The 126,422-nt window shown below is 44.3% G+C and overlaps 7 protein-coding genes, 1 long non-coding RNA gene and 1 other non-coding gene across 9 annotated transcripts; 4 read left to right on the forward strand and 5 right to left on the reverse strand.

Annotated features, from left to right (window-relative positions):
* Positions 1–1,771: 1,771 nt before the first annotated feature.
* Positions 1,772–8,845, forward strand: LOC125407843 (somatotropin). The gene is made up of 5 exons (XM_048445677.2): positions 1,772–1,895; positions 7,482–7,642; positions 7,858–7,974; positions 8,132–8,293; positions 8,523–8,845. Exons 2-5 carry the CDS (start codon positions 7,559–7,561, stop codon positions 8,721–8,723), a joined length of 564 nt encoding a protein of 187 aa, XP_048301634.1. The 5' UTR covers positions 1,772–1,895; positions 7,482–7,558; the 3' UTR covers positions 8,724–8,845.
* Positions 8,846–16,217: 7,372 nt separating this feature from the next.
* On the reverse strand, positions 16,218–26,518 carry LOC125408007 (intercellular adhesion molecule 5-like). Its single transcript, XM_048446002.3, has 8 exons — positions 26,399–26,518; positions 23,041–23,116; positions 21,306–21,572; positions 19,804–20,124; positions 19,333–19,611; positions 18,526–18,795; positions 17,794–18,036; positions 16,218–17,575 (listed from the first exon to the last, which is right to left on the reverse strand). Exons 2-8 carry the CDS (start codon positions 23,093–23,095, stop codon positions 17,394–17,396), a joined length of 1,617 nt encoding a protein of 538 aa, XP_048301959.3. The 5' UTR covers positions 23,096–23,116; positions 26,399–26,518; the 3' UTR covers positions 16,218–17,393.
* A 7,544-nt stretch (positions 26,519–34,062) lies between these two features.
* Positions 34,063–44,156, forward strand: Smarcd2 (SWI/SNF related BAF chromatin remodeling complex subunit D2). The gene is made up of 13 exons (XM_048445999.3): positions 34,063–34,560; positions 39,208–39,392; positions 39,547–39,589; positions 39,729–39,851; positions 40,721–40,876; positions 41,284–41,379; positions 41,497–41,598; positions 41,938–42,099; positions 42,260–42,357; positions 42,486–42,621; positions 42,775–42,897; positions 43,034–43,135; positions 43,219–44,156. Exons 1-13 carry the CDS (start codon positions 34,345–34,347, stop codon positions 43,270–43,272), a joined length of 1,596 nt encoding a protein of 531 aa, XP_048301956.2. The 5' UTR covers positions 34,063–34,344; the 3' UTR covers positions 43,273–44,156.
* Positions 44,157–44,204: 48 nt separating this feature from the next.
* Positions 44,205–50,987, reverse strand: Psmc5 (proteasome 26S subunit, ATPase 5). Its single transcript, XM_048446001.3, has 12 exons — positions 50,850–50,987; positions 50,180–50,251; positions 46,633–46,702; positions 46,210–46,307; positions 46,005–46,061; positions 45,701–45,931; positions 45,303–45,429; positions 45,026–45,216; positions 44,829–44,927; positions 44,638–44,748; positions 44,437–44,523; positions 44,205–44,316 (listed from the first exon to the last, which is right to left on the reverse strand). The coding sequence occupies exons 1-12, from the start codon at positions 50,901–50,903 to the stop codon at positions 44,263–44,265; spliced, it is 1,251 nt and encodes a 416-aa protein (XP_048301958.1). The 5' UTR covers positions 50,904–50,987; the 3' UTR covers positions 44,205–44,262.
* LOC146893324 (uncharacterized) lies at positions 49,020–50,173 on the reverse strand. Its single transcript, XR_015003856.2, has 2 exons — positions 49,857–50,173; positions 49,020–49,132 (listed from the first exon to the last, which is right to left on the reverse strand). It is a non-coding gene; the product is annotated as an uncharacterized LOC146893324 (long non-coding RNA).
* Positions 50,988–51,137: 150 nt separating the features above from the next.
* Positions 51,138–58,312, forward strand: Ftsj3 (FtsJ RNA 2'-O-methyltransferase 3). The gene is made up of 21 exons (XM_048445997.2): positions 51,138–51,310; positions 51,394–51,486; positions 51,655–51,760; positions 52,367–52,413; positions 52,497–52,576; positions 53,114–53,213; positions 53,296–53,490; positions 53,570–53,685; positions 53,787–53,891; positions 53,971–54,071; positions 54,234–54,314; positions 54,407–54,541; positions 54,635–54,770; positions 56,163–56,350; positions 56,492–56,609; positions 56,678–56,919; positions 57,048–57,130; positions 57,209–57,308; positions 57,407–57,590; positions 57,669–57,763; positions 57,849–58,312. Exons 2-21 carry the CDS (start codon positions 51,420–51,422, stop codon positions 58,039–58,041), a joined length of 2,472 nt encoding a protein of 823 aa, XP_048301954.1. The 5' UTR covers positions 51,138–51,310; positions 51,394–51,419; the 3' UTR covers positions 58,042–58,312.
* Positions 58,313–58,365: 53 nt separating this feature from the next.
* Positions 58,366–98,810, reverse strand: Ddx42 (DEAD-box helicase 42). Its single transcript, XM_087909860.1, has 18 exons — positions 98,651–98,810; positions 86,405–86,639; positions 85,809–85,959; positions 80,816–80,877; positions 79,300–79,336; positions 78,405–78,554; positions 76,025–76,129; positions 73,662–73,781; positions 72,477–72,653; positions 71,019–71,147; positions 70,189–70,288; positions 69,618–69,665; positions 68,859–68,956; positions 66,608–66,884; positions 65,281–65,507; positions 62,353–62,463; positions 60,689–60,790; positions 58,366–60,032 (listed from the first exon to the last, which is right to left on the reverse strand). Exons 2-18 carry the CDS (start codon positions 86,623–86,625, stop codon positions 59,361–59,363), a joined length of 2,787 nt encoding a protein of 928 aa, XP_087765986.1. The 5' UTR covers positions 86,626–86,639; positions 98,651–98,810; the 3' UTR covers positions 58,366–59,360.
* Positions 61,572–61,715, reverse strand: LOC148120773 (small nucleolar RNA SNORA48). Its single transcript, XR_015738964.1, has one exon. It is a non-coding gene; the product is annotated as a small nucleolar RNA SNORA48 (small nucleolar RNA).
* Positions 98,811–99,427: 617 nt separating the features above from the next.
* Ccdc47 (coiled-coil domain containing 47) lies at positions 99,428–120,637 on the forward strand. Its single transcript, XM_048446000.3, has 13 exons — positions 99,428–99,672; positions 102,494–102,774; positions 104,310–104,417; positions 105,188–105,362; positions 107,230–107,351; positions 107,568–107,633; positions 111,014–111,115; positions 111,312–111,422; positions 113,096–113,181; positions 114,868–114,926; positions 115,155–115,264; positions 115,466–115,633; positions 119,040–120,637. Exons 2-13 carry the CDS (start codon positions 102,511–102,513, stop codon positions 119,118–119,120), a joined length of 1,452 nt encoding a protein of 483 aa, XP_048301957.1. The 5' UTR covers positions 99,428–99,672; positions 102,494–102,510; the 3' UTR covers positions 119,121–120,637.
* The last annotated feature ends 5,785 nt before the right edge of the window (positions 120,638–126,422 follow it).

Raw genomic sequence — 126,422 nt, forward strand, 5'->3', positions numbered from 1 at the left:
AGTGTCAGGTTCCCTAGAACTGGAGGTACAGACAGTTATGAATCACTATGTGGATGCTGAGAATTGAACCCGAGTCCTCTGGAAGAGCAGTCAGTGCTCTTAACCATTGAGCCATCTCTCAAGCCCTTCTGTGTGTCTGGGGTTGTGGGGAGTGAGCGGGTAGTCTTAATCCCTTTACTCAAAGCCCAGCAAGGTCAGCAAAAGTGGCCAAGACTCACAAGCAGGTCTTGTAATCTAAAAATCAATTCTGCCCACTGCTTTACCGCTGCCTCCTTCATGGAGCTGGGCAGCAATAAAACTGGAGGGAAGGAGAAGGGCACTAGAGGAAGGGACCAGGGGACGGAATCCCAGGACAGGACGCCATTAGCTGTTTTAAAGAGCTGTGCTGTACAGCTTGTCTCTCTTCCTATTTATCACAAGGTCGGAAACACTCCCTTTTAAACGGGGCCTGGGCCAGCTTCCCCACTGCAGAATGCCGCCCAGAGGCCCTTGGTGGGCACATGCCCCATTGCCCACTTGGGGAATCCAGCCAGGTCCCTCGGGGGCCTGGTTTAAACACAGAATGGTTCCTCCTCCGCTCAGCTTGACTTCCGGCCCTCTCAAAGCAGGTGCTGCCTGGGCTGGGGCCATCTGACCCATGGCTTTGGGTGTTTTTCCAGCAGAATCAGACTTGAGAGAAAAACAAGGTGTGAGAAGCCACCTCTCTTTGGGTGGGAACAGCGGGTAGTTCTCACGGCCAGCCACTGTCTAGCAGGCTGTGCCACCTGTGCGAGGACAGGGCCTCAAAAGCCACCTGGGAAAACTGCAAGGAATGCCCAGATTCCACCCACTCTTTTTAGACCACTTCAGAACTGGGGGATTTTTGGATGTTTCCTGAGCCTTGGAGCTGCCCCTCCCCTTCTGTGACATCCCCCCCCCTCCCCAGTACTGCATTATAATGAAAACATTGACTTTCAAGTGGAGGTAGCTTCCCCAGCCCAGAAGTCTTTTCTTGGAAATGCAGCAGACTGCAAAGAACAAAGATTAACAGGCATTACATTCTGAGTTCAGTTAGAAAGTAGTTTGTTTAAAAACATTTTGACTGATCCTAGTACGACTGTTTTTTAAAAACACCATACCCTGGTGTGGTATCTTACTTCTGTAACCCCATTTCCACCCCACCCCCACCCCCCTCACTTGGAGAGCTGAGACAGGAGGACTGAGGTGTGTGCATCTGAAGACAACCTGGGTGGCAGGTGAAACCCTGTCAAACAGACAAAGCAATACAAAAGTAAAAACATCTTTAAAAAAAAAAAACAAGAAAAACATCATCTTTCCTTGGGTTCACTCAACCCAGCTCTGTTCTCAAGGCTGGACAGAAAGCTAGACACCACTAGGGTCACACTAAGCAAGTGTGGATCTGCGTGTGTAGACTTCTCAGCGCATGCGTGAAGCCTTGTCTACTTTTTCAGTTAATTCTTTCATGGCTACGTTACTGTCCGTTTGTGTGCCTGTCCCTTTTATCTAAAAACAGCTGAAGTCGGGCACAATGGCTCACAGCTATATTCCCAAGACTTGAGAGACAGAGGCAAGAGGATTGCCACAAGTTCAAAGGCGGTTGGACCACGCAGTGAGACCCGTTTCAAAAAAACAAAACAATAACAGAAAAACGAAAGAATTGTTTTAGTAAAGGGGACTTCTAGACATGACTACTTGCTATTTGTAGCTTGTTGGCCTTCTGAACCCCCCTTGGTTTTCTGGGCCCCTCTCTTGGTTCTCTTTTCCCAAACATTTGCCCCTGTGAACAGGGACCTCTGGGTCCTCACCCAGGACTGCACCAGCTTGCCTGCTCCCTCCACGGTGTGGCTGATTCTCACCCCAGTAAAAAGAAAAGATGGTGTCCTTTGTTCATTGAGGTATGCCCACCTTCCTGGTTCAATGTTTGCCTTGAGGGGTGGATTGGCAGCACTTGCTCAATACCTGAGGAAGGGAACTGGTAGGCACCTGCCGTCCCAGCAAGCAGAGACTGCGGCAAGAGGTCAGAGAGTTTGGGTCCAACCTGGGCTACACAGTGAGATCGCTGTCTCAGTGAGAGAAGCAAGACCGGGTGGGGAATGAGTAAACGGAGGGCAGGGATGCCAGCCACCTCAAAGCTCCAGGGGGCAATGGTACAAGGTAACCACACACGGCCATAGGAGAAGATGACAGGAGGGAGCAGTTATAAAGAGCACCCCTCAGGGGAAGTATCCCGGACTTCTCGACTTTTGTGTGTGTGTTTGTGTGTGGACGTGTGTGTGTGTGCATATACACGTGTGTATAAGTACACCTGTACACATGTGTGTGTGCCTATGGAGGCCAGAGAACAACTTTGGATACTGCTATTCCTCGGGTGCTATCCATCTTCATATTTTTTTTCTAACAGGGTCTCTCACTGGCCTGGAACTGACCGAGCCAGCAAAGACGCTGGCTCCCTATCCCCACGTTCCCATGGACCCTCCGATCTCTGCCTCCCCAGAACTAGGATTACAGGAGTAATTCATTCACCCAACTTTTTTTTTAGCACAGGTTCTGAGGACCCTAAGGGAGGTCCTTGTGCTTGCCTTGCACTGACTGACTAAGATATCTTTCTACCCCAGTCTTTTTCAGTACATCTCTGCCCCTGGGGAGTATCCTGGACATTACTTAGCGCATCTAGTTCCAATAGTCCACGGATTATCCCCCAGCATCAAGAATACGCCACTGGTAGATGGGGCGTCTGTCCAGCCCTCCCCCAGCCCTCTACAGCCCTCCCTCTACTCAGAACCTTCTGCTGCATTGTGGGGAGAGCTCCAGGGTCCAAGAAGATACAGGAAGTGAAAGTACGAAGCACACTGAAACGTGCAATACAAATATGAAGGATGATATGATTTGCTTCACTAAATCAGGCCACATTGGGTTGTTTTTTTGCTACAACTTTTCTTAGCGTCTGTGGATGCCCCACTCAATCCCTTTGCATTCAGTTCCTCCCACCTTCACTGAACATCTGTGTGAGGGCTTGCTATACGGTGAGGCAGGTCTTGCGCATGCCAGCCAGTGCCGAGGGGGGAAGACTACAGAGTCATCCCTTAGAAACTGCAAGACCCAGGCAGCCTGTCTCTAAGCCCCAGTGTCCTCAGCTCTCAAATGAGACACATATGCTCTGTTGTCCAGTACAGTTTCTGGCACATGGTGGGTCTTCAGAAACACACCTCCCCTGGAAAGGCCCTTGGGAATCCCCAAATAATACTCTTTAAACTTTAGTGTTTAAAGGCTGTGACTCAATAGAGTTAGTGCAAGACCCATGTACTAACTGGATTAGGGGAGGTTGTACACTTGAAAGACCAGCACTCAGGAGACTGAGACAGGAGGGTCATGAGTTTGAGGCCAGTCTGGGATACAACAATGAGTTCCAGAGTAGCCTGAACAAGAATGTGTGTGTGTGTGTGTGTGTGTGTGTTCTTATGTATATATGTGTATCTACTTATGTCATGTCTATATTTAAACCTGATGTAAAGAATCCTGCAGAGGAGCAAGATGCATTGAATGCAATAACCAACTCTGACCTCTGGAAGAGGACAGAGCAAGCAATGGCAAGGGTGAGTTTCAAATTGCCAGTGAAGGGTGTGCAGAGGTACCCCTAATCCTGCTGAGGTCATCCCTACGACCAGGATGAGAAAAACAAGACTATTCCCACCCATAGAATTGAACCTCAAGCATAGAGGAGGACACTTTAGGACCAAGACAAGATCTGTGACTTTCTGTGGTACATATAGGGAAGCCCAGAGACAGTCCAGTCTGGAAACACAAAAGGCTTCCAAACAAAGACATCCATGGACTCCATGCTATCAGGAGTATTCTTTGTTGCCCTGTTTTACTTTTACTATTTTGCTTTGAAATTATGTGTGCGTGTGTGTGTGTGTGTGTGTGTGTGTGTGTGTGTGTGTGTGCACACATGAATTCAGGGGACTGGAGCATGAGGAGTGGAGGAGGGTATTGGGTCCCCTGGAACTACAGTTACAAGCAATTGTAAGCAGGCCTTTGTGGGTGTTAGGAACCAAACTTGGGCCCTCTGCAAGAGCAGTATTTGCTCTGAGTTTCCGAGCCAGCTCTCCAGCCCCTTCACCTTGTTTTTAGTGAAAGGGACTTCACTGAATCTGAAACGCAGCGATCCAGCTAGAGCAGCCCTAGGGATCCTGAACCTCCAGCCCTGGACTTATAGGAGCATGCCAATAAGCCCTGCCTTATAAAGGCTGCTGGGGACCTGGGCTCAGCTCCTCATGCTTGAAGCAAGCTCTTTATTGACAAAGCCATCTCTCTGACTCTACTAATGGGTATTTCCTTTGTTTTTGTGTTTTGGTTGGTTTTGTTTGTTTATTTTAAGGCATAGTTTCTCTGCGTAACCCTGGCTGTACTAGAACTTGCTCTGTAGACCAGGCTGACCTTGAACTCATAGAAGTGAAAATGGGTGTTTCTTAGAGATGTCATCTTGAACTGAACTTCTGGAGGCTGGGCTCATAGACGCCAGTCACAACATCTCCCCCACAGGCCCTGCAGAGGTCATTGTTTGGCAGCCATTGACCCTGAAGGATTCTGAGGTTTCAGTGGGACATGGGGCAACTTTCCAGAAGAATCAGACAAACCCTAGGTTGAGTCAAAGCTTGGCTTCTAGTAGAAGTGAATTCTGGTTTTTGGTCTCTGTCACCAGAGGTCCTAAAAGAAGGTCCAGACTAGAGAAAAGAACACCAAAACCCCTACAACCTCACATTTGGCTTCAGCTCATCCTCCTGGGCCTAGAGCTCGTCATACTAACATTCTATAAAGATGTATCCCCAGGAGTCCCCAAAGTCCCCTGGGCAACCCAATTCTGAGGTCACTTCAGTTTTGAGATGACAAGAGAAAATGTCAATTACCCCTCTTCCAAGGGATGCAGGGGGAGGAGCGCAGTGGAGGCAGAAGGAGGACCATCCTCCACTGCTCATTTAGCTCCTCCCCTCTAGGAGAGTTGGAAGGAGGAGGGAAAATTGTATCCTTCCTTTCCCTCTGGTGTTGTCTTTCTTAGAGCCTGAATCTCCGGTAAACCCCTGCAGCCTTCCCCAGGCCTGCCTGGAACAGCCCCTAAGGCCCCAGCAGCCTCCTCAGAATGGCGAATCGGGGGTAGTATTGGAAAATGCTTGGAGGGATCTTAAGAGGCTGTACCTTCTGGTCCTCAGGAAGCAGGGGTGTAGCGGCCCCAGCATTCACACTGTGGACCCCAGGGATGTGATTTTTCAGTGTTGGTTGCTGAGAGGACAGCCAGCTAGTGGAGAGATATGCTTGCTTGCGTGTTTTCATACTGGACCAAGGGCATTCAGTAAACATCCTGAGATCCAAAGATAGGAGATTTAGACAAGGATGCTGACACAGCCTAACCTTCTTTGGCTCTGGCTTTGTCCTGTTGTACGCTTTCCCGTATGCCCCCCCCCCTCCAAGCTTCTGGGGCATTTTCACCTGGGAATTGGCAGGGGAAATGAAATGCAGCAAAGGCACCTGGTGTTCAGGGGTGAGTCCCAGCTCAGAAGGATTCAGAAGCTATAGCTGGCTGATCCCACCCAGGCGCTAGGGATAAAGGAGCTTGGGACATGAAACACAGGAACTGCAAGGCTGAGGGATCTGCTGCCTCAGCAGAACCGGCTCTTAAGGCTGTTCTTCCCGAAACTCAGTCATCTCTCCCTCTGAAAAAAAATGGATTTGATGGTTACACCACATGCTCAAGACTTTCGCAGGACCAAATGGAAAACGTCCTTTGCCTCTTGATGAGGGCTTGACAGATACTAAGGAGCAGGGAGGGTGCTGTAGTGAGTGGGTAGCCGACCCTGACTCCCAGGGCTTCCAGAAGACTCAAAACCCCGAAGGGCTTTCGGAACTTTGAGGTGCTCAGAGACCTCAGGGTTATAGCGAAGTACTTGAAGTCCACGTCTGTTTACAAGGGTTGTGTTACAAGAGTTAAGCTCTATGGCAGGTCTAAGGAGCAGGGTCCATTGCCCCAAAGACCTAAGGAGCACCTTTGAGTTTGTGGAAGGACAATGTGCGTGGTCGGTACCCTCTAGTGGTCAGCAGTAGCACTACACACAGCTGCCCTCCACCAGCCTATGTGTTTGATGGGGGAAGAGATTCCCCACTTCCCCAACAGGCATACTCTATCTCTGTCTCTTTTTCTTTATTTTTATTTATTTGTTTGTTTTTTTCATTTCTTTATTAACTGTTATGATTATGATTAATATGGTTTTTTGAAACAGGATTTCTCTATAGCTCTGGCTGTCCTCGAACTTGCTCTGTAGACCAGGCTGGCTTTAACTGACAGAGATCCGCCCGCCTCTGACTCCCAAGTGCTGGGATTAAAGGCGTACACCACCACCTCTCCTTTTTTAAAGGTTAATTTTATTTTTATTGGTGTATATGTGTATGAGTCTGTGCCACATGTGTGTGCTCATGGAGGCCAGAAGAGGGCATCAGATCCCCTAGAGATGAAGTTACACGTTGTTGTGAGCCTCTTGACATGGGTGTTGGGAACCAAACTTAGGTCCTCTGGTACAACAGCAAGCTCTCTTAGCATAGACGTCATCTCTATAAACCCAGCACATGTAGTTTTTGTGGTTGTGGGTCTAGGGAACCATACGTTCAAAAAGAAAAGGACAGAACAAGGCCAGAAAAATGATCCAGGAGGTAAAGACACCTGCAGCCAAGCCTGAGTACCTGAGTTCAATCCCTGGGACTCACAAGATGGAAAGACAGCATCAATTCCCGAGTTATCTTCTGATTCCTACATACACACACTTCAGGGGACACACACACACACACACACACACACACACATACACACACACAAATAAATGCAATTTAAAAAGAAACATTGATGGGGACAATGCCTCTTTGGACGGTCTCTGTTGCCCCTCATCCCAGGGAGCAAACAACAGCAATCCTGCCCCTGGACTCAGGATGCTCTCCAAAGGACACGTTGGGTGGTCTCTGTAGCTGAGAGCTTGCATAACCAATGCTCACAAACCTGACAAAGGTGGCGATGGGAAGATAAGCTTGGGGACATGACCGCAGGAGAGGAGTGGGAACATGGTGAGTGGGAGGAGCCTCTAAATTATCCATCAGTACAAGCTGTCAGTGGCCCCGGCCCATGAATAAATGTATAGGGAAAAGGCAGGGGCCTTGGGATTGGGGAAAACAAGTAGGGTATAAAAAGGGCATGCAAGGGACCAAGTCCCAGATCCCAAACAGCTCAGGGTCCTGTGGACAGATCACTGAATAGCAATGGCTGCAGGTAAGCATCCTTGAATCCCGCCGGGTGTGGTATGGACCACGGGGCCCTGAAGATGGATTTGAGGCTTCTAACGTGAGTGCAACCCAACTTCAGCCCATGTTGGAAACACTCTGGGTCCCTACAGGAACTAGGAGAGATTGGCCATCGCTCTCAGTCTTTTCCCGTTTCTCTCTAGACGCTCGGTCCTCCTGGCTCCTGACCTTCACCCTGCTCTGCCTGCTCTGGCCTCAGGTGGCTGGTGCGTTTCCTGCCATGCCCTTGTCCAGTCTGTTTGCCAATGCTGTGCTCCGAGCCCAGCATCTGCACCAGCTGGCTGCTGACACCTACAAAGAGTTTGTAAGTTCCCCAGAAATGGGTGCCTGCCTGACTGTGGAAGCCCGAAGGGGCAGACTCTTGCCCTCAGACAACGGGAAGTCACCCGGGGAAACTGAGGAAGGGGTCAGGGATCTTAAGCCAATGGTGTCAAGATGAACAGACACGGAGTGGGTCCTCCATAAGGGAGCGATGCCAGGGAGCTCCAGGCTCACCCTCCGTGACTGCTCTTCCTCCAGGAGCGTGCCTACATCCCCGAGGGACAGCGCTATTCCATTCAGAACGCCCAAGCTGCTTTCTGCTTCTCAGAGACCATCCCAGCCCCCACAGGCAAGGAGGAGGCCCAACAGAGATCCGTGAGTAGCTTTGTCTGCACAAATTCTCTCTTCCCGCCAAGTAACCCTAACTGCACCTCAGGCCGGGGACCCCCCCTTCTCTCTGAAGCTGGGGTAACCTTGAAGTCCCAGGCAGCGGTCACTCGGCAATACACTCCACCCAGCCCTTTCTTCTTAGGACATGGAATTGCTTCGCTTCTCGCTGCTGCTCATCCAGTCATGGCTGGGGCCTGTGCAGTTCCTCAGCAGGATCTTCACCAACAGCCTGATGTTCGGAACCTCAGACCGCGTCTACGAGAAACTGAAGGACCTGGAAGAGGGCATACAGGCACTGATGCTGGTGAGGAGGGCCCTGGGGTGGGCCGTACTGTCCTTTGCCTCTGCCCAGAGCATAGCTGGGGGCTCACGGCTCTTCTCCATTTACCAGACCGGCCTTGACCCCTGGGAGGGCCTCTTATTCGTTTCTTTCTTCTTATGAAGCTTCTAGGCCTTTCTCTAGGTCCTGGAGTTGGGGGAGGGCACAGCTCTTGAGACTCCTGTGCCTCTCTTGCCCATCCTCCCCACTGCAGGAGCTCGAAGACGGCAGCCCCCGCATTGGGCAGATCCTCAAGCAAACCTATGACAAGTTTGACACCAACATGCGCAGCGATGACGCTCTGCTCAAAAACTACGGGTTACTCTCCTGTTTCAAGAAGGACCTGCACAAGGCTGAGACCTACCTGCGGGTCATGAAGTGCCGCCGCTTTGTGGAAAGCAGCTGTGCCTTCTAGCGGCTTCTACGTACGCGGCCTCTCTGCAGCGTCTCCGCTGTATTCCCCCCTCCGGTGCCTCCCTTTACCCTGACACCTGCCAAGCCCTATGTGCCGTCCTAATAAAATTAAGATGCATCATATTGCTTGGCTAGATGTATTTCTATTATGGGATGGAGGGGTGTTGTCAAAGAGTCCTAGAAGCCAACCTGCAAGAGTCCTGTGGGCTGCCGGAAGAGCAGCCCCGACTTTCCCTGGACCACACAGAGTCAACACATCACTTCCCCTACTGCATGAGTCTGCTACCAATCCATAGTCAAAACTCCAGCTCTCTGGACAGCAAGCCAGTAAGGTCATAGGTCACCCCCATAAAGTACTCAGAGGTGGTCCTCTCCAAGTAGAATCAGGAAGACCAAAGAGCCCCCTACCCTCGAGATTAGAAATGAAAATGAGACAATGAGGCACCAAAGGAAAACATCTTCAAGAAAGAAAACATGAGTAAAATCGCAGAATTACTGTGGTGTGTCAATTTTAAGGCAGGTTTTCGTCTGTATGGACTACCCTTGGGAAATGGAGGCAGTTCAAAAATGAGTTTGGAAGCCGGGCATGGTGGTACACAGCTGTAGTCCCAGCATTTAAGAGACTGAAGCGGGAGGATTGTGTGAGTTTGAGGCCAGCCTGGTCTACATGGTGAGATATAGGCTAGCTTAATCTATGTAGCAAGACTTTGTCTTAAACAAAGCCAAAACAAGTGCGTTTGGAACAACCAGAACCGGCAGGTCTGAAGACCAAATTAGAGTAAGGGGTGAACAAGAGATTCTAAGACGAAGATTGCCATAGTAATTCCAGTGGGTACCAGGTAGCGGCTGAGGGACGGCTCAGTTGGTGTTTGGTTCGCAAGCATGAGGACCTGAGTTCAGTGTCCAGAATCCACATTAAAAAACAAACAAATAAAAACCCTGAGTGTGGTGGCAGGTGGTTGTTAACTGCAGTCCTGGAAACAGGCAGCTCCCTGCTCACTTGTGAATTCCAGGTCAGTGAGAGCCCTTGTCTTAAAAAGCAAGGTACACAGTGCCTGAGGAGAGACAGCTGAAGTCGTCCTCTTGTCTGTGTAAGCACTCACAAGAACACACGCACACACACACACACACACACACGGGTACAGAGAGAGAGAAACACAGAAGAGATGAAAGCTCGCTGGGTGGGGACAAACAACTGATACGATGGAGCACTTCCTTGTGAGGAAGGGGACCTGTGTAACATGAAGAACCGTGGGCCCAGCTAAACGTGGGCTCAGCGGACCGTGTCATCGTTTACCATGGAGAAAAAGGTCTCCAAAATCCTCTGAGGCAGGGACATCCAGACATATCCAGGCAATTTAATTTTCAAATATTGGAACACATATGGAAAGCATTTTAGGTGACCAAGGCAGGGCCTTTCTGTTTTGGAAGGCAAGTCCACTGTGATTCTGCCACCGTCCAATCACAGCTGTGCTGTCATTGCCAAGATTTTTTTTTTTCTGACTTTGCCACCAATGCCCCTCAGGTAGATGACATTGATCTTGTTAGTGTCAAACTCAAGTGGCAGCTGACTTCAGACTCAGAATGGTGGGGCATTGCTATCCCTTGACTTCTCTGAGCTGAAAGACTCTCGACAAATCATTCCATTAAACTATTCTGACTGAAGCAGGGATGTGTCAGTTAATAGACACAGAGCGACAGTTGCGAAACACGCAAAGATGTTGGAGATGGACGGTGAGGGGGTAGTCAAGGATCACATGGGGATAGAGGGAGATGAGCTCCTGGGCTCTAGTCCATAAGCCGTTCCCCACTAAGAGTAGCATCTGTATCTTCCTCCTGCTCTCCAAATCTTCAATAGAACTGAATAGATCTTCTTTAACCCTCCTCCTCTGATCCCTGGGAACAGCCTGGCAGGGTGACTGCGGCGGTGCACGCCTTTAGTCCCAGCAATTGGAAGGCAGAGGCAGAAGGCCAGCCTGGTCTACAGAGCGAGTTTTAGGACAGCCAGGGCTACACATAGAAACCCTGTCTTTTTTTTTAAGTTATTTCTTTATATTTTATGTACGAGTGCACTGCATGTACACCTGCAGGCCAGAAGAGAGCACCAGATCTCATTACAGATGGTTGTGAGCCGCCATGTGGGTGCTGAGAATTGAACTCAGATCCTTTGGAAGAGCAGCCAGTGCTCTTAACCTCTAAGCCATCTCTCCAGCCCCAGAAACCCTGTCTTGAAAAAATAAAAAATAAAAACAAAACAGGATGAGGGTCTGGGGATGTCTGAGGTCAAGAGTTGCTTGCTGTTCTTCCAGGGGACTTGGGTTCCATTTCCAACATGCATGCTGGGTAGCTCACTGTAACTCCAGCTACAGGAGGTCCAACACCCTCATCTGGAATCTACATTTACCTGGACATATATGGTAGACATACACACACACACTACATACACACAAAAATTTTTAAAAAGCAAATGTTAAACAATAATAACCAGGATAGTACCAAAGTCAAACAACTGTCAACCCATACATTCCACAAGAAATAAATATCTTTTAAAAATATTGCACTCATGATCTGTAGAAAACAATCTGACCTCAGCCCACATCGAGAAGCTGGCCCCTTCGCTTCGAGGCAAACTGAGAAGGGCTGCCCCTGTCCTCTGGAGTAAAAGCCTCCACTAAAACTGTGCCTCAGGCCCACATTTGGCTCATTCATTCTGCTATCACTAAATCAAAGAGTTCTCTCAACTGGCTTTGGTGCTGACAGTTCAGTGTGGGCATGCTTAGACACTTAAAACAGTGAAGTCATAAGTCGTTGGGGTTTTTGATTGTTTTGTTTTGGTTGGTTGGTTGGTTTTTGAAACAGGGTTTCTCTGTGTAGCCCTGGCTGTCCTGGAACTCGCTCTGTAGACCAGGCTGGCCTCAGACTCAGAGGTCCACCTGCTTCTGCCTCTACCTCCCATGTGTTGGGTGTAAAGGTGCAGGCCAGCCTGCCCACCTGAAGATGTAAGGGTTTTTTGTTTGTTTGGTTTTGGTTTTTTGGTTTTTTGAGACAGGGTTTCTCTGTAGCTTTGAAGCCTGTCCTAGAACTAGCTCTTATAGACCAGGCTAGCTCCGAACTCACAGAGATCTGCCTGCCTCTGCCTCCCAGTAAGTTTTATATTGTGTATTTCTTGTCACATTTTTTTAGGGGGAGACAGTCTTGCTAAGTAGCCCAGGCTGGTCTCAAAATCTTTCGTGCTTCATTCATCTTCCCAAGTTCTGGGATCACAGGCAGGTGCTACCATGTCTGGCACAACAAACATTATTTTCTAAATAAGGGCATGCTAGATAGCCCAGGCTGGCCTTGAACTTGTGATCTTCTTTCCTTAAGCACCTTTAAGACACAAAATACCATCCAGGCATGGTGGTAAATGTCTTTAATCCCAGTACTCAGGAGACAGACGTAGGTGGACCTCAGTTCAAGGCCAGCCCTGTCTACAGAAGGAGTTCCAGGACAGTTAGGGCTACACACACACAAAAAAAGAAACAAAAAACCTGTTATACAGTACCACACATAGCTAAAAAAAATTTTAAGCAACTGGGTGGTGGTGGCGCACACCTTTAATCTCAACTCTCACCAGGCAGAGGCAGGTGGATCTCCATGAGTTCGAGGCCAGCCTGGTCTACAAAACGAGTTTCAGGACAACCAAGTTATACGGAGAGACCCTGTTTCGAGAAACTAAAAAAGAAAAAAAAAATTAAGCAATGTTTTTCTAGTGCAAAGTCTTCCTGTGGTGGAGGGTAAGATAGACAAGGCTCGTACTAGGAAGGACCCAACAGGAGTATCTCAGGTACTCCACGATTCCCGCCACCACTCCAGGGACTTTTGTATCTCCCCCCCCCCCGCGCCCCCTTGGAGGTTCTGTCGCAAACATTTTGGTCAGTCAAGTTGTTCCCAGTCAATTTTGGCAACGTCTTGTTTTCCTCGGTACAGCCACATCACAGTCTGTCTGCTTTATGGCAGCTCTGTTGCTGCATCAGCCTTTTGTTGCCAGGCAACTACCGCTTTCCCTGGGCTATCTGGCGCCTACCTCATTTCCCTGTCAAGATTTCCACCCTATATCAGGTGCTTTTCTGGTCCTCGTGACAAAATACCTAACAGGGGTGACTTAACAAAAAAGAGGTTTCGTCTGGGTCACAGACACAGCGTCTATCACAGGGGGTCACAGTCACAGTGTCCATCACAAGGGGCTCACAGTCACGGTGTCCATCACAAGGGGCTCACAGTCACGGTGTCCATCACAAGGGGCTCACAGTCACGGTGTCCATAACAAAGGGCAGTGTGAAAGTTGGGATATCCACGATGTGAGGTGACAGGTTTTTATTATTATTATTATTATTATTTATACAATATTCTGTTTGTGTGTATGTCTGCAGGCCAGAAGAGGGCACCAGACCTCAGACCTCATTACAGATGGTTGTGAGCCACCATGTGGTTGCCGGGAATTGAACTCAGGACGTTTGGAAGAGCAGGCAATGCTCTTAACCACTGAGCCATATCTCCAGCCCGAGGTGACAGTTTTTAAAGATTTATTTTTATTTTATGTCCATTTGTGTTTCCCTTACCTGTGTGAAGGTGCCAGATCCCTTGGAACTCAAGTTACAGTCGTGAGCTGCCATGTGGTGCTGAGAATTGAACCTGGGACCTCTGGAAAAGCAGTCAGTGTTTTTAACTGCCAAGCCATCTCTCCAGCCAGTTTCTCATATCTTGATGGTAGGCTGGACTCAGGGTGGTTTATCTTCAAGGCCTGTCGCTGGTGACCTGTCTATCCCCCATCCTAAAGATCCCATAACCTCCCAAACCAGTGTCACCAGCTGAGCACTAGGCATTCACACATGTGGCCTGTAGGGGAAATTTAGAATCCAAAGCATAACGTATCCCTGAATCACGAGGGTTGGAAAAAGGCAGAGGTCCAGCATCCAGGACTTCCTGCGGCTGAGGTTGAGAGTAGAAATCTCTGGCTTTCTTACCCGTAGGATCGGAGGTGCAGAGGTGGTGACTCTGGAGTTGAAATGACTGGCAACCTTGCCAGGCTGCCATTCTAGGGTGTAGGATAGTGAGTTTGAGGCCAGCCTGGGCTACACAGGAAGACTATTTCTCAAAAACAAAAACAAAAAACACACAAAAAAGCACCCCACATATTTTTAAAACAAGGTAAATATCAGGGTAAGGAGAGTAATTAATGCCTTTTGGACTGTACTGGCAGGTGAATTCTCATTTCCTTAGGTATGAAGCCATTTAGCCTGGTCATAATCTTTCCATATCTTCTGTAACTTGTCCTGCAGGGTTAATACAAGTGCCACAGAAATCACGGACAACCATGTAGACTCACCCTCTCTGCGTGCCCCACCCCATCTGGCTAAGAACTAGCTCAGGACAAGGCAGGATATAATACGACCTTAGCCAAAGAGTCAGGGGACAGTTTTCAGTGGCCGGCTGTTCTAGTCTCATTCTGCTGCTGTGATAAAACTGACCAAAAGTGACTCGGGAGGAAAGGGATTCTCAGCATACAGGTTTCAGTCTGTTATTGAGGGAAGCCGGGGCAGAAACCCATGCAGAGAACCCACGGAGCAATGCTGCCTGCTGGTTTGCTAGTTTCCTTATGCAGCCTAGGATCTCCTGCCCAGAGAATGGCACCATCTGTGGTGGAATGAATCTTTCTACATTAATAAACAATGCCTCCCACAACAATACATGCCCACAGGCCAACCTAACGGGGAAATCCTTCAACTGTGACCCTCTTCTCAGGTCTGTCAAGTTAACAGTTAAATTAATTGGGACACTGGATGTATACAGTCTTTCCAGGGATCCCCTGGCCCCAAGCCTGAGATTTTACCAAGGATTAGAGTTCTAGCAGAATTTTCTTCTGTCCTTTGTCTTGATAGAATCGTGTCAATGTTAACAATTGTCTTTTGGTTCCAAAGTATAGGCTCAGGCACCATGCGTGATAGCACACACCTTTGATGGCAGCACTCAGGAGGCAGACAGGTGGATCTTTGTGTATTCAAGGCCAGGGTGGCCTACATAACAAGTTCCAGGCCAGACAGGGTTACATAGAGAGACCCTGTCTCAGAAACAGAAACAAAAGGCTTAACTATGAAAGAGAGACCCGGCACTAACCTATGAGAAATATAACCGTGGAAAGCCAGGCAGGAGTCAGCAGCATCATTGGAGATCCACGGGAGCCAACCCACAGGGCCATCTGCTAACAGTGGCACCATGTGGCAGTGAGAAGTCACAGCAGGCTAAACCTCTAACTCTGCTTGCTGAACTAGGGAGCCAGTGACATCGTCCCTTTTTGATTCATGTGCCTTAGGGTTCCTGGGTGGCCTTGGCAGATGCAAACTGATGCTGATGAGCAGCTGATCCAAGGCATTAAGTCAGCTGAGGACCCTGGATTAGGATGCTCTGTGTCTTAGACCTGATCCTTTGCTCACCTTGAGAAGATAAAACCGTAGGAGACTCACAGGGTAAGGAGTAAAAGCTACCAAACTCAGTGTGGAAACTGCATTGAGAAGGCCTTTGGGGGAATACTTCCTTGGTCCTGAGTTAGACTTTCTTTGAACAAACCACACCTTTCTGGTCATAGGAAATGTGTTTTCAGTTAAGACATGGGTCCCCAAAGGCCCATGTCTTTGTTTTGGGGTTTTTGGTTTTTGGTTTGCTTTTTTGTTTTGTTTTGGTTTTTTTTTTATTGTTGTTGTTGTTGTTTTGAGACAGGTTTCTCTGTGAGACAGTTCTAACTGTCCTGGAACTCACTCTGTAGACCAGGATGGCCTCGTGGAGATCTGCCTGCCTCTGACTCCCAAGTGCTGGGATTAAAGGCGTGTGCCACCACTGCCCGACTAAGGTCCATGTCTTAAGGGTCCCAAGACCATGGACTATTGGGAGGCAATGAAACAAGATGGTATCTCATGAAAGGTCCTGAGGGGGTCCTAGAACCCTGGCCCTTAGTGGTTTCTTTTTGCTCTTCCTGCTTCCACCATGATGCATTGCCTCAAAACAGGACTAAAGGTCAAAAACTTCGAAACACTATCATGGGAATCTATCTTTCTTGCAGGCTGAAATACCTGACATTTGCCATGGGGATAAAAAGTGAGCACACCTCTCAGAGATTATAAACTTGTAGAGGGCAGGGACAGTGCTGTTTACCACCATGCCTCTGTTGCTTTGAAACTAATGGGTTATCTTTATAGCAAATCTCCAAACCCAGATTCATGGTTGTCAAGGAAGAAGGGGAGACAACTTTGGTGTCTGGTGCTGTACCGTTTCGAGCTAATATCCACAAGGTGGAAACTGGGTATGCTTTGGTTTTGAGATCAAGACAAACAGATTGCATTGCTTGCCCCAGACTGGCTCTTTATGTTAGTAAGCAGAAGCGATCCTCAAAGTTCTGAACTGCAACCATTTGGCTTAGCGTAAAAGCTTTCAACTGTGATACAAAGGAAGCATAAACCCAGACGGCACAAACTCATTTCATTTTTATCACAGCTAACATCTCAGTAAACAGTTCCTGACGGCCCTGGAGGAGGGGCCTGACTTGACACTCCTCAAACGTTCACCAAAGTGGACATACTCCTTCCAAAGACAGTGCAGAAAGCTGAACTGTTAGGGCATGTGGTGAACACTGTTACAGAGGATTGGGGGGTGTGGCTGGGCCGAGACATCTGCCGTGGGGTTCTGTACCTCTGTCCCACAGGACTTGTTTGCAGAAGATGAAAAGAGGCAATCTTTTGTGGAGATGGACAGCAGATGTGGGGCTCGGCCTTTTACAAGAAAGAATTCAGAGTGCACCCTTGCCCTACCGGACCAGCTCCATGGAGTAGTCTACCTTCTACCTTAAAGCCTCCCCACTCTCCAAAGTCAGGGAGTGCTGATATATACTTGCAATCCCAGCACTCAGGAGGCTGAGGCTGGAACATCACAAGTCTGAGGCCATCCTGCGCTGCATAGTGAGTCCTAGGTTTTTTGTTTCGTTATAAACTAGCTCAGCTACTTCTCTGACCCAATGTGAAGTTGCAGAGGGTTCCTGGGGTGAAGCTTTATCAGCCAGCACCCTTTACGCTGTCACCGGGTACAGTGCAGCGTAGGGGGATGTGGACATCCTGCCCATTTATCTACTACCTACTCCTACGGAGTCTTAGCCCTGAACTACAAAAGAAGCCCCTGGTTAGTCATCAGGCAGCCCTGAGCAATGAATTTCAGGATATTTCTGATGATCTTTCTCGTTTGCTGTTTGAGGAATGGACCGTGGAAATGAGGGGCAAGGGCGGGGCCTTCTGTGTGCTCAAGAGTAGACAGTTGAATACAGTAAGGAGTGAGAGGCTCTTTGCCAGCAGGAACAATCAAACTGAAATTTCTAGAAACTGGAATAAGCTCAAAGAGAAAGGCAAGCCCCAGTGAACAGGTGGAAGCCACATGGGGCCCTGAAACCCTGTGGAGGGGACAGGAGAAGACAGGAATGCCGCCTCACATCCTGTCTCTTCCTCCCTCCTTGGCCTACTCTTTCCTCCCTGTGAAGTCTCACTCAGGCAAAGAGCAGCTTCTGCTCAGCAGAGATGTGAGTTGCGCGCTTCTGCCTATATGTCGGTGAACGGGCGCTTCTGCCTATATGTCGGTGAACGGGTGCTTCTGCCTATATGTCGGTGAACGGGTCTTCCTTGTCTTTGTTCTGCTCTCTCTGCCTGGAGGCCCGTTTCCTCCCGTTTCTTTTGCAGGGCTGGTAGTTCACAAACAGTGCTATAGTGATCACAGCCGTGCCAAGGGTGAGAGTGATGATGATGAAGATGGTGGGGGAGGTGATCCCTTCATGTGGTCCTGTGTGGGCACAGAAAACAGAACTGGGGACAGTGGGCTGAAGACAAGAAAACCATTCCACCCCAAGACACCAAGCCTGCTCCTCAGACACATGTTCTCCAGCCTAGGAGTGTCTTGCTTCCCTCTACACTTGTGAGATTCTCAAATCTGGGCAGCGGGGCGGGGCGGGGTGGGGGGGGCTTTCTACCCCAAGACCCGGCAGCTGGTGCAGCAGGTACCTTGGACAATGACAGCAATCTCTTTGCTGATAGAGCCCAGCTGGTTAGTGGCTGTGCAGCAGTAGGTTCCAGTGAGGTTCTGGGTGGCCTTCTGGGGTACATCAAGGTCAATGATGATCCCATTCCATGTACACACCAAAGCTGGGGCAGGGTTGCCCTCTGGGATGCAGGCAAGCATTTGATCCATTCCTTCTAGCCATATCTGGTTGCCAGGGCAATCGGATTCCCCAAAGCGAGGCTTGTCTGCAAGAGAGCCCCAAAAGGAACCTAGTTGTATGTCCTGTTCCTGTCTTGCTTTCATTCATAGCCCCTTTTCCCTCTCTACCTCAAACATTGCTCCCTCACCCCAAGGAAAATATTATCAGCTCCCTGCTTAGAACGAAACCCACTCTATTTTCTTCCCTTCCCTGTGGCCAAGATTATTTTTATGAACTCAGGCTAAGTAACATGGTTCTGTTTGTGAGGCCCAGGGCTTCTCAATGTGCAAGGAGTGGACTCAGAAATAAGGATTTCCTCATTTTCCAAAACACAAATTGTGATTTGGAACGTTTGGAGGCTTCTCTCCTTAGCATCAGCCTCAGCTGTCTCCTTTGATGCTGCCTCCCGGTACTGGCTCTCAGCTAACTGTATCTGACAACCACTTGCCTTTCTGGGCACATTCCCCATCTGTCCCCACTCGCTTTCCCATGTCCATGTCCGTGCCTCATCGAGGACCATCGGGCCTCCACTCACAGAAGACATGAAGCTGCATCTCAGTGGTTTTGAACAGTCGCTGGCCCTGCACCTCCAAAGAGGCCTCACAGGAGAGATTCCGGCCATCGTCTTCCTCCCTGGCAGTAAAGAGGAACCAGGCAGGCTCGCCGGGAGCAGAGAGGTTTGGGGCTCCCTGAAGTCGAAGAGTAGGGCTAGGTGATGTTAACACATGACCCGAGCAGGTGACGTTAACATCTGTCCCTGCCAGAGGGTAAGCATCTTCGATCTCCAGAACTGGGGGAGGGAAACCTACAAAGAAAGGAAACGGAACAGTGGACAAATTTTCAAACTGGTGGCTGCTCCTGCCTTCTTGTTGCTGGAGGTCTCCCTGGGGTAGACAATGACAGAAGAGCGACTTTGCATAGCATTAATGTTTCTGTGAAGGCTGAAGAGAGGGACCAACAAGATGGCTGGAGAATTGAGAGCTTCCCTTCCAACATCTGCCCACATTGGGCTCTGCCTCTCCTGCAAGGACAGCAAGATGTCTTCTCATTGTACAGGTTTCTTACTCATCTCAAATGCTTATTCTAGAATGAAGTTCAAGCATCCACAATTGCCCAATAAGCAGGATAGGTTAGGAAACTGAGGACAGAGGCCACATAGAGCTACTGCCACAATGCAGGTCCCTAACCACCCCCGTCAGAGAAAGATGAAAGCCAACATTCACTTAAGAAGACACCCAGCAAAAGTTAGCCAGATAAATATCTATAGCCAAATCCACAGGCCCTTATTGAGCAAACTCTGCTTAGTAGAGACCTGGTACGGGGAAGGGAGGCGGTCACGTACTGTAGACATGCACTGGTTTCCTGACTCTCTGCTCCACCGGACCCAGAGACACAAGGCAGGTCAGCTCCTGGTCACCGGTCTCCATGGCCCGAATGGTGGTGCTGGCCCACGCTGCATCTCCCTTCCAGGAGAAGAAGGGGCTCAGCTCCTGGCCTTCTAAGAACATTCGGAAGACAACTTCCTGGGCAGGAAACACCCTGGTCACCTCGCAGCTCATGGTCTCCGCCACCCCAACCTCCAGGAGTGAAGACACCCCGATCTGGGGACTCTGAGAGAATTCTGCCAAGGAAGGAGGAAAACGAAAGAAGGAAAGTTGTAAGTCACGTGTCACCTAGAACACCGTGGAAGGGAACAGCGCTGAGGGTGGATTAGATGGGGCGCAGTTACTCTCATCTCCTAAACCGGTGGGAACAGGGTCCCCAAAGGCCAAAACAGGCCCTAGGTTCTCCTCATGCCCGGACTCTGACTCACCAAAGATCCGGAGTTCCTTGATGGCTGACCTGCCATGAAGCGACCCCCCACCGTGAGGGCTCAGGTCCAGTTCTGCACTGCAGGAGAAATTGCTCCTGTCATTCTCCCGCTGGGCTCTGACATTGACAGTGACCTCGGCTCTTTGGGATGCCTTAGAAAAACTCCGGAAGTCCTTTCTGTGCAGTTCTCGGCCGTCCTGAAGAAGGGTAAGGGTGAGGCTCTGCAGGGGTGCCACACTAGGCACGTGACACTTCACTGTGAAAGCCTCATCCATGGCCACCCACTCAGGCTGCACGTCCAGGATCACCTGCTCTGGTGGCTCTTAAAGACAAAAAGACAAGCCTTGGTGAGGGGCCATTCACCTCCAGAAAGAAATGACATTGCAGAAGGTGACCACCACCCTTAAGGTTTCATGTGATAAGTTAGCCTTCCAGCTCTCTGTCCATCAAAGGTGGCCACGGCCTAGAACTGTGACAGCTAAAAAGAAGTCCCTTGCTTTGAATTTTCCTGCCATTCTGGAACATTCTCTCTCTTATCAGTGATGTTTCAGAGGCACGAGAAGCTTGGAGGAGGCACTCTTCCACTCATTCCTATCTTTACAACGCAAGATGGCTCCCTGTAGAACTCTGTTTACCAGTCCCGACACCTCAGAGCCTCCCTTTCTGCAGAGCAGCTCAGGAACTGCCTACACCACAGGCTTCTTTCTCTGACTACCCCAGCTGAAGACTGTCCTTCCTGCAAGCCCTGGTTATCCTAAGAGCTGGTGGCAAATAAGCCAGCACTAATCTTACACTTGTCTGGTCACTCAGAAACTCCCCATGTAGTCTGTGCATTCTCAAGGATGCCTCACGGCTAATGGTGGAAACTCAGAAGACAGCCTCTTCAAAGGCAAGAGACTTCTGACAGTATGGCTGAGTCTTTACCTGGGTGGGTGAAGGGTGTAATTCTTTCCTCTAATTCTTTTCCCCTGTCTAATTCCGCATTCCGCCAGGTGGAGGTAGTACACGCCTTTAATCCCAGCACTCAGGAGGCAGAGGCAGGTGGATCTCTGTGAGTTTGAGGCCAGCCTGGTCTACAAGAGTGAGTTCCAGGACAGGTACCAAAGCTACAGAGAAACCCTGTCTCAAAAAAGAAGGAGGAGGAGGAGGAGAAGAGGAGAGGAAGAGGAAGAAGGAGGAGGAGGAGGAGGAAGGAGGAAGGAGGGAGGAGGAAGGAAGAAGAAGGAGAAGAAGAAGAAGAGGAGGAGAAGAAGAAGAAGAGGAGGAGGAGGAGGAGGATGAAGAGGAGGAGGAGGAGGAAGAAGAAGAAGAAGAAGAAGAAGAAGAAGAGGAGGAGGAGGAGGAGGAGGAGGAGGAGGAGGAGGAGGAAGAGGAAGAGGAAGAAGAAGAAGAAGAAGAAGAAGAAGAAGAAGAAGAAGAAGAAGAAGAAGAAGAAGAAGAAGAAGAAGAAGAAGAAGAAGAATTTGCATCCCCCTCTCTTTTCTGGGCCTCCACCCTACTCACGGTACATGGTGATACGGAGCGCTGTGTCCTTCTGGACCCCTGCACAAGAGAAGAAGCAGTGCAGGACAGAGCTCTCTGTGATGTCCTCCAGGACAAACTCCTTCCACTGAGGCCCTTTGCCCAGCTGGCTTTTCCTGAAGAAGGTCTCGATTCCACTGGGCCCTGGGTCTGGGCAGGTGGTGCTGCAGTTGACGGTTAGGGACTGTCCAAATTCCACCAGGGCCTGATTTGGCCAAACAGACACTTCAAATATCTCTTCTGTGGTCTCTGAAATAAAGCACACCGATCAAAAACTCTGGTGAAGACCAGGAGATGCAGCACGAACAGAGTCCACTCTCTCCATCGGATCTAGGCTGGACAAGAGGGACCAGCTCAGGGATCTGGAGAATAAACCCTTTAATCAACAAGCGAGAGCCTTGGTCCCAGCTTCATCCCTATCTTTGTCCTGGGGACTAGATTTTACCACAGAGTCTAAGGAGGCATTAACAATCATGCCTGGGAAAGCTTCCCGAGGTCTTAGCAGCTCCCTGGGCTCAGCCACTAACACCCTGCTGGGGTCTCTGCGCTTCTACTGCCAAGCAGTATTTCTCTCGGATGATAGTGAAGGACCACCTTCAGTAGAATCGTGTGGAATGATTGTAAAACTGAAGAGCCCGGCTCCACCTTAGACAGAGTGACCACACTGTAGTGAGGTGGGACCTGGAAATAAGCCTGAGAACAAAGCAAGCCTCCTGTGAACCCTTCCATACACAAATCCACGGGAACTAACGACCCCAGGGAAGCCCCATGCTCACTCCTCTCCCATAGATTCTCTACATCCTCTCAGAGATTACTCCGCTCTGCTTTGCTATGCTGGGAAAAGGAATTTTTCAGTGTTCGCAAGTTTAGCCTACATTATGATTTGGATCTTAAATGTCGTCATGCTAGAAGCTTGTTGCCAGCCTGTGGCACTAGGGGAGGTGGTAGGACCTTTAGAAGGCTGGGCCAGTGGAGAGAGTCCTGCACATATGTCTATGTGCCAAGTGCATGTGTGGTCAGAAGAAGACGTGGATCCCCTGGAACAATACAAAATAGTTGTGAATGGCCACACAAGTCCTGAGAACCACGTCTAGGTCCTCTGCAAGAGCAATCTTGCTCTTAACTGCTGAGCCATCTCTCCAGCCCCAAGGAAAGTAGTTTTGAGATAGAGAAGGAGCTGGGGATGTAACTTACCTGGTCCATTGCTTGCCTAAAATTCACAAAGCCTTGCGTTTGATCCCCAGTATAAAACTGTCATAGTGGCATATGCCTACAAGCCCAACACTCAGGAAGTAGAAGCAAGAGGATCAGAAGTTCAAGGTCATCCTTGGCTACGTGGGAAATTTGAGGTCAGCCTGGGATATGAACCTTGTCTCTAAATAAATAAAATTTTAAACTTAAAAAATAAAATGACAGCAATAAAGCCACGGCGCTCACCACACGCACAGCCCATCACCTTCTGGCAGAGCCTGAGTGGATTGCTCAGCACAGCCCCCAGTGGATAGAATGGAGCCACTCCCAGTGGGTGGACCTACCGCTCCAGTCACCCTACCCTGAGAGAATCCCCCACAAGCATATGCAGAGACCCATCTCCAGGGTGACCCTAGATCCATCAGGTAGACAGCTGAGATTAACCACCGCCCCATCCCCCTCTGCACAATCAACCAGGTGTGTCCTGGCACACAGTGAGTAAAGAAATCTTTCTGGGTAGCCTCACCTGGACAAGGGGTCAAGGCCAGCAAGGTCCAGACACCAAGCAGAAGCATTTTCATTCTTGGGAGAAAGCCTAAAAGCTGGGGAAAGAAAAGAAATAATCCTAGAGAGATTTTTTTCTCGTTACATTTTCATAAAAATTTTATGTGTATGGGTGTTTTCCCTCTACATGTGCCTGTGCACCACATGCATTCCTGGTGCTGGTGGAGAACCATTAGATCCCCTGAGACTGGAGTTATAGATGTCTATGAGCCACTATATAGGTTCTGGGAAACAAACACAGGTCCTCTGCAAGAGCAAACAGTGCTCTTGACCTCTGAGTCATCTCTCTAGTTTGGAGAATATTTTTTAATTATTTATTTATTTATTTAATATTTATGTGTACAATATTCTGTCTGTGTGTATGCCTGCAGGCCAGAAGAGGGCACCAGACCCCATTACAGATGATTGTGAGCCACTATGTGGTTGCTGGGAATTGAACTCAGGACCTTTGGAAGAGCAGGCAATGCTCTTAACCTCAAAGCCATCTCTCCAGCCCCTGGAGAATATTTTTATAAATAAAAATGTACAAAAGGAAGCCATTGCTGTAGTGTCAGTCTGCACTCAAGCCCCTGAGCTAGAAGTAGGAGGATCAGGAGTTCAAGGTTATCAACCTTGAAGAATCAGGGGTCAGTCAACTACTTCATCAAAAAAAAAAAAAAAAAAGAAAAGAAAAGAAAAAAGAACCGGAGAGGCCAGCCTGGCCTATAGAACAAGTTCCAGAATAGCCAGGGCTACACCTGACTAAAAAAAAAAAAAAAAAAAAAAAAAAAAAAAAAAAAAAAAAAAAAAAAAAAACTAAAGAAGACAAAATACATGTACCCAGGCAGTGGTAGCAGACTCCTTTACTCCAGCTCTCTGGAGGCAGAGGCAGGAGGATCTCTGTGAGGCAGCCTGGTCTACAAAGTGAGTTCCAGGACAGCCAGAGTGACATAGTGAGACCCTGTCTCGAAAATAGCAAAAAGATAAGGATGAAACCCCTGTATCCTGTATCAAGGAATCCCTTCAAGTTTAGTAAAAAAGACAAACTTAAAAAGATGTCTTTGTGCAATGCTGTAAGGGAAGGGTGAGGCAGGTCTGAGGGTACCCTCAATGGCAGAGTGCATCTCCACCACTCACAAGGCCCTGGTTCTTGTGTAAACATTCTAAATATTTTGTAAACTTTATATAAGATGTAGAAAATATTGGTTGGGGGTATGGAGGACCTGAGTTCAAAACCCAAGCCGTCAAATGAAAAGCTGGACGTGGCGATGAAGTCTGTAGCCCCAGCCCTGAGAAACGTCAAGATGGAAAGGCTGGGACTGGCTGGTCAGGAGCCTAGCTCCAGGTCCAGTGAGAGACGCTGTTTCAAAGGAACAGGCATGTGTCAGTCAAACTGGTTGGCTTTTCTTGTAGTAGCTACTAGCATATATCTGTGCCTCAAAGTAGGCACGAGAAAACAGGGAGAAGCTGAGGCTGTTTTTGGTCACACACACACACCCCTACACCTGTGCCTTGTCTTTTCTTTCCTTCCTTTCTTCTTTTTTTTTCTTTTTTTGAGACAGGATCTTGCGCTATAGACCAGGCTAATCTGGAACTCTTTATCCCAGGCTAGCTTTGAACTCAGTACTCCTGACTCAGCTTCTCAAGTGCTGGATTAAAGGCATGAGCCACCGTACCTACCAGGTTCCCAGACACACTTGTCCGGTACTACTTCATGCCCCACTCCGATTTGCCTGCCAGCCCACAGCTCTAGTCCTTCCCGTTACTGTCAGCACACATACGATCTGATTCTGTTTAAATTCCTTTGTTTATTCTGTAAATTACATCCCAACTTAGAGGAATTGAACTGTTTTTGTTTTCGTTTCCCCCCTTTGGTTTTGTTTTTATTTTGAGACAAAGTCTCAGGTAGCAGGGGCTGGCCCTGAACTCGCTAAGTAGCTATGGATGACTTTGAATTCCTGATCTTCCTGCCTCCCCCATGCTGGGATTACAGGTGTTCACACACTCCAGCTCCTAGGCTGGAGGAGCCGACCTAACAGTGATGGGCTCCAGACTCTGGGATCCTCACCTTCCGTTTATATTCAAGGGTTTCATGCAGTTTCTCATAAGTAGGAGACACATTCTACCCTTTGCTTCTTCTCTGTGCCTGGGAGTCACCCCACTCCTCTGCACTGTTCATCTCTGTGTGAGGTCTACCTACCCTGACTGAGGTCTGCTCAGGCCTCAGCACCCACAACTTCAGTCCACGCTACTGGTTTCCTTTCCCATAGGATGCATTGCCTCTAACGCATTTATATCCGCCTGGCTCCGGAGTGTTACCAAGGAGAAAACCCAAATCGCCCCCCTAACTTATTTGTTCTCAGTTAACTTAAGAATCACAAGTTTGGAAGACCACACAGCTTAGCGATACAGAGTGAGTCTCCCGGTAGCTCTACTGTAGATTTTAGTGGTGACAGGTAAGCTGTGATTGGTTGCCTATGCTAATTTTTTTTTTTTTTTTAACATCCTGAAGATTGCTTCTGCTGAAAGCATTCTGCACTTCAGCCTCTGGGTGACTGGAGAGGATAAAGAGGCCCATCTCTGCCTTCAGACTTTAGCCAGGTGGGACCATTTGAAAACACTTTAGTCCAAAATTATAGTACACGGTTAATTTGACCTAGATCCCATCCTCCTTTAAGGTCACCTACAGCATCGGCGACTAGAATCATCAGACCATGAAATTAGCAGCAAGGCAGCCGAGGCATCACCTCGGACCCAGAAAACAGAATCACTACCACCTGGCCCCAGACCCCAACCTATTTCCCTTCCTTCATCTCTAACCCCTCGCTCCCTAGAGTTGAGAAGTTGATTTCACGCAGATCTTTGGCCACTAAAGATCTCTCTTGACACTGGCTACGGGGTGCAGTGGGGTAGTGGTATGCCAGGAACATTTTCCCAAGTTCCCTGAATTGTGTCTCTCTCCTTGGGACTGTAAGCACCATGAAGGCAGGGAGGGCTCTTTCTTTTATCCACTGCTGGGTCCCAAGAGACTGGAACGGCTATAGTCAGCAATTACCAGTAGCTGAACCAAAGAAAATATAAGCTAATACTGTGGGCACCAGCACTTCGATGGGTGACAAAAGGCTGGTAAGGTGGTTCCTTCTAGCTGGAAAAGGGGCGAACACACAACTGAACGTGAAGGCATTTAAAGGCAGACATTATCTAAAACATTTAAAAGATATGGGGGAAACAAACACTTCCAGGCGTGTTGGCGAACTCCCCCACCAACCGATCCTCTACTGGATTTCACTGGTAGAAACCAGCAAGAACCCAAGTAAACCAAATAGGACCCAAATCCTCACTGAGTCGGAGCTGTCCGCTTGTCCCTCTTGCCACACTGGCTGCTCTTCGATGCTCGGGGACCACAGACTGAAGAGCTGAGTCGTCACCGCGCTCGAAACCGCCGCGCGCTCCGACCGTTGGGTCCGCGCTCCTGGCGGGGGCGCTCTGCGCCGGTGCTGCGCCCAGGAGTCCCCAGATCTGCCCGGAAACTCGTGACGCTCACTCAGATTCGCAACAGGGTTGGCTGAGAGAAGACGCGCCAACAAGTAGCTTTAAAGACAGGATGGGCTCTATCTTAAAAGATTGAAGAGTAGGGAAGCCGGCCCCCTCTTCGAAGAGAATGCAGATTTGACTCAAGACAATCGCTGCTGAGCCAGGCTTGGTGGTGCAGAACCATAATCCTTGTTTGTGGGAGGTGGCGGCAAGAGAAATATAAGATCATTCCTTGACTACAGGGGAGTTCTAGGCCCTCATGTGTTATATAAGACTCCGATTGATTGATTGATTGATTGATTGATTTAAAGCTGATCGTTTCTAAAGAATAAAAGAAATGATGGTTGTTTCTTTTTTCTTTTTAGACTTCTTTATTTATTATGTATACAACATTCTGCCTCCATGTATGCCCGCACGCTAAAAATGGGCACCAGATCTCATTACAGATGGTTGTGAGACACCATGTGGTTGCTGGGAGTTGAACTCAGGACCTCTGGAAGAGCAGCCAGTGCTCTTAAGCACTGAGTCATCCCTCCAGCCCCAAGAAATGATGGTTGTAAAGAAAGGATCTTTTAAAATAAATTTATTTTTATTTAGGCGTATGGGGGTGTAAACCTTATGTATACAGATGCGTTCAGAGGTCAGAAGTGGGCACCAGATCCCCTGGAGCTGGAGTTATAGGCATTTGTGAACCACCTCAAGGGAACTGAAGGTCCTGTGGGAGAACAATAAGTGCTCTTTTTATTTTAATTTGGTTTTTTTGAGACAGGGTTTCTATGTGCAGCCCTAGGCATCCTGGACCAGGCTCTCTGCCTCCTGAGTGCTGGGATTAAAGGCCTGCATCAGCACCGCCTGGCCTGTAAGTGCTCTTAACCATTGAGCCACCCCTCCAGCTCCAGGAAAGGATCTTTGAACAAAACCAAAGAAAATCTTTCCCCCTTGGCTGTTCATCTGTTGGTTTGACTTGAATGCAGAAGTTAGGCAGCTCCAGTCTTCCTTTGAGTGATGTGTCTCCTGAACTCTAGAGCTTGAGTTTACCTCAAAATTCCGAGCTCCCCAGCTACTGTCTGGTTCCTTTCTCCCAGGGTATGTGTGCCAGATAGTAATTCAATGGGACTTTGGTAAGATTCAAAAAGTCCTTTTTAGCCCACTGACCCTAGAGTGTGTGTGTGTGTGTGTGTGTGTGTGTGTGTTGTTACTGTTTGAAACTGGCTTTCATATAACCCAGACTAGCCTCAACTTCCCAGTGTTCCAGAAACTGACCTTGTGGTGATCCTTTTGCCCCTACCTCCCAAGTGTTGGGATTATAGGCATATATCACTACCCGTGTCTCCCCTCCCCTCCCCCATCCCTACACCCCTCCCTCCACTTACAAAATGGCCTGAGTGCTCAGAAAAGCCTAGAAGGCAGAGACAGTGAGGATGGCCATTGGGGGTTGGGGATAAGAAGTCATGGAAAATTCCAGAGGCAGTGACATTGGAGTTAGCCCTGAAGGATAAACTGATGCTTGCCCAGCAGAGAATTAGAGAAGAGCAAGAATGTATTTAATGACCATGAATTGGGTTAGTTTTGTACCACATATGGTTTAGGGGGGCATGGCAGGCACAAAGCCTCTGACTTTGAGGAGCTATAGTTTCTACAAAAGGAAACCACAGCTATGAAAGTGGAAAATGAGGTGTGTTCAGGGAAGGTGAGCTGAGCATGACCTCCTAGGAGAATATTTGGGCAGTTGGTAGAAAATAAAGCTAGCTACTTGTGGACAGGTAGTAAAATCAGCCATGCCACACTAAGCCCTTTAGACATGCTCTTCCGTAAGGTAGTGGCTTTTAGACAGTTTAGAACCGTGGGGCCCTTTACAGGAGACCCTGTGGTCACTCAATACACACAGCAAGGCAGAGCTGCTTGCATAGTAGGATGGAAGGGAAGGTGGAAAGCACCCCACTCTCCTAGCTCAAATTCAGCTCGAAGCTCCTGAGGCACTGCTGAGAAAGCCAGAGAAACACGTTTTGAGGTTCCCTGCTTAAGATAAGTAAGAGCACCTGCGTTAGTGGAAGGACGTGCTCTGGTTTGAGGTCTGGGGGTAAGGGGAATGCCAGGGAAGATTGGGTAGGATAACCAATGGGTGGGGCGGGGGGAACAGCTGGATAGGAAGGAAGACACGCTGAAGATCCTAAAAAGATTTGGTAGAACACAGAACTCAGTAACACAGAATGAGGGGGAGGAGAGAGAGGAGTGGAAGGTGATTGCAGGTGGCAAGGGTGTAAGTGCCCCAGGCTTTCCTGGTTGTAGTCTTTGTGTCTGCTCAGTTACTTGGGTTACATCCTTCCTTGGCAGTCACTAGCCAGCAGAACGTGCCTGGCGTTTCGCCGTGTCCTTGTGTTCTTCACCAGGACAGACACAGACGAGAGGAGGCCAATACAATGACTGCGAAACACAGATTTTGAGCACGTGGGCTTAAGTGACTTTTTGAGTGTCTGTTGGGAGCTGGAGATACGGATCCGAAGCCCTGAGGAGAGCTGGGGGTTGGACGTAGAGATTTAGGGTCATTGAAGGGATGGAGAATGAGTGTGTCTAGATACAGTAACAAAAAGAGGGCTAGAGATAGAAATCCAGACAGCAAGGGTATTTAGGACAGAATGGGAGCCAGAGTAAGTCAGCGATGTCAGTAGAGGTCCCTGCATGGTTGCTCCCCTGCAGTCACGGGCTGTTTGTTAACTACCCCAGTAGCTCTGGGTACAGATTCCTCCACCAGGGATGAACCACACTGATGCCCAGTTTCTACCTTGTATGGGAGAACAGATGGTAGACTTGTGCCCTAGACTCTGACGTCAAGAGATTGTAAGAGTGCTCTGAACTGGCTGTAGCCATGAAACTCATTGCTTCCTTTCCCCTCTGCTTTTAGACTTTTTTTTTGAACAGCTTTAGATGTGCAGAAATATAGAACAGAGTTTCCTATTCCTTCCAATTTTCCAATTATTAACATCTTTTATTGGTGTTGTCTACTTGCTACAATTAATGAAGCAGTGTTCATGTGTTATCGTTAAGGCATATAGTTTACACTGAAGTTCTGTGCATTACATAGTTTTGTGGGTTTAAAATTTATTTGTTTTATGTGTATGAATGTTTCATCTGCATGTATATGAGCATACCATACATTGTGTCAGAGCTTTGGGGGCTGGAGTTATAGATGATTGTGAGCCACCGTGCAGATACTGGGAGCCCAACCTGGGTCCTCTAGAAGAGCAGCCAGTGCTTTTAACCACTGAGCCATCTCTCCAGCCAGATTTTTAAATGCTTGAATCTAAGCTGTTCCTGCCACCATGCCTTTTCCCCACCATCACGGACTCTGAAACCATAAGGCAAATCAAATGCTTTCTTTTTTTAAAAAAATATTTATTCATTTATTATGCATTCAATATCTGCCTACACGTGTGCCTGCAGGCCAGAGAGGGCACCAGATCTCATTACAGATGGTTGTGAGCCACCATATGGTTGCTGGGAATTGAACTCAAGACCTTTGGAAGAGCAGGCAATGCTCTTAACCACTGAGCCATCTCTCCAGCCCCCTCAAATGCTTTCTTTTATAAGTTGTATCGGTCACCACATTTTGTCACAGCAATAGGAAAGTAACTATAATACAAACAGAAAGCAGCCTTAACTTCTGAGCTATTTCTCTGGCCCTACCACATCCTTTTTAATGGCTGGATGACACCGTTTCATGTGTGTTATCTGATTCTCTATTGCCAAACACTGATGCTGCTACACGCTATGAAGAACACGCTAGGACGGTAACAGATAGCAAGTCAACCTTTGCGGACCTGGCAGGGAATGACTCACTTGCCCGCGCTCATGCTTGGCTTTCGTGCTCTTTGAGCAAAGCATCCCCCCTCCTTTTTGGAAACAGATCTTACGTGCATTATGGAGCCAATAATGAAATCGAACCTCCTCCGCTCCTGCCTTCACCTCCCGAGTGCTGAGATTACAAACGCGCACTACCACACCCAGTGTTATGCGGTGCTGGGGATGGAACCCTGGACTTCATGCGTGCTAGGCAAGCACTCTGCCAGCTGAGCTACCTCTCTAGCCCAGAGCAAAGCAGCATTACAGAACCGACAAGGTAGCTTAGAAACCAGAAGAAAACATCTGATAGTCACTCTGATGGAAGAACCAAAGCAAGTCTGTAAACACTACAGGTCATCTTTTCCTCCCAAAAGTCTTTCCAAACTCCATGAGCTTCTCTTTGTCACTGCAGCCCCGAAGCAAGTTGATGTTTCTTGTGGTATTCCAGGCTAAGAGGTTGAACTCCTAGGACTGAAGACCAGGCCTTTACACCAGTGTCCTCCGTGGGCAAGCTCTATACTCTGGATCATTTGCTGTTAGGCTGTGATCACAGAAGTGGTTTTTATTATACCCTCGATGTTTCAGCAACACTGCTTTGATTCTCATCCTGAACTGCTCAGAAGACTTTATCAATCCCTTTCATCCATTAAAGATTTCTGTTTCTCTGTGGTATCTTGTGGACATTCATTCATTCATTTATTCATTGTGTGTGTGGTTTTCCCAGACAGGATTTCTCTGTCTCTGTCAGACCTGAAATTCATTCTGTAGACCAGACTGGCCTTGAGCTCCTAATGATCCAAGTGTTTCTGCTTCCTGAGTGCTGGGATTAAAGGTGTGTGCCACCACTGTTGTAATCTGCTGGCCTGGTCTGTCATCTGAGTACCCTGTTCCTTTAAGAGACAAGCTCCGCCCACTCCCACCCGTCACCTCCCCTTCTGCCAAGGCAAGAGGATCTCCCATCTCCTCTCCAGTTTTCTCTCCCCCACTACCTCTCTCTCTCTCTCTCTCTCTCTCTCTCTCTCTCTCTCTCTCTCTCTCTGTCTGCCCTTCTTCTGGAAAGGCAGCTTCTGCCTCTCTCCCTTCGCCCTCCCCTGCTTCTCTCCTCCCCCTCCTCCGCTTCCCTTCCTTTTCCATAACCCACTAAATAAACTCTATGCCCCAGCTTTCTCTGCATGGCATTTCTATCAGTCTGTCTCCTGCTGAGGCTCAGGCCACCCGCCAGGGAACCCACTGCTGCCCCTCATGGGACCGGTTCCCCACCATATCTTTATAAATGATAACAACCACTGCCTACCTATTTTTATGCTTTTTAAAATTTATATTCTATATACATGTGTTTCTGCACATAAGTGTCGTCCTGGCAAGGCCAGAAGAGAGTGTCAGATTCCCTTGGAACTGGAGTTACAAGCAGTTAGTTTTTAGGCACCCGATGTGGTGCAAGCTAGTCTTTCTGCATCTCTGCATACCAGTGCCCTGGACCTGCCTCCATCACTGCATCTATGTGAGAGATGCATATGCAGCTGCCTGGATGCTCCCACTGAAACGGGTTGGTATGGATCCAGCAGGGCCACCATCTCAGTAGATACTTCCCACCGTAACCTGACAGTCCACATTGCTCTTTCTGAAATTCTGACCTCCTAAGGTCCTCTATACTGAGGAATGATCCTTTGCTGGTCTGCTCTATGGGAAACACTGAGGTATCTTGTTTTCTTTAGTGGGTTCCGAGAGGGCACCATTATGCCCACCAAACAGTTGTGCAAGAACCCACAGGGCCCAAGCTGGAACTTGTCCCATTTACTTGTTTGTTTATCTTAGGGGGAGGGTTCGAGACAGGGTTTCTCTGTGTAGTCCTGGAACTTGCTCTGTAGACTAGGCTAGTCTCCAGCTCAGAGATCCCCCTGCTTCTGCCTGCCTTGGATTAGAACTATGTGCCAGCATGCTGGGCTGGTACTGCATGTCTCTCTAAGTGTGTAAAAGGATGTGTCCTCAGATAACATCTGTGGAATGAAGATAATATTAGGAAATTGCCTTGCAGCACTGAAGTAAAGATGACCTAATGTCATTGTTTACATTTAATCATAAAGTATTTATGAACCCCCAAATAACCAGCCAACCAACCCAAACAAACAAACAAACAAAAAACCCTTACAATTATCATCTAAAATACAGGTCCAGGACCAGTTGTTTTTTGTTTTTGTTTTTTTTTTTTTTTAGACAGGGTCTCTCTATGTAGCCCTGACTGATTTGAACCTTGCTATGTGGACCAGGCTGGCCTTGAACTGACAGAGAGCCACCTGCCTCTGCCTCCTGAAGGCTGGGATTAAAGATGTGTACCAGCATTGTCTGGTATCTTTTAAATTAATTTTTAAGTAATGTCTTGCTGTAGAGCTCAGGCTGGCCTGGGACTATTAACCCTGACCTGCCTTTTGCCCACAGAGGTAGTTTTTCTACTGAGGGTGCCGTTCTGTACTCCTGGTGGTTTACATTTAAATAAGGCTCTGGACCTTTGGAATAACTTCCCGGAGGCGCCTGATTCTTCACTGCCCCCAGGAGAGCTATTGCAGTTACAGAGGCTGAAGCGGACATTAGTTTTTCTACCTTGCAGGCGTGAGAGGGACCATAATTTTAGTGACCTGTTGGCTTTTGGGGAGAAAAGAGAGAGTGTCGCAGATGGCCAAGAGGCAGGAACTGAGAAAAGAAATGTGAAGAGAGATGGGTGTGCTGGAATCCAGGCCTTTAATCCCAGCCTTCAGAAAATGGATCTCTCTGTGTTAAGAGGCCAGCCTGGTCTACATAGGGAGTTCCGGGCCACAAGGCTGTATAGTGGTACTCTATCTCAAAAATAACAAAAAAAGATGTGATGAGGAACAGAGTAAAGCTAGCTTCTGAAAAACGACAGAAGACTGCCGTGGACTGGAGCTGCTAGTATAAGCAAGGAAGCAATCGTTTGGTTGGGAATAAAGACACGAATCGGAGGATTTAGAGTGAAAAGGCCTCTCTCCAGCCTACTTAAAGTGTGGTCTTCTCATCGAACCCTTGAAGATTTTGCTAGAGGGGCTGGGGAGAGAGCTCTGCCATTGAGAGTACTTGCTGGCTGCGCAGTGGTGGTGCACGCCTTTTATCCCAGCACTCGGGAGGCAGAGGCAGGCGGATCTCTGTAAGTTCGAGGCCAGCCTGGTCTACAAGAGCTAGTTCCAGGACAGGCTCCAAAGCTAAAACAAACAAAAAAAATTGATGGCGGCTATTCTGCCCCAGATCGCTTGTTTTTAAGGTTAAAAATGCAGACTCGCCAGAACTGTTTCGGAGGGGTAGACCGGGTATCTCGCGGAGGCAACCACACTACGAAGCAAAGAGCAAACACCTAATCCTTGGGGGGGGGCCTCCGAGTGTGACCCTTGAACTCTGACCCCGCGCCTCTCTCAGCGCTTCCGCGTGCAGCTTCCGCTCCCGCTCCTCCGGGAAAAGGCGGTCCCAAAGGGCGGGGCTTTGAGGCCGGCAGCTATGGAGGGTGCCTGCTTGAGGCGGGTCTCGCGAGGGGCGGGATTTGAAGAGGTATTCCCGATTGGGCTGCCGGGTGGGGGCGGGCCTGTGGCAGGCCCGGGCGGGGCGGGGCTGGGCGTTCGTTACCGCCTCTGGGTAACTGGACTCGGGCGGTCAAACCTCCGGGGGCCGGGAGAGGCCGGCGGGCTGGCAGCACATCCCGGATCTGGAGTCTCCCCCCGACAGGAGCGGAGTCCGAGGGGCAGCGGCTCCTAAAGCTGGTCCGTGAAGAACTTGGCGAACTTGGAATAGAAAATCCCGGAACCCGGCCATAAAATCGGAAAGTCCCGGATCGCGGAACGCAGCTCGCGGAGCGGACTCAACACACACAGCCCGAAGTCCGGATCGCTGCACCGCGGGACGGGACAGAGCGATGTCGGGCCGTGGCGCGGGCGGGTTCCCGTTGCCCCCGCTGAGCCCCGGCGGGGGCGCCGTTGCCGCGGCCCTTGGTGCGCCGCCTCCGCCTGCGGGACCCGGAATGCTGCCCAACCCGGCTCTCCGAGGCCCGGGGCCTTCTGGAGGCATGGGGGTCCCGGGGGCTGCCGCCTTCCGCCCCATGGGCCCCGCGGGCCCCGCGGCGCAGTACCAGGTGAGGAAAGCTGGCGGGCGCCGGCGTGAGGGCGCCCGCTCGGTCTCCCCGGGGCCTCAGGTGAGGGCAGGAGGAGTCCCCTGCACAGGCGGCCCTGGGGACACTGCGGGGTCCCTCGGTTAGTGGCAGTCGGGGAAAAGGTGAGAGGCTCTCCGGTGGAGGGCTGGCTTGAACAGTTAGAAGAGTCCCAGGGCTTCTTGGCACACGGCTTCTGAGCAACTGAAAAATGTAGACTTTGTGGAAGAGTCTAAAGTAGATCCCAGAGTCGGGACCAGGGGGTGACCCGAGATGTGGTGAGAAAATTAGGGAACAGGGTCGTTACTGAGAAAACAGGGTTATCTTTTCATTAGCTTCGGTCCCCTGCAACTCTGCCTTGGCTCGTTTTTCTTTTTTCTTAGTTGGGAACTGGCAGAGCGTTAGTGTGTCTTGAGATGGCTCCCAGCTGCTGGCTGAGGAGGAAGGAAGCCTGGCTTTCTACGGCCTGGGGGACTAAGGAGAGGGGCCCTAGATGACTCCAGGTTAGACGGGAGACGGCTGCGGCCAAGTCTGAAGAAGGCCCAGTTCCGGTAACAGAATATTCTAGATATGCTTTGTCCTGCCTGGTGTCAGTATCCGGTTAAGTTTGGAGGAGCAGAGAGACTTTGTGAAGTCTTGGGGCTCTGGGGCTGCAGGAGCCTGGCAGCGGCTGCCTCAGAGGGTGCTGCCCTGACCCTTCTGACTTGGAAGAGAGCAGTCTCAGGTTGCAGCTTCAGAGGCCACTGAGGAGCACGGAACAAGATTCTGTGGCCAGTGCACTGGGGCCTTGCTTGACCCTGCATGTGGGGCTCTTCTTTCCCCAATTCTCTGGTTGCAAGTTGCTCCAGAAAGTTTGAGGACTTTATGGTTTGCTTTTTGCATTTTGGTGCTGATCGTGGGACTGAGGCAGGGCTTTGCACATGGCAGACATTGCTGTATTCGTGAGCTACACCCCTTTTCCAGAGTGCCCGGGGATTGTGCTATCCGTTCCCCACATCCTTGTCACTTTTGTTCCTTGTTTTTTTAATGCAGGGTCTCATGTAGCCCAGGCTTCTACTTCGCCAAAAAACTGGCCTTGAACTCTTTCTGCCTCTCATGGAATTACAGCCAGGCACTACCACACCCAACCACTCGTTACTTTTGCTTATTCTCCATGTTCTTGATAAGGCCATATGCATCTCAGCCTGTGCACCACAGTGCCTTGTTACTAATGTCAGAAAGTGTGCACCTTAGCTTACTCTGTCCTCTGCTGGTGTCTTGAGGTAGAAGCCTCAGAAATAGGTCCTGAGAGTGTGCATATTCCACCAGGAACCAAATTTCTAAGGAGATAACTAGCCAGGGGTGGGGTGGGAATAATGCCAACACCCTTACTCTTCATTTCTCTAAAGAAAATGAAGAGTTCGGGTATGACCAGAGATAGACTTGGTCCCAAGGATACTAGCTGGAGTTTATCTTCCCGTGTTGCTCTCTTTGGAGATTCATGGGCCTAGGATCACTGATGAGTCCCAAATCAGTTACTCTAGCCCTTACCTCACTTGCTTGGAACTGATGTGGAAAATTCCTTTTCTCTAGGCACTGGTGGAGATCTGTCTGTTTGCTTTTTTTCCCCTCTCTCTATGTAGTCCTGGCTGTCCCATAATTCACTATGCAGACCAGTTTCCTTGGCACACAGCTGATAGAAAATGTGCCTTTGGGAAAGACCCTTATGACGATGGGAAGGTGGATTCCTCCATATTTTGTTTTTCTTTTTTTTAAAGATTTATTTATTTATTATGTGTACAACATTCTGCTTCCATGTATGCCCACACACCAAAAGAGAGCGCCCGATCTCATTACAGATGGCTGTGAGCCGTCATGTGGTTGCTGGGAATTGAACTCAGGACCTCTGGAAGAGCAGTCAGTGCTCTTAACCTCTGAGCCATCTCTCCAGCCCTTCCTCCATTTTGTAGAGTGGCCCTGAGCAGATGCTGAGGCCAGGGTGGCCAGACGGACAGCTGTGGCTTCTAGATGTGAGAAAGAAGATGGCCTTGACTCTGGGCACCCCATACCAACGTTGACATCATCATCACCTTTTTCTCAGCTCCTTCCTCCTCCTCTTCTTTCTCTGGGAAAGGACAGGGGAAAAGGGGGGTGGAAGGAGAACCCAGTAAACACGACTTCTTTTTAATTTTTTTTTCCTGCTTGCTTCTTTTCATGTCCAGGTGTCCAGCTTCCTAAAGGGCTTGGGGTCTGAGGACAAAGGAGTTTCCTCCTGGTTAGAGCTCTGGGGGGGGGGGGTAAGCAGGAAGAGCAGGGATTTGCATGCCCAAGCAGGGCATATTGGGGAGCTTGTCAAAATAAAAGTAATGGCCCAGCTACCTCTAGAGGGTTATTCTAGTTTGGAAGTACAGTCAGCTGAAAGGCTTAACACCACAATCAAAAACAAAACAAAGAACCTACTGTGCATTATTGCTGGGTTCTGTTCATAGGGTCTCCAGATGAGGCTCTTAGGCCTAGGCAGCCATTGGGAGGATCGGGCTACAGGCTTTGGGTCAGAGCAGAGCACGCTTCCTTACACCCTAGATTCCTAGCCCAGAGATGGCAGAACCAGGCCTAGCCTTCTTTGGTGGTTATAGGATCATGTCTGGAATGTGGGGTGTTTGACCAAGTAGAAGAAGTTACTGCATTCTGGGGGGGCACTGAACCAGGCTCACCTACCCCTATGGTGGAGTGGGCAGGCAGAGAGGCTGAGACTCTATGGCTGTGACTTTCTTGTTTTCTAACCCTGAATTTTTAAGTGGGAACAGTTTCTGGCTCTTCAAAGCCCAGGTGTAGAGCTTGGCAAGGGGGAACTGGGACTTGAATTGTGAGCAGCCTTCCCCTGAGGCTCTGGGTGAGCTGGGGGCCTGGATCCTGAGCCCCAGAAGTCTGGAGCAGATGTCTGGGTGGGGCCTATTCTAGGCCTGCCTGGGCTGCCTCATCTTGGGGTTTCCCAGAGGGCTCAGCATTACTGCAGGATTTATGAACTTCAGTGGAGAGCTTCTTGGAGGACTGGAGCACCCCAGCGTATATCTGCAATTACCCTAGGAAAATCTCAAGTTTTGGATGATGGTGGGGGTCTTAACAGCTGTGCTTATCCTGAGGTTTTTTTTTCCTCTCCCCCTTCTATAATTTCTGGCTCTGGCTTATTAGGGCAGAGAAATAGGCTGTCTTTTTGCCTTTCAACAGCTTTGATTAATTTCTTCCTGATGAGGAGAGACTTGTGGCAGGACTCCCGAGGCCCCAGGGTCTCCCACTTTTAACTCCTCAATTGCCACATGCTTCTCTGTCACCCTGCTCCTGTGCTCTTCCCTTTGTCTCTGGGTCGTGTTTCTTTCCCTTCATCTCTGCTACTGGTCATGAATCTGACCTTCTGTTGCTGGGAACATGGGTTTAGTTCTGGATAAAGAAATTGCCAAAACTCATCTCCAGGATGCTTGAGCGGGGTGTCCTTTAACTTGGTGTGAATCTCCACCCAGGCTGGCTTGGTTGTCTGGTTGTACTGATTGATTGCATAACCTGGACCCTGGGGCCAGCCCTGTGAAGCTGCCAGGGACAGTGTGTGCAAGGCAGAGCTGCCAAACAGGCCTTTCAGGCAGCAGCCCTGTGAATGGAGTTGGGAGGTGGAGGGCTCCCAGAAATGTTAGAGAAGTGGGCCTTAGATGAGAAACCAAGAAGCTACTTATGACACCCAGATTGTTGCTGGTGACCCATATTCTACTCTTTGCCTCCCAGGACAATCTTATTCTGAAGCTTGGGATGGCTAGGGTTAACTTGAACCAGCAGCAGCCTGGCTTCCAGGTGGTGCCCAGACCATTGGTAGAGTCCAGATGTCTGCTGCTCTCATTCCCATAAGCCACCCAAGAACCATAACTTCCTTTTGGGGGTCTTTTGACATAGAGGTAGGGGCATGGCAGTAAGGAAAAGAATGTGAGAGAGAAGCGAAGGGAAAGAGGACAAGTCCGGGTTGTGGTAGGGGCCATATGGTGACCAGATGGTGTCTGTACTCTCCTGGGGCCATCCCCACACGTTGTGACATGGCCAAGCCATCCTATTGTACTTGCTCACCTGGAGTGCTGCTGTCTTATGGCTTGATATCCCATCAGCTGCCTTTGTCCCCCAGCCATGCCACTAGGCATGTCCCCATCAGACTGCTCTTATCCCCCGTACTCCCCTATGTTGCTATGCATTGCTCCTGATCACCTAAGTAGTGTTTTTCCTTCAGGATGGGGAAAGGAAGAGCGAGAATGTTGTGGGGCATCTAAAGTCTCTATAAATAACTCAGAGCTGGCTCATCTCATCCCAGGGGGCAGGACATTGCATATTGAAGCTGGAAAGGTGGTGATAAGCCCTAAAATTCCCCAGGCCCTTCTTTCAGCAAATGGTGCTCCCCTCCCACCTGTGGACTCTGGCTGCCTCATTTGTTGGCACGGCTGCCAGGGCGGTTGCAGGGGCGGGGCAGGTGTGGTTTACATGATAGACTCAGGCGCCTGTTCCCCTTTGTTCCTGGTCTCCAGCAGGTCTCCCCATGTGCGAGAGATGGAGGGTATGGGCTATGGACCTCGTAGGGCTCTGCCACTGACTTGTGTACCTCCATTGCCCTACTTTACCCAGCGACCTGGCATGTCACCAGGAAGCAGGATGCCCATGGCTGGCATGCAGGTGGGACCTCCAGCTGGCTCCCCATTTGGCACAGCTGCTCCACTTCGACCTGGCATGCCACCTACCATGATGGATCCATTCCGAAAACGCCTGCTTGTGCCTCAGGCCCAGCCCCCCATGCCTGCCCAGCGCCGAGGGTAAGACTTTCTCATGCCTTGCTTAGCTCATCACTGGTGCTAACAGGTTCCCTCTACCTTGATCCCAAGGAGACTCTTGGTGATTTGGGAGAGGGTTTTGAAGATAGGGAGTTTGGACTGTTACCCTCTTAAATGGGCTTCTGTTTCCTACTAGGTTAAAGAGGAGGAAGATGGCAGATAAGGTTCTACCTCAGCGAGTGAGTGTGTTAGGAGGCCTGTCCAGCTCTGGTTGGCCAGGATTGAAGGCCATCTTCCCCAATCCTGGAATGGGGAGGGAAGGGAGGATGGTAGAACTAGAGCTGGTTGAAGCAAGCCATTGCATTTTTCAATCTGCAGATCCGGGAGCTTGTCCCAGAGTCTCAGGCATACATGGATCTCTTAGCTTTTGAGAGGAAGCTGGACCAGACCATTGCTCGCAAGCGGATGGAGATCCAAGAGGCTATCAAAAAGCCTCTGACGGTATATGCTACCCCAAGTCTTCTCAAACTGTTTTTCTTCCCTGGCCTTGTTTTCCAGGGATGAGCAGGGCTCATCTGCTTAGGCTAGAGCAGTACTTCCCACAGCAGGGAGCAGTCCCCCAGTAGAGCACAGCTCAATTTAGTATGCTTTCAAATGATATCTTGCTATGTATGGCCACTAACTCAGTCCTGCCTTTGCCTTCTGAGTGCTCTGAGATCACAAGCATTGTGCCCAGCCTACTGTGTTTTAAATAAATATAGATACTAGCAAATAGAAAAATAATTCACAGTAGTGAAGTACTTACTATAGTAGCAAAACCATTGCATGAGAATTGTTTCAACTATGTATACATGTCTGTATATGTATGTATGTGGGATGATTCAGAATGTAAATCTCACAGCTCCTGGTCACGAGAGCTACCTGAGAGTAGACAGAGTAGTTACCTTTTCACATCCCATCCCTAAAGAAGCTTCCTTGTCTTTCTTTCTTTGTTCTTTAATTATCTAGAGCAGTCCCCTGAACGGTAGAGGCTTTCTAGGAGACTAAGGTATTAAAGGACTGTAGTGGGTGTTTAAATGGGGGTGGAGGTTTAGAACCTACAACCTCACATATGCTAACCTCATATATTGCTGTATTAAGCCATGTCCTTGGCTCCAGAGGTGTCTGATTTGCCTGGTATCATGTTGTATGTAGCTGTGGTGTTGGTACCGTCAGTAATCCACCAGTGTGTGTCTCCCCTTGCCCCCAAAGTTGAGTTTCTTGAAGGCTAACAGGACGACTACCAATTCCAAGGGTTATTACTTCTAAGAAGACATGGTAGGGCTTCCAGCACATCTGTCCACCTCTAGCTCATTGTTCTTCCTCTTCAGCAAAAACGAAAACTTCGGATCTATATTTCCAATACATTCAGCCCCAGCAAGACAGATGGTGATAATGCAGGAACTGCAGGGACCCCCGGGGGAACTCCAGCCGCAGACAAGGTGGCTTCCTGGGAGCTTCGAGTGGAGGGAAAACTTCTGGATGATGTGAGTTGGGGAAGGAGGTGTTGGGATGGGAGAAGGCTGGTGTGACTTTAGACTGTGGGCAGACATGAGTACTCTTTAAGAAATCCTAACATCCCTAGGAAGGGCACATCTGTATCCAGTTAGAGCTTAGAGTTGTTGGGGTTGTTGTTTCTATGCTGGGGATCAAACCCTGGACCTCACACATACCAGGCAAGTGCTCCATCACAGCGTGAGGGTGAACATCTGTAGTTATTACTACTTTCCTGTAGATGGCAGTCGAGTGTCTTGGATTTACTCAGTCACTGGTTGGTAATGGGGTTAATGGAGAGCCTTTTCCTTACCACTGCCCTGAGCTCCAGGACTGAACTGTCTTCCTTTTGATTAACAATCCAGCAGCACACCCATCTCACAGCTCTTTCCATCCCCAGCCCAGCAAACAGAAGAGGAAGTTCTCATCTTTCTTCAAGAGCCTTGTCATCGAGCTAGACAAGGAGCTGTATGGGCCTGACAACCACCTGGTGGAGGTGAGAACGGTCCTAGAGCCTGGGAGGGACATGAGCTGCCAGGGGATACAGAGCATAAAGTTATTGTGCTGGCTGAGTGCCGTTAATGATAAGCTCTGCACCCCTCTTCTCTGACAGTGGCATCGGATGCCCACCACCCAAGAAACAGATGGCTTTCAGGTGAAACGACCAGGAGACCTCAATGTCAAGTGCACCCTCCTGCTCATGCTGGATCATCAGGTGACAGATGCCAGAGTCACGTGGAGAGACACAGGGATTCATGCAGGGGAAGGGAGCAGGTTCCTCTAACCCAGTGGTTTTCAATCTGGGTCATGACCCCTCTGGGGGTCGAGCAACCCTTTCATAGGGGTTGCCTAAGACCATTGGAACACAGATATTTAGATTAGAATTCATAACAATAACAATTATGGTATGAAGTAGCAATGAAAATAATTTTATGGTGAGGAACTGTATTAAAGGGTTGCAGCGTTAGGAAGGCTGAGAGCCACTACTCTGACTCCTTCCTGTTCTTTCTCTGCACAAAGAAAGTAACCTTTCTTTACTCCTGTCTGTCCCCAGCCTCCTCAGTATAAACTGGACCCCCGACTGGCAAGGTTGCTGGGAGTACACACACAGACGAGGGCTGCCATCATGCAAGCGCTGTGGCTTTACATCAAACACAACCAGCTGCAGGATGGACACGAGCGGGAGTACATCAACTGCAATCGTTACTTCCGCCAGGTCAGCTGGGTCCACCTTCTTGTTCTCTCAACCCCTGGCTCTTCTGTTTTGGAACCCTAGTGGGCAAGTACTTAGTCAGCTTTTGACTGCAGTCTACTGGCCCTGGAATAGTCCACTCCCCCGTGCCCTCAGGCATCACCATGCCTTTCATGCTTTCCAGATCTTCAGTTGTGGCCGACTCCGTTTCTCTGAGATTCCCATGAAGCTGGCTGGATTGCTGCAGCATCCAGACCCCATTGTTATCAACCATGTCATTAGGTAAACAGAAGAGAAATGGGATGGCTCTTTGAAAACAGAGTTCAGCCTCAAACTTTACTCATAGAATAGGCTTGGTGTTTGGGATATACATGGCCATGTTTCCATTTCCTTTCCTTTACTGCCCACAGCGTGGATCCTAATGACCAGAAGAAGACAGCCTGCTACGACATTGATGTGGAGGTGGATGACCCACTGAAGGCCCAGATGAGCAACTTTCTGGCCTCCACCACCAACCAGCAGGAGATTGCCTCTCTTGACGTCAAGGTTAGTCCTTTGTTTCCACAGCCGCTGAGGCCAGAGTGAGGGTGAGCTGCTCTGTCATTTCCACACAGCACACTGAGGACAGGACCTCTGGACCTAGATCTAAGAGCGGTCTCCAGGGCTGGAGTACATTTGACACTTGCACTTCTTCTCCAGATCCATGAAACTATTGAGTCCATCAACCAGCTGAAGACCCAGAGGGACTTCATGCTTAGCTTTAGCACTGACCCCCAGGACTTCATCCAAGAATGGCTCCGTTCCCAACGCCGAGACCTCAAGGTATAGTCCTCCTTTTTTGAAGGTGGTCCCACCTAACACACTGAGTGACTTTTTCACCCCAAGCACTATTCCAGTCCCAGGGCAGGCTGGCTCAGGGTGGGAATTATGCCACACCTTACTCCCTTGCCCCTTACAGATCATCACGGATGTAATTGGGAATCCTGAGGAGGAAAGACGAGCTGCTTTCTACCACCAGCCCTGGGCTCAGGAAGCAGTTGGGAGACACATCTTTGCCAAGGTGAGGCTCTGCCGTTTTTGCTGTTGTGGCCTTCTTTTTTTTGAGAAGCTGAAGCCTGAGCAGCCATGCCTTCTCTTCTTCAGGTGCAGCAGCGAAGGCAGGAACTGGAACAGGTGCTGGGAATTCGCCTGACCTAACTGCTCAGGGATTGCTTCCTTCCTTCCCAGCCCTGGAACCTGGCAGGAGACCGTCCTCTTGGTTTTGGCTGGGGCTGCAGACATGTAGGATGGAGTGAGGTGTGTTTCCTGTCACCCTCTACTCCCCAGCTAGTTTCATAAATGTAGTGCTAGGATTCCTCATCGCTTGGTCCCCAAAGCCTTATTACTTACCTTTAGCATTGGCTTTAGTCGGGTTCCTAAGATGCCGCCTCAGCCCCCTGCAGGCAGGCCCATGGACTGCTGGAGGTTGTGCTTTAACTTTGTAACAGACATTTCTGAACCAAAGGCTGCTGGGTTTGCATGTTTACAGGCTCCACCCTAGGGCCAGTGTCAGCTGGCTTTGGGGAGCTGCGCAAGGAAGAGGAGGCCCAACCTAGACTCTTCCTGGCCTTTCTCAACCAAAGTTCTTTGCCATTCCTACAAGCCCAGCCTTGCTGCTGGTTTGTCCTTTTCTTTGGGTATTTGCACTATTTGGGGAGCAGGTTTTTCTATGTGGGAGCCACTTTTTTTTTGTACAGAGGTAACGGGGGTTTTTCAGGGAGCCCTACTTGGTGCCTCCTTATTTTCTTTATCTATGCAAGCGGCTACAGCCGCCATCATCTCCTGGGATGCCATGAGGCTGCTCACCCCCAGCTGCTTGTGCAGGGCTCGGGAGGTGGAGTCTCCCAGAGGGAGGGAATGTGCCAGTTCTCTAACCCAGCTAAAGTAGGGGTGTGTGCGTGCTGGAGAGGAAGGAGAAAGCTGGGAGGATTGTTTTTATCCTTTGTACTTGGTCTTAAGAGAGGGTGGGCCTAAGGCTTGGCAAATGCCACTTCTGGCAGACTTGGAAAATTCCAAATAAATCCTTTTGTTTATTGGTGGTATCCAGACCTGGTCATTGAACAGTGCAGTCACTTATTAACAGACTGGAGTTCTAGAGAGTGTATCGCACAGACCTTTATTTGAGGGATGCACCCAGAGGACATACCCTCACTTCCATAGCTTCTTGATGGACATATTTTTCTCACTGTCCTTTTGCATGACCTGGAGAGGGAGGGAGAAGAGGGTGAATATACGTGTGTGAGTGGGGCTTTATGAGCTGTGTAAACATGAGCTGAACCCAGGGTCCAGAGCCGCCGCAGCAAAGAAGGTGGAAGCACATACCTTGGCTACAGCCATCTCAAAGTCCTCCTGAGTGACGTGGACACGCCGTTCCCGCAGAGCATACATGCCGGCTTCTGTGCACACACCCTAAGCAAGGAAGAGAAGCTGAGGCCCTGCTGCTGGGCTCTCTTAGCCCTGAGTTAGCTCTACTACTTCCCCGAAGCTCTACTACTGCCCCGCTTCCCTGGAGCTTCCAGTTACCTTCACTTCAGCCCCTGAAGCTCCTGGCATCAATTCAGCAATTTTTCTCAGGTTGATCCCCCTGGTCAAGTTCATTTTCCGAGAGTGGATTTTCAAAATGTCCAGCCGGGCCTAGGGATAAAAGAAGAAAGCCCTAAGCCCTGCACCCTATCTCCATAGCCAGAGCTCCTCCAGCACCATCTACCACAGACCTCCTCATTGGGAGGTGGGAATTCAATTTTTCTGTCGATCCTCCCAGGACGAAGCAAGGCAGAGTCCAGGATATCAATCCTATTAGTTGCCATGATAACCTGGGAAAAGAAGGGGTGGAATCAGCCGAACCACTCTTAGGCCTGTGTGCCAACCCCACACTTTTACCTGGCTTTTCGGAAAGCCTCTACCACCTCACCTTGATATTTTTGGTGGCCTCAAAGCCATCCAGCTGGTTGAGCAGTTCCAGCATTGTGCGCTGCACTTCACTGTCCCCTCCAGAGCCTCCCTCCAGCCGTGAGGAGCCGATAGAGTCAATCTCGTCCATGAAGATGATAGATGGAGCATGTTCTCGTGCCATGACAAACAGCTCCCTCACCATTCTTGCCCCTATGCGAAGGCCAACCTGGCATTAGGAGCTAATGTGTACCCCACCCTCCCCCTTCCACAACTGTCACATTCTTAGCCACAGTTACCTTCCCCGATAAATTTCTGTACCAGCTCAGAGCCAGAGACACGAATAAAAGTACAGTCCGTATGATGAGCCACAGCACGGGCCAACAATGTCTTCCCAGTGCCTGGGGGTCCATACAGGAGCACTCCCTGGAGGGGGACAGGTACATCACACTTAGGGAAAAAAAAGCCAATCCCTTTCATTTATCGAATATACACTAAGTGAGGGCCTTGTGCTGGATCCCTTACTCGAGGGGAGGGATTTAAAAATGGAGATCCATGTCCTTCTGGACTGTATTCAAACTAGCTTAGTGCTCTGGAAATCTCTCCTGTTGCTGTTCTTCAGTGGGAGGGCAACCCCAGCACTGGATCTAGTCTGAGGCAGAAGAAATAGCCGCCTTCAGGAAAGTCTGATGTTTACCTTTGGCTGTGCAATGCCTAGTGCTTCAAAGAGCTCGGGGTGCTTCACAGGCAGCTCGATCACTTCTTTGATCTCTTTGATCTGCTTGTCCAGCCCACCAATCATCTCATAAGTTGAGTCCGGCACCTTTTCCACCATCATTAGTGACACCAGAGGGTCCACCTTATTAGGTAGGATCTTATGTAGAGTGTAGCTGTCATTCCTCAGAGCAACCCGGCAGTTGGGCGTTACCTGGATGAAGGGCAGGGGGAGTCTTAGGATGCAGTGTGGTAGTGCCGCTCCCCCCATCACCAGCTGCACTTACATCATTGATGTCAATGTTCTTGTCCACGTCGACTACGAATTTACCCTCAGGATGGACCTGAAGAATAAGGGTTCATGATTTTCCTCATGAACAGTCAGCACATCACCCCCAACAAGGGATAACACAGGAACCTTCTGTAACACGAGCCAAGGCTATACACAAAGGGTGGGAACGCAATGAGCTGGTCTTTGGGGTCATGTTTTACCTTGACCAACACTTTTTTCTTATCCATGGCCCGAACTACTTCTCCAACATAGGAGCCCTGTTCCTGCAGCAGCTGCAGCTCCTCCCGCAACAGTCGAACTAAATAGAAAAAATAAACCAAACTAAACAAAACACAACCATAAAAACTGCCAGTCACCCAGTTTCTCATTTGGTACCTCCTTTGTACTAAGTCCAGTCTGCATAAACTAAAGACTATTTTACCATTTGGAAGGAGAAAACTTAGGTCTTGAAGGGGTTTACAGTGGATCTTTGAAGAGGTGTGCAGGGAAACAACTACATAAGAACAGCGGAGAGCTCACTTTCGGCTGAGAGGAGACCAAGAGCATTGCAGAAGATGGAAGGCTGGGCGCACCAGACCTTGCCTCAACCCACACATGACACTTTACACCTTCTCCCCTCTCACCTTTTGCATTGAGCTCATTCCTCTGGGCCTGCAGTCTCCGGAGATTCTGGCTCTTATCATTTACAATCAACTGTGGAGGACAAGACAGATCCCATTACTCAAAGGCAATAACAGCATGTAGGAAACTGTACCTTGGCTGAGACATTTACAGGTAGGTTTGAGCTGCTGCTTCAGAACTCCAGCAGTATTTGAGGACCCTGCCCTCTCTGCCAAGGTTTCCTAAGGAGCCCCAGGCAGCCATCACAGAAGGCTTCTAGTCCACTACCAGTCCAGGAATAACGGGATCTAATGGAGAAAGAGAGTTTCTCACGGAGTGGCTTCTAGAGAGGGAACATGGCGTGGTGCAGACCCTCAGGTGAGAAGGAAGCCCGAGTTCTGCTCAACTGCTGCCAGTTAAAAGTAAATTAGTTCCTAACCGCAAGTCTTCAGATGTGTGGACACAACCTGGAGTGGCTGCAGGAACCAGGAAAGGGAAAAGGGACCATGGTGTGTAAAGGGAAGAAGATACATATAGGAGGATGTCTGGAAAAAGTCATTAAGGAATCATTATCTACATAAAATACATATAAATCTGTATATACTAATACACATATAGTTTAAATGAAATTTCCCTACCTGGGTTGTCAATGCTCCACTTGAGGGCCACAGACTAATTAATTAAAATCCCACCAGGGGGCTGGAGAGATAGCTCAGTGGTTAAGAGCTCTGGCCGCTCTTCAGAGAAGCCGGGTTCAATTCCCAGCACTCACAGGGCAGCTCACAACTACTGTCTGTAACTCCAGTTCCAAGGAATCCGACACCCTCACACCAATGTACATTAAATAAAACAAAAAAGAGCAAAACAACAAAAAGCCCCACTAGGTATGAATATCTACCTTTTGAGTAGCTGGTCAGGGTTATCTAAGAGACTCTCAAAACATTATAGGTGACTGCTGTTGCCCTTCGTTGCTACCCGCAGAGGTGGAAAGTCCCTATTGCTAACGACACCATGCACTTCAAACCCAGGACCCACAGCACATGAGCTGGATCTGACCTGAAAGCCTTTTCCCCAAGGATTAGCTTTCACAGCACCAAAAGGAACCATGCAAGCTTCTAAAGGAGGAAGCAGCCAACAGGCCTGCTTGGCTATGGTGCCTATGGACCACAGCAATGGTGGTATGCATTCTGTGATGGCGACCAACAGCTCTCGGACTGGACTTAGAGCCTGCTGAGCAGGAGGGAGAATCTTGCCAGCTACCCTGGGCTGTTGAAGTCATGGGTCTTGAAAAGCCTCCAGCTATCACTTTACTAGAACAGCACAGTCCCGAACTACACTCGAATATCTCGTACCTACAGATAAATGTAGTTCTTACCCCTTATCAAAGAAACTTCTCTTGGCAATAAATGCAGACAATTACAGAAAACCACAACCAATCAAAACGAGGAGAACAAGAGACTGTGGTGCCTGGTCCCAACTTATATATCTGCACACAACTCCTACACCCAAGGCTTGGCAATTATTTTGGAAGAGGGGGACAAATTATTCTAAAAGTCAGAGGAACAAAAAGTTTGCTGTCAGATTGTGTCTCCTAGAAATACCAGAGGAGACTTCATGAAGTCTCATCAACATGGCTGCCTAAACAAGTTCAAAACAATGATGACACCAATGACATGCTAACATGGAAGGGGGGAAGCTCATTCATGGGGCCTCAACCCTAGACAAAGAACTATGGGTAAGTGAGGAGTGCCGAGAGGAGAAATAATCTTCCCCAAGGGACAGTCCCCTGTGCCCAAACTGGTCATCTAACACCTACTGACTACAAACATATAGGCACCATTATACAGACTAAACAGGTTGTATTTTTGTATCTGGGAACATATATGCATATATGTGTGTGTATGTATATTATATATATATATACACACACACATATTTGTGCGCATACACGTAACATAACAAGCAGAAGCCATGAACTTGGGAGAAAACAAGGGGAGCTGGTGTATAGGAGGGACTAGAAGGAGGGAAAATGTGTGTGCATATGTGATGCAGTGAGACTTTCAAAAACTAAAATTAGAAAAGTGAATTAAAAAAGCAGGCATAGGCTGGGCGGTGGTGGCATATGCCTTTAATCCCAGCACTTGGGAGGCAGAGGCAGGCGGATCTCTGAGTTCGAGACCAGCCTGGTCTACAGATTGAGTTCAAGAAAGCCAGAGCCACACAGAGGAACCCTGTCTTGAAAAACAAGAAGACAGGCATGCTGGCACAGGCCTGTAATTCCAACACTAATGAGGTTGAGGATGAAAGCTGAGGAGTTCCGGGTCAGTCTGGGCTACACAATAAGACAGGACTTTACTGCATCGAAAAACCAAAAAGAAAGAAAAGAAAGGAAGAAACTGCACATAGGCAATAGCATCTACTATCCTGCTTTATTTCACATCTGAGTGATGAAATCACACATAGAAGCATTAAAAAATGGTAAACCAAGCTGGGTGTGGAGGCTCTTGTCTTTAATCCCAGCACCTGGAAGGCAGAGGTAGAGTTTGAGTTCAGCCTGATCTACATAGGGAGTTCTGGGTACACAGCGAGACCGGTAAACCACATAGAACAGGCGAAAATGCACCTGGGCTTCAGAAATTTTCTCTGTGCCTTTCCAAACCCATTCTCATTCCCACTTACACCTTTGGCTAACTGTAACTCTCGCAAGTGCTTTTGCTTTCCATATAGGGTTTTATGTAATCCAGCTTGACTTCAAACTCAGAATACTACTCCTGCCTCAGCCTCTTGAGTGCCAGCATTACTGATATGCCTACCACTCCAACTCAGTGGTACTTTTTCTTTAAATTAAAATTTGACTCAGGGCTAGAGAGGTGGTTCAATGGTTAAAAGACTGGCTGCTCTTACACAGAACCTGGCTTTGATTCCCAGCACCCAGATGTTAGCTCACAACCTTCTGTAACTCCAGTTCCAGAGGATCCCACACCCTCTTCTGGCTTCCACAGGCACCAGGCACATGTGTGGCACAGACATAGACGCAGGCAAAACACCCATACACATAAAATAAAACAAAAAACTTAAACAGCAAGCAAGCAAACAAACAAACCCTAAGTACCACTCAAATACTAAATACTAAATCAAAGAGATGGGTGTTAAGGGCAGGACATTATTAATATTCTTTACATTGCTTGTTAATTCCTAACTGCAAACAAGGAACTGAAGAAATTGCTCAGCAGTTAAGAGGGCTTACTGCTTTTGCAGAGGGCCTGGGTTTAGTTCTCAGCATGGCTGGTAACTCATAGCCACCTGTAACTCAAGTTAGGGGATCCACTGCACTCTTCTGGCCTCCACAGGCACCTGCACAGATATGGTACACATAAACTCACAAAGGCATGCATGCATGCATACATATATCCAAAAACAAACAAACAAACAAACAAACAAACAAACAAACTACAAAGGAACAACATAGGGAAAAAACTCTTCAGTGCACTCCCGGTGGAATACAGACTTGCAGAAATCTGCACCATCACTTCGCATCTCCGACTAGCTCCCTCTGGTGCCTGTACTCACCTGGAGTTCTTCAATCTTGGACAGATAATACTGGCGGAGTCCACTGCCTGCCTTCCCCTCTTCCAGTTCCATCTGAAGACAAGTGTAATTGTTAAATAAGGGCCTAAACTACTAAGAGATTAAGCCAAACTATTTCCAGGGCACTTCACCATACGGCTTAAGAAACAAGGCCAGAAAACATCTCATTTCCTTTCCTTCAGATCAAGATAGGTGAGGTCTGTGTGTTCCAATTTCAGATTCAGAGGCTTAGTTCTTGGTTTTAACCGTTCCCCTTTGAATCTACTAAAAGAATGCAATTACTATTTACCTCCGAGGACTTTTAGGAGGCTCACGGGGCCATATATCCACGGAGCGCTTTTGCTCTGTGGCAAGAGCTATACAAACGCAAGGTGTAACTACTACAGACAAGCCAACACGGAGGATTCTAGTCCTGATCCGGCCCCAGGCCATTCCCGCTTGCCTAGCTCTTCATTCAGTTTCTATCCACCCCTGTCCTGTTCAACCCGGGCGGCGCTGACACAGCAGATCCAGTTCCAGGCAGGGTCCAGTCTGATGTGGTCCACCCATCCCTGGTCCACTCGACCCCCTTGCTCTTAGCCACCCCTCACTTCAGATTACACGCACTCCGCACTCAGCTTGGATGGCCGCCTTCCCGGCGCCGCAACCTTACCTGCTCTGGCCCATCAAGCGCCATCTTCCCTCTCTCGGCAGGGACCGCCGGCATCCAAGTTACCCTACCGCGCAGGCGCGGAGGCGGAAGCTTGCGACCTGGAACTCAGCAGAGAAGAGTTCCGGGTCAATGGGCGGGATGTGTGGCGGGACAGTAACTGCGGCTCTAATGAGAGGCGCTGTCGCGGTCACTGGCTCTGGGAGGCAGTGAAGAGGCATAGAACTTCTGGTTGTTGCTTCCTAGAGTCTAGATCAGTAGTTATTGTACGCGACCTTCTGAGGCTCCATTTTTAACTTGTAAGGCCCGTAGATAGAAATATTCTGGCCACATTCAAAATGGCGGAAAATTCAAAGCCAAGAACGTAGGGAACGCGAGCGGAAGCGGAAGTACGCTTGCTGCCTGCATGTGCTGCTTCCTAAGTGTTGAAAACCTTGTGGAATTAAGGGCTGTCTCGGGGCCCGGTGAGTGATTTCTTCGTCACCCGAGGAACCGGAGCAGAATCCAGTGTTTGGGAAGATCTTCTCAACTTTTTCTTTCTCCCCAGAGTGAGTGATACTACTTCATTCCACCATGGGCAAGAAAGGCAAAGTAGGCAAGAGCCGGCGAGACAAGTTCTATCACTTGGCCAAAGAGACTGGTGAGTCTGGTTTCGCGCTGCGTGAACGATACATCAGTCTGTCCGCTTTTTCTAATACTGAGCTCCTTTTCCTTAGAGGGGGTGATGGGGTTGTGAAGCCGTGAAAGCACTGCTAGAAAAGGCCTCCGTAGACGGTATTGTTTTATACACTAACTCCCTACGATCCAGGTTATCGTTCGCGCTCTGCTTTCAAACTGATCCAGCTCAATCGCCGCTTTCAGTTCCTGCAGAAAGCCCGTGCCTTGCTGGACCTGTGTGCTGCTCCCGGAGGATGGTAACATTTGTCAGGGGCTGCTCTTGATGGCACCTTCCTTGGCTTTGAGTTGCTTTGAGTGTGGGAATCGGATCTACCCATCCCCGTTAGTGATTACATAATTCTGATTAAATATTCCATAGCATATACCTCTCTTAAACTTTAGAAGGCAGCTTCATTCTTTTTTCCTCAACTGGGGCTGAACTCAAGGACTTATGTTAGACAGGCACTCTACCTCTAAGCTATATCCTCAATCTGCTTAATCATTTCTTGGGACAGGGAAGGATGGCCTTGAACTTTTGATTTTATTGCCTTGCCCTCTTTGGAGCTGGGAATGCAGGCCTGTGCTGGAATTCAAGAAGCAGTTTGTGCCGGGCAGTGGTGGTGCATGCCTTTAATCCCAGCACTCGGGGGCAGAGGCAGGCGGATCTCTGAGTTCCAGGCCAGCCTGATCCACAAGAGCTAGCTCCAGGACAGGCTCCAAAGCTGCGGAGAAATCCTGTCTCAAATAAAAAAAAAGCAGTTTGCTTGATTGTCGAGAATGTGTGCGTAACTATGTACCCTAAAAGGGGTGAGACATCACATTGCCAAAGGATGGTAAGGTATTTTCATCTGTCCCTTTCACAGGCTGCAGGTGGCTTCCAAGTTTATGCCTGTATCCAGTCTTATTGTGGGTGAGTGACTCTCGGATACTTGAGGGTATGAAGTACTTTGTTCTACACCTCCCTCCATCCAGTAATACGCTGACTTCTTTCAGGAGTGGACCTGGTTCCAATCAAGCCTCTTCCCAATGTTGTGACGCTCCAGGAAGATATCACAACAGAGCGCTGTAGGCAGGTAATACGGATTCCTTTTTCCTGCCCCTTTCTGTGCATCGTTATCACCTAAGGTGAAGCACTTCCCAGTTTACCATGGTTTTTAAGCACCTGCCCCACAAGACCCCTGACCATCCTAGTGTGCATTTCCATCTTTACTTATAATCAGGGTTTCCTTTTTCTCTTTTCCCCTTGAGACAGGGTCTTGCTGTGTATTTATAAGGATAGCTTATAACTATGTAGCGTAAACTTATATGGAACAAGGTTGGTCTTGATCTTGCAGTCTTTCTGCCTCTTGAGTGCTGGTATTACAGGCTTGTGCCACCATGCCTAGTAGAAACTGTGCTATGAATTGGTAGGACAAGAGATCTTCAGTAAAGTTCTTTCCAGTAAACCATTCTGTCTTGAAGACAGAAGTGTTGTTTCATCCCTAGTACCTGACACAAGATGTTGCCAATGGTGGGCACTTAGTAAAATGATGAGACTGGTGACTGGACCAGGAATTCTAAGTTAGCCTTTCCTTTGTTTCTGACACTATAAACCCTTTACTTTTAATTAGGCCCTGAGGAAGGAGCTAAAGACTTGGAAAGTTGATGTTGTACTCAATGATGGGGCTCCCAATGTTGGGGCCAGTTGGGTCCATGATGCTTACTCACAAGGTACAGGGAATGTGGGCCTTGGAGGTGAAGGTGGAGGTGGCATGCCCTGAAGCTGCATATTCTTACTGCCTTTCTCCTACAGCTAACTTGACCCTGATGGCGCTGCGTTTGGCTTGTGATTTTTTGGCCCGTGGTGGTTGTTTCATCACGAAAGTCTTCCGTTCCCGTGACTATCAGCCCTTGTTATGGATCTTCCAGCAGTTGTTCCACCGTGTCCAGGCCACAAAGCCCCAGGCCTCTCGCCATGAATCTGCAGAAATCTTTGTTGTTTGTCAAGGTGGGACATCACTACTTCTTTCTCTTGACACAGCTTTCTAATTATGAAAGCATACCATTGATCTATCTTATCATTTTAGGATTCCTGGCTCCTGACAAGGTTGATAGCAAATTCTTCGATCCTAAGTTTGCCTTTAAGGAGGTTGAAGTTCAGGCTAAAACTGTTACTGAGTTGGTGACAAAGAAGAAGCCAAAGGTGATTTTTTTGTTTGTTTGTTTTGAGAATTGGGTCCTAAAACTGGGAAAGCTTGGTATCCAAGAGAGACCTGTCTAACCATCTTTATTCCCTTTCCTAAGGCTGAAGGCTATGCTGAGGGTGACCTCACTCTTTATCACCGAACCTCAGTCACTGACTTCTTGCGAGCTGCCAATCCTGTTGACTTCCTCTCCAAGGCCAGCGAAGTGAGTTCCCAGATTGAGTGTATAAGGGAGCCCCAGAAACATGGCCAGAAAGAAATTTCATCCTTTTCCTCACAAATAGATCTCAATAGATGATGAAGAGTTGGCACAGCATCCAGCTACAACTGAGGATATAAGAGCATGCTGTCAGGACATCAAAGTGCTGGGGCGCAAGGAACTTAGGTACACAGCTGTAAGGGTCAGGGTACAGGCCTTTGAAGAATATGTTGGACTCTGGGAACCAGTATTCTGTTTAAGTTTTTGGCTGAAGCCTGAAATTTGGAATGTGGACCTAAAATAAAGAGGCAGGAATAGAGATGGTTATGATTAATATTTCTTGGGCAGGTCTCTACTAAATTGGAGAACAAGACTTCGGCGATATGTGGCCAAGAAGTTGAAAGAGCAAGCAAAGGCACTGGACATCAAGTGAGGAGGAAGTAACCAGGGTTGGAGTGGCTGGGGGTTAGATCAAGTGTCTGGGAAAATAAGCATACCTTTATTTTGGATTGATGTGTCAGCCTCAGCTCAGAAGAAGAAAAGGAGGAGGACGAGTCAATAGCTGAGACAAAACAGGATTCAGAGGAGGAAGAGGAAGAGCAGCTTAACAGGACCCTGGCAGAGATGAAAGCCCAAGAGGTGGCAGAACTAAAGAGGTGAGGGGCCTGAGGAACAGTGTATGGAGATGGTAAAAAGGCACAGAAATTCTGGAGCCAGGCAGGTTAAATCCCTCAAACTTATCTGTTCAGGAAGAAAAAGAAATTGCTTCGTGAGCAGAGGAAGCAGCGGGAGCGTATAGAACTGAAGATGGATCTGCCTGGGGTTTCCATTGCAGATGAGGGGGAGACAGGCATGTTCTCCTTGCGTACCATCCGGGGTCAGCAGGTAAGGGAGGACTGGAGATACAGGGGGTCAAGATGATTGGTTGGAGGGCCTGGAGGTGGAAAGATATTGGATTAAATACACTGAGTGATCGATCACTGGGTTTAGTTGCTGTTTTCGCCAATAAAATTAGTAATGGGAATAGTAGAGAAAAAAAGTGAGAGTACCCTGTTACTTAAATGCTAAAAACAAACGTGCTAGAGTATTAAGACCAAGAGTTCACATTATAGCTGGCAGTGGTGGCGCATGCCTTTAGTCCCAGCACTCGGTAGGCAGAGGTGGGTGGATCTCTGAGAGTTCGGGGCCAGCCTGATCTACAAGAGCTAGTTCAAGGATAGGCTCCAAAGCTACAGAGAAACCCTGTCTTAAAGGGGGGAAAAAAGTTCACATTACAGTAGATGAAGTTGTAGCACCTGGGTTACCAAGAGACTGAATTCTTCTGTAGGGCACAATCGTCTTCACCTCACTGTGTCTAATGAGCAGCTCATATTGGGCTGCTGGGTTATGTGTCTGTTAAATGCTCAAAAACAAGCCTTTCATAGTAAAAGCAATGTCTCACGCAAAATGAGCTTTTGTGGTAAAATACCCTAGTCACCTTTATAACACGGGAGAGGCAACCAAGCAAGTAGTTTTTAGTCCCAACTCCACTTGAGTTATGTAACTTAAAATCTTATACCATATCCACTGTGAGTTTTATGGATAACTAAGAAAATGGTAAAGTATAATCCACAGAAAGTTGTGATAAATACCCAAATAGCATCTTGCTTTGTCCACCTTGAGAATAAGTTTGGTTTCTTATACCATATCCACTGTGAGTTTTATGGATAACTAAGAAAATGGTAAAGTATAATCCACAGAATGTTGTGATAAATACCCAAATAGCATCTTGCTTTGTCCACCTTGAGAATAAGTTTGGTTTTAAGAATATTTTAGGGGCTGGAGAGATGGCTCAGTGGTTAAGAGCATTGCCTGCTCTTCCAGAGGTCCTGAGTTCAATTCCACATGGTGGCTCACAACCATCTGTAATGAGGTCTGGTGCCCTCTTCTGGCCTGCAGACATACACACAGACAGAATATTGTATACATAATAAATAAATACATATTTTAAAAAAAAGAATATTTTAAAACAATCTGGTGCTTCTGGAAGAGATGTGAATTCAAGTATTTAAAGTGACTTCTGAGTTATTTCTAAACTAGTCAACATGTAGGCCTGAACCTAGAATTAGACATTTTAGACAAACTGGTTACTTTCCTAGGTCACAGCTGCTGTGTCGGCGCTAAGACTTTTCAGTGTTCTTTCTTACTCATGTTGTGGAGGAAGAACAAAGTTAATGGGCATGGGAAAATTCACTGTGTTGCCTTTAAGTACTTCAATCTATTCCTGTTGGACTTCAGTTGCTGGAGGAAGTAACTCAAGGAGACATGAAGGCTGCAGACACTCTTCTGTCCGATCTGCCAAGGGATGACATCTATGTGTCAGATGCTGAGGATGATGATGATGATGATACTTCTCTAGAAAGTGACTTGGATCCAGAAGAGCTGGCAGGAGTCAGGACACATTCCAGTCTGAAGGACCAGAAGTGGTAAGGGCTGTGTGTGTCAAAGGAAGTGCTGCCACCCTCAGCTTGACAGACAGGGCATCATCAGCATAGACAACAAGGCCTCTGGGTGCTGGGGGAGGGGGTATCACTAGAGTTTCACCTCACTTTTCTTTGGGTCTACAGTTTGCAGTTTGCTGAAGTAGATGACAATAAAGAGGAGGAGGAAGAGAATCCATTGCTGGTACCACTAGAAGAAAAGGCGGTGCTGCAGGAAGAGCAAGCTAACTTGTGGTTCTCCAAGGTACAGCCAGGGAGACTGGGACGCTGGCATTCCCTGGGAGAAGAGTTGCTGAAGTTTTCCTATCACAGGACGGCTTCAGTGGAATGGAGGATGATGCTGATGAGGCCCTGGAGATCAGTCAAGCACAACTACTACACAAGAGCCGTCAGAAGGAGCCATCCCCACCACCTTCTAGTCTCAAGACCAAGAAGAAACCTCTCCAGTGCCAGAAGGAGGTCCCTAAGGAGACAGAGGCTATCACTGACCCTGAAGGGGAGGAAAAAGTCAACAGCTCAGATAGTGACAGCAGCAGCAGTGAGGATGAAGAAAGGTGACTGGATATAGGCGTTGGTGTAATTTCATGGGGTGGTTTTTAAATGGAAAGTTGAGGCCAGGTTGTTTATCAAAACGGGATGCGTGTGTGTGTTTAAGAATAATCATAATTCTGCCTTCTCCCAGTTGGAAAGGATCCCGTGGTATCAAGCGAAGCCGTGGTTCTAAGGAAGATGATGGCTTTGAGGTAGTGCCTATTGAGGACCCAGGTAAGATGTACACAGTGGAAAAACCAAAGCAAGTTTCAGTGGTGAGAATCAGGCTTTGACTTTTCTTTCCCTCTTTAGTGAAACATCGAATTCTGGACCCTGAAGGCCTTGCTCTAGGTGCTGTTATTGCCTCTTCCAAAAAAGCAAAGAGAGACCTTATAGATAACTCATTCAACCGGTAAGGACCAGAACAACATGAAGTTCCATGGGCTACGGGGTGGTTTTCTTCCTTAGGAAGAAACAGGTGATTGCTGGCCTGGTATCCTCTCTACTCAGGTATGCATTTAATGAAGATGAAGGGGAGCTTCCAGAGTGGTTTGTGCAGGAAGAGAAGCAGCACCGGATACGCCAGCTGCCTATTGACAAGAAGGAAGTGGAACATTACCGAAAACGTTGGCGGGAAATCAACGCACGGCCCATCAAGAAAGTAGCTGAGGCCAAGGCTAGAAAGAAACGGAGGGTAAGTAGCTATGGTTGCCTGAAGTTAGGAGTTGCTGGGGAAAGATGGAGAAGTCATCTAACTGAGGCTCCCTTCCAGATGCTGAAGAAGCTGGAACAGACCAAGAAGAAGGCAGAAGCTGTGGTGAACACTGTAGATATCTCAGAACGAGAGAAGGTGGCACAACTGCGGAGGTAATTTGGTAAAGAGCAGCCACAAAGACACTAGGTTGTAAAGAGTTCTAGAGCACAGACCTTCACTGGCTTCTTTCTTTTACAGTCTCTACAAGAAGGCTGGGCTTGGTAAGGAGAAACGCCAAGTCACCTACGTTGTAGCCAAAAAAGGTGTAGGCCGCAAGGTCCGGCGGCCAGCTGGAGTCAGAGGTCAATTCAAGGTAGTGGACTCTAGGATGAAGAAGGACCAGAGAGCACAACAGCGGAAGGAACAGAGGAAAAAACACAAGCGGAAGTGAAGCAGACGCCCCGAGAGACCAAAGACTAGAAGACATGGTATATAGTGAACTCTGGTGGTTTTGGTACTTGCAGTTTCTTGTATGATCAGGGGAGCTATTGTGAACCTACAATTCCATGAGAGCATCAAGGAACTATTTATGACAGGCTGCCCCTACCCCCTCCCCAAACTTTCACAAAGAACTTGACAGAAACAAAGCCTTTTTAGGCTTTAAGGGGAAATTCAGTGTCAATGGTCTTTGTTATAGTCTATTAAATATGTCGTTCTTTTGAGTCCTTGCCCACCCTTTTCCATTATTTGAATAAAATGAAGATAGTAGAAGAGATAACTTTTCTGATAGTTTAATAAGCAAGCACTTCCCCACATTTCACATCATAGGCTGCACTGTTCCAAGCCATAATTTAATATGTAGCAACTACTGTACGGTGGAAACGACAGCCCTCAGGTCCCAGTAGTAAAACATTTACTAGCGAGCAAGCAGAGAGGAATGCACATCTTAAAGAAACCTTCACAAAAATCACAAAATTCAAAGTTTGTATATTTCTTTTCCTTTTATAAACAAGATAGAACAAAAATCATCAGAATCATTTCAGCAAAAGACTTTTCTACTAATGGGGCAAGTTAAAAAAAAATACAATGAGAAAGAAGATACTTGAAACGATACTGTTGGGGTTGGTTTTCAATGATAAATCTAGCAGTGCCCCAGGCCTGAATGAAGCCTGAATTCTTCAGTACTAGTGGCTTAGGATCTCAAAGCCTGAGTCTGGAAGGCTGCTCTTCCTCCACGTCTCAGGGCTGAAAACAAAGCTGTTGGGGGAACCTGAGCATCAGGTTCCTCTCCTGCAAATACCTGAAAGCACCAAACTGCTTCCCATGCAGCCCTGACAGATTGAAGGTTGGGTTTACAGAAGCCAACCCCAAAAAATATGGGACTGCCTGGTTACAGCTTAAAAAAAAAAATCCAATTTATAGATGTTTATAAGGTGACATTTTAGTAAAAATATAAGCTATTAAAAACCTAGAGTGAGTTTTGTGCCCCATGAGGCCCTTTCTCCCTAAGTAATCTTCCACTTACCCTCCTTATAACTCACCCAGAGCAAACAAAAGCTTCCCAGCTCTCTGCTTTCCAGGACCAATGCAGGTTCCCAAGAAAAGATGAATGAACAACTCATGAAGAATGTCTCCATGCTCCAGTTCTCCACCAAGAGCAGGGGGTCTGGACATCTTGGACCCCAACCCAGCCCTGAGACACCTAGTTACCAAAATCTTTCTAAAAATAAAATTAAAGACAACTGATTCACGCTGATTTTCACATACCCTCTAACTGTCCCATCGGCTTTTCTTGCGTTTGGGTGGCTCTGGAACAGCAAAACCATCAGGTGTCTTATCCGACTTGCTGTCCACTTTTTCTATCTTGTTGCTGTCCACCTTGGGGTCCATCCTGTTTTCACGATTAAAGCCTTCTTTCCTGCTTTCCCCATTCCTACCATCATTTGCACCCCGGGTCTCTCCATGTCTGCTGGCACTTCCTCCATGCCTGTTTTCTCCATGTCGGTGGCCATCAGTGTGACGGCTGCTGCTTTCTGGGTAACGGTATCCATCTCCATGGCGACCACCATCTCCATGCCGATTGCCACCATCTCCATGACTATGACGGCCACCACCCCTGTTCTCAGTATATCTCTCTCTCTTTCCATTGCCACCCCCAATCCCTTCACGACTGTTACTCCCTGAAGCCGTGTTGTTGACTCCTTGGGTTCCAACAGAAGGGTAGGTCACTGGGGCACTGCTGATATTCCCAGAACTGCTGAAGCCTGGGATGTTCTTGGCAGCACCGGCGGGGTTGTCTGGACTGTTATGGCCCTGTTGTGTTGAATTAGTTGGAACAGAATTTAAGCTTCCTGCACTAGTCCATCCACTTGCCCCAGTAGAAGAACTTCCAGCCTTCTGATTGCTTAAACTGGCTGCAACAAAGTGACTTTTGTATTGGGACTGAAAAAGAAAAAGACATCAGGAATAAGTATAACATCAAACTTGAGTATACAACTAAGCTTGACAATGATAAAGGATACAAAACTCCACTTGCATGCCCAGGCAGGATACTGTTAAATTTCTATGTGAAATTCAAGTAAACAGAAGGCTCTATCTTAATCTAGTGTGAAGTTTACAGACTCAACTACCACCTCAGGAAGGTCTCCCACTCTTTCAGGAGTTATTGATAAAAGGTTTTTTTTTAAAAAACAGATTTAATTGAATGCACTATAGGTGTTTGCCTGTGTACACTTTTTTTTGAGACAGTTTCTCCGTGTAGTCCAAGCTGTCCTGGAACTTGCTCTACAGACCAGGCTGGCCTTTATCTCAGAGGTCCACCTGCCCCTGCCTCTCGAGCACTGGGATTAAAAGTGTGTACCACTTCTGCCTGGCCTATGTGAACATATTTATGTGTGCCACATGCATGCTTGGTGTCTGTACAGGCCAAAAGAGGGTATCAGATTCCCTGGAACTGAAATCAAAGATGGTTGTAAATTGCCAAGTGGATGCTGAGAAACCAAACCTGGATCCTCTGTCAGGACACAAGTACTCTTAACCACTGAACCTGTTTTAAGCCCCCTGTTAAAAGTTTTTAAAATAGAATATTTATTTCAGACCTGAAAAGCTGCTTTCATTGCTGTCAGTCTATCTCCCATTGCTCCTGTGGAGGGCTTGTAGGCTTCATAATTGCTCATTACATTGTTGTTATTTCCTCGGTCCTAAAAAAAACAAACAACCAAACAAAAAACCCCAAACATTCTCATGAGAATGGAAAGCAGACAGAAAAGCAACTGCCAAAGCCTTTACTACACTGAAACTCTAGATCCACCCTACAGTAGGTGCTGGGTACATTTTAGAAGTTACTTCCTTTGTGAGAAAAGGTACTATAATGAAAAGATATTTAAAAATGCTTGTGTCCTTCAACACAGTAAATTTATTTCTAGTTACTCACCCCAATGATCGGAATGGTAGCAAATTAGACCCACAGTATCATTGTACATTATATCAACACTCTATTTAGTCCGAATGCTAAAGATGAAAAGCCAGTAATATATCACAATGTAGCGTCTCTCGATCTGAAGCAACACCAATAACAATCTGAATCTATTTCAACATTTGCTGAAATGTTTCAAATCTGCAATTGCTTACAATTCAATTATTAAAAAAAAACACAGTCACTTGCAATTCAGTTAAAAACTAAAATAATATTTTGAGTGGCCCTGGCACACATAAAGTATGCATTAATTGTAAGTAATCACTTTACTTCTACAATCAACATTACTGTAATGTGGGCAACACTGTTTAATCTGTCAAGGACGCCAAGTTAACACTAATGCTCCATGAATGTATACTGACTGTTTTCTTCCCTGACTTTAAGAATCACTGTGATGATGAACAAGCCACTGAGGTGAGTACTTTACCTAACTTGTGAGGCCATCTAGGTTTTCTCAAATGATTCAAGTTTTGAGAGTATAGACACCATTTTTTTTTTTTTTTAAATTTTGTGCCACAGGCATGAAACAGCTTTGGCCACCAAGCCAGGCATCAAGCTAGGATGAACAAAGGACTGTCATCTGCTCTGCCCCTGGCTGATATAAGAACAACACCATCACCAAGGTGTCTCTTTGCCCATTGCCAGGGGTTTATGGACACCATTTTTGAGTATAGTTTTCGCTGTGTCCCTCTTATTTTTTTTTTTTAAAGATTTATTTATCATGTATACAGTATTCTTAGTATTCTGCATATATGCCTGCAGGTCAGAAGAGAGCACCAGATCTCATTACAGATGGTTGTGAGCCACCATCTGGTTGCTGGGAATTGAACTCAGGACCTTTGGAAGAGCAAGCAGCGCTCTTAACCACTGAGCCATCTCTCCAGCCCCTCGCTGTGTCCCTCTTAACATTTTCAAGCAACAGACTCTAGGCCAGTATAGACAGGCTTTTAAAAACCAGATGACTGCATTCCACACATACCCAGAGTTTTTATTGAACAAGTCTGAGATGGATGATGAGTCTGCATGTCATGGTGGTCAAGGAACTGCAATTTGAGATCACTAAAGCTAGACTAATCCTGAGCAAGCCTAGTAAGCCAAACACACATACATGCATCTTCCACAGCAAGTTTCATTCTAAGAAACGGGACTGCACTGACTCAGAACAAAATAAATACACACACACCCTGGGAGATAGGGTTTTGGACTCGAGGCCTTCAGGTACATCAAAATATTACCATAGTTTAAGCAGAGGATCTGTCCCAGAGCACTGCTGTAGTGTGAACTCACCGAATTCTCGGAGCCTAGCCCAGGCCGCTCTCTATAGCCCAAGCCTCCTCCACCAATGTTCAGTTTTTTGCCTTTCCCTCCTTTGAAGCGGGATTTCCGAAACCAGGCATTCTGCATGAACACAATTCAAAGTTCAGTCCATGAGGAGAGGAAAGGCCAAATAAAGAGTATTAGGTCAAAAAGAAAATGAAGTAGGCAGGAAGAACTTTCCTGCCTTGGCCTTGGTGGAGCCCCATTTGGATAACCTTGAACTCTTGAACCTTCCTGAGCATTTGCCACTATGTAGAGTAGAGTTGAATCTAAGGTTTCAGAACTCCAGATAATCACTGCACCACACTCCCTACTTCCACCCTGTCTTCATCTTGGTAGCTTGACACACCAAATTTATCAGGTTGCTTAAACGCTTAGCTAAGGTTTCCCTTACTTCTCCCTCCCTCCTTCAGAACCTCTTGGAAGAAGTGACTAAGCAAACGTAAAATGTAACTTAGTTACTCTGGCTATGTCTCAGAGAGGAAAATGAATCTGTATTTTATTTATTTTTTTAAAAAAGGGGGGGGGGCACTGGAGAAATGGCTGAGGTTAAAAGCACTAGCTGCTCTTCCAGAGGTCCTGAGTTTAACTCCCAGCAACCACATGGTGGTTCACAGCCATCTACAATGAGATCCAGTGCCCTTTTCTTGTAGGCAGAACACTGTATACAAAAAAAAATAAATAAACCTTTTGTTAAAAAAAAAAAGAAAAAGAAAAAAAAAAGAAAAGAAAGCTGGGTAGTGGTGATATATGCTTTTAATATCAGCACTTGAAAGGCAGAAGCAGGAAGATCTCCGAGTTCAAAGCCAGTCTGGTCTGCAGCGAGAGACCCAGAACAGCCAGGCATACAGAGAGAAATCTTGTCTCGTAAAACAAAAAACAAATTATTTACAATTATTGTGTGTGCCTTTCTATTTAAAGTGTCTACAGAGGTCAGGGGACACTGAGTCCCCTGCAATGGGAGTTGAAATTGTTGTGAGCCACCTGTGTGGATGCTGGGGACTGAAAGTGCTGTCAGTGTTCTTAATCACGGGAGTCCGTTCTTCAGCCCTGTACTTCATTTCTTAACCCAATTATAAAAACCACTGAACATAAGTTACAGTTAGGAGCAAAGCTTTATAAAGAATGAATACGTTCAGAAATAAAGGGGTTGGAGAGTTGGCTCAGAGAGGTTAAGTTAAGAGCACTGACTGCTCTTCCAGAAGATCCAAGTTCAGTTCCCAGAGCTTACATGGAAGCTCAACAACTGTCTATAACTCCAAGATCTGACACACTCACGAAAACATAAATGCAGGCAAAATAAACATAAAGTATAAATAAATAAATTTTAAAAAGAACTGACTTTAGGCTGGGTGGTGGTGGTGTACACCTTTAATTGCAACACTCAATAGACAGAGGCAGGAGGAGCTCTATGAGTTCTAGGCTAGCCTGGTCTACAAAGCAAGCTCTAGGACAGCCAGAGCTGTTACACAGAGAACTCCTATCTTTTTTTTTTAAAGATTTATTTATTTATTTATTAAACATACAATATACTGCTGGCAAGGAATGCACCAGGTCTCATTGCAGATGGTTGTGAGCCACCATGTGGTTGCTGGGAATTGAACTTGGGACCTCTGGAAGAGCAGCCAGTGCTCTTACCCTCTCAGCCATCTCTCCAGCCCCCAGAGAACCCCTATCTTAAAACAAAAACAAACCAAAATAAAAAATAAAACAGCAAAAAAAAAAAAAAAAAAAAAAAAAGAAACAAAACAAAACAAAACAAAAAAACCCCTGACTTTAGCCAGGCACATGAAAGTCAGAGGCAGGAGGATGACTGTCAGTTCGAAGCCAGCCTGGTCACATAGTGAGACCCTGCTTCAAAACAACAAACAAATAAGCAGAACACAAACATGAGTGTTAAAATCTTCATCTGAGAACTACACATTACTTGTCTAAATATTTGAGAAGTATGACAGGCTTAGAAAAGGTACTGAGCACAGAAAGCCTAACGCACAAAAAGCATATAAGAAAATGTCATGCAAAAGAACCCTTCTGAGCAAAGGAGAAAATAACATCATTGTTCTCTTCCCTTCTGCACTGTACTTCTTTACCACTCAGGTTACAAACAAGGGTGTTCCCAGCAATTCAGCTCTGCTAATACAGGCTAAAACAGCTAAGTGGACTTGCCTGAGTCAAACAAACATCTCCTACTATCAGAACTTGTCTTGAGGAACAGGAAATAGAATGTTTGCCTACTACACACAAGACCCTGAGTTTAATCTCTAGCATTACAATAAAAAAGGTGAACTGTCCCGAATATACTTGTCATTTGACAACTGCACGGAATAAGTGATTAAGGTATAATTTGGTAGAATGCCTTACTTAGTTTTGGAACAGAGCATGTCTGGAAGTGGGCAGTCAGGATGGTCAGAGACATGAAATGTCATTATGTAAGAAATACTTAAAGCCCATTGTAACAGGGGCAGGAGATGTAATTCAGTAGTAGAACATTTGCCCACCATGTACAAAAAACCCTGGACTCAATCCCTAACAGTAGAAACAAACAAAAAACAACCATATATTTTTAGCCCTCAAAAAGCGAAGATTTAGGATAGGGATGTAACAAGAGAGAATAGTGGGCATCTTCTGAGATTAAACTTATTCATAAAGTGTCCTATGGGGTAAGCAGGAAGAGATTAAAGAAACAGATTTCAGCCCAAAGAAAGAAGTAGCTTTTCAATAGAAACCAGTAGAAACAGCATACACACGAACTCTAACACCACATGGTACCAGTTCCACAATTAGCCACGCCCTTCCTGCCCATCTTCTTTTTAAGCTCTTATGTTATCTTCCTCCCGTTTGATGAACTTTCTTACTCAGCTGCACAATCTCTATCAATTTCAAGGGTCCATCCCTCACCTGCATTGCCAGGTCTAAGAGTTCCTTAGAAACATGTTGGTTGGCTCCTTCCAGGTTCCGGACAAGGTCACCAGCAAAATTGCTGTCCTTTGGGGTCAGTAAGGTATAGGCCACGCCCTTCTCACCAGCTCTTCCTGTTCGGCCAATCCTATGAGTATGGGTATCAATGTCTCGTGCTACATCATAGTTAATGACTGTCTTAATTGAAGGAATGTCCAGACCACGGGCTGAAATAGAAAATATTCAGATTCTTTTACTTTTCATCTGCAGTTAAAAGAAAATCAAAGTAACTAGAAATGCTAATTATAAGAACATGCATTTTCCTAATCCAGGCAAGCTCCTGGCATGGAGCCAAGAATAAAAAGTAGTTCACACTACTGTGAATAATATGTGTGTGTGTGTGTATACATATGTATGTATGTATGTATGTATAATTTTCCTGGAATCACACCTGTAATCCCAATAAGATGGAGGCAGGAGGAGCTAGGAGCTTGAGTGATGGCTCAGAGGTTAAGAGCAGTGGCTGTTTTTCTAGAGGACCCTGGCTCAATTCCCAGCACCCACATGGCAGTTCACAACCGTATATAACTCCAGGTTCAGGGAACAAGATATCCTTACACAGGCAGACATGCAGGCACATAAAAATACACATAAATACACATAAAAAAATAAAAGGAATCATTAAAAAAAAAGATACCCTGAGTTATAAATCAGAATTCATCTTAAAAAACAAAACAACCTTGTGGGAATCAGTCCTCTCCTTCCTCTTTATCTGAGTCCTGTGTACCAAGCTCAGGCTGTCAGGAATGGTTGGCAAGTACCCAATGAACCACATTGTAGGTTCAAAAGACTAGGGTTTGTTTTGTTTTTTTTGAGACAGGGCTTCTATCTCTGTACATCTCTGGCTGTCCTGGAACTTGCTCTGTAGACCAAACTGGCCTTGAACTAAGAGATCCTCCTGCCTCTGCCTTCCTAGTGCTGGGATTAAAGGCGTGCACCACCATTGCCGCCCAGCTAAAATATTTGTTTTCAAGGGTAGCTGCTACTTATTCAGCAGAGTAAAGCCAAAATTTAAGATTAACTAATGTAAGATACACAGTGAAGCAAACATAAGGACATAAATGTTCTCCCCCAGGCACTTGCTAGCTGCAAGGGCACTTTGAAGAAAAAGAACACTAAATGAAAGAAATCACAGAGCTGTTGTTCTATATGGAATACAGTGGGAGTGTTTCATCAGCCTGACCAGATGCCATACGTCTTTAACAGGGTAGTTTAACACCTATATAATAAAGTCTAAGGTTATGGTGAAATTCATCCTGTTTCTTACCTGCAACATCAGTGGCCACCAGGACGGGGATGTCCTTTTTCTTAAAATCTGAAATGACCTTGTTTCTTTCACTCTGATCCATGTCTCCATGGAGCAGACCAAGATTATGACCTTCCTGCTTAAGGTTATTGGCTAGTTCCTCAGCATTAGCTTTTTTAGTAACAAACAGAAGAACGCTCCCTGAAGAAGTAAACTCCACCAGACGCCGGGTAAGCCAGTTCCATTTACTGGGCCCAGAATGCAGTATCTCCACAATCTGTGTCACGTCTTCATTTGCCTGAGAGGAGATAAAATAAGAACTGTGACACTGGTGCCACAGGGGACTTCCACAAGCCTCGGGGTAAAATATAAAATAACAGAAATGGGTTAATTTAAGACATAAGAGTTAGTTAATAAGAAGCCTGAGCTAAAAGGTCAAAGAGTATGTAATTAATATTAAGCCTCAGAGTGGTTATTTCATAAGTGGCTGTGGGAACAGGCAGGTGGAGAAAACCCTGACCAGGGGGACCAGTGGGATGGAGATTATTTGACACTCCATGTTGGGTGCCACTATGTAAACAGAGATTGCACTTTTGTTTCCTGGACACCCAGACCCAAATAATATCACAAAAACTATATTAATTACAACACTGTTTAGTCAACGACTCAGGTGTATCTCTAGCTAGCTCTTACATTTTAAATTAACCCATTGATATTAGTCTACATATTGCCATGTGGTCTGGCATTGCCCTGTTTTCTATATGTCTTGTTTCCTTGGCTGCTGGCTGACTGGCAGCTGCTTGACTATACCTACTCTCTCTCTATTATCTCTGTTCGGATTTCAGGCCTGCTACACCCTGGCCAAAACAACTTTATTCATCAACCAATAAAAGCAACACATATACAAAAGGACAACCCATATTAGAGTCCTGACAAAACCTGGTACCTTTGGGCCCTCCCTATGTCAAACACAGCTTAAAATTTTCTCAAAACACCTTGCTCACCAACTCCCCTGCCCCCATATGTTCACATCTAATTTGTATGCCCCAATAATCTGTAATGATTTTTATATGCTTATCCTTATTATTCCCAGGGTAGTAAACTTTTCAAGGCCCTGCCCACTCACTGTCTGTCATAAGCACAATTTACATAAGCATATTAAGAAATAATAACTTGACAAATTAAGATGCTCAGAATTAAGAAAACAGTTTTAATTATAATTTTTAAATTTTAATTATAATTTTTTTAACAATAATTAGGAAAAAGAATCAACATGGTTAACTAATGAGTACATTATTTCAGTAGAGAAGATCCCAGTTTCCAACACAAAGAAACATTTGGGGTGTAGGATATGCTAATTATACCTTATACACATGTATTGAAATGTCAGTACATCCCATAAATATTTATAATTATGTGCATCTTTCCTCCCTGTGTTATGGTACAGAGAACAATTTAGAGGAATTAGTTCTCACCTTTGCTGATGTGGGTCCTGGGAACTGAATTCAGACTTAGAGTACTGAATTTACACAAGAGTACTAGCTGAGCCATCTACAGGCTCCCAGAAAATTGTCTAAATAACCTTAACTGAATTCCAAATTCCAGTTTGTAGGTAAGCACAAATCAAACTTATTCTTACCAGAGCCCAAAATCACCCCATACCACCCTATGCAGACTGCTTTAACAATCACTTAAATGTCCACAGTATAACTTACTGCGTTTTTAAAACTTAAAAAAGTTGTGAAAACAGACATGTGTGGTAGTATACGCCTTTAATACCAGCACTTGGAATGCAGAGGCAGGTGGATCTCTGAGTTCCAGGACAGCCTGGTCTACAAAGTAAGTTCCAGGACAGCCAGGGAAGTTATACAGAAAAACCTTGTCTTGAAAAACCAAACAAAAAAGATGAAACAAATATAATTCCCATACATCCATCATTCAGCTTCCATATATTGACACTGTGACACTGTGACACTCCCCTCAACTTGCGTATCTTAAAACAAATCTAAACCATGCTGTACCATACATAACATTTTAATTAAAGCGTTACTGTAGGACCCAGGTGTGGTGGCACCTGCCTTTCATTCCAGCACTCAGGAGGCAGAGTGCTGATCTATAGGGCTAGTTCTAGGACATCCAGGGATACAGAAAGAAACCTTGTCTCAAAACCAAAACCCAACCAAACCAAACAACAACAAAACCATTACTTAAGAATTTAACTCTATGTCCCTAAGAGAAATCCCAGAACCCACCCTGCCTTGTATAGGATTACCTCTCCAATGTCTCCCTGCACTACTCGAATAGGGTCAATCAAGATGTCTCTGGCCAATTTTTCAATCTTTTTCCGAAAAGTTGCACTGAATAAGAGAGCTAAAAGATAAAGCAAATACTGTTAAAACAAAATTAAAAAAAAGTATTTCTTACAGAATTCATTGATTAAGCTTCTGAAATGTAACCGATTCACTAAATAAAAATGGCTTTCTTTCGTTTTTCATTTTCAATCAAGAAATGAGTTGTTGTAATGGTTCAGAAAAAGGCTCTTATTTCAAATCAGCAGTTAAACTGCAGCAAATTACTGAATTTCAGTTTTAGCATCTATAAAAAGTAAGCAGTTTGCTGGACCTGGTGGCAGGGACCTGTAATCCCAGCTATTTGGAGGATGAGGCAGGAGCATTGCCAAGTTTATGGCCTGCATAAGCTACAGTGTTCAAGGAGAGCCTAGTCAGCTTAGTAAGACTCAACCAAAAAAGGTGAAAAAAAAAATTAAAAAGGCTTGGGGGCTGGAGATACATATATAGCACAGAGAGGCAGAGTGCTTGTCTAGCATGTAGAAGACTTAGGTTCAGTACAGTGGAAAGCAAAACAAAAAATACAGGAGTTATAGCTAATAATCTCTAAAATTTTTTTTAAGCTCAAATACAGTTAGCATCAGTACGTACACAGAAATTTTCGCTTCCATAACTGTATTTATAAAATAGGTGTTCATTTTGAATATAAATATAGTTTTATTACAAAGCTGCTTCATACATACTCTGTCTGTCAGGACGGACATGACTTGCTATGGAACGAACCTGGTACTCTGAAAGAAACAGAACAGTAATCAGAACAATACTGTAATGCAGTTAAGAGAGGTGTGAAAGTCACTTTAGGAAACTCACGAGAACTTTCAAGGATTAAAAAAGCCCTGAAACTCCTAGACAGCACTCAGTATGAAATTTCAAAAGAAACTTCAGAGTAGCGGAACTGGGTGGATAGTGGTTATGTAGAAATCTGTATATCCAGGTTGAGCCAAAGAGTCCAGGAAAGGACCTCGGATGACCTAATATTGGATGTTAACCTTCAAGGGCTGTGAGTGAAAATGAAGAACAGAAAACAGTCTCTCTGCTATAAGCACTTGCACATTTTCTCAACAGTCAAGACAACCACTTCTCTTCAAAAAACTCCTACAAATAAATGGCTCCCGGCTTGGTCTATCCCTTCTTTTGAAATCCAGAAGTATTTTTAACATCTTTCATGATGAAAACTACTGGTAAAATCTAGGAAGACACAGAAAAAACTAACTTGAAGATGGGGACACAAGAAACTGATACTCAAAGGCATACCAAATCCCATGTCAAACATCCGGTCAGCTTCATCAAACACAAGGTAAGAGACTCTTTGAAGATTAGTAGCCTTCTTCTTCACATGATCAATCAGTCTACCCTGTGAGAGTCACAAATGAATAGTAAGTATAACTAAAAATTTGCAAAGACATTTACAGCTACACTCCTGGAAAAAGCATTATTTCTTTAGTCTTGGATAGAAACAGATACAGATCTGAGAGTCTTTATGCAACAAACTCAGAAGAATACTTTTTTTTAGACAGGGTGTTCATGAGTGGCCTGGAGCTCACAAAGGTATGCCTGGTTCTGCCTTTAAAGTGCTGGGACTAAAGGCATATGCCACTATACTCAGTTATTCTTTATAAAAGAATAGTTTTCTAAAAACTCAAGCTCACCCTTTACATTAATTATGGTTTAAACTCTATGAACAATTAGGCCAGAACCATTTTTGTAATATATACTAAAAAGATTTAAACACTTATGGATGAGTTTTAATGTTTAACCTATATCCTCTGGGCAGCTCTAAACCTTCTAAGTATCTTTATGATTCTTCATGTTCTTGGCAACCACAGATCCAACTTTTAGGAGAGCCTAAGAAAATCTTCTGAAATAGAAAGGAACTTGTAGCTGCTAATGCATGGGCCACACATGTTATAACTAGATTGTGGTTTAGTCAACCAATCACAATTAAACCAAAATGAAAGGCAGCAATTCTCCAGAGCATTCCCAACCTAGTTCTACTAAAATTTTGGATAGAAGTTTCCTCGAAAGCAATGGTGTTTTCTAAGTCAAGAGGGATTGAGAACCCATTTAAACACAGACACACTTACTGGGGTACAAACAACAATCTCTGCTCCTTCCTGAAGCGCCTTGGCCTGCTCCCACATGCTCCCTCCTCCATACACTGCCACTGATCGAAGATTATAAGCCTTCCCAAACCGCTTACATTCTGCGTGGATCTAAAAAGTCATTAATAATATTTTAACAAACAAGAAGCTTAACAAATAGTTTTATAATTATTCAAAAGAGAGTTTTGAACAACATAGTGTGTGCCATTACAGAAAATCAAAACCTAGCTGTGCCTAATGGCACACAGGCTTCGAATTCTAGGTATCTGGGAGGTTAAGGAAAAAGATAGCAAGTTCAAATTCAACTGGGTAATTTAATGAGACACTAACTCAAAAACACAAAAACTAGAACAATACAAACAGAAGAGGTTGGGTATATAGTTCAACACTTGCCAAGCACTCTGTGCTTAATTCCTATTATTGAACACACACCCACACCACCAACAACAACAACCAAAACAACAGTAACAACTAAAAACAAAACAAAAGAAAAAACCCTCAAAAGCAAATATGAGAGGGAGAGATTCCAAAACCTAGAATATGATTTACAAATCACCATTCTTTGGTTTGTTTGTTTCATCTTTGTTTTTTGAGGCAGAGCCAATCTAGCAGTTCTATATGTCCTGGAGCTTGCTATTATGTACACCAGGCTGGACTCAGACTCAGCGATCCTCCGGCCCAAGTCTGCTGACTGCTGGGACTAAAGGCATGTGCCACCACACCTAGTTTAATCATAAAATAAGGCTACCATCTTGCTCTGAATCATTCATTCTCTTCTTGATCCTATCATTCTAACAAGAAAATTAATTCACTATAGAGAAAACATTGTGAGCGTATAATAAAAATAATTCCCACAAAACCCACACCACTTCAAGGGTAAAAAAAAAAAAAACCAAAAACCAACCACCATTGTTATGTCATTCCTGTTATAGATAATATCTAACACTTTTTTTTAATATCAAGACTTTTCTGGGCGCATAATAATGTGAATATACTTAATGGTAGTCACTGAACTACATACTTAAAATGGTTGAAGATGGTCAATTTTGTATATAATTTTATCACATTTAAAACAGAAGTGGGGGGCAGTCAGGGAGACAGGTCAGTGGGTTAAGCACTTGCAATGCAAGTGAGAGGACTGACATTTAGACTTCTAGAACCCACACAAAAGCTGGGTGATCATGGTGCCTTGGCAATAACCCCAGAAGCATCTGGGAGATGGAGACAGAATGCTATAGCCACACTAGCAGTAACAGCCCCACAAATGCGAAGACAAATCTAGGAAGGCACCCAAAGTCAACCTCAGGCCTCTCTTAGGTGGCCCCACATGTATGCCAATGCATGCACCTCAAGGTAACAACTACAAGTTCATAGGCCTTTCTACTCATTGACTCTCACTACTCCAAATGTGGATAGGAGACTTTTATAAAAAGCACATACCTGTTGACAAAGCTCCCTAGTGGGGCACACAATCACAGCAATCGGTCCATCACCTGGTTCCAATTCCTTCTGATCCATTATATGAATCAACATGGGCCAAATAAAGGCTGCGGTTTTCCCACTGCCTGTTTTAGCAATACCAATCATGTCTCTACCACTTAATGCTACAGGAACACCCTGGAGGAGAAAAGGTATATATACTCTAAAATTTCAATTCCACAGATAAGCCTGAAAAAATGACTATAGGTGACATGCGTTTCTAATGGAATAAAAATATTCCAGGTCACACACACTAGCTGAATCCTGACACTCCTGTCAACTTGATTTAAAGGAAATATTATTACCTTCATGTGACTCAGCCTTCATTTATTAAAAAAATTCCCATTTATATCAATATATTGAAAAATGTTTCTGATTTATAAAAGAAATTATTAAATTTCTTTTAATGGAGCTGGAGAGATGGCTCAGTAGTTAAGATCACTAGTGGCTTTTCCAGAGGGCCCAAGTTCAATATCGAATACCACATGGTGGCCCATTACTGTAATTCCAGTTCCAGGAGATCCAACTCTGTTCCCTGGCTTCTACAGGCACTGTATGTAAGTGGTAAAGAGACATATATGCAAGCAAAATACCCATATGCATAAAGTTAAAAAATACTTTTTTAATGTTCTCCTCTTGAAAAAACCATTCATATATATAAATTTCTCATTTTTTAATAAGAAATAAATAAACCCCACATTTGAATGGGAAACAGAAGCTATTAGTCTCAGTAATAAATGAAAAAAATTCTAGTCATCAAAAGCACCAAATATATCCATGCACAAATCTTTTTGGCAAGGTTTAGATAATAAAGCATTTTCCTTACTTCATATTTTCAAAGTATTTAGCAGGTATAAAAACCACATTTTCCAGCCACTTACCAATTTCATACACTAGTGAAGAATTCTTATTTTTTCTTTAATTTTTAGAAGTTTCAGGACTTTAAATACAATTTAGGGGGAGAGGATTTGCCTTGCATGTATGAAGCCTTGGGATTGATCCCTACTACTGTAACCACACACACACACACACACACACACACACACACACACACACACACACACACACACACACACAAAAGAGTTTTAAATAAAACTATAGATTTCTTATCGCTGTTTCATTTTTCTCCCATGATATTTTACATACCTGACACTGTATGGGAGTTGGTTGTGTGTACTCAGACTTCCGAATCTGGTGCATGAGCTGTTCATCAAACCCAAAATGAGCAAAACTACTTCCTGGTCTAGGAGGTGCAGCCCCAGAGACCTAGAGACAAAGACAACTGCCAGTGTACCAATACTTCCACTTAAATAGCATTTAAAGTTCAACACTTTAGCTGGAATATAAAGAGTGTAAGTAAAAACATACACCAAAAAGGTAAAACCTCAAACATGACCAGGTCCTCAGGCAAAAAATATCAAGGCAAGAATTCCTAACATAATTCAATCAAATGATTATAAATGACTAAGTACCAAACACTATCTTAAAATTGATTTTCTTATAATTGATAGAAAGAAACTGCTTAACTAACTAGAAAAGTCATTAACATTATTTTTGCTATTTTGAATAAACTTTAAAGAAGATAACAAAAAAATTAAGATTTACCCTTGAAATCAATTAATTACAAGATTAAAACCAAATCTATAGTCATTGGTTAGAAAGATGCAACTTCCTGAGTTAATGTTTCTCCTAGGGATGATCTAGAACTATGAAGCCCTGTTCCAAGTGGGCAAAGAATGGGGATTATTGTGACCCTACACAGTAGTAGTAACTTTTCATTGCTTCTCTGATAATGCTCAGAATTTCCAACAAGGACTTTTATTACTAAAGATTTTTTTATTTGTCTTCCCCCTGTAAATCTGCTCTCTGAAACTTGCTCTGTGGACCAGGCAGGCCTTGAAATCAGAGATCCACCTGCCTCTGCCTCCTGAGTGCCAGTTCAAATGTGGAAAAGGAGCCACCACCACCTGGCTATTACTAAAGATCATTATTTTGGGAGGGGGGGTGCTAGTAAGTTCCTGGAAAACAGGAGGGAACATGTCCACACATACATACTGTTATCTATGTCTTTGAAAACTCGAGTTTTCAAACATCATGTAGCAACTAATAAGATAGAAACAGACCATAGTTATTCACACTAGAGTAAACCAACATGTTCCCTCTATTTGACTTTTAACATATAAAAAAATTTTAAACCATATGATAAATGAACAAATCAATTTTTTGGTGGGTAGTTTAAAGTATTATTATAAAATTTTTCTAGTTTTTAAAAGAAAATCACCTAAAAAGATTTGTGTGTGTGTGTGTGTGTATATTCAGAGAAGAAGCTCTGATCCCTGAGTTTGATTAACAGGTGCTTGTGGAATGCCTACTTGTAATGTGGAAATATCTAAACTTCAGTCTTCATGATTATGCAATAAGCACTGAGCCAACTCTCCAGGCCTCCTCTGGTGTGGGAGAATTGTCTGTATTCTGTCAATCATGTTTTCAATAAGTGCTGATTGGCCAGGCAGGAAGTATAGGCGGGTCAACCAGACAGGAAGCAGAGGCAGGGCTACGAGAAAAGAAAAATTCTGGGAAGCAGGAAGCTCCCTTTCTGCAGTCCTGTCTCAACCATCTAAGAAGCAAGATGTGACCTGCCCTACTGAAAAAAGTACCGAGCCATTTGGCTAACATAGACAAAAATAATGGGTTAATATAAGCTACAAGAGCTAATAAAAGCCTGAGTTAATGGGCCAATCAATTTATAATCCTATGGAGACCTCAGTGTGACTTTCTTTGGGGCTTACCGGCTGTAAAAACTGGGCAGGACAGAAACCACAAGCCCACCCCGTCATGTTACACTCCACATTTATTTGATATTTTAAAAAGAGCACACTAGGGACTGGAGGGATGGCTCAATGGTCAAGAGCACTGGCTGCTCTCCCAGAGGTCCCAAGTTCAATTCCCAGCACCCACAGGATGATACACAACGATATCTAGTGGGATCTGGTGTCCTCTTCTGGCATAAAGGTGTATATGCAGATAGGCCACTCATACATTAAACAAATAAATCTTTAAAAAAATACATTATATATAACTTGAAGCAAATATATTGTAATTTCTAACACTTCATGGATTGTTTACATTATTAATTCTATCTCTTATATATGAAGAGGGAGCTTTCTACTTTTCATTGCTAGCCCACCCACCACAGTAAAAAGTTGACTAAATATGCAAAACAAAATATAGGGTTGGTGAAAAGACTGAGCACGTAAAGGCACCACACACACACATTCACACACCCACCACTACCATCACACAGTTTTTTAAAAAGGAAAAGTTAAAACTGAAATAATCTTTGTGATATATCATCTATAGGAATAAAACAATCAAATGAGGACACACAAACTTCAGGTCTATAATTATTATTCTCACTAGTAAATAAACCCAGGGTTACTATCTGGATAAACAGTAATTCTGAATGCAAATCAACATTAATGTAAGAATACTTGCTTAATGACTCTTACCCGAAGGTTGAGTTTATGCCTCAGGTCTATTAACTGCTGTGGGGTGAGGTTGGTTATCTCCTCGTGTTCATTGTAAAAATTTTTTTCAAATGGTGGATAGTCAATCTGCAGGTCCAATTATTCAAAGTTAGTCTAGAATTCAAGAGTCAATCCTGTAAGTTTGATTTTAATATAAAATTATCTTTTACAAATATTCTAAAAACAAAGGCATTCTTGTAGAAAGTGAATTCATTTATTATTGACAAACACTCCTAAAAAGCACAGAATTAATTTTTCCAAATTCCTACTTTCAACTGATCTACTGAGTTGAAGACAACTCAGACTTTAAAAACACGGAGCAGAATTTCTGTTGTGCTAAAGGTCTCAGCGAAAGCTTCTTTTTTTTTTTAGTTTTCTGAGATAGGATTTCTGGGTAGCTCTGGATGTCCTAGAATTTGTCTTGTAAACCAGGCTGGCCTCAAACCCAGAGATCCACCTGCCTCTGCCTCCTGAGTGCTGGGATTAAAGGTGTGAGTCACCACCACCCAGCAGAGAAAACATGTTTTTTAAAGCAATTGTTCCACAAATGACATGTAACTATGCTTAGGATTAAACAGTTCATCCAGATTCAAGCATTTAAAAACATTTCCAGTATTTCCTCTAGAGACAATTTTTGTCTTCAGAAGGAGTTCGCTCCCTCCCCCCGTTTTTTTAAAGCACGAAGTTAGGGCTGGAGAAATGACTGTATGGTGTTCTTGAAGATGAGCCAAGCTCAGTTTCCAGCATAGACCTAGGGCAGCTCATAACTGCTTTTAACTCCAGCTTCAAAGAGATCAGATACCCTCTCTTTTGGCCTCCCTCCTTGAATACTGCACTCATGTGCACATACCACCCCCATTACATAACACATCATTAAAAATCAACAAAAAATATTTTTTTTTTAGTTATTTGAGGCAGGGTTTTTCTGTTTTCCCTAGCTGTCCTGGAACTCACTTTGTAGATCAGGCTGGCCTCAAACTCAGATTCGCCTGCCTCTGCCTCCCGAGTGCTGGGATTAAAGGTGTGTGCCACTACTGGCCAGCAAAATACTCATTTTTATTATATGTACATGTCTTTGAGAGCGTATGTCACATATGTGTGGATGGCTGAGGAAACTAGAAGAGGACATCAGATTCCTTAGACCTAGAGTTATAAACGCTTATGAGGTGTCTGATGTACGTATGTGATGTGGGATATCTTTCTGTATGCTACGAATATGTGTTGTTCTCACTGGTTGATAAATAAAGTTGTTTTGGCCTACGGCAAGACAGAATAAAGCCAGGCAGGAAATCTAAGTAGAGATACAGAAGAAGGGTGGAGCCTGGGAGACAACATCCAGCTGCCCAAGGAACAACATGCCAGCAGACTGGTAATGCCACAGCCATGTGGCAATACTAGATTGACAGAAACGGATTATTTTAAATGAAAGAGCTAGCTAGTAGTAAGTCTGAAACATCAGCCAAACATTTATAAGTAATATTAAGCCTCTGAGTGGTTATTTGGGAACTGGCGGGCAGGAGAGAATCCTCCGATTACAGGGGTGGGTGCTATGAACCACACTCTGGTCCTCTGGGAAAGCAGCAAGCACTCTTAACCACTGAGCCACTTCTCCAGTTCCAAAACAAAAATCCTTAAAACCATGAAATTGCTCACATAACTTATTAAAATTAGTAACCAAGCATATTTTGATTTGTTTTGATTGCTTTTTGAGAGTGTCTTAATATGTAGTGAAGACTGGCCTTCATACTGCGGGAACTAGAGGCATGCACAACACTCCTGGGTCTAGAGGCATGCATCACACTCCTGGGACTAGAGGCATGCATCACAATTGGTTTTATGAAATGCTGGGGATTTAACAGCAGGCTTTGTGAATGGTAGGCAAGCACTCTACCAACTGAGTTAATCTCCAGCCCCACATTTTCTTTCTATAATATGAAACTATTTACAATAAGCCCTTTTGGATTTTTGCTTGTTCGTTTGTTTTTAATGATAGCATTTCTTGGTGTAGCCTTGGCTGTCCTGGAACTCTCTCTGTAGACCAGGATGGCCTTGAACTCACAGATCTGTCTGCCTCTGCCTCCCAATCCCAGTGCTGGGATTAAAGGTGTGCGCCACCACCGCCCAACACCTTTTGGTTTTGAAACAGAGTCCATTCAGTAACCAAAGCCAAACTGCAAATCACTATAAAGCTTAGGTTGACCTCAAACTTGACTCTCCTCCCTGCCTCCACCTTGTAAGTACTGAGATTACAGTGAGGTAGTTTATAGGCTATAAATGCCTCACAGAATTTCGGATTCAACCACTTAGCAGAAATTAAGATCCTGAACTACTACCATTTGAAACAAAGAAAGAAATCTAATACCTCTGAATGATCAATAGGAGGAAGAGGATCAATAATTTTTTTGGAAGGTGCAATTGGATTTCCATCACTATCATACTCCAGATTGTCTTCCTCCTCCTCCTGAACCACCCCAGCAGTTGGGTTTTCTGCCATGTATCGAAAATAAGCTTCCTGCAGGAAAGCACAAAAGCATAATCAAATCCAAGTACAAATAAAAACATTTCCACCTTTGTTGTCAGTACACACAAGTGTACTGTAAGATTGCATAGTCTAAACAAATACCTATCAAATAAGGATAGACTTTCACTAGCAGTGATTTCTTTTAAAAGAGCAGTACTCGGAATCAAATGAGTAAGACAATTACTACTGCACAATGATTTGACTTATTTAATAGAAGCCTTCCTGTTTGTAGGGACATCTCACTACCTTGCCCAGAGAGGGAAGACACATGCTTTGGCTTTATACCAATCCAAGTTTGGAAGCTGACAATGATTAGAGAGGTCACAAACCTAGACAGGTATATGGATTTCACCATTTCACAACTAAATATGGAAAAAGGAAATACTAGTGGACAGTTACTGATGTTCCATCTAAAATGTAAGAATCACAAACTACCAGAAAGAGGCAAAGGACAGCAATGGACCCCGTACTACCACCACTACAGGTTCAATCACTGTTAACTTAAAAATTTGGATTAAAAAAAAAAACACTGAATAAAAGTTTCATATTTGCTTTTTTATGTCAGTTGATCAAAAATTCCACCTTCAACATGGATGAAAGCTATATGAATATCTTACTAACAGGTCACACAGGTAAAAACGAGCAAGTCATTCAGTGAAGGCAAGCTCTGGTCTGTCCCCAGTATAGACTTTGTGGAATTAAAAATAAAAGATAGAAATACTGCATAGGAACTCACTTGGTCATCTTCTTCTTCAATGTCATCTCGAATACCCCTGGAAAAACAAGCGGAGAAACAAACTTCCCTGCAAATGTTCCACATACCCAGCTCCATACTTACAGTAGATTAGTGTTGAGTTCCAAACAGTATAGGAACTCTCAACACTAACGAGAACAAAGCAGCAATAAGCATACTGTAAATGATCCACCCAAAATATATGTGTGCCTTAACTCCTTGACCTAAACTTTCCTTTTTTTTTTTTTCAATGAGATGATGGTACCCCTAGAAACATCGGTTACTAACTGATGTATGAAGCAAAAACAAAAAACTTTCTTTGTGAAGACAGGTACCAAAGGATGCTAAGCTTTGTAATACATATAACAAACATAACACAGTTGTGTAATGTATTACATATTAAAAAGAAAAAGCCCCCTGAACTTAGTATATACTATTCTTCCTGTAGCTTCGAGCTATAAGTCAAAGTCAGTTACCTTGGAGATGGGGAGAAAAAGGAAAACTACATTAATTCTTTCATGACTTTGGAACTAAAACTAGTATTTCATATGGGGAATGGAACCACTGACACTTGCTGCATCTCTTAGTCTATTTTTTTAAAAATATTCATTTATTTATTATGTATACAGCATTCCTTCCATGTATGCCTGCAGACCAGAAGAGGGCATCAGATCTCATTACAGATGGTTGTGAGCCACCATGTGGTTGCTGGGAATTGAACTCAGGACCTTTGGAAGAACAGGCAATGCTCTTAACCTCTGAGCCATCTCTCGAGCCCCCATCTCTTAGTCTATTGTGTAAAGTATTATTGCTTATGACCCACAGCCATATCTTTCTAAATCAACTTTCTACCTAACTTAGAGCATTTGCTATTCCCAAGGCAACCTGCACACAACGCTACAAGCATAGGGATGCTAGAAGAACTCAACACACAGCAAGCACCAAAAAATGGCTGATACTCCATTTGGCATAGAAACCCTGGCAAAGGCCCGAACAGAGGGGAAAAGTTCCAAACATGTTTGGCAAAAAGGTTTTAGGAGTGTATTCAACAAAGGAAATTTTTTTTTTCCAGAAAAATAACCATTCAAGTTCAGGGTTTAATTGCTAAAGAATAAGGTCACTCTTTAGATGAAATCAGGTTTTATTTATTCCTAATTTTTATATGACATTATTATATAATCAAAATTTCTAGAAACTGAAGACACAATATTATTATGAGATGAAATTCAAGACAACGAACCGAAACTTTAGTAACTATACTACCTTTACCATCATTTCCCGTTGCCTGGACAATTATTTATAACAAAATACTATTTTACCAAACAGAACGTTTTTTAGTTTTTACAAACGCAAAGACTGTACCATCTTTATACCTAGAGAAATACTCAAGATACAGAGATATCCCAAGCATAGACTTGTGTACTTGAATATTCTTTCCTCTATGAATTCTTTAGAATACTCTTTTCTATGCTTCAGCAGTTTCTATGGAAGCTTTGTGCAAGTGAAGAAAACTACTTACTTTACATTTTTTCTTTCCTTGTCCTTTTCTTCAAGTCTCTTCATGTCTCTAGCTGCCTGATCCTAATGGAACAAAAGGCTACATGGAATCATACATTTTAAAACACTCTAAGAGAAATTTCATTATGAACAGTTTATACACTGAGACATGTTCACAGCTGTCCTGTCCTATGTGTTGTCGGCTGCATTTTCATGTAACCTTTCGGGAAGCTTCTACAACTATTTTTCAAAGACAAATATATAAATATCTTTTTGTTGTACATGGATTTCACAATTTTTAATATTTATTTATTATGTATACAATATTCTGCCTGCGTGTATGCCCGCAGGCCAGAAAAGGGCACCAGAGCCCATTACAGATGGTTGTGAGCCACCATGTGGTTGCTGAGAATCGAACTCAGGAACTTTGGAAAAGCAGGCAATGCTCTTAACCTCTGAGCCATCTCTTCAGCCCTGGATTTCACAATTTTTTACTGCAACACATATTATAGACATACATATAAATATTTGGTAATTTTTTTTTTAGAAAAGTAGGTATAGCTAAAATTCCCTATAACCACTACTACCACCACCAAAAACAAAAGCGAAAAACAACAAAAATAACAAACCAGACAAAAAATGGGTGAGATATTTATTCAGTTCTGGCTCTTATTTTGGAAAAATGGCTCTGAGCTGAAGAGTGATTTTCCCCTTCCCTCTTTCTTCTTCTTCTTTTTTTTTTTGTTATGTGTGTGTGTGAGTGAGAGAAGAGAGAGAGAGAGAAAGAGAGGGAGGGAGGGAGGGAGGGAGGGAGGGAGAGAGGGAGAGGGGGAGAGAGAGGGAGAGAGAGGGAGAGGGAGAGAGAGAGAGAGAGAGAGAGAGAGAGAGAGAGAGAGAGAGAGAGATTCTCTGTGTAGCTCGTGCTGTCTGGCTGTCCTGGAACTTGCTCTGCAGACCAGGCTGGCCTAGAACTCACAATGATCCGCCTGCATCTCCTCCCTGAGTGTTGGGATTAAAGGTATGTACCGCCACCACCTGGCCTCCTTCTCTTCTTTTTTCCCCTGGTTTTTCTGAGGCAAGGTCTTTCTATGTAGCCTAGGTTATCCCCCACCTAATTATGCTCTTCCTTCAGTCTGTCTAGTGCTACAAGTGCTGAAATTATAGGGTATGCTACTATACCTGACTACAGTGATCCTGCCTCCAAACATCTGGCAATTTTGTTTTCTCAAACTGAGGGTGAGGTGGGACAGGTAAGAACAGTTATACAGGCTGGCAGAGGTTAGAGATGGTTCTAAACATTTTCAACAAATCATCCCCAAAGCCAGGCAGTGTCACACAACTTTAATCCCAGCACTTGGGAGACAAAGTTTGAGGCCAACTTGGTTTATACAGTGAGTTTCAGGACAGTCAGGGCTACATAGAGACTGTCTCTCAAAAACAAAACAAAATCCCTATAATAAAACTTATCTAATCATAAATACAAATAAGATTGGAAAACCACTAAATTAAAATCTTTAGGAGTTAAATTAAACATGTATAGTTAGTTATGTTTTCCATAGTCATTCTTACATATTTCAAAAATGACAATAACAAATCACTGGTCTAAACCAATCCTTTGTTTTACAAATTTGGAGATCAATGCTAGAAGAATTACTTTGCCCCAAAGCCTTTCATCATAAAGAAAGTATAAGTCTTTCCATCTTTCTTTAATTTTAACTTTATGTGTATGTATGTTTTACCTGCGTGTATTATTCTTGTGTACCGTGTGTGGAGTGCTTGCAGAGGCTGAAGGTGGCATTGGAGCCCCTGGGGCTGGAGTTATAGAAGAAACTGAGCTGCTATGTAATGGGGAATCAAACCCAGGTGGTATTCTGGAAGAGGAGACAGTGCTCTTAAAAGGTTGAGCCATCTCTCCAGCCCTTGTATCTTCCCCCCCCCCCCAAAAAAAGTCACTATACATACTGTGGTACACTGTTCTATAAATCAAATGTTTCAATCAAAAAGGAATTATTTTTAAATGGAACATTAAATACTTTTCAAGGGAATGAGTTGCAAGAAGGCTAGGGCTATAAAATGAACATGGCACCAATGATGCCATTACATACGAAGCAAATCACTACACTTTCAGAACACATTGTCTCCTTTATCTTTCTTTCTTTTTTCAAGACAGGGTTTCTCTGCAGTTTTGGAGCCTGTCCTGGAACTTTTGTAGACTAGGCTGGCCTCAAACTCAGAGATCCACCTGCCTCTGCCTCCCGAGTGCTGGGATTAAAGGCATGCATCACCACCGCCTGGCAAGTGTTTCGTTTTCTTTTTCAAGACAGAGTTTCTCTGTGTAGCCAGGGGTTGTCTTAGAATTCACTCTGTAGACCAGGCTGGCCTCAAACTCAGAGAGCTGTCTGCTGCCTGAATGCTGGGATTAAAGGCCTGTACTGCCATTCCTGGCTTGTTCTTTTTTACTTTTTAGATTTATTATTATTATTTATATATTTTATGTGTGTAAATGTCCTACATGTATGTAAGTGTATATGCCATGTTTGCCTGGTACACATGGAGGGGAGAAAAGGATATCAGGGGCTGGAGAGATGGCTCAGCGGTTAAGAGCATTGCCTGCTCTTCCAGAGGTCCCGAGTTCAATTTCCAGCAACCACATGGTGGCTCACAATCATCTGTAATGAGGTCTGGTGCCCTCTTCTGGCCTGCAGGCATACATGAACACAGAATATTTTATATATATAAAAGAATATCAGATCCTGAAACTAGAATAACAGACAGTTCAGAGCTGCCATGTGGGTGCTAGGAGTTTAACCAAGGTCCTCTGGAAGACTAGCATGTGCTCTTACCTACTGAGTCGTCTCTCTAGCCCCACATATTCCTTTAAGCCTATATAAATCTTTCTTTAGAACACTGTCTAAAAATAAGTCTTCATCAAATTCAAGTCCTAGAAAAGTCATATATCGTAGAAGTCAGCATTTGACATTAGGAATTCATATTAGACAATGACACTCTTCAAAATTTGACAACCGATCTCTCTGTTCTTGGTTAACTAAATAAATCTCTTAATACTTTACCAAAGACATCCAGGAGCATGTTAATGACTCAAAATATTTAACCCCCAAAGAAATTCAACTATTTAAATGTCAAGCAAGAGAATTTGGCTATTTACAGATTAATTCATTCAAAAAGAGCCATATCAGTTTATAAAACTATAAATTAAATCTAAATTTAAACCTAAAACAACAAAACCAAGAACTGATTTTTCTTATAATTCATCACTAGGATTATCAAGAAATAATGGGGCTGGAGAGATAGCTCAGTAGTTAAGAGCACTGGCTATTCTGTTTTTCAAGAGGTCCTGAGTTCAATTCCCAGCAACCACATGGTGGTGTACAACCATCTATAATGGTGATCTTACCCTCTTCTGATGTGCAGGTGTACATAAAGACAAAGTATATATTCAAATACATAAAATAAACAGATAAAAATGTTTTTTAAAAAAGGATGAATGAATGAGATTTTCTGAGATATACCATTTTCTAGGAAATGTTCCTATCTCAAGAGCATTGTATAAACTATTTCAAGCACTACAAATCTTTCATTTTTAAAGTGAATTACTTAACATACTTATTTAAGGCCTACTATGTTGCAAGACACATGTATTTCCTGAATAATCTGAGAAAAGTTTGGTAAATGTCTTCAATGGTTTGTTAAATTTGAAAAAACACTTAAGTTAAGGCCAGTCATGTAGTTCATGGCTTTAATCTCAGGATTCAGGAGGCAGAGGCAGGAGGATCACCGTGATTTAAAACCAGTATGGTCTACACAGTGAGCTCCAGGGTAACAAGGACTACATAAAAAGACCCTGTCTCAAAACAAACAAAAAGCCTCTAAGCTAGAATTCAGAGACATAAAGAATATGAGGAGTAGAGGAGAGTTCTGGCTCGGCTACCTATTAGACGTTTATATTCTTTAGACAAATGAGTTCGTTTAAATTAAAAGTGAGAAATCTAAATACCTAACAGGTGACAAGCTAGCAATAAATGAATGAAGCCAGGATAAGAAAAACTATATACATTCCTTGAGCACAAGTCTTATTACATAAGCTGCCATGGTGCTAATGCATTGAGGCTGCTGGAGGAGAACAGGTATCAGCAGTCTTATTTGGTTCCAGGGCTGATAAAAATTGGGCATAAGAAAGGATAAAAAAAGGATACATGGAGGATATGATTTAGATATGAAATGTTCCTAAAAAGGGTCCTATGCTGTGTTTAGTGACTGGCTGATGGCATTACAGAGGAAGCTCTGGAAACTTTAGGTAGTGGACCATTGCGATTGTCTTGTTTCTGGCCTTTTCCTGCCTCTTTGCTTCCTGGACATCAAGACATAAACTGCTCTGCTCCACAATGCCTTCTCCATGATAAGGAACTGACTCCTGTGAGACTCTGAGTCAAACAGGCCTTTCTCCCCTAATCTGGCTTTCCTCAGGTATGGTCAGAACAGCACTGTCTGACCAATACAGGAACTCATGCCCTTATTCTACTTTTATGAAAGTAAAATGTTAGAGATGGGAAGAAAGGAAGAAAATGAAAAAGCCAGATATCCTAAGACATTTTAAGAAGGTAGTCATGATTTCAGTTTCTATAGAGAAGTTATGAATGCTGATAATGCTGATAAACAGGAAAGAACAGAACTGCAGAATACAGAATTTCTAATCCTATATATGGAGTTCTTTAGGTTTAGTTTCCTTATGAAGTATGAATTTAATAAACAATAGAGTCCATAAAACAGTATTCCACTTAAGAATATACTAAGATTATTATAACAGAACATTTATTTGAGTAACTATGTTCAAATGTTGTAATTTACTATTCATGTCACTTACTGATTACCTCTGAACAAAACAAAAAAAAACAAAAGCCAAAACAAAAAGACCAAAAAAAAAAAAAAAATGAACATCTGTTAACTATTTCAATTTGCTCAGTATTTTAAGAAAAAAAAGAAGAGCTGATGCTTGCCTCTACTTCAGCCATAAATGCCTCCAAGGGATCGTCATCACTGTCTGAATCTGCTGGTTTTGAATGGAACTGCTGGCGGGTAGGTGAGTTTTCAGCAGGAATGTAAGGTAAATCTACATTGCTGGAGTCTTCTTCTTCATCTTCAAAATACCTGAAAACAAAAACAAAGACTAGTAAAGTGACTAATACAGAGACTGAAACATTCATCTAATACAAACTTTCAATATGGTGTATTATACTATTAAGAGACTTCTCAGCTGGGCTGAAACAAGTCCACCAAACCCCACACAAATTTCATAAAATTCTTTAGTAGGTTTTAAGCATCAGTTGAGTCAAACACCAAAATGATGTGTTCACTGTGTTAACTAGTGATTAGAACACTAACCAAGAAGAAAACGTCATTCATGGAATAATGATATAAGCAAGCATATAAATACTTAAAGTAAGCAATTCAGCAGGGAACAGGGTTGGGGGAGGGAAAAACACCAATCCTGGAAGTTATCATTACTTAGGAAACAGTATTTTTTTTTTGCTTCAATTTCTGCTGAAGAAATGAATAATTCACATCAGTTCAATCACCAAGGATCATCACTTACGCATTTTCTTCATCAAAATTGGCCCGTTTAGAGCCAATCTTGTAGAAAGAAGGAAGCTGTGGTGGAGCAGACTTCCCGAATCCAGAAGAAGAGCTGGCTGCCCCAAAGGCACTGTGGGACTGCTGTGGCAACTTGGCTTCTTCCTTTTTTCCAGCACTGATGGCAAAACCCCCAAAGCCAAATCCCCGCTTAGTTCCAGGGCCACCTTTATTCCAGTTCATGATGCCAATGGTTGCTGTTAGGAACAAGATGCATACATATTAATGTGTCTTTGTAAACAGCCTCATTAACCTTCATGCCATTTTCAATGTCTACCCACAAATTTAAATTTCTGAAGGGACTGCTAGTGGTAGAGTACTTGCCTCATATGTGTGTAGAAGGCCCCAGTATCACATAAACTGTAACACTGGCCTTCAGATATGATAGCCTCAACCAAATAATTATGTTTTCCCTAAAATGCTGAAGAAACTATTATTCATTTTATTGAGATCCCAAACAAAAGGAATACGTTTATTAAGTTGCCTAAAATAACCTTTTTATTGGAAGGGTTGCCAAAAATGCTCTAGGACCTCTAATATGGAATAGACATTATAAGACAATCTCCTAGCCTGTATCTTTGTTATTATTGTGTGTGTGTGTGTGTGTGTGTGTGTGTGTGTGTGTGTGTACACACAGACGTGGTCTATGGTCCAAACATGGAGATGAGAGGACAACTAACCCTGAGCAAGTTCTCTTCTGTCACCTTATATGATCTGGAGATCAAAACTCAAGTTCATCAGGTCTCTACTGAGGTATCTCACTGGCCCTTAATCTTTGTTTCCTCCTCCTTTCATCTCCTCCCCTCTTTTGTAGTCTTTATCTCACAGTTAGAGACCCCCCCATCTCTGCCCCCTAAGTGATATAGGATCAAAGTCATGTGGTACCAACCCTGGCTTTAATATTTGTCCTTAAGAATTTACACTGTACCATGAAAAAAAAAAAAAACCTCAAAAACCCAAAGCAAACCAAGCCCAAGATCCATAATTATAACGTTTGTATAACAAGAATTAAACCTGGCATGGATGTGGACACCTGTAATCTCTGTACTCAGGAGGCTAAGGCCAAGTTCAAGGCCAGTCTGAGACACAGAGCGAGCCCAAAACTAGTCTCAGCACACAGCAAAGAACACTTCTTTGCTAAAGGAAAAAAGCAAAAGCAATCCCAAACTAAAACCAAAAATGATCCCCTGGTATTAACATCCAGAAGAGTCAAAGAATTAAACTTCAAAGACAAGCTACTATCTATATACGTCTCTGAAGAGACAGCTTAAAAACCACACAGTTATTCAACAACTACCCATTAAAAACCATCCAGCAAGAAACAAATTGCTCTGAGTATTCTATGGCTAAGGATTACAATGAAATGTCGTCAGTATCAATAAAATCAGTTTAATATCTTCTCATTAGTATTAGCTCCAAAATTCTTTAAAAACACATAATTTACATAAATTTTGAGGAAAGGAAAAACAAACCACTCAGCGAAAAGGAACAAAATTTCAGACTACCTGAGGCTGGAGGTGATGCAAGCCTTTAATCCCAGCACCCAAGAGACTGTAGCAGGTGGACCTTTCTGAGTTCAAGAGCAGTTAGGTCAGTCAGTGTTACATAGTGAGACTGTCTCAAAAAACCCAACACACACACACACACACACACACACACACACACACACACACACACACACACACACCAGTTAAAATAAGACTACCCAGGGGCTGGAGAGATGGCTCAGGGGTTAAGAGCATTGCCTGCTCTTCCAAAGGTCCTGAGTTCAATTCCCAGCAATCACATGGTGGCTCACAACCATCTGTAATGAGGTCTGGTGCCCTCTTCTGGCCTGCCGGCATACACACAGAAAGAATATTGTATACATAATAAATAAATATTTTAAAAAAAATAAGACTACCCAAAATGTCCTTTTCTAGAAACAGAATTATCAATTTTAATTTGTTAATTTGTTAATTTTCATGCACGTTCATATACATACACAAAATTTAAGCAAAACAGAAACAATTGTTATTCTTTACTTGATACCAAATATATCTTCTGCTGGTTCATAATGGATCTTTGTAAATCCTCTTTACTTCCTTAGCATAATTTTTAAAATGTAATTGCTTTGCCAAGGAAACACACATTCTAAGACTTAAAATTTTAATGATTACTTACAATTATAGACATGCCTATTACTCACAGAGTAAAATGAGGGCATATAGGTGGGTGATGTGATTCTATTTATATAAAAGCATATGCTATATGCATATATTTAGAAGAATCTCAAAATGCCACCAGCAGCTGTTTGTCTTTTTCTGCTTTGTTGTTTACAATTAACAGGGAATATCAAATGTCTATAATAGGCTCTGAGGCCAATATGGAGTTGAAGAAAGGACTTTTAACATTTAACATAGTTGAAGAGATAAGGAGTAACAGGCTCTCTATTTTTCTTGACACTATGCCCCTTACCTATATGTCACCTATAAGTTGTACGAACTACCATAGAACATTTAGGTTTTAACATTCAGTTTAACTTGCTTAGTGGAGTATTTGAGGTGCCTACTGTCACCCTTAGATCCTGTTTAGCTCCACAAAGACTGATCTTCCTCAATTTTGGCCATTCCACCTTTCACAAATCTCTTCTCTTCTTTGTTTCTCTGTGAAACTCAGAGATCCACCTGCATATGCCAACCAAGTGCTGGAATTAAAGGTGTGCACTACCACCACCTAGCTCTCCCACACATTTCAAACATCATGACTGCTCACAGTAATCACAGCAGTGGGAAAGCTAAGGTATAACGATCACTTCACAGGGAGTTCTATACTAGCCTGGGGTCAAACATTTCATAAGGGGGCTCCTTCAACTAGGGAATCAATATAATTTTACTAAGATAAAACTTCATGTAAGAAATACAAGCAAGAGTCAGAGAGATGACTCAGAGATTAAGAGCACTGGTTTCTCTTCAGAGGGCTCAGTTCAATTCCCAAAATTCACATGGCAGCTCGCAAAAGTCTTTAATTACAATTCCAGGAGATCCTTACACAAACATACATCCAGGCAAGCCACCAAAACACATAATAAATAAATAGAAATGCAAGTAAAGCAAATTTAATATCACATAATTTTTGCTTTTTATTTATTATTTTTTTTAAGAGAGGGTCTGTCTACATAACCCTGGCTGTCTTGGAACTATTTAAGTCAGTCTGGCCTTGAACTCAGAGATCCACCTGCCTCTGCCTCCCTAGAAATGGGATTAAAGGTGTGTGCCTGGCTATCTGATAATATACTTTTTAGGTTATTGTCTTCTATTTTATGTGGTAATTTTGTCTGTATGTCACTGGCATGCCTGGTGCCAGTAAAGCCAGTAGAGGGTGTCAGATTTGGATGTAAGAACGGTTGTGAGGTGATGGAAATCAAAATCAGGTTCTCTGGAAGAGCAGTCATCTCTAGCTAGCTCTAGTAATAACTTTTAAAAGAGTCTATAAGCCTATCCTTTTAAGAACTCTTTCTATTTTTGCTTTTTTTTTTTGTTCTGTTTTCTCTGTGGCTTTGGAGCCTGCTCTGGAACTGGCTCTTGTAGACCAGGCTGGTCTTGAACTCACACACCGGCCTTTCTTTCTTTCTTTTTTTTTTTTTAAAAAAATATATGATATATTTAATTTTATGGACATTGGTGTGAGGTTTCAGATCCCCTGGAACTAGAGTTTCAGACAGTTGTGAGCTGCCATGTGGGTGCTGGGAATTAAACCCGGGTCCTCTGGAAGAGCAGTCAGTGCTCTTAACCACTGAGCCATCACTCCAGCCCCAAGAACTCTTTCTAAGCAACAAGATGACTTTTAAATATTAATCTCATTTTCCCCATTGTATATTGTAGGGAACGATGGACGTCCCGAGTAAATGTGTATTGTTGGCATCGGCATGGCCATGTCAAGTACTACTTCAGCTATGGAAACGGCTAGGCCTTCTGCTAGTCCCCCCCTCCCCATAGTGTGAGCAGAAAGTATCTGATCTACCTGATCTCAGCTTTACTGTATGTGTTGTCTGTCATTCTTCATTGCCTGTTGTCCCCCTTGGGTCAATCCCAAAACTATGGAGGTCATGGTAGTATATAATACATATTAATGAGTCAAAGAAATCAGAAATCAGAAAGAGGAAGGATGGTGCAAAGACTGAAAGCCTGTCAAGGAAGCAAGTGTGTGTAGATTCTGGGCATCTGTTCAGTGGTAGGATAGAGCACATGCCTAGAAGGCATGGAGTCTTGGGTTCAATCTCAATAACACAAAACAAAACCAAATAAAACATAGTGTCTTCTAACAAAAGAAGTACACTAAGTTTGTTGGTGGTTGGAGAGGAGTTCCTGAGTCAATTAGAGGTGAAAGGGTCACAAGTTTTCCTGGAGATGACACAGACATTAAATTTTGAAATCTGAAGTAGCATTAAATCATAGACGTACTCAAGGATCATCATTTTAGAACAAGTGGGGCAAGTCTACAACGCCAGCACTCCAGAGGCCCACACAGGAATAAGCTTGAGGTCTGGCTGGGCTACATAGCAAAGCCTATCTTAAAGTAGAAAGAAGTAAAGGAAATTTTAATTCAAGTAACAGGAGTCCAAATTCATATAGAACTCAGGAGTAGTCAAGCGTTGTCCCATTTGTGATTTATAATTCTTAAAATATGAAACGTGTTAGCTTAGCTTACATAAGAACATAGCACAGAAAACTTTTTTTTTCCTGCGTAATAATCTTTAATTCTAAACAAAAAGAGACATAATTTAGGTCAGTGATTCAGAAAGACTGCATGAGCTGGACAGTGGTGGTGCACACACACCTTCAATCACAGTACTTGAGAGGCAGAGGCAGGCAGATCTGTGTGTTCATGGCCAGCCTGGTCTATAGAATGCGTTCCAGGACAGCAGGGAGAAACCCTATCTCGAAAAACCAAAAAGAAAAGAAAGAAACTGCATGAGAAACAGCAGGAAGAAAAAAAAAAATCAACCAAGTTTGAAACCAATATATTTCAACAAAGCATCTTCATATATGTCATTATATTTTTTTGTTGGCTTTGGTCCCAAATAGCAGAATCTTGAACTAAGGAAATGCCTGTAAGAAAGGAGAAAAATAAATAAAAAGCAGTGGATCTGAACCATTTATTTAGGTATCTAAGAGAAAAAAAAAATCAACAGGATAGCACGGTCAAAGAGTGAACAACACTTGGGAGGCTTTAAAGATTGGGTGAAGAATTTGGTATTATTAACAAGAAATGCACAACTCAAAGAGTAACGAAGGTTTGGAAAATAGGCCAGATTAGTTTCAGATCTGTAGGAAAGCAAAGAGGAGATGCCAAAGAGGAACTGTAGAGCAGACTGCAGAGGAGCTACACATCTGACTGACAGACTTGTGTCTGAGAAGACTGATATAGAGAAGCTAGGAGGACGAAGGCACAGTGCTAGGCGATATAAATCTAAGGTGATGTTGGGAAGCTCCACCCAGCTCCACTCTTCCCATTCCAGACCCTGCCCCTGAGAATGTTCCTGTCTTCCTGACAGTCACCCAGGAGTGCTTTGCTTTGCCCTGTTTATTAAATCTGGATTTATTAATTTGGTTTGATTTGGCTTATTACAATGGAAGAGGAACCCAATAACCAGGGACCCACTACTTACCAACTGGAGGAACCCAATAATTAGCGATCCAGTATTTATCAGGTATATCAATATTTAGGAAGGGGCAGGAGAAAAGATACTTACATGGAGATCTGAGGAATGGAGAGTATTAAACCATATAACAAAAGGAAGTTCATGATGCCTTAATTTTTATTTTGTTGTACAAAATTAAAAAAAAAAAAAGATGAGCAAGGAGGATTTCTGTGAGTTCAAGGCCAGACTGGTCTACACGGTGATTCCAGGATAGTCAGGGCAACACAGAGAAACCCTGTCTTGAAAAACAAAACAAAAACCAACAACAAAAAGAAAGAAAGAAAGAAAGAAAGAAAGAAAGAAAGAAAGAAAGGAAGGAAGAAAGGAAGAAAGAAAGAAAAAGAAAGAGCGAGAGAGAAAAGATTGATGAACACTCAACACTCTTAGGTTCTTAAAAACCAATTTTCATTTCCTAGCACAGTGTCTGAAAAGCCATCCACCACTGGTTAACCAATTCCAAAGGATATTAAAAATAAATTATAGTACTGCTCTTTGTGGGTCTGTTCAAAACACAAGCATCTTTTTGCTATCATGGATGCACAAACACGCCCATGCACACATACATACCTTCCCTTGGTTTACAATTATTGGCTTGTTGCATTACTCTTCCTAGAAAATAGGCATCAAACAACTCTAAAACCCCACCTCTGCCTCTGCAAACACTTCTCAAATTGATGACAGAAAAGAAAATGGAACCATTCTTAAGCTTCAGGGCATATATTTACCTCATGGCTTCCTATACTCAGGTAAACTTCACTAAACACAAATTCAACAATAAATCTGGTTTTAAAAATAGGTAAGGGGGAACTGGGTGGTGGTGGCGCATGGTTTTAATCCCAACACTTGGGAGGCAGAGGCAGGCAGATCTCTGTGACTTACAGGCCAGCCTGCTTTACATAGTGATTTTCAGGATAGAGGAGGGAGTTACACAGAGAAAAGCTGTCTCAAAAAAGAAAACAAACAAACAGGTAAAGGGGAAGATGGTTGGAGAGATGGCCTGGAGGTTAAGAGTACTTGTTGCTCTTACAGAAAACCCAGGTTTGATTCCCAGGATCACATGGTGGCTTACAACTGTTAGAACAGTTCCAAGGAACCTAATGACCTCTTCTGGCTCTTCTGGAAACAGAGATGTACATGCAGGCAAAACACTTAAAACACATTAAAAAAACAAAACACTTTTCACATGAGTAAAAGACTGGAATAGATTTCTCTAAAGAAAACCACATGAAAAGATAAGACAAGGATGGCGGTATGTACGTGCAACGTCAATAGTCAAGTAAAGTAGGAGGATCAGTACACGACCAGTTTGCTGTCTTAAAACTCCCTATATGAAGGAAATGTAAATCAAGACCACAATGAGATACCATTTCCTATCAACCAGGATAGCAACTATTAAAAAACAGTAGGCTATCTCACAATGCCTAAAACAAACAAATTCCCCAGAAAATCACTTTTTAAGAAGATATGCTTAGCTGGATGTGGTGGCCCAAGGGATCTCTGAGATCAAGGTCAGCCTGGTCTAAGAAGGCAGAACAGCACTTAGAGACCCTTTCTAGAAAAAACAACAAAGAAATCATTGAAAACGAAGAAACCCCTTACTCTTGCCAAAGCAAAGCTTTAAAACAGATCAGCACACCTATCAGCATCAATTACCTTCTGGTTACTCCCCAGACAGTACCAACCCAGAAGCATCCCAAGTGTCCTTAGAAAAGTGCTCTCCAGAGAAACAACTTGACTGTTATGCTGCCAATCCCCCTGCATAGCTGCCAGGAGGAAGGCAGAAGACAACTGTTGTATTCACTGTGGATCTTTAAGGGCGAAAGGCAACTCCACCACACCCTCAACAGCATCATCAGGCCCGATAAGAAAAGGCACAAGCAAGTCTTTCTTACTTGTCTAGAAAAGGGAATCATCTAAATTAAGTCTAGGGATTGAACATCTTACTCTGGTAGAATACTCTGGTTTCTTTTCACCTTGTATAAATCTTCTGCCTTTTACTAACTCTGGTAGAGTGAATGTTAGAAGATGTAGAGAAACTGGAACCTTTGCACATAGCTGGTAGAATGTAAAGTGGTTTAATAACTGGCAATTAGTGTTTTTCTTCAAAAAGATCAAGAAAGGCAAACAAGCTAGCTCAGTGGGCCAAGTCTGAAGATCTGAGTTCAATCCTTGGGATCTACATGGTGGAAAGAGAACCAACTCCTCCAAGCTGTCTTCTAAACACCATAAATACACATCTTTAAATTATTTTACTTTAGTTTCTTATTAAATGTATGCACTTAAACACCACTAAAACAAACAAACAAATCCATGCCAGATTGGGAGGGAATCCACAAAACATTTATTCTAGTTGGAATCCTGTCAATAAATGTTTTGGTTTTTAATTTTTTCTGTTAATAGAATTGGCATATAACCCAGCAATTTCACTTCTAGATATACATCCCATCCCACAAACAAAAGCAAAGTTCACTCAAATTCACAGAAACATTAATAGCAATAGGGAAAAGGTAGCAGCTACCCAAGGGTTCAATGACAGATGAATGTTTAGGCAAAATGTTACATATATACATACAACAGAATATTATTTGGATTTAAAAAGAAAATTCTAGGGAAGCTGTATAGCTAGCTCAGTGGTGTGGCACTTGTCTAGCATATGTGAGGTCCAAGATCCCATCCCAAGCACTGAAAATTCTTTAAAATACTGAAACACCTAATCTGAAAACAATTAACCCATATAGCAAGATAAACTCAAGTTAGATCTTAGTACTAGTATCGACTGTGTCATAATGTTTCATACTGACCACTAATCACTTTCTGAACGGGGCTTCCCTAACACTAAGAAGTACATGCCTTCCTTTCTATCTGTACCTCCACTATTGCAACACTGATATCCACTGATATTTATTAAGTACCACATCATTCTAGTAAAATATAGTGATCATTCTAGTAAAATATAGGGAGTGCTTATTTTGTGTCAAGCAAGTTTCTAAGACTCAGATGATATAGTCATGGGATCAAAAAGCCCTCAGGGAATTTCAATGTGGTCCATGAAAGAGTAAAAAACAAAACCATTCCATTTCAGACAGTAAAAATATTATGAAATTAAAGCAAGCAGGGTAAGAAGTTAAGCTCCTGCGGACAGACGTCAGAGGACTCACTGAGGTAAATGTCCTTAACACAGCAATAGTTTCCAAACTGTTTCAAGAATGTCTGTTGTACTGGAAAGTTCATGTGATATACGCCTAGAAGACGCATCTACAACTAACAAACATTTCACAATACATAAAAGTGACTTTTATATAGGAAAGTATAAAATAAAGTCAGAATGAAACAAAACTGAAAACAAAAGGAATTTCTATTTCCTCTGGCAGAATAGCATTGTGTCTGTTAATACACTGCTCTACTTTGCTGAGATACTCAAGAAGACCCTCTTCTTTCAGATCTTGGCCTCATACCTTTAAATTCAAATACCACTTAGTTTCTCACTGCCTTCAATTTGGTGGCTTTCCACAGTTAGTCAGACTGGAATCAAGCATTGTATTGCAGCAGTAAATAATTTTAACTACTTACTTTTTTTAATTTTTATTTTATTTTATTTTTTGGTTTTTTGAGACAGGGTTTCTCTGTAGCTTTGGAGCCTGTCCTGGGAACTAGCTCTTGCAGACCAAGCTGGACTCAAACTCACAGAGATCCACCTGCCTCTGCTCCCGAGTGCTGGGATTAAAGGCATGCACCACCACTGCCTGGTTCTGTGTTCTTTCTTGAACACTATGCATTAGGATAAATGAATGAATACTTATCTTTAATCTCTTAAATTTTTGAAAGCAAACACTCATTATTCATGCTTACTGTGCAAGTGTAAGGAGGAGCTATAACTTGAATGAGGAGGATAAACGAAAATGGTAGAAAGTCTTACTTGGTGCCCGGGCACCACCAAAATAAGAAATCTCAACAGAATTGTAAAATAACACCACTTGGCTATATTCATATTCCAGTTCTGTCACCACTAACACGAATCTCATCAAGGATGTCACTTAGCTCTCTGGGCTCTAGATTTCCATACCTTAAAATTTAGAAGTAAAAAAACCAAGTTAATGGGGAAAAAAGCGTAGCACCTGAGAGGCTCCTATTAGTTAAAGATTGGGCTACACAGTGGTTTCTAGACCAAAGTGGTCTAAAGAGTGAGACTGTTCCATATACAACAAATAAAAATCAAAGTAATAATTTATTGAAGCACTATGGAGCACCGTGCTCAACACACATCTACAGACATGTTTACCATTTCTCCAGAAATCAATCACTCCACTGGCAAATTGATACTATCAGCTCTCTTAACTCAGATTCACATTCAGGTGTCACATAACTCACAAGAAACCAAGATTACCAAGTCGTCAAGTGGGTCAAGTTTCATAAGAGAGTCACAATGACAGTTGGTTAGTATCTACTCTACTTAAAAATTTGCTTTGAGAACATCTTACACACAGTATACTCAATTAGTTCTTCAATGGCTTAATGAGAAATTGTAACAGAATAGTAAACAACTATTTTGTTACCTTCTTTAATGTAATGAAAAGCTGTACAAAACCCAAGAATTTCATCACATTCCAAACCTAGATTTATGTGAGTGCTGGGTGAGTTATTTTAGAAACACCCTATTCCTGTCAGGTTTAATGAAACTAAGGACAACCAGCAACTATGAAATAGACAGAAGATAAATAAGTGTATTCTTCCACGAATTAAACTAGACAACCTAAAATGACAGTGAATGGAATTGTATTACAATGGAAGTCAAAATTTATCACCCCTCTGCTCAAACAGCCCCATTTTGTGCAGTGTGAAGATGTAATCCTCAAAATAGTCTACAAGGCCTTGGTTACTGTTCTACTCTTCTTTGCTGGCCTTATCTCCTATAATTCCCTCATTTGCTAACTGCTACAAACACACTGTTTCTCTAACATGCCCGCCCAGCTTTGTCCTCTTCAAAGCCTTTGTGACTGCTGCTTCCGGGCGCAGAACACTGCTTTCTCCAGATAGGTCCAGGATGGACTCCCTCACCATCTTCTACACTGCTGAGACAGCATTTGTATAACTACCCACTCTCCTGCAAACTGCAGTTTCTCTGAAGTTTCCTCGGTAGGTACAGATTATTCTGTATCATACACCATAACATAATCCTGTCTCTTATTCTGCACCAGAAAGTTTCTGCTGAAATGTTTCTGTGGGTAAAGGCGCTTGACACCAAGCCTGACCTGTGGTCCACCCTCAGGACCCACATGGTGAAAGAACAAACCCGACTCCCTACTGGTTGGTCTCTGACCTCTACGGGAGGGTATGGTACACACATAAATGAACATGTGTAAGCCAGGTGGTGGTGGCACATGCCTTTGATCCCAGCACTCAGGAGCAGAGGCAGGAGGAGCTCTGTGAGTTCGATGCCAGCCTGGTCTACAGAGTGAGTTCTAGGACAGGCTCCAAAACTACACAGAGAAACCCTGTCTCGAGAAAACAAAAAAATAAAAAAATAAAAAAAGTATTTAAAGAAAGAAAGGCTCATGAGGGCAGGGGTCACAGACTTATTAATACTTAAGCAGTGCAAGACAGACCAAGCACAGAGGCAATAATGAAACTTCTTTGGAATGTGTCACATTAGGCCATGTAATTCTCCTTCTAGGTAAAGGAAAATAATATTTTCATCGCTGGGAGAATAAATTTCTGTATCAAACATTTACTGCTCACTTCCTACCTGCCAGAACAGGACTTGGCTCTACCAACTTTAAGCAAATGAAAACACAGCCCCCTCCGGTCAGGTGTGTAATAGACAATAGAGAAATATCTTTTGCAAAAAAATGAAAATACGCAGGGAAGCCACAGGAAACTGAACGACAGCCTAAAGGAGTAGGGGCAAAGAGAGAAACGCTGAAATGACAGAAAAGCCTACATATGCCCCCACACTGACTAGTATAATTTTTCTTTACGTTTCTCATACGTGCTTGCAATCCATACATATTTTATGTACTCACATCACGTAGGCTCATGTAGGCCGCAAAAAGTTTCTAACTATGTATCCTGATGCTAATCATGATCTACCCAAGGTTTCTCCAAGATCTTCTATGTGAGGCCGTCTATATCAACTCCCGCTACCGAGAACCCCGTTTGCGGGCCTGCAAGCTCAACCAGCTACCTAACAGGGATCAACATCCTCCCACTGGCTCTCACAGCCCAGCACCCTAAAAATCCCTTCCTGTAGCCCAGCAGGCGCCGCCTCCGGAAAGCCGCCAAGTGGGCCCTGTCCAGACGTGCGAGGAGCGGAGCCGTGCGAAGGCGAACGCAGCTCGGCAGGGCCTCCCTCGGGGATCCATAAGGCGCATCCGTCTCTCCCCGGACCCCCGAAGCCGCCCGGGTCCCGAGGCTCCGCCGATTCTTTGTTAAGCGAGGGCCGCGGTTCCTCCGCCCTCGCCAGGCCCCAGTTACCTCCCGTGCCCCCGGGGCGAGCGGTTCCGCGTCTGCAAAGCCATTCACACAAACCTGCGGCTGCAGCCACGGATGCAGTTGCGGCTACAGTCGGTGCCAAAGAACCACACGGCCCCCAATACGCGCGGAACGGAGCCGCGTTCAGCCAAGCGCCTCCTCCGCCCCCTTCGCCGCCGCCGCCTCACGGCCCGTTGCTGACTAAAGGGGGAGGGGGACGCGCGTCTGACATGCGCGCTGAAGAGGGCGCGAGCCGAAGGGTGTGGTTTGGGGCTACGGCTCCCGAAAGGCGCCAATTACGCGCGCCCTTCAGATCCCGGAACACGTCGTAGGCGCGTCACACACACTGGACAGGAACCTGGTTCTGGATGGAGAATGTTTACGGCTCATGTTAGAGCATGGTGGCGCAAGCCTCTCATCCCAGCAGTGATCTCTGTGAGTTCGAGGCCAGCCCTGGACAGCCAGGGCTACGCAGAGAAACCCTGGATCTTACAAAAAAGAGAGAGCAGATAAGGGTTGAATAGAGCAGAGCGAAAGTAACCAGGAACTACTCAAAAACCCAAGATAAAAGGATGTTGACCGAAAACCTCATTTACATAAGATTCTCGACCCTCCCTTAATTCCTGTCCCTTGCAAAAGAACGATTTGGGCAACAGTTCCCTCCATGCCTATGCCCACATGGTTCCATAGAGTATGGCCACCTTTAGCTTCCGGAGCACCGGGACCAAAGTGACGTCAACCTGACAGGACTGGAGGAACCCAGCCTCCCGCTAGAGCCCTTCTAGGCCCAGGAGCGGCGAGGGTTACGTAATTTTCCCGGCAGCCCAACCTCGCCTTGCGGCCCCCGCCCCCACTCTGTGCGCAGACGCAGACCAGCCGTACGCATTCTACGTAACGGACGGCTGAAGCTACGTGAAGTGTACGGTGCCGTGACTGAGCTACCTGTTCTGGGCTGTGACCCAGTGACAATCGCGGCCCATAGAAGTCTTTACGACCCGAAGGCGGAGGCCAGACGCAAGCAGGCTGGGTGGAGGTGGTAGCCTCAGAAGCCCCTGGCCGGGTTGCAGCCTCGGGTGCAGGTAGGTAGCGGACCGTGACATACCAGTCTCTGTGGCCGAGCCAGGCCAAGCGGTGACTAAGTTGTGCGTTGCGTGGCCGCAGAGCCTGGCACTGTTTCTCACCTAACCAACCTTTTTATGTCCGGCTGGTGGTGACATCAGCAATCCTCGCAACTTATTTCTCCCGAATTAAAAAGAAGAGTAAGTCTCTGTACGTTCTTTTCAGGTCCATTTTTGTTGTTGTTGTTGTTGGATTTTAGGAGGGTTTGGGGGTCATATTAGTGGCTTTGAGCAAATTCCCAACTAGCAGGGCAAAATCTGAGAAAATTTCTGATGTGCAGCCGGGAAGAATGGAGCGTAGACACTAGTGTTCTCCATGGGTGGTGGAGGCAGGACCAGGCACGCGAGGTTTGACAGAAGCAACCCCTTCTAGAGTCCGACCTTAGCTGAAGGTTTCTAACAAACAACTTGTTTGTAGCCAACACTCTGGAAGGAGACGGGAATCTGACTAATACCATGAGGACCCGAAAGGACTAGCAGTGATTGCCTCACTTACTTGGTTTTCAGTCTGGAGTTAAGTGGTTGCGGGAGAGACTGACTGAGTGAACTGGCCGAAGACAGTCAAGACAGGCCTTGTTAATGCTTGTGCTTGTCCTACATTCTTGTGGCTTCCGCTTCAGAAGTCCTCGAGGCTGGGTGACCTGGCGGAGAGTTGTGCATTTGAGAAATGGGTTGACAGGTGCAGCATGTGCCTTGGATCGTTTTAACTTAAATAACCTTGAGGGAGCCTAGCTGTATGAATTGCATTAGAAATGCTTGTGTGCAAACTTTCCAAGCATAGACTCAGCTCGAAATGGTCAGACCTTTAGAGTGTCTGTTAATCAAGCTGACAATGGTAAATAGTTACTTCTACTTGAAAAGGGGAACACTAAAGCAGAAACTATTTGTATTTTGAGACAGTGTCTCACTCCTGCAGGCTGGTTTAAAACTCTGTAGGGCAGGCCTTTTAGCTGAGGATGCCTGATGCTGGGGTTATAAGATTAAATCACTACACCCTGCTGCTTTCTTTTTTTTAACGTAGGATCTCACTGTGTAATCTTAGTTGGCCTTGAACTTGGGCATCTGCCTGCCCCTGACTCCTGTGTATTGAGATTAAAGGCATGCACCCCACCCTACCACTCCTTCGAGTTCTTGAGACAGGGTCTCACGAAGCCTGGAGAGACCAGGAGCTCACTGTAGAAGAGGATGCCCTTGAACTTTGATCCCCCTGCCTCAGACTCCCCAGTGCTTGGACTATAGGAGTGTGCCTCCCCACCCAATTTTACACAGTGCTAGACTCCCAGCTACTCTACCAACTGAGTTACAAACCCAGCCTCCCTTGTAACATTTTAAAAATGACATCCATTCATTCATTTGGGTCAGAAAATGGTTCACACCTCTGTGTGAACGTGGAGGTCAGAAGACAAATTATGAGACTTGGTTTCATGCTTCCACCATGTGGAGGCAGACCAAGGATAAAACTCAGTCCTTCGGCTCGTTGGCAAGTGACTTTATCCACTGAGCCGCCTCATCAGCCCAGCCCTTTTGTAACGGTACACACATAGTTTAATCATCAGAAGTAACGCTCTCACAATACCCGCCAGTGCCCTGTCTGTAATACACTCACACATAGCCATTCTTTAGACTGAGGACTGCCGTTTAGAGGAGGGAGCAGAATTGAAAACGTAAATGATTTTGTTGGTTGAATTTTTTTCCATTGTCTTCTGAGATTTAATGCAAAATTAATACTCTTTGGATGAGCCCTTTCTGCCACATTGCATTGTTGCATTGATTGACGTCTCCATTGCATCTTCTTTCTGTATTTAAGTATTCATACTTATGATGATGATAATAGTGGTGTTTGTCCAGGAGAGCATGTCTGTAGGGCAAACACGCACAGTGGATCTGTAGGTAAATGGCTTTCCATTTCAGAGCTGATGACGAAGCCAGCAACCTTATGTGTGTCAGAAGAATGACTGCAAGCACTGTGCAGCCAAGGTTCATCTCAGTCCTGGTGTGTTTTATTCATGGATTATTTCATAACCATTTATGTATAATGGTTGTATCTTATTGCTCCTCTGAACTCTTTAGTTCTTTTAGAAAGGACTTAATAGTCTCTCAAAAATACTTTTATTTTGAGGGGGAAAAAAGCTGATGGACTATATAACATAGATAGAGGATTTTAGAAAATCGTATCTAAAGAAATTAATAACTTGTACAAGTTTTTGCAGATAACTGTTGACAGAATCTTGATAGACCGCATGCCTTTTGACTTCACCTCATTGGTTTTTTTTGTTTGTTTTTAAACATAGTACTCTCTGAATCCAAAAATATTGAGGAAGATAAACTCAGATTTTTTGAAGTTAGTGTTTGGTTGGTCTTCTGGGTTTTTTATTATTATTATTATTATTTATTTATTTATTTTTGGATGGGTTCTTTAAAACAGGGTTTCTCTATATAACAGTCCAGGCTGTCCTGTAACTAATAATTCAATCTGTAGACCAGGCTGGCCTTGAACTCACAGAGATCCACGTGCCTCTGCCTCCAGAGTACTAGGATTAAAGGCACATACCACCACCGCCCTGTGATTATTTTATTTTTAATTAAGGGTCTAGTCTTGACCTCAGTATGTAGCCATGGCTGGCCATGGGCTTCTGGTCCTCTTTCTATCTCCCAAGTACTGGGATTACAAGTATGTGCCACCACTCCTAGCTGGTTTGTAGATTATTAGCAGTTTACGAACTGTGTTGAGCCTGTATGTGGAATGATCGTTCACTTAGCACACACTCTCTGTCTCTCACAGCGTATTTTTAAGACGCAATGAAAGCCTTCTACGCTTTCTGTGCTGTCCTTTTGGTGTTTGGGAGTGTCTCTGAAGCCAAGTTTGATGATTTCGAGGATGAGGAAGACATAGTAGAGTATGATGATAATGATTTCGCTGAGTTTGAGGATGTCATGGAAGACTCTGTTACGGAATCTCCTCAGCGAGTGATAACTACTGAAGATGATGAAGATGAGACCACTGTGGAATTGGAAGGGCAGGATGAAAACCAAGAAGGAGATTTTGAAGATGCAGATACCCAAGTAAGGTTTTTGTTTATGATTTATTTATTTGGTGTTTTTGAGACAGAGTTTCTCTGTGCAGAAACCCTGAAACTCCTGAAACCCTGACTGTCCTGAAACTCGATTTGTAGACCAGTGTGGCCTCTAAACTCACAAATATCCGTCTGTCTCTTCCTCCCATGTGCCAGGATTAAAGGCATGCACCACCACTGCTGGGTGGATTTATTTCTTTTTACTGTTGTGTCTGAGTGTTTTGCCTGCATATAAGTATACTGTATGGCATGCCTGATTCTCTTGAAGGCCCGAAGAAGGAAGTGGATCCTTTGGACCTAAGCAGCCACGTGTGTTGTCGAAACCAAATCCAGGTCCTCTGCAAGAGCAATAAGTGCTTTTAATTTATGAGCCATTTCTTTAGCTCCACAAAATAGGGTACTTATTGATTTATTGAAAAATTCAGAGGATGGAAAAATTTATTAGTGCTTTTCTCAAACAAAAACCCAGGTGTAGGGAAACTTTTACCCTCTGGAATCTTCATTTCTGTTCAGTTAGAGCTCCTCTAGTTTATTCTCTCTCTGACTGTTTTTTTTTTTGTTTTGTTTTTTTGTTTTTTTCTTTTTAAAGATAAGGTCCCCTCTGTAGCTCTGGCTGTCCTGGACCTGACTTTGTAGACCAGGCTGGCCTCAAACCCACAGGTCTGCCCGACATGCCACCCCAGTGCTGGGGACAAAGGTGTGCGCCACCCACCTAGCAAAGCTCTTCTAAAGACTTTGTGGTGTGTTCTTCCTGCCTTGATAAAGCATTCCGTTTTCTGTAGTTACTGTAGTAGATAAGAGCTGAACTGAGGATAGATAATGTATGAGTGAAAATTTAGAACTTTGGGTGTAAGGTGTAAAGTAAGCGGCATCATCCTTTTGGTGTTTTGGAGTTTCTCTCTCTCTCTCTCTCTCTCTCTCTCTCTCTCTCTCTCTCTCTTTCTGTGATTTTTCAAGGCAGGGTTTCTCTGTGGTTTTGGAGCCTGTCCTGGAACTCGCTCCACAGTCCAGGCTGGCCTGGAATTCACAGAGATCTGCCTGCCTCTGCCTCCTGAGTGCTGGGATTAAAGGCGTGTGCCACCAACACTCATATAGTTTTATGTGTGTAGTAGTAAGAAGTAGTGAGAAAACAGGGACAAGGTTTTATTCTATTTGAAAAAAAACTTTCCTGTCTGTTTTTTTGTTTGTTTTGAAGCAGTATCTCACTAGACAGCCCTGGCTGTCCTGGAATTTGCAATATAGACCAGCAGAGATCTACCTGCTTCCCAAGTGCTGGGATTAAATGCACTTGCCACTGCACCCAGCTCGCTTATCAAACTTCACATATGAAGTGTATTATTAAATGTCATTACCACATATGTTAGTTTTCTGGAACTTACACCTCAATTTTCCTAAAAGCATTTTATAGCTCTGTGATCTGTATTTGTTGCTTACTAGTTATGTTTTCCTCTGCAAGTGTTACCCACAAAGTGAGACGCAACTGCCAGCGCCATTTGTAGACATGACTGTGTTTTGTTTTTATAGGAGGGAGATACTGAAAGTGAACCATATGATGATGAAGAATTTGAGGGTTATGAAGACAAACCAGATACCTCTTCTAGCAAAAATAAAGATCCAATAACAATCGTTGATGTAAGTATATAAGATTCTAAACTCCAAACTGAGTAGTAAATCATCAATACCATAACCGTAATCCCTGGCTTATGGTGGTTGTTGGAATAGTAGTGTAATCTAATAAAGAGCTTAACATGAATTCTTTAAACATCCATTGGCTATGAAGCAACTCCTGTGTAGTAGACTAGCCCTCCTACTTTTACTTAATTCAAGTAACGTTTGGGCATACTCTGGAAAGTGACCCTGACCCAGAGCCAGGTGATGGCGGCAGTGCATGACTTTGGTCCCAACATTCTAGAGGCACAAGCAGGCACTGCTCTGAGTTCTCTGTTGTACAAATCAAGTTTCAGGACAGCTAGGGCTACAGAACCCAATCTGGAAAAAAACAAAAACAAAATAAATAAAAAGCTGACCTAGAAGATCAAAATGGGCGTATTTTTTGAAGTGAAACTTTTTTGTTGTTGTTGGGAATGTTTTGTCTGCATGACTGTTCAGTGCATCTTGTGCGTGCCTGTTGCCCTTGGAGGCCAGAGATAGCATCAGGTCCCCAAACTATCACATGGGTGCCGGGAACTGAACTGTGTCATCTGCAAGAGTGGCCAGTGCTCCTAACCATTGAATCTTCTCTCTAGCCTCTAAAGTGTAACTTTTTTCCAGTGACAGTAATTTAAAGTATCCACTTCTGTCTATGAGCTTTCTTGTTTTGTTTTGTGTTTTTTTTTTAATCCCTTACTTAGTCTCCATGTTCGGTCTCAGCCAACATTAAATGGGACTTTTTCCTTCTTAAGGTCCCTGCACACCTCCAGAACAGCTGGGAGAGTTATTATCTAGAGATCCTGATGGTGACTGGTCTGCTTGCCTATATCATGAACTACATCATTGGGAAGAATAAGAACAGCCGGCTTGCTCAGGCCTGGTTTAACTCTCATAGAGAGCTTTTGGAGAGCAATTTTACCTTAGTGGGTAAGTTGAGCTGGTATGAGTCCAGCGGCCTACCTGGAAACAATCTGTTAAGAATAGCTTGTCCCCTCAGCAGAAGTAGCTAAACATTTTTTTGGAATGCTCACTACAATGCATTTGTTGTCTCCAAGGATCCCATTTAGTTGGGTTTTGTGTATACGTAAATTAAATATATAAACTCATTTTCTCATTAGTCAATAATATAATTGCTAAATAGCTTTGGATACAGTCAGTGTAAAAGTAAGATGTTAAAATTCTGATTGAAACAAGAAACTTTGTCATGTTAGGTATTTTGGTAAATAATTTCAGTTCAATTTTTAGAACTAGGAAATCCTCACAAGTTCTTTAGTTTTGGGTACTTTGATTTTTAGCTCCACCAATCTACACGAAGTCTGTAGAGTAGTTAGCTGTGTAGTGTGGGTTGTGATGTTAGATGCCCTTCACACTCACTTAGTGTAGCGTGGATTGTGAGGTTAGACGCCTTTTACACTCACTTAGCACCTTATCTCTCCCTAGTAATACGCACTCCCTTCTGTCAGCTGCTCTGTGTGCACATTTTTCTATGAACTTTACATGCATTGTTTTGGTTTTGGTGGTTTTAATTGATTAATTAATTTGTTATTAATTAATTTTTGGAAGTGGACAGGGATGCTTGTGACAGCATAAGCAGAGAAAACAACTTGTGAGAATCAGTCTCTCCTTCCACATGTGGGACCTGGATTCAGGTCATCAGACTTGGTAACCAGTGTCTTCACCAGCTGAGCTATCTTGCTGATACATTATGTAGCCCTGACCAGCCTTGTACTGCCTTGTAGGTCAGACTTGCCTCAAATTCACATGGATTCTCCTGCCTCTACCTTCCTAGGCCTCACATATTTTTCCTTCCTTCCTTCCTTTCTTTTTTTGTCGTACATTTTTAAATTGCTTTTTGTTGCAACACTGTTAATTGGATATACTTTTTATTTTTGTTACAAGGAAATGATGTTAAAACTTATTTAAGGGGTTAAATTGCAGCCACGTTATTAGAACTCTCTATCTGTTTACCAGTGGATGAATGTTCTCTTTCCTATTCTATAGTTTTTAAAAGGTGTTTTTGATCAAGGAATTTGGGGGTGGGGCCAGTGGGGAAGTATTCTTTGGCTCATTGCCCTCCCTCTTCTTCATGCCAGAGTCCATAACTTTTTTTATGGAGACAATAAAGAGTTTTAAAAGTAAAGAGAAGTCCAACCTCTACTAGCCCGTGCAGCAGCCCTCAGCACCCCAGCACACTTGGCCTAGCAGATGACAAAGAAACCTGTCTGTGCCCTTGATGCCCACCGTCTTGGTGCCTACTGTGCACTGGTAGCAGTGACAGATACCATTCTCTCAGCTCTCTGCATAAATTCACAGAGAAACGTGAGTGGATAGCAACAGAAAGTGGTGGAACAGTGGAAATCGGTAATTTTGCACAGGAAACTTTGGGAGATGTTGTTTGCCGAAGTTGGTATAAAATTGAAATAAAATAATGATTTTGGAGATTTGGAATGTGTTGGAACTGCCATTGAACTCTACTCTGTCAGAAGTAATTGGAATTAATGAAACTCATACAGAAAATCCAGGCTTTATATACAAACCTTGTTATGAAGATTGTTGACTGAGAAATGACACTGAGCATGTCTTCAAGACTAGATGAATTAATGTGTGAAGAAGCAGATGGTAAATTTATACATCAAATCTACTGAGGCGTGAAACCTTTAAAATAATACTGAAGTCAAAACCACAGGCTGGTCCTTTAATTCCTTTCAAAGGGGAGTCTATGCGATAGCAAAGCATTGCTGTCCTAAAGTGATCCAAAAGTTCAGTGAGTGAGATTCAGTGCTTTTACTCCTAGGGGATGATGGGACTAACAAAGAAGCCACAAGCACGGGAAAGTTGAATCAGGAGAATGAGCACATTTATAACCTGTGGTGTTCTGGTCGAGTGTGCTGTGAAGGCATGCTTATCCAGCTGAGGGTAAGTCGGGAACTTCTGCTCTAACATATATCCTTCCTTCGTTTTTTAAATGTGACTGCTGATAAAAACTTAGTGCTTCCTTCTTCCTTGTTGATTTAAAATAGATCTGAGTATTATATTTCTAGTAATTGGCAAATGAAGCATTTGAGTCCCCTCCAAGGCCCTTCTGAAAGTTTAAACTGCAAGATATTGACTCATTTCTCTCATTTTTTTCAGTTCCTTAAGAGACAAGACTTACTTAATGTCCTGGCCCGGATGATGAGGCCAGTGAGTGATCAAGTGGTATGTATTCCTGCTTGTTTTCTTGGTATCAACTGAATTATTCTCTTAGCTGTTCTGTTTCTGTCTGGATTGTGTTTGGAACTCCTGGCAGTTTGTGTCCATGCCAGAAAGTCTTATGCTTTTCTGCCTAAGCAGATGGTCATCTTTTCTCAGTGCTCAGCTGTCAGGAGGCCTCCACTTGCTCTCTGCAGGGAAGGAGATGATGTCTGTCACTGCTTGTAGCAGCTGGAGTATCCTTACAGAGAGAACAGTTGCCCATATAGTGTGCCCTGGTGTCCAGGTCTCCTCGTGAACACTTTTCCTTTATGTTTTAGAATTTATCTATGTGTGTGTAAATATGGGAACATGCATACCAGCATACATGTGTTCAGGTCAGAGGACAACATTTGGGAATCAGATCTCTCTTTACATCTTGGGGTCTGGGGATCAAATTCAGGCGTTCAGGCTTGCATTGCAAGGAGCACATTTTAAGCCGTTTTAAGCACATCTCCAGCCCTAAGAATACTTGTGTCTTTGACAAAAATACTAGGTTATTTCTCAAAGTTTATTTTGTTTGTTTTAAGTTGTGTGTGTGTGTGTGTGTGCTTTGCAACAGATGATTATTTTGGTTGAAAGAGCTTAAGTCACAATTTAGGTTATTGGGTGTACTATCTTCCATTTATTAGATTAACATTAATCTGCAAATTGTACTCTCTGTCAAAAACATTCCCTGCCCTTCTCGAACCAAAGAGAGGCCCCACAGACAGGGTTCCTATTGTTTGCTTTTTTCTTCTTCTGAATTCTGTAATTCTCTGTGAATGCAGAAGAATAGAAATCTTTTTAAAAATATATATATATGGCTGCTATCCTGTTCCCTACATAGCATCACTCCCTTTCTTTTTTACCAACTATTTATTTATTTATTTATTGGTTGGTTGGTTGGTTGGTTGTTCAAAACTGGGTTTCTCTGTAGCTTTGGAGCCTGTCCTGGAACTAGCTCTTATAGACTTGAACTTATTGAGATCCACCTGCTTCTGCCTCCTGAGAGCTGGACTCAAAGGCATGTGCCGCCACTACCTGGCAAAATATTTTAAATTTTTTTGGGTGTGTGTGTTGCCAGCGTGTCTGTCTATGTACTACACGTGTGTCCAAGGAGGTCAGAAAAGGGTGTTGGTTACTAGAGTTACAATGGTTTTGAACTACTATGTGGGTGCAGAGAACTGAGCCTGGTATCCTCTGCAAGAGCAGCAGGTGCTCCTAACTGTTGAGCCATCTATCTCCAGCCCCACATATCCATTCTTCCACATACTAAAAATTTGACCCAACCATTAAGAAATATAATTAGTGTAAGTAGAACCATGCTTTATCATATCAGACTTCTTAGGTTTATAACATTGCCTGTTCCAATGCGGACTACTAAGAACCATTTAGTTGTGTAAGTATGTTTTTCCAACAATAGCCAGTTCTTGGGTTCTCTAAACACCAGCTGGGATCTAACAATTTAATTCTGACACTGCCTGGAATTACCTTCAGGTCATATAGATTGAAGGGTTCAGGACCCCCATTGTCCCTACTTAGGAGGAAATTTCAAATCCTAGGCCACCCATACTGTGACTTTTGGCTGATCACCTATGAACTAAGCATTCCCATCACCTCCCTCCAGGTTTAATAGTTTATTAGAATGATTCACAGAATTCAAGGAAAACCTTTGCTTATATTTACTGACTTATTAAGGACACAACTCGGCAATAGGCAGTTGAAAAAAATGAGGGATGCCAGGCATGGTGGTGCACGCCTTTAATCCTAGCACCTGTAAGCCAGAGGCAGATGGATCTCTGTGAGTTCCAGGACAGCCTGGTGTGCATAGCTCCAGTCTGACCAGAGCTACACCCTGAAACACTGTCAGAAAAGGGCAGGACATATGTGGAGGTTTTTTACCTTCTCCAGCATGCCACCCTTTAACAAATTCACAGCATTACAGTATGGGAACTTCCTGAATGTGGTTCCAGATTTCTGAAGAGCAGAGCTCAGTGCTCCTCCCCACAAGGTCCTTGAACAGGGCCGAAAGTTCCAGTCCTCAGCATTTGTCTTATCTCATGATCAGTCCCATTCCTGAAGCCACGTGGACACCTTACATTAGTGCGAACTCAGATTGATAGAAAGGGGTTCCCAGTAAATAATAAAGCATACTGAAGGTTTTAGCTTGGTGCCAGGAGTGCCAGGAGCCTGAAGCAAAGCTCAGATATAATTCTTATATTTTTGGTTGTGAGCCTGATCTTTAACATTGAGCCATCTCTCCATCCCCTGTATATAATTCTTATATCACCCTGTCCATTTGGGTCCTGTTTGTTGCTGACTTTTGCACTTGCCTACTCTGTATGAACTTGTTAGTGCTGTGTTTTTTTGTAACAATTTGCCCAAACTCAGCAGCTTAAAATAGTACCATCTGGGACTTGAGAAATGGCTCAGCGATTGGGAGCACTGACTACTTTCTAGAGTACCCAAGCTTGATTCCCAGCACCAACAGCCAGTTTATAACCATCTGTTACTCTAGTTCCAGGGTGTCCAGTGCCCTCTTCTAGCCTCCAGGAGTGATGCACACACTGGTGCACAGATTTGCGTGTAGGCAAACACTCATGAATATAGGATACGGATAAGAAATCTTTTTCTGTTTCCTTTTTAAACAGTCTCACTGTGTAAATCAGGTTGACCTCAAATTCACAGAGCTCTGCCTACCTCAGTAAAAGTAGATTCATTAATCTACATTATCCCACAGCATCTCAGCCTCCCGAGTACTGGGATCAAAGGCACACATTCCCATTCCCAGCAAAATTAAAAAAAAAAAAATGAGATCCTATCTCAAAAATAAAGACAAAAAAACAAAACCAAACAAACAAAAAAACCCAACACCATTTGCTATCTCATAGTGTCGGTACATAAGTGGTCCAGTGTAGGTTAGCTGAATCTAATTAGGTCTAGGGGGCGGAAAACAGTGTGGGCCAGGGTTTCCTTCTCACAAGTTCATTCAGATTTTTGTCGGAATTCAGTCTCTGTATTATAGGTACCTATTTTCTCAATACCTGCCAACTGGGGAGTACTCGGGTCCTGAAGGCATTACCGTCAGGATCTTATAACCATCCCTTGATGATCATTTTTTCCCCAAGGATTCTCTTCAGCTAGGGCCCAGTTATTAATACCTTGCTGGATTATGTGATATACCCAGGACAATGCCCCTTTTGTTAATTTGAATCAACTGATTAAGAGTCTTCTGCCATTATATCCATGAATTCTGCTCCAGGGGAAAACATATATAGCAAAAGGCTGAACTCTTCAGGGTCTTTTAGAAATCTACCCATCATAGATCCTAACAAGTAAGTCATGTTTTTGTTTTCTTTTTAAAGCAAATAAAAGTAACCATGAATGATGAAGACATGGATACATATGTGTTTGCTGTTGGCACTCGCAAAGCTTTGGTGCGACTGCAGAAAGAGATGCAGGATCTGGTATGTCAAGTTGCTCCAATGTAAATGTCTGTAGACACTGCCTCTTTATTACAAAGAAGTTCAGCTGTGCAGCATCGCACCGTCCCGTCACCCAGACGTTAAGCACCACTCCAGAATAGGCAGTACATACTTAACCTTTGAGGGAAAGTCTGTATTATAGAATACCATGTTTTATGTTCTCATTTTCTTCTTCCAGAGCGAGTTCTGTAGTGATAAACCTAAGTCTGGAGCAAAGTATGGACTGCCAGACTCGTTGGCCATCCTGTCAGAAATGGGAGAAGTCACAGAGGGCATGATGGACACAAAGGTAAGTGCAGTGGAGATGTGTGCAGTCGTGCACAGCGATAATGGCAGCCACCTCAGAGGTTGAGGCAAGAGGATCATGATCCAGACAGGCTAGGGAGTACAGCTAGAGACTCTGTCTCCAAAAGAATAAGTAAATAAAAATCACATACTAAATTTTACTCCTTTTTGAAACAACAGGTAAATAATCTGTGACTACTGATCATTCATGGTAAACATTTTCTGTGATACTTAGAGTCACCTAGCTGATTTTGATCGATTGGCTAAACACAGCCTTTACTTGTACTAGAAGCAGTAGCAAAGCCACGCCATTTTAATGAGGCATTGAGCAGCTCTCATGTTGAGGAGGTACCTCCCTGAAGCTGAACCAGGTCCTCTCTGATGCCGTACATTAGTTACAGCCGTGTACTCCTTCCTCACACTGGTCATAACCCGTCAGAGGGCTGTCAGTCAGCAGACAACCTGGCAGTTAGTACTGCAGTCAAACCGTAAGGACTCCAGTGCGTATCTCAGTGTCTGCTTGTTGAGCCAAGGGTCCCATAACTTCAGCTTTGAGGGATATGGCGCTCTTCTGGCTTCCCCAAGTGCACTGTGCTCGAGCACATGCACATACAAACACACACACATACACACATTCTCACAGCAAAATAAAAAGTTCTCTCCAAAAGAACTAATGACTTTCAAACTTTCAAGGTTTTTGATTTGGTTTGGGTTGGGTTGGGTTTTGGGTTTTGTTTTGTTTTTTGTTTTTTTTGTTTGGGTTTTGGTTTTTTTGGTTTTGTTTTGTTTTTTTGTTTTTTTTTGTTTGGGTTTTGGTTTTTTGGTTTTGTTTTTTTTTTTTTGTTTGTTTGTTTTTTGAGATAGGGTTTTTCTGTAGCTTTGGAGCCCATCCTGGAACTAGCTCTTGTAACCAGGCTGGCCTTGAACTCAAGAGATCCGCTTGCCTCTGCCTCCCCGAGTGCTGGGATTAAAGGCCTGCGCCACCACTGCCCTGGCTTGTTTTGTTTTTTTGAGACATTACAGAGTCTCACTATGTAGCCTTGTGTAACCTGGAGCTCAAAGAGCTCTGTCTGCCTCCATCCACCAAATGCTAAAATTAAAGGGTGTGCAAACACTCCAAGCCCACTTTCAGGTGCTTTGGTGGGCTTTTTGTTGTTGTTTGTTTTGTTTTAAAGATTATAGCCTTGGGCCTGGAGAGATGATGGCTCAGTGGTTAAGAGCACCGAGTTCCTAGCACAATTCTCAGCCTCCACTTGGCAGCTCACAATTATCTATAATTTCAGTTCTAGGGGACCCAACACCTGTGGCAGAACACCAATACACATAAATTTAAGGAAAAGATTGCAGCCTTAATCCTATGGTGGTGACATTTAAGTCATTCTGAGTTTGTTCATATAAGTAAAGATGGGCACACAGGGCAGGCACTGTGATCCCGTCATGGCAGAGGCTAGGGCTGGAGGATGGCTACAGAGAAGCGTTTCTTTAAGCTAAAGTTGAGGACTGACCTGACGGCTCATTAGGTTTTTTTGGGTTTTTTTTTTTTTTTTTTTTTTTTTAAGAAAAAAGTATTTTAGTCTGAATGACTTTATATGAAAGTAAGGATTTAAAGGTGACTATCTATGAAAGCTTGGAAATGCCAAACTCTAGTTAATATTCTTTCCTTTTTCTTTTTTTTAGATGGTTCACTTTCTTACGCATTATGCTGACAAGATTGAATCCGTTCATTTTTCAGACCAGTTCTCTGGTCCAAAGATTATGCAAGAGTATGTATGAAATAAAGCATTAAAATTTATTTTCCTTATTGGTTTTATGTTAGAATGCTACAAGGGACCTCTGCGGTTTCCTTATCAAGTGGGGAAGTAAAATTGGTAATGAACGCCCTCCCAGTTAGTGCACCATGAGAAGCCACTGGCGGGCTCCCCAACCCCGGATGTTTGCATCACTGACCCGGTGACGTTCACAAGGAAGGGCGGGTGCTAAGGCATTGCAGCTGGTACACCCTTTCCCATTTCTAAATTTCTGGTGTTTGACTTTAAATACAAATCTAAGTATTTCATATTTTATCATCTTTTCTCACTTCGCTTTTGAACAGCTGAATGTTTTCAAATGACATTGACTATAATGACATATAAATGACATATAAAACCATAATTTCTGGTTTTATGGCAGTATTGTTCGGGTGTACAGTATTGTTCATGGTTTGGGTTTGGATTTATTTGTTGAATTTGCAGCCAGTCTCTGTAAAGCATAACTAAATATACTTCTGATAGAGAATGAGTTGTGACCTGAATTATTAGTTGCAGGCTAGTCTCATATGCTATGGGATTGAGTACAACTGAAAGCCATTCTGGACAGGCATGGTGGCACAAGTCTTTGATCTCAGCTTTTAGAGGCAGGAGCAGAAGGATCTCTGAATTCTAGGCCAGCCAGGGATACGCAGTGAGACTCAGTGTCAACAACAGACATTCTGGGAGCTATGTGTTCATTTCCCAATACCAGAATAGGAGTAGCAGCAACAAAAATGTATTCTGGATTTAGTTGTGTGTGGAGATTACTCGGGTCCTTATGCTTTGAGATGATGTTGCATCATCCTTGCCTTGCTAAATTTAGTAATGACAGCAGACACAAAGTATTACATTATAGCTTTCAGCAAGCCTTTTGTTTGGGGTTGAGCAGAAGTCAATTGTTTGACAGTCAAAATTTGCAATGATAATGACAGAAGAAAATTATAAAACAGTGCTCACTCCAATCCGTGAGGGATTGTTGGTTGAATAATCCGCACCTTACCGAGTTCTCAGGATGCTTGAGTCTCCTACATAAAGTGACGTGTTTTCAGTAACATTCATAGCCTTTTCCACAGGAAACCCTCTGTGGATTCTTGTAATACCTGATACAATGCAGGTGCTTTTAGTAATTGCTAAACTGTATGCCTCGACTTTTAGAGAATAATGACCAAGATTAAAAGCAGAAGTTGAGGGTTGGAGAGATGACTTGTAGTTGAGAGTGTGTTGCTTATGCAGAAGACCGGGGACCATGGCTTGGCTCCCAGTTCCCTTGTGGATGTTAAAAACTATTCTGATTCCAGTTGCCAGAGGTTTGATACCATTTTCTGGCCTGCATGGGCACTGCATACTACATACATACATGGAGGCAAAACACTCACAAATATAAACTTAGAAATTTAAAAATTAAGCAAAAATATTTAAAATATGGCCTCAGATTTAAATACAGGCATATTTCTGGCTCCCCGGGTGAAAGGGAATATATCCTGCCCGCTGGGGACATCACTGAGGTTTCAAATGTGACACAGAATCGGGTAGATGAGTGTTAAGAACCTTCAGGCTTGATGATCACCGTTGATCACCACTTAGAGATGCCGAGTGTGTCCAGTGCTGTTCTTGCAGGCATTTGCTCACCTTCTCTCTTAACAGACTTCTCTTTCATGACAGGGAGGGTCAGCCTTTAAAGCTGCCTGACACTAAGAGGACACTACTGTTTACATTTAATGGTGAGTATCTGGGTCCTGTCTGGCTAGTTCTTAGCCTCTTGGAAAATGGTTTTCAGATTATTTTTCCTTCTGAAATAGTAGCTTTAAAACTACAGCATCGCTAATCATTCCTCCTTGTTGCTTTCTGGGTTCCTCTAAGGAGCTAGTCTGTTAGCATTAAGAAAGACTGCCAACTCAGAAGTGTTAATGCTGCCATTAACTGAATAGGAAAATGGCTTTGTTTTCCAGTGCCTGGCTCAGGTAACACGTACCCAAAGGATATGGAGGCTTTGCTACCCCTGATGAACATGGTGATTTATTCTATTGACAAAGCCAAAAAGTTTCGACTCAACAGAGAAGTAAGACCCAAAGCCTTTCTTACAAATTGGCACCTTTTATGGTTGGTTTTCCCCAGTAGCCGCAGCTGTCAGTGACGGCAGCGACTGAGTCTAGTTGACTTGATGTGCAAGAGGGAGTAGTTTTACCAAGGAATGCTCAGTGGGGTTTTCTCCTGTGGGATGGAAACGGGTTTCTTATGAAGACTTTGTTTCCTGGGGAAGGGTAAACAAAAAGCAGATAAGAACCGGGCCCGCGTGGAAGAGAACTTCTTGAAACTGACCCACGTGCAGAGACAGGAGGCTGCACAGTCGCGGCGTGAGGAGAAGAAAAGAGCGGAGAAGGAGCGGATCATGAATGAGGAAGACCCTGAGAAGCAGCGCAGGCTGGAGGTGAGATGCCCCCGCCACTGAGGCTGTTGGGTCTGGTTTATATGTTTTTATGTTGTGTCATACCTCCCTTTTCATCCTTCCAGAACTTCCCATATACCTAGTCCTTCCCCCAGCTCTCTTTCAAGCTCATGACCTCTCTCTGTTGTTGTTGCTGTTGTGTGTGTCTAAATGTATAAACACAACCTGTTCAGTCTTTATAGTGGTTTTTTGTATATTTTCAGGACTGTTCTTTTAGTATTGGGTAACTAGTTGGTGTGCTTTTGCCTGGGGAAGATTATTTCTCCTGCTCACAGTGTTCTTTAGTTGCTTGTAGTTCTTTGTCTAAGGTTGAGGCTTGTGAGAATTTCCTAAAACTATTGTTTTGTTTTTAATTATCCAGATGTGGGCTGGAGAGATGGCTCAGAGGTGAAGAGCACTGGCTGCTCTTCCAGAGGTCCTGAGTTCAATTCCCAGCACCCACATGGCAGCTCACAGCTGTCTGTAACTTCAGTTCTAGGGGATCTGGCACACTCACACGGACACACCTGCAGGCAAAACACCAATGCACATGAAAATAAATAAATCTTAATTATCCAGCTGCCTGTTTGTACTGTACTGTCTCTGATAATTCTGTGTAGAAAGCACACGGGCTAAAGTTGGGAAATGTGGTCATCTGACAGCACCGTGTTCTTCTTCCAGCCATCCTAAGCTGTGTTCGTGCACTCGGAAAGTGAATGGATGACCCTCTTTCCCCAGCACGGCTCCAGTTCAGACCAAACAGAAAGAAATCAGGGACTTTAAATAAGCTGACATACACACCTTACATTTTAAATTAACTTGCCATTAAAATTAGGGCTTGATACAGAATTAATGAATTCTAGTATTTCTGTGGGTTTTGTTGTTGGTTTCTGTTTCTTATATAACTGATATTCCAAACTTGTGATTCTTGGACAATAGTATGTTACATTTAAAAAATTCAGTACGTTCTCATATTTCCTGAAATGAGATACCAAAGTCCAACTGTAAACCTTGCAAATGAAAAGAGAACAAAGTTCTGGAAGATGTGAGTTTAGATGAGAATTTTGAGTCTTGGATAACATTTTTCAGAGTAAGGGAGGCTCTGAGTTGCTGCTGTGTGACTGTGTGGTTGCCAATAGCCAGTCACTAATGCTGCCTGTGAGACTCAGGAACCTTTAATGCTGCTCCTGTGCCTCATGCTTGCTTCCCTTCCTTTTTCTTCCCTTCCTTTTTCTTCCCTTCCCTTCTCTCTTCCATTCCTTCTCTCTCTCTCTCTCTCTCTCTCTCTCTCTCTCTCTCTCTCTCTCTCTCTCCTTTATAAGTTTTTATTTTATGTATAGTGTGCTCTATTTGCATATACACCTGCAGACCAGAAGAGGGCATCAGATCTCATTACAGATGGCTGTGAACCACCATGTAGCAGCCAATGCCCTTAACCCCTTAACCTCTGAGCCACCTGGGTTTCTCTTTCTCCTCCCCTCCCTCTCTCCTCTCCTCTTCACTCCCCTCCCCTCCCCCCCTCTCTTTCTCTCTCTCTCTCTCTCTCTCTCTCTCTCTCTCTCTCTCTCTGCAATGAGGTTAAAAAACAAACCCTTGTGTTTCTTTTTGCTTTGTTTTTCGCTTTTTTTTCATGTCCTGATGCTTTCATGACTTTGTTTGGAGAGACGGACAGGGCAGGGGTGGTGGTAAAGAGACACACACAGACATGTGTACAGAGCACAAACTCAGGTGTCATTTGAAAGGTGCTGTCCATCTTTGTGTGTGGTGCTGGCAGTTAAACTTAGAGCCTTGTACATGCTAGGAAAGTGCTTTACCGCTGAGCTATATTCCCAGTCCCGCGTTTTTGCAGGGGAGAGGAGTGTATAGGGACAGGATCTCTCTCTGGCCTGCACTCACTTAGTAGGTTAGGCTACCTGGCCAGTGTCACTCCTCTTCAGCAAGTGCTTCACCACTCCAGACTTTACACAGGCTCTAGGATGTACTTGGGTCCTCGTGCTTGTAAGACAAGCACTCCATTGACTGTGTTGTCTCTCTAGCTTCTGTTTGTTTTGGTTTTTTTTTTTAATTAATTTATTTGGTTTGTTTGAGACAGGGTTTCTCTGTATAGCTCTGACTGTTCTGGAACTTGCTCTGTAGACCAGGCTGGCCTTAAACTCACAAAGATCCACCTGCTTCTGCCTCCTGAGTGCTGGGATTAAAGGCGTGCACCACCAGTGCTTGACCTGTTTTTATTTTTAATAATGTGTCTGCTTGTGGATAAGAGATGCCCAAGTAGGGCTGGAGCTTGAATGACAGAGTTATAGATGGCTGTGTGCTACCTGGTGGGTGCTAGGAACAAACTTAGGTCCTCTGGAAAAACAACAAATAGTCTTAAACATTATGCCATCTCTTTAGCCCCCATTCATGGTCTTAATTGCAATTAATAGGTTAGCAATGGCTAAATAATGAGACTATCGTTTAAAAGAGGGTGGGGTTTGAATTTAAGTTCAGCTTGGGTAACATAGTGAGAGACCTTGTTTCAAAGAAAAGAAACACATGCAAGGCAAAACTTTGTTGAGTTTCTATCTAAATTAAGATTTGATTATCTGGGGGCTGGAGAGATGGCTCAGTGGTTAAAAGCACTGGCTGCTTTTCCAGAGGTCCTGAGTTCAATTCCCAGCAACCACATGGTGGCTCACAACCATCTGTAATGAGGTCTGGTGCCCTCTTCTGGCGTGCGGGCATACATGGAAGCAGAATGTTGTATACATAATAAATAAATCTTTTAAAAAAAGATTTGATTATCTTTTTTTGTTTCTTGTTAATTTTTATTTGCTGATATATGAATTGGCAATGTTTTTGTCTTTTGAAACGATGTCTCATAGCATAGATTGGCCTGGAACTATGTAGCCAATGTTGGCCTCAAATTGCAGTCCTCCTGCCTTAGTCTTCCAAATGCTGGTGTGTTATCATGCTTGATTTGTGCTTATTTTTATATGTATCTGCAAAAATGTTTCCTGGGTTGCAAGACGAAGATCTTGAATAAAAGCCCACACCTTTAATCCCAGCACTTGGGAGGTAGAGGTAGGCAGGTATCTATGAATTCCAGGTCAGCCTGGACTACACAGTGACTTCCAGGAAAGCCAGAACTGTATGAAGAGGTCCATCTTGAACTCCTCCTCCCCAACTCCCCAAAGGGATTTTGAGTAATATGGGTGAGCAGAGGTACCACGGAGACCAGAAGCACCCGCTCCCTTGAGGCTGAAGTAGCAGGCAGTGGTGAGCTGCCTGACGTGTGCTGGCGGCAGAACTTGAGGCTCCTGCAGGGGCAGCATAAGCTATAGCCACCAAGCTGACTCTCCAGCCCCCGGTTTCTTCAGTGTGTGCTTTGAGCTTAATTTGGATCTTTCTTCCCCTCCCTATTTCACAGGAAGCTGCTTTGAGGAGAGAACAAAAGAAGTTGGAGAAGAAGCAGATGAAAATGAAGCAAATCAAAGTGAAAGCCATGTAAAGTCATCCCAGAGGTCCGCGAGTCCGTCTCTCCCCTAAAGTCAACATATTCTGGTGACTGAGAAGTCCTTAGTCCACCCTTCCCTCCCTTTCTCTCCCCTCTCCTCTCGGTTTGGAGTTCTACGGTGGTTACAGATACAGTGAAAGGGCTCTTTCAGTTATTTCCTTCCAGATAATCAAATTAGTTTATTTTATAAAAGAATGGTATATAAAGTACATGTAGTTTTAAAATATTTTTAAATTATAACATGAATTATCAGTGGTTTACTTTGGTGTTTGAAGAACAATCATGGAATTTATGGAAAGAAATTTTTTTTTTAAACTGGGCAATTGGAATAACTGTGGAGACTGACTCTAAACCAAGATCCCAAGAATTTCTATTGGAGTTGCACAATAAAAATTGCTTGGTGTTTTTCCTGTGTCCACATTACACTTGTGAAAACAGTGGAATTTAGAGCACTGTATGTGGTGATACATTTCAGAGACTTAGAACGTAGTGCTGTGTGTATTTCGTGTGTGGGCCATGCTGAAGACAGTATTATAGGAGGAAATCTAGAGGTGTCATAGAAGATTCTAGAGGTGGGTAGTACTGGAGCAGTTTCTCCTTGCCTGATACTATGGGGTAATGACAGTGTGAGCGCTGAATTTGGAGTAGTTTTGTTTTTCCTGAGGAAGATGCATGAGAAGTGAGCTGCTTCCCTTAGCTCAGATCACTGCTCTATGAGGTCACAGTGCTTTTCATGGTGGCTGCAACCTGTTGGGTCTTCACAGAAAAGCTGCTGTCTGTCTTCTGCGTGCTCCTTTCTTCTCCCTCCACTTCTGTCTTGCCCACAGTTGAAGCCGGTATGTGCTTTTAGAAACACAACCATCAGTGTGCATAAGTAATGCTTTTAAAACGTGAGCCTTCTTAAATGCGATAAGAGTTTTGTCTGCCTCTTGAGGCAGAAGCTTTTGTGGGGAGAGGCCCCCATCTGCATAAGCATTTGGCTTGTTGAGATCTCTGCATTTTATAAATGCTTCCTACTGAGAAAGCATTTTTTAAGTCACTGTTTGTACCAGGTAATTTTTGCTGGGATGGGAAAGAGTTGTTTTTTGCGGGGAGCTGGGTGGTGGGTTTTTGTTGATGCTTTCTGTGTTCTGAGGCAGTAACGGTAAGTTGCAGTGAAAACCGTGTGTGCTGTTGCCTTGGGGATTATATGAGGTTTCTCATGTGACTTTGTCTAGGTTAATAGAAATGTGTGCACTGGATATGCAGGTGTATGCTTTTTTAACAGTTCACAAGGTTAAGTTATTAAGAATAACAAAATTGAATCACTTTAAGGCCATATGATTCTAGACTTAACATTGTTTTACAAACCTTTAAAATACATTTTAGAATCAAAATTTATGTGCTTAGTTATCTTTTGAGTAATATAAGCTTTCTTAAAGTCCCACACATTCGGACTGTGGCAGCTAATTTTGTAATTTAAGCCTTCATATGAACTACCTATGACATATATTAAAAACTGATTGACAGAATCTGAGCGTGCCTTGTTGACTTTTTGGAGTCGTCCTACAAGAATATATGTACCCAAAGGAAAGTTCTCTCATCGTTAAAAGTTAGCACTAAAATGGTTTTCCTTCAAGAGTGTTAATCTTGAATATTCCTTTGTAGTTACCACTTAACACTTGTGGATATTCATATTCTAAACCCATGTATGTTGCTTCAGAAAGGGTCTTGTGTAGCCCAAGTTGGCCACAATTAAACTCATGATTTTCTTGCCTCAGCCTCCTGAGTGCTGGGAATACTGGCACACACACTGTACTGTGGCCCATATGATTTTTTTTTTTAATTTTGGGGTTTTTTTTTGTGTTTTGTTTTGTTTTGTTTTTGAGACAGGCTCTTACTGTGTAGTGCTGGCTGTCCTAGAACTCATCTATGTGGACCGGACCGGGCTGGCCTTGAATTTAGAGATCTGCTTACCTCAACCTCCTGAGTGCTGGGGTTAAATGTGTATGCTCTTATTAGTCAGCTTTCTATCACTGTGGCAAAATAGCTAGGATAATAAAGCTTCAAATAGGAAAAGGTTTTTTTGGGGATCACAGTTTCAGTTCCTGAACTGCCCTCTTGCTCACGGGAGATACTGTGATAGAGCAAAAACACTTATCTCAGGGAACACCCTCAGTGACCTAACTTCTGTGTACAGTTTCCTTCATCTACCTATCTGCCTGCTACTGACTCAGTCTTTACCATGGCATTTTGGGTGAACATTTATGGTCTTTATGATCCAAGCCATTATAGCCCTCTCCTTGGGTTAAGACATCTTATTATGAAGCAGTGGCAAGAGAGTGTTGTTTACCATGCTTTCCAAATCCCTTTGCCTGGAGCCCTGAAATATAAAAGACTTGGCTTCAGCGCTGATAAAACCAATCGCCAGGACCAGTGAGGTGGCTCCATGGGTAAAGGTGCTTACCAGGCTCGATGACCTGAGTTTGGTCCTCAGGATGCATGTGACTCCCACACGTGGTCCTTTGACGTCCGCATATGGATCATGCATGGCATGTACACACAAACATGCACACACATGTACATGGTAGGTGGATAATAAAATAAATGTACTAAAAATTTACTGGAGAAAATTACTAAGCTTTTTCCTTTGGGCAAGTCATACCTCTGAGTTTATTATGTTTATTCTTGTATAAAGTGGGAATAAATATTTTTCCTTCCTATCTTTTTATTTTAAAATTTTCTTTATGTGTATGTGTGTTTTTTCTGCATGTCTATCTGTGTACCATGTGTAGTGCCAAGGAGATTGGAAGAGTGTTGGAACCCCTGGGACTAGAGTTACAGGTTATGAGTTGCCATGTGGATGCTGGGACCTGAACCCAGAACCTCTACAGTCAGTTCTCTTAACTGCTGAGCCATTTTCCCAGCTCATCCCACAGCCAAAAGATACTGTTTTTTACTCACACACTCTACAAAGGCAAGGCTACTATCGAATGGTACATTTTACTTTACACTCTTGCTCTCCTCTGTCCAATAGAACAGAGTGGATCCTTTTAGCCTTCTCTGACTTTGTGTCAGAGCTGACAAGGTGGTTTTTATTTATTTATTTTCTAGAGCTGGTGGTGTGGTGGATAAAGAATTGTTTATAATTCTGCTTCCTTAGTACAAGGAAACCTCTTTGTGTCGGGCACAAGATGTAGAACTGCTTTATATGGGACCTGGACTCAGGAAAATCGTGGGTGACATTTTTGTTCCAGTCATTCAGTGGAAGAGAACACCGTGTTGCAGAAGAGCTATTGGATTTGATGGAGTCAGTCTGCTCTTTCTTCTCCCAAGTTCTCTTTTCCTGCCTCACTTATTCTAAATGATGTTAAACCCATAGGGGTGACTTGTAACACAGGCTCTAATTTATCTTAATAGTAAAAAACCAGGCTGGGCAGTGGTGGTGCTTGCCTTTAATCCCGCACTCAGGCAGAGGCAGGTGGATCTCTGTGAGTTCAAGGCCAGCCAGGTCTACAGAGTGAGTTCCAGGACAGCCAGAGATACACAGAAAAACCTTGTCTCAAATAATAATAAAACAAGAGATAAAAACCCTGAGTCAGATATTGGGGGTGAAAGCTGAGTGATCAGAGAAGCAGAGTGGGCAGCCACTAGAGAGACCTTTTACCTCTACCAATGCTCAGACCAAAGGAGCGATCCTGTCCTCAGACTGCGTCCTCAGACTTCATCTCCAGACCGCAAACTATCTCCACTAAACTTCAGACTGCAATGAGCTCCTGCCTCCTCCCACCTTATATTCCTCTCCTGGCCCAGCCATATAACTGCTGTCTCCACCTCCCTAGTGCTGGGACTGAAGGTGTGAGATCCTTAGTGCTAGGATCACCTTTGTGTGAGTTCTGTTTCTCTCTTAGACTGGATCAGTTTTGCGTAGCCCAGGGTGGCCTTCAACTAAGAAAGATCCCTTTGCCTCTGTCTCCTGAGTCCTGGGATTAAAGGTGTGTGCCACCATTCCCTGGCTACAGTGGCTTAGCTCTGCACTCTGATCTTCAGGCAAGCTTTATTTGTTAAAATACAAACAAAACATCACTATAGGGACTTGTATTACAAACTACTGAAAAGTAAAAAGAAACCTGGCTGGGCATGGTCTCACGTGTCTTTAATCGTAGTTCTTAAATATCTAGTGTTTGGTGGTCAGTAGAAGATTTGATTGCAAAAGGAAGACAACAGGGCTGGAGAGATGGCTTAGAGCACTTACTGCTCTTGCAAAGGACCCACGTTCAAATCTCAGCCACCAGCAGTTTATAACTCCAGCTCTGGGGGATCTGCTGCCCTCTTCTGGTCTGTGCAGGCAACTGCACTCACAAAGCATCTGAACATAAAATCTTTAAACAAAGGAAGACAGTGTTATGTTTGTACAAATTCACAGCCATCTCAGCCCTCTGAATTGAAAGGAATAAAAAGGAAGCTGTGATTTTTTTTCCCCTAATGGTAGATCGCATTGCTTGCTTGCTTTCTGAGACAAGGTCTCATCTATAACTTAGACTGGGCTGAAATTCATGGCAGTGCCCTGCCTCAGCCCAAGTGCTGTGGTGATAGCGTGTAGCACCACATCTACTTATTTCTGAGAGGACTACTTGCTAAGTGTTATTAGGCTGGTTTCCAACTCAGGCTCAGTCTTCCTGCATTGGCCTCCCAGGCAGCTAGGGGTGCGCTACCATGCTCACTTGACACAGGGTCCCGTGTATTCCAGGCTGGCCTCCAGCTTCTGATGCTCACCCTGGCCTTTCTAAGGTATTGCTTTCCTTGGGGGTTACTGAGGAACAAGATGATACTGCCTCTGCCTGTCTGTTGAACTGCTTGCTGCTTTTCATAAATTTTCTTCCACTTTTCATAGATATTTCTGGTTAGCGTACAGAGTAATGGGTTTCATTAGTACATGTTCATACATATAACACTGTACTTTGTCTTCCCACACCACTCTCCCCTCCATTCATCTTTTAAATTTACATATTTACATAACTTCTGTATATATTTCTATAGCTTAGCTTATCTCTTAGAGCTAGAACTGAAGCCAGGTTTCTATGTCAAGAAAGCTCTGGGTTTGTGCACACTGTATTTTTTAACTGTATTTGCTTGAACCCAAGGCACATACTTGAATCCTGTGTGTTGGGTGAACACTCTGCTGATGAGCTACACCCTCCAGCCCTTCTATCCCGGTGCTTTTAACAAGTGTGTTTCCTTCTTCTGTCTTCCTACCCCTTTCTAAAATGGCTGTGTGGAAAGTTAACATGAGAGAGTAAAATGCAAAGACTGAAAATACTTTACAGACAAGTGATCCTAGTCAACTTGTTCTACATAGTCACACACCACACAGTTCCCCGTTTCACTTGAAGTTTTTTTTTTTTTTGGTTTATTTATTTATTATGTATTGTGTTTTGCTTGTATGGCAGAAGAGGGCTCCAGATCTCATTATAGACGGTTGGAGCTACCAAGTGACTGCTGGGAATTGAACTTAAGACCCCTGGAAGAGCAACCAGTACTCTTAACCTGTAAGCCATCTCTTAATCTCTGCAGCCTTTGAGTTCACACATGTGTTTTCATGTAGAGACTTATATATTAAACAATAGAGTTAAAAATACAAGTAGCCTTTAGAAAGTTAAAAAAAGAAACAAGTAGCCATTCAATCTGTCTCCATTCCTTTAGGCTTCGAGTCAGTTTCCAAAAGCTCTGAAAATCTTTTAACACCTACACCCTATAATAAATTAAAAGCTTCAGGAACGTGTGCCTTCCAGGACTCAGACTCTGTAACCTCTGAATGTCAACCATTCATCCTAAAGTTTGTTCTGACTTCTTATTGGTGTATGAGAACTTAGGCATTTGCTCACTGAAACACTCACGGCAGAGTCTGGGAGAAGGGGTTCTCTGCGTAGCTTTGGCGGGCAGTCATCCAGTTGGTAAAATCTTTTAGCCATGCTGACTCTCAAATTGTAACATCCTGTTAGAAAATGTGGTGGCTGGGCACTAGGTATTAGGACAGATGAAGTACCTAGTGTTAGCACATCCCATTGTAATGACTGTAAGAGGTTTGAGGGCTGAGGTGCTTTGCTTGCTCAGCATGTGTGAGCTCCTAGGCTCAATATCTAGTACAGCCCAAAGAAGAAGAGGAAGAAAGGGGAAAGGAAAATTCAATTTGAGGTTGCCTTGACAATTACAGCCTGGTGTGGTGGTTCACATCTGTAATCCCAAAAGAGACAGAAGGATCTCTGTGATTAAGGCCAGCCTGGGCTATAGAATGAGTTCCAGGTAAGCCTAGACTAGAATTGAGACTGTCTCAAAATGGTAAATTTGGGGCTGGAGAGATGGGTCAGCAGTTAAGAGCACTTGCTGCTTTTAGAAAGTATCCAACACTCACAGCTGTCTGTCACTCCAGTTCCCCGGGATATGACAACTGACCTCTGCTTGCTTCTGCACACACGTGGTGTGCATACATACACTGAAGTGCACACACACAAACCAAAATGAAGCTGGCATCTTTTCATCGCTTTCTCCAATACTCTCAGTTCCAAAGACAATGTAACCTGGCAGAAATGGAATTTTCTTCCACTCTTTTGCTTTTTGTGAATTCACTGGGTTCACTTCTGAACGAAACTTTTTTATTTATTTATTTCAAGACAGGGTTTTTCTGTTGGAACCTGTCCTGGTACTTGCTTTGTAGGTCAGGCTGGCCTTGAACTCACAAAGATCTGCCTGCCGCTGCCTCCAGAGTGCTCGGATTAAAGGTGTGCTCCACCACTTCCTGGCAGAAACATTTTGAGACTGCTACTGTGCTTCAGAATGTTAAAGCACCAGGTAAGATTACAGAAGTGTGTAAAACAGTGAGAGCATCGGGTGAGTTTGGTGTATTTCCATCAAGCCCCCGTTTGGATGGTGCCTAACTTACATATCTTGGAAGTTATTAGGACCGCTATAAATCTGTGAGGAGACAGAACTGGAAATAACAAGTATTCATTACTTGACAGCGACCCACAGCAACTGAGGTGACTAAAAGCCCTTAGTTCCCACAGGAGGAAGTCTTGCCGCATCTAGAGTACTTCATTTGATCAGTCCTGTATGCCTTGATCTCTGTCGTCCTTCATAAAGGCAAACTCATCATAGGTTTCTACAAATAGAACGCACCACCGAGCTTTAATCACAGCAGAGGCAAGCTGATCTCGGAGTTCAAGGCCTCCCCAGGCTACAGGAGACCCTATCTCAAACCCAGCACAAAAAAAAACAAAACAAAAAAATAAACCAAAACTTATGGATGAAGGAGGGTTC

The sequence above is a fragment of the Myodes glareolus genome, chromosome 9 (assembly GCF_982192425.1).
Source record: "Myodes glareolus chromosome 9, mMyoGla1.1, whole genome shotgun sequence".
Taxonomy (NCBI): domain Eukaryota; kingdom Metazoa; phylum Chordata; class Mammalia; order Rodentia; family Cricetidae; genus Myodes; species Myodes glareolus.

Bases quoted from the DNA above. Each gene is read 5' to 3' on its own strand.
- LOC125407843 (XM_048445677.2), top strand. From the start codon at position 7,559: ATGCCCTTGTCCAGTCTGTTTGCCAATGCTGTGCTCCGAGCCCAGCAT. The intron at 7,975-8,131 runs GTGAGTAGCTTT...CTTTCTTCTTAG, and splicing joins AGGAGGCCCAACAGAGATCC to GACATGGAATTGCTTCGCTT. The intron at 8,294-8,522 runs GTGAGGAGGGCC...TCCCCACTGCAG, and splicing joins GCATACAGGCACTGATGCTG to GAGCTCGAAGACGGCAGCCC.
- LOC125408007 (XM_048446002.3), bottom strand. From the start codon at position 23,095: ATGAAAATGCTTCTGCTTGGTGTCTGGACCTTGCTGGCCTTGACCCCT. The intron at 21,573-23,040 runs GTGAGGCTACCC...GCTTTATTTCAG, and splicing joins GGCCTTGACCCCTTGTCCAG to AGACCACAGAAGAGATATTT. The intron at 17,576-17,793 runs GTACCTGCTGCA...GTGCCCACACAG, and splicing joins GATTGCTGTCATTGTCCAAG to GACCACATGAAGGGATCACC.
- Smarcd2 (XM_048445999.3), top strand. From the start codon at position 34,345: ATGTCGGGCCGTGGCGCGGGCGGGTTCCCGTTGCCCCCGCTGAGCCCC. The intron at 39,852-40,720 runs GTATATGCTACC...CTTCCTCTTCAG, and splicing joins CTATCAAAAAGCCTCTGACG to CAAAAACGAAAACTTCGGAT. The intron at 42,358-42,485 runs GTAAACAGAAGA...TACTGCCCACAG, and splicing joins GTTATCAACCATGTCATTAG to CGTGGATCCTAATGACCAGA.
- Psmc5 (XM_048446001.3), bottom strand. From the start codon at position 50,903: ATGCCGGCGGTCCCTGCCGAGAGAGGGAAGATGGCGCTTGATGGGCCA. The intron at 46,703-50,179 runs GTGAGTACAGGC...TGTCCTCCACAG, and splicing joins CCAAGATTGAAGAACTCCAG to TTGATTGTAAATGATAAGAG. The intron at 44,928-45,025 runs GTGAGGTGGTAG...TTCTTTTCCCAG, and splicing joins AGGCCACCAAAAATATCAAG to GTTATCATGGCAACTAATAG.
- Ftsj3 (XM_048445997.2), top strand. From the start codon at position 51,420: ATGGGCAAGAAAGGCAAAGTAGGCAAGAGCCGGCGAGACAAGTTCTAT. The intron at 57,591-57,668 runs GTAAGTAGCTAT...GCTCCCTTCCAG, and splicing joins AGGCTAGAAAGAAACGGAGG to ATGCTGAAGAAGCTGGAACA. The intron at 57,764-57,848 runs GTAATTTGGTAA...TTTCTTTTACAG, and splicing joins AAGGTGGCACAACTGCGGAG to TCTCTACAAGAAGGCTGGGC.
- Ddx42 (XM_087909860.1), bottom strand. From the start codon at position 86,625: ATGAACTGGAATAAAGGTGGCCCTGGAACTAAGCGGGGATTTGGCTTT. The intron at 78,555-79,299 runs GTGAGTTCCTAT...GCTTTCCTGCAG, and splicing joins TTGAAGAAGAAGATGACCAA to GAAGCTTATTTTCGATACAT. The intron at 65,508-66,607 runs GTAAGAAACAGG...TTTCTATTTCAG, and splicing joins GGTGGCCACTGATGTTGCAG to CCCGTGGTCTGGACATTCCT.
- Ccdc47 (XM_048446000.3), top strand. From the start codon at position 102,511: ATGAAAGCCTTCTACGCTTTCTGTGCTGTCCTTTTGGTGTTTGGGAGT. The intron at 102,775-104,309 runs GTAAGGTTTTTG...TTGTTTTTATAG, and splicing joins TTGAAGATGCAGATACCCAA to GAGGGAGATACTGAAAGTGA. The intron at 111,423-113,095 runs GTAAGTGCAGTG...TCTTTTTTTTAG, and splicing joins AGGGCATGATGGACACAAAG to ATGGTTCACTTTCTTACGCA.